Here is a 144,179-nt window from a genome sequence, read left to right as displayed (position 1 = left end):
GCAGTATTATGCCTACCTCAGGTTCAAACACATGTTTTAAAAGTGTACGCTGCATGACTATATGTTTCTGTTTTTAGGGGTGATTATCCGAATGTCTAATAAATGATGAGAAACAGTAATTTGGTAGTTTGCACCCTTACGACTCACATCGCGCGGTGTTTCTTTATGCAAAATAAGTTATGCAAAACATCATACTTTGTAAGTATGTAGAAATGAATGCTATATCGGGTCCGTTTCAAAATAATCTTCATTCACATTCTTCCCCCGCTTCTTATTCTTGTACTAATTATAAGCCTTTTGATTATTAAGTGAAGTTTGTTATTAGTGCACGAGGACAAGTGCCAATTGCTTTGATATCACATGCGGGCAGTTTCACGAGGTCGAAATTGTAACCCACGTTCTCGAATCTAAACGCTGATTGGCCTATTCTATTACGCGTATTCGAAATTTCGAATACACGTATCAATACACGTAATGATCCGAATAGCCAACCATATACGTGTGCCTGTCACGTTTGGGCTGGTTCATGCTGTAGGAAAAAAATTGTTCCATTGTTTAGTGCATGGTTGCTTTACTGAGAAACGGCATTTTATTTAATTTGGGACTTTAACCAGGTTGTATGATTTCCTGTGTAATCCCAAACTTGTAGGCGGCTTGTCAGACTCCGCCCTTAGGGTCACGTGGATATGTCAATCATTACTGGCTTAATTTGTTTTACTTTGATGGATATCTGTAAACCGTGTGTACTTGACTGAAATGAAAATGAAACGCTTTGAAACGCCGTATATCCAATCATAACGAGAAAAGCTGAGAAAGTCACATGAGTATCGGGAAAAGTACCGGATTTCTTGCAATATTTGCCATGTCTTTAATAAGGTGGTTAGGTGGTACTACACCCCTTGATAAATTTGTGACTAATTTTGTATTTTTCTCAAAAAATAACTACACACTGGTAACCAATGTTCGAAATATGCCTCAAAAGGTTACAGGCCAGCCGGGCTTTACCTTAAAAAGTTACCGGCCAGCCGGGCCGGCAACTAGATGCAGTCAGAAAAGTTACCGACCGGGCCAAGAAGTTACAGGCCAATGGCCGGCTAACCGGCCCTATTTCAAACGCTGCTATGCTGGTAACAAAATGTATGTATATTATAGGGCAAGGAATCCAATTACAAATTTCAGTGATTATTCAAGACAAGTGGTTAAAGAAGTGAGGTACATTCTAGCGGTACCTCTTTTCTTATCATAAATAACGCACCGCTTGTCTTGAGTCACTGAAATTCCAGTGTAGTAACTGGATTCCTTGCCCCTATAATATACATAACTTTTGTTACCAGTGTGTTATTATTTTTTGAGAAAAATGCAAAAATAGTCACAAATTTATCACTGTAACATGTTTAATGACAATAATAACAGGCTGGTTAATTTCCCCTAATTTCATAAGCATTTGTTTGAATTGCACAATCATAGTTTCCAAAAAGTAGAGAAACCAAAGGTTAGGACGTACATTAACGGTTCCCCGAAATTTCCTGGAAATGGCTTTCCTGATTTCCCAATATTTTCCCACTGGATGAAGTAATATCACGTACAGTAGCAAAAGGTTGACGAATTATAGTTAACTTCGTAAGTATGTCTATCTTGTATCATCGTACTATCATAGTTTCACCATTGGAGGATCATTGAGTGCAGTGTTCGGGTACGGCGTGGGCCTGTTGGTGTGAAGCAATGGCAGTGTAATGAAACAAAGTAAACCTATTTCAGAAGTTGACCATATTCATTGAATTCATGCTGTACTTTATTTAGAAAAAATATCAACAGATTTGCACCGAAAACCAAATTATTGTCGAAAATGTTTCTAATGATGCCCCAGCATGATTAAAATGTATCTGAGTGTAGCTGGGTTGATGATGTAAATCAATTTACTTATGTTCTTCCTTCAAGTTCCCCGCAAACATGGTTAAACTAGCAAGCACAAATAATGTTTTTATAACCATGATTAAGTTTATTCACTACGTTTTAATAACATTTAACTGTTGGGTTATATAATGATCATGAATACGTTTTTTTAAATATTTTTAAAACGTTATTGTAAAATATTTTCATTGATTTTGGGAAAACATGTTGGCAACATATTTTGTCAACAGTTAATGAAATACGGTTTTCAAAAATGTTTTATGAATGTATATAATTCTTTTTTTACGTTTTTATATCTTTCTAAATGTAAAAGAGTGAAAAAACTCATTCCCCAAACGAGTGATTCACTTATAACACCACTCAAAAATATTGTAATGTGTTTTTTAAACTGTAAAACCACTCTAAAAAGACTGAAAACCACTCTAAAAGAGTGATTTTTAACTCTTTCAAGTAGTTAAATGAAGGACAACTGTAAAAACGTGTTGTCCTTCATTTGACTCCTTGACCGAGTTGAAATTCACTCTTTTAGAGTGGTTTTTACTCTTTTTGAGTGGTTTTAAATTTAAAAAACATATTTCACTCTTTTTTGAGTGGTTGTATAAGTGAATCACTCTTTTGGGGAGTGAGTTTTTCACTCTTTGCATTTATTACCCAATCCGACATTAAACCTCAAACGTTGTGTGTTTGCTGGGATAGAAGTCTTCCTTTAACATGTTAAATTCTGGTCTTAATTTTAAGAAATGTATTATACCCTTCTTTTGTTCATGATGAATAAACGAAATTTGGGGCTTAGAAAATACGCTACTATCATGACAATGTAATGTATCTTGTCAGTGAAAATGTTTATCGCATTTATTAAAGATTTCACTTGACACGTAATGCATATTACAAGGAAAAACACTAAAGAATTGCACTTTTCTAAAATACGGCCAGCAGTTTTTGGTATCGTGCGTGCTGCCGGTAGCGAAACCGATTTCGACACGTTGGAGAGCATTATAATTGAGTGCAAATCTAAGACAAATCTGTCATGTTAAGCTTATCACAACTCAGATGTTCCTTAGATTCGAGTTTAACCTTTTAAGGCTTAAGTGTAATCCGCACGGAATGCCCGTGTTTGTGTTATTAATGCTTAAAAATGCCCCCGGATTTATCTGAATATATGTAAGATTATAAACATGGTAATGATCGAAAGCGAAAGTTACGAACCAAATATGGTTCTATGGACACGGTGGATAACAACTCCCTGTCTGATCTTCTTTCCTTGAATAGTACGATAGACATGATAAAACCCAAAATGGGTTAGTCCATTTGAAATCCATACACCCCCTGTCATGCCTGTGGAAGACATGACCTTAATATTCCACACAGGGTGTGTAGATATCAAATGGAGTCACAACTTAAACATTGAAGATGAAGTCATGTTTTCCCTTACGGGGTGTATGGATTTCATCTGGAACAGCACAATGACTCATCCACCTCTAAGGTTTCAACTTGGACAATTTTATTGAGGAAAAGTAATGGTCAGGGGTGGAGTGAATATGATTAAAAGGAGGTAAAAGTTGTGCCTGAGCGAATTCAAAGGCGGGGGAATGATTGTAAGGCTAAAAAAATGCAAAAGCCCATGGCAATTTCAAAAATGAATGCGAATTTTTTTTTTTTTTTTTTTTTTTTTTTAATCTAAGATGTCATTTTATTCAAAATACATAGCATTAAATTGTGATTGATTTACACAATTGAAGTACACATATCAATTATTATTCTGTAGTGAAATAATGCGAGCATCGAATCAAGTAAATTTTCTTCAAATTATGTCTCAGAATTTCGTGATTTTACCGCAAAAAAACTTAAAAAACAGAGAGTAAAAAAAAGGAAATAACAAATCAATTTGCCGTCATCATGGACGCGCTAAGAAAAACGAACGCTCGGTGAGGCTTTGAGACTGTATTTTTTTTTAACCTAATAAACATTTGTCCTGATTATTTCCTGAACATGCTTTCATATTTATGTGAATCATACAGAAAAGATGTATCCCAAATAGGGCCTAAATACGCATTATCTGTTACCATGGTTACCAGCAGATGCTTTGAGAGCAGTATTAATCAATCATCTTTATTTCATTCAAAATACAACAATACAATAACAGCAAAACATACACATTTGAATGAGGAGATGCTCAGAAGGCCAAAAAGGCCTGAACAAACACCCCCTTAACCTAATAACCTAAGTTTCATAATTTATCTAATAAAAAAACCAATTACATACATACAAACACAACACCTCCCCCACCCTCTTTCATACCATTCATGTAGAGCTAAGCAGAAAAAAAAATGATGAATAAAGAACATGCAGAATATAGGTGTAAGACAAATTAAGATTTCATAACATATGCTCACGTATATCGCACAAGAAAGCTGACAGTTTGTGAATATAGTATAAATGCTAAGATATTAGTTAATTTTAAGCGAAGGGAGAATAAAAATTCCTTTGAAAAAGGAATGGGGCGCCCAATGTGAGCTTGGATGTGATATGTGATGCGATCAAGCAGAATCAGTCGGAACTCGGAAATATTAAATTTTCAGATTCTTATAGGCTACTAAATAGCATTTACAAAGCTGCTTTTGCAGAAAAACCCATTGAAATTGGACAATCAGTTCCAAAGATATTAGCAATTAAAGTGTTTCCAAAACAAGAGGAAACAAAAGGAAATATTCGCTTTGTTGCTGAACCATGAAATGGTATCAGCCTATAACTGCGTATGTTACTATATAGGTTACTAGCTCACTAACTAACCTTTTGGTCTGAAATGGACATATCTCGAAATGCCACGAAGGTGTAACCCCTCGAGTGGTGTCAAATGGAAGAGAAAACATTAAAGAATATAATAAAGAAACACAGGGGGTGCTACTGCTACTAGTTTTTAAGTTGTGGTCCATTTTGATTCAGAAGTCGCCCAATTGGGCTACTAAATCACAGGTTTGCCAACTTAGAAACAAGAAGTAAATCCAAACTAAGAGGTATTAAGTGTACATTTCCATAAGGTTTGTCGCCAGCTAAGAGCTGGCTATCTAATTCGGAGATCGTCTTTGTTTGCTAAAGAGATTACGGGGTACTAGCATTGGTTTGAATTACTTAGCGGAACTTTTTATGGTGAAAATAGACAAAAAGACAGAACAATTTGGAGTAATTAATTAAAGAGTTGACAGGAAGTTATAGGAGTTAATGTTTGGTTTTTCTGTGTGCATGTTCTTATCATGGCATGATAGAGCCGGCAGCTTGTGAAACCGCTTGGCCGTATGGCATTTTCCAAATACTCAGTTAGTTTTGTGGGGTTCATTATCGAACCCCCATGGTTTTAGCTTGTATTTATATTATTTATTAACATATAGGCCTATTTTGTTTGTGAAATTTCAAGCGTTTTAAATTTTCAAAATAATCCCATTCAATTACACGGTTGACGATGAAAATGCAATGCGACCACCACTTGGTTTGGTGGACTGTCATGGAACATGATGGATCATAAAAAAGAGTGATCCTAAAAATGCCTTCCACCCAAACAAATTACAAGACCTCTTCTGCATTGAAGCTGGCTTCCCTTTTAAAGGGAATTTTTATTTTTATTTGGGACCTGATGTAGCCGTTTTGGCGCATTTGTCAATCGAATGCCATTTTCTTGGCCCGGCAGTTCTTATTGTTTTGTTAGCAAACTCTGTTTTTGTTAGACAGATCTTGTAATCTTCTTGTGTGATACCTGTGGTCAAAAGTTAAAGGTGCATACCCAAATGCACAGCGTTACATCACCCCATATTTTTCCTCATCAAAACTAAAATTTTGGTATCAAAATAAAGCTAATGATTTTCTTATTTTGGCAGTAAAAGAAGTCCCTATTTTACTTGTTCGCAGCTCCAAAAAGACGAGCTTTTACCGCGCCGTCAGCTCCCAAACACCACCCCCACCACCACAAAATTCCGGGGGAACATACCCACCAAATTTTTTTGATGTATCCCCACCCCATCCCGGACCGGCCACCTTTAAAAGAAAGTAACGTGAAGATGTTCTATCCCGTGTTCTATTTATTTTATTTTATTTAAAGGTAAAGTATTTTCCCAGGCAAAACGGCCGTATCTGCTCTGTTCTTTCTTCACAGAAACTGTATTTTACTTACGAGGGCAGAAACAGGGTTATTGATGAGAGGTTATGTTTACAAGCTGTATAACTCAAACGGAAGATTTAATTAAACTAATTCGGCAACTAATTTTGACAGCTGGAAATGTTGCAACTTGTATATTGGCTCGTGAGACATGTGACCTTAATTAATTACTTCACCAAATGTGTTAAATAGAATCAGGCCTATGATTAACATTTATATACCATATATACGCTGCTTAGTAAAGTGTGTTTCATTGCAATAGTTAGCCTATATACTCTATAAAAATTCCCTTTAAAAGGGAAAGCCAGCTTCAATGTAGAAGAGGTCTTGTAATTAGTTTGGGTGGAAGGCATTTTTAGGATCACGCTTTTTTAGGATCCATCATGTTTCATGACAGTCCACCAAACCATCAATGATGAGAACATGCCCCATGCACACAGAAACAGCAAACTTTTTGTCTTTTCCTGCCTTTTAATCTTAGCTCATATAATTTAGTTTTTTTGGTTAATTTTACATTAATTTGCAATGTATAGTTTACTATAGCACATTATAAAATGTATAAAGACTAATTACTCACGCCGAAATCTTATCTTTTTAACTTTTTAAATGTGTTGATTGTTAGTCCGATACTCCGGCGAAGCTATGAAAATGACATCTTACCTACTCCATTCTATAGTCTGCACTGTGTGTTTTCTCTTCAATCATTTTGTTGAATACCATAATAATTATTTAATAATCAACATGATAAAATAAAAAAAGTTGGATTCACTTTAGTTATGTGTCATTTTATTTATTGATAAAATAATACAATAGGCCTAATTCATTTGTTTACCTACCTATTTATAATACATGTCAAATGGGGTATATTGTTCAATAGGCCTACATGTAGGCTATAAATTATGCCCATATCATAGATAGGCCCTGAAATAGCATCGCATTTTTCCCATTGAAAAGACAAAACTGATGTTTAAGATATCAATTATTTCATTCAAGACATTTTAAAATCATTTTTATCCATAAAACGATACAAGATAGGATTTTTTTACTTTGACTTTTATATCCATCAAGGTTTTAATTCTGTTATCAATACACTCACATATCATGCTGTGTTGGTCTACAGGAGGTCTGCAAATGTAAATCTAAGAACGCCTGATAACAAGGATACTATAATTTTCTTTCGTTGATATGCTGTGGTAACTATTATAGGCCTGGCATATAACTTTTAATGTCATATTTCCTTCAAACCATAACTTTTGAAATTCTCACTCGTTTTCATTCGTTGAAACGGCAAAACATACTTTCTTTTTCTTACAAATCAAATAGTAGGCCTTACATTATATTTTCACCATAAAAGGTCCGCAAAGTAATTCAAACCAATGCTAGTAGGACCCCTACTCTGTAATCTCTTTAGCAAACAAAGACGATCTCCGAATTAAATAGCCAGCTCTTAGCTGGCGAAAAGATCTAGTCGAATTTAACTAAATTATAAGAATAATTCAACCCGGAATCCCGGATTTAGTCAAATTTGACACGTATTTTGTTAAAATTTGACTATAATAGGGCCTACGGGTGAGATCTTATTTTACTTGGAATCTGATTAAAATCGGCTAGATCTTTGTAAGACTAACATCATTTTAAAGTCTTTTTTTTTTTAAAAGATCAGCAATACATGTATATTATTTTCTTTTGGATTGCTTTATAACTTCCGCCCACGGGCGATTGTGATGTAATTTCAAAAAGTACAAATTTAAAGGAGGATAGTGTGTGTATCCTCTTTTCATGACATTTTTCGGTAGAGATCCACGAAAAAAGCTTATTCCAAAAATTTCATTTGATTTCGATTATGCATGTTTATAGGCGACTGTTGTAATTTCGTTCTGGTATATTATTTTTGCTAAAGGAATTAATCTGCAAGAAATTTTTGGTACATATGGGATGGGTCTAAACATTATGTAGCCAGAGGTTTCCAGTGGTATACAAATCTCAACTTCTTTTGAGAAAAGTGGGGGGATGATGCTGTGGATCACGAAATGCCCTCTTAACATGTTCAGGTTTTTGAAGTAACGGGTCACAAATATTGTTTTTTGTTTACCCAGAAAACACAAAAACGTTTTTAAAACGTTTTAAATAAGTTATATTTTGGCTTTTGGTTTAGGTAAAAAGTTTTAATAACATTAAAATGTCGGGTTATATAAAGGTCATGAAAACGTTTTAAAACGTTTTGTATGAGAACACACTACAACAATATTTTTAAATGTTTTCGAAATGTCATTGTAAACTATTTTTACAAACATTTTTGGCCAAATATTTTGTCAACACTTAAATAACATTATGTTAAAATATTTGCACCCAGCAAACACAGAAATGTTCTTAAAATGTTTTTTACAAAACGTTTTAATAACATTTAAGTGTCGGGTTATATAAAGGTCGTGAAAACATTTTTAAAACGTTATTGTAAATATTTTGGGCAAACATTTTTGGCAAAATATTTTTCAACCCCAAAATAACATTCTGTTTAGAATGATTTGTACCAAGTTTTCAAAATGTTTTTGGAATGTTATTAAAACGTTTTTATACCCTTTATATAACCCGACATTTAAATGTTTTCTGTAAAACATTTGTGTTTGCTGTGCAGTAAATTACCAACAAATGTTATTTAATGTTATGAAAACGTTTTATACCATTAATGTACCCTTTATATAACCCGACATTTAAACATTTTCTGACAACCTTTTATAACCTTTTGCGAATGATGTCGAAAACGTTTTGTGTTTGCTGGGTATTCCAAAAAGAAAACAAATGTGATCAAAAAACTCGACGGTATTCGTTTTTAGCTTGGGACATTCTGTATGTTATGGATTCCATATTGAGCTTCTCGACCATGAAGGGGTTATTACATTTTGCACTCAGATGAAACATGATCAACACTTTCTCAATAAATTCTTAAATTACCATTTAGGTTTCTCTTAGGAAATATCTACACCATTATTTAGAGGAATGAACACAGTTATATATACGAAAACTGAAATAGCTGACAAATGTTTTTAGGGGGCACCTAACATAAATAACCATACGGGTGTCATAATGCTCCTAGGAAAAATGCCTGTTTTGGGACCGCGCAGCTCTGAAAGGTCCCTGAATTTTATAATTTCAGCTCTAAAACATGCTAAAAGACATCTAAATTACTCATTCCTCACATTTCTGGGTGTTTTTTTTCTAAGCGAATTTCAACCAGAAAACCAAGAAATACCACTGATGTTTACCGTTCGCAACTCCGAAAGGCTCCTTTCATATACCGGTACGCCGTCAGCTCCAAATGACTCACCATCTCCGTATTTTGGGGTACATCCCCACCAAAAACATATGCCCCCCCACCACTCGGATTTATATAAGACCTAGGCCTAACTTATTTTCTACAGCAACAACAAATTTCTATTCAATTTCACTGTTTGCAGACTTCAAAACACCTTATTTTAGCTTGAAAACAATGAAATATAAAAAATAGTTACGGGGTTCAGCGACCTATTAAAACCGAGTAGGCCTTGTTTGAAGGCCTATGCTAAACTGAACCACAACAACAGGTGCCCCTCCTTGTAGAGCTTATGTTGAAAGCCGGTCAAAATTTATTTTGATAATTACTATAAATAATAGCCGGCCAACCATGATGAATGCAGACTCATCTAGATTGAAAAAAGAAATGCGTATACAAAAGACCCGGGTTCAGACAAACTCATAATAACCCCTAGATACGCTGCCGTCTCAGCAGGAAATGGGTCTCTGGGTAACGAGAGGGCAACATGTCACCCACGGGGGATGATGTGTCACGGAGTTATCTGTGATTGATAGGGTGGGCTAATGTAGCATTATAGAAATACATAGCATTAAAGAAATATTGATATATGATGCATGATGAGTCGGTGAAGAGAAAATAGCTTTAAACGAAATTGTGTGTTGGTTTCATTTAACAGATCCCAATTTTGAAAATAAGTTAAAATATCTGAGACAAAGTATAACCGCTGTGGCTCTCACGGACTTAGCAGTCGCGCAGTGGCGTAGCCAGGGGGGGCAGGGGGGCATGTAAGGCTGTCGGTAGACGGAAGACGTTGTCGAAAAAAAAGTGGGTTAACAATAGATTATTTTTCACCCAGGGTGACAGGAAAAAGGGGAGAATGTTAGTACCGTCTATTATCCTTTTTTTTTTTTTTTCTTCACTTTTTCAAACCATGCAAAAAAAATTTGGGTCAACAAATCACAACTTCTGTCGGTAAAAAATATTTCCGTCGGTACATTTACAAGTTGTGCCCCCTCGGTTCCAAAATCCTGGCTACGCCACTGCAGTCGCGTAGTGCGAGGCCAGCCCGAAGTGCTAGACCGAGCGCAAAGCGCAACCTCCATGGATGTAAAGCAGCAGAGTCCAAAACAGGGGCGTAGCCAGAGCCCCGGGCCCAGATAACATGGCGATATTGGTCCGATGGTGGCCCGATATATGTTCAATAAACATGATAAAGGCCCAATATCATTTGCTCATGGGCCCAAGATTGGTCCAACATTGGGCTTGGGCCAAATACCTTTCTGATATCAAATAATTTTCATTTTTTGAAATTCACGATATAATACTAATTTTATGACAAATTATTAAAATTTGATAATTTTCACATTTTTGATATAACAGTCCTCAAAGTAAATGTTATAAATCTAATGACATATTCTTAAAGTGTGTACGTAGCTGGGAGGAAAAGCCGACGATCAATTGAAAATGTTGACCTTTCATATTGAAGATATGGATTTTTTGGTGTTTTGGGAAAAAATCTATATCTTCAATACGAAAGGTCAAAATTTTCAATTGATCGTCGGTTTTCATCCCACCTACATACACTTTAAGTATAAATCATCAGATTTATAAAGTTTACTTCGAGTACTGTTAAATATCAATTTTAATCATTTGCCATAAAATGTGTATTACATTGCGAATTTCAAAAAATCAAAATTATTTTATATCAGAAGGACATTCTTCGTATTCAGAATGCAATTCGATATGCGTGATGTGCTCTAATGTCCCACAATAAATACTGTCCAAACATTCATACCCCACCCCTTAAGGATTGTAATTAGGGACCAATCAATTTTAGATTTAAAATTAATCTTATGAGATTCGAATTTTAAATTTTAAAGATTTAAATCTGTAAGATATAATTTTAAATATAATACTTGATTGGTCCCAAATCACAATCCTTTAGGATTTATTCAAATCCTTGAAATTTAGAGTGTATCTGTCTTCGTATGATAAATAAGAGTACTTTAAATCCATTCAAATCATGCTGAAACAAAGTCTATCTATCGGAGCAGCAGCTTCAGGGATATCAGTATTCTAGTTTGGCAATGGTCGAAGGTCTTAGTTCTTGGAACCGGGAATCACATGTTTACCAAAGCAACATTGTGGCAAAAACAAAACACAAAAAAAAAACACGCTTATGTAATTAAATGCTCTCAAGTTGATTCCAAGCTATGGAATTTGTCACATTTGGACTCTGATCAGGGGCACTGTCCATACGTCTGATGCTATACGTCACTGTTATTTTTATTCTGTATGCCTATCAAGACTTAAAAAAATTAAGGGAGGTATTACCATGGCAACGTATTCTGCAAATCCCCAAACAATGACAAACTAGAGCTAATTGCGCATACACATATACGCGACCTTAGCAATAGATAATTACCTAGGCCTATAGCTAATTAGCCCAGCTATATAGCATGAATACATGTAAGAGGTAGTATATTATGCTGATTTTACTGAGGTCTTTTTTTGAAATGCACTATAACTTTGGAATTTGGCTAGAGACCAAGGTTAATTTGTTAGCTCACCTATAGCATATGCGAGTTCAAAAGGTCCAGCATATGTATAATTCATCGGAATATACATGTATGAACAGACGTTTGTAGTATTATAATTATAATCATAAATTATATTACATAATTATTTTCCATACTATTACAGTATGTGAAATCATTTTGATAAGGCCAAGTAAAATAAAAAACATGTTTCAAAAAGGAGGAAGAGGGGATTTTTATTTTTTATCGTAAAATTGGTGCAAATACCCATAATTAGAACTGTTTTAGCGCACACAATAATGCCTTGAAAAAGGAGGAGGCCTCTTTTTATATCGTGTTCAAAGAGATAGGCCTCCTCTAATTATCACAAAACCTTCCAAAAGTGTTTCTTGTATATTGAAAAGGCTATAGAAAGCATCTTTACTCCCAAGACATATTTTTTAAAGTTATAACTGAATTTCAAAAAATAAAAATATAATTGAAGAAACCTCAAAAAAGGAAGAGGGAGAAGACGCGAAACATGATTATTTTTTATTTGGCCTAACCAAAAATTATTCAATATTCATGCAAATATTTCGGTGCAACTTTGGTCATGCGCTATTATAGTGCGACTTCCTAAGTAATACCTACATGACCTTTGACCCCAATGACCTTTGACCCCAATGGTTGTATGCAAGTAATGTCATGCTATAATTTGTGGAATGACTTAGAATTTTTAGTAACAGAACAGAAAATCACATCAACCATAATGACCTTCGTATGACCTTTGACCTCAAGGCTAATGTATGACCTTTGACCTGAAGTTGATCATGTTTCATTTGTCCCCCCACCCAATGGTCCTAATGACCAACTATGGTCAACATGGCTCAAAGCATATGGCTATGGTGGCTCATTATAAGATTGACAGAAAGAAAGAAAGAAAGAAAGAAAGAAAGAAAGAAAGAACTTGACAGAAACAGACCTTAGCAATTTTGCAAATTGCTAAGGAATTATGCTCAAACATAACCTTTCTCCATCAGCAAGATAGCCAGCAACTGAACTCACCGTACAACTATCCCATTGTCTCTTTATTGAATCTAGCCTGATGAGAACTAAACTTTTCTTAAAGTCTGACCCGACCACCCTCAGGATTCTGTGGACAGTTTACAGAGCTCGGGCGGGCGGGCGTACAAGACGACCACGAAGACAGAAATGGATCATTGTATTAATCCGATACGCTATAATTTCTGCTGATGGACGGAAAGCCTAAAGGGACTCAAGTACTGCCTTCTTATAATGACCACCCGGGAACACGATTTGGGATGAATCTATCTCTGTCCGATTATTTTGAGCAACATTATGATGATGAGAGCACCAGATAGGCAAAAAGTGCAACCAATCAGGGGTAGATCATATAGGTCAGCAATGGTGATGTTTAAGGGTCCACTATGTTCATCTTTCAGGGGCACAGTTCTTTAACCCCGATACATTTTGTACATTCATTGAATGATCTTTGAAAATTTGGGTACTAAAACTCATTCTCTGCAATTTGAGGTCAATTTTTGCACTATGATAGTTTAATAGAGGTTATTGAACTATGCCATTGGGATGAGGCCATTCGTGGTCCATAGTGGTCTGTGTTTAAATTGACAGATGTGGCATGAACTTGAATACAATGAATATGAACCAGAATAGTCTCACAGGCATCGGCGCAGTTCAATAACCTTCATTCTACAACCTTACCTCAAAATTTGACCTCAAGTTAAAGAATATGAGTTTTTGTACCCAACACATTTAAAGGTCAACTTGAGAGTATACATTCATATGTGGGTTAAGGGACTTTGTCTTGGCACATTGTATTGTTTGGGATCTTCGTGACGTTCATCTTCATTAGACGGGTCATTAGCCTGACATTGGATCGGTTTAGTCGATTAAACTTGACATGCTTGAGGACGTTCAAAGAAGATCAGCCCTAAACTAATATTTTGAAAGGAAAAATAAAACGAAAAAACTAAATAAAACTAACACTAAAATCTTGGCTACGCCACTGGTTTCAAAGGTAGACATATTCCCTAAATTTATCAACCATTTTAAGCGACTTCAAAAAATGTTACAGATTTGTTTGAACCTCCCTTTAAATAATTTGAGTATACCGGTACATGTATTGCATAGGTATTATAGAGAAGATACGTGCGCATACACCATTCTCTTATCTTGTCTCTATAATATCACTGATATTGCAATATTAGATTTTAATAATTCGGTCTATGTGCTCTAGACGACAGCTGTCAAAGAAAAATATTGAGTTCAGTGCTCTTGCTCTTCTTTTCGTTTCCTGTGATTCTCTTTGCCCTGAAAACATGCAAGGATTTCATTTTTTGATCCGTATAAGTCGTGATATGACTCATACGTGTATATTTACAAGGATCAATGTATGGTATCCAGGCATTCCAGGGTAAACACGGTGCATAAAGCTGGTGTATTGAGGAAATCGATATGTGTTCCAAATGTCGAAATGTATCCTTCAAAAACTGTCATTTAAAAGTGCTTTTACTTTAGTAACTAAAATTTAGATACATATGTCACGACTGAAAATTGGCAGATGCACAAAAAGTGTTCGTCTTTTGATCTTAAGGTCGCATGTAAGTATGGCAATGAAGAAAGTAAACTTGGCGATGTCTTTATATAATTCTTTATATTTTCCCAAATCTAATGGTGCGCCTCATAAGGACCTGGTAATAACAAACATGACATTAGTAATAATAAACGTGTACGTTTCCCTTTTGACAATCATGACCAGTTCATTCACATTAAATGCAATTATTCCGGGAATTATTCTTAGAAACGTTTTTATCAAGACGTATAACCAATTAAAGCAAGGAATAATAACAATATTACATGCATGGTTTGTAGAGCACGGTTTATTTAGTTTTCTTTCATTATGAGATGATATTACCGGACAACATCTGTCATGCTCCTAACCATGACGTTTAACATAATTATATTTTCTGCTCAAATAGGCCTGTATATACCAGTGTTTCACATCCGGTAAATGATTACACAAAAAAAACATATTATCAGCATTTCCAGGCACTTATCAATACAACATTATAGGGGGGGGCGAGCGAGAAAAAAAGTTGCAGAGATTTATAGTGCGTTACGCAAACATGGCAAAGGCACAATGCCCAGACGTTGATCCACAAGCCTAAGCACACTTTACAGGTTGTTGCTGACCCCTACGGCCCATACCATTCCATAAACCATTTAACAACAACTCAGAGACTTTGCATATTAAAAGTGCAGATCCACCATCGCAGCCAGGATCCGCTCCCCGAGTTTTGTACGGGTTACGAGACAATATTAGCAGTAAGTTCCTTAGTTCCTTGTCCAGGGGAATTACAAGCTATCAACTTTTTCACGAGAGCATACTAAATCACCGCCATGGTTCAAACTCACTAACTCTCTCACACCATGAAACATGATATTCATCCGTGGTTGTGTCTTTTTTAAAGACAGTTCTTGTTTCCGTGGCGACAAACGCAGCTGTTTTCGATTCTCAGCTGTGATTTTCGGTTCTCTGTTACGAGCTTCGGTCCTCTGTTGAGCTTCGGTCCTCTGCTACGAGCTTCGGTCCTCTGCTGCGAGCTTCGGTCCTCTGCTGCGAGCTTCGGTCCTCTGCTGCGAGCTTCGGTCCTCTGCTACGAGCTTCGGTTGTGATGGTTAAATAATTAGCTTCATCAGGTGGCGCAGAGATATAGTTCGACTTATTTAATAAACGAGGCCCGGACGTCGATCTTGTCGATACGACAGTTTTCCACAGTCAACGTCAAATAGAATTAGAGGTTATAAAACTATGAATTCTTGTTATTTCAAGAGAACCCGATACTGACAGCATTTGGAAGAAGCAGGCTTTTCAATACTTAATGGGTATAATAATAAATAATAATTTTGATACTGCAGTGCAGCATGTAAGTTTGCAATAGTTTTTGTCCTAAGTTTCTTGATAAGCATACAATGTTTCCACTCTGAAGGTTGTGGCTCGTCGACCACATCCTCATTACACTATTACTGTTGGTGATTGGGGATGTAAATGTTGTTTTTTCATACGATTATATGTGCAATATTGACATCCCTTAGTTTTATTGTTTGCCAAAATAAGAGAAACAATGGCCCATTAGACAAGTTAAAAGGCGTACGGTATATATACAGCCCATTATATAATTAAGTTAATGTCGGTAAAGAAAGAACTAGCTTCTCAAAGCAAACGTTATGGTCTTGCTTTATCTGGGAGGCTCAAGTGAAAACAGCAAAAAAGTGGCATCAAAACTGTACACGTAGCGTCGTAGTTCAACGTCGTAAACAGGCGTTTTCTGTGACAGACGCATCGGCAAATATCCTACGGCATCTGAAATTGCCACAACGTCTCCAACTGAAAAACACCGAAAATAATTGCGGAAAACCAAAACTTACTGCAGAGAACCGAAAATCACTGCGGAAAACCATAAATCACTGCAGGGAACCGAAAATTACTGCCGAGAAACGACAATCGGGGGGGGGGGGCCGAAAACTACTGCGGAAAAGCACAGCAATCACTGCGTGGAACCAAAAATCACTGCAGAAAACCGAAAATTACTGCAGAGAACCAAAAATCACTGCGGGGAACCAAAAATCACTGCGGAGAACCGAAAATCACAGCGGAAAACCGAAAATTAATGCAGAGAACCAAAAATCACTGCGGGGAACCAAAAGTCACTGCGGAGAACCGAAAATCACTGCGGAAAACCGAAAATTAATGCAGATAACCAAATATCACTGCGGGGAACCAAAAATCACTGCGGAGAACCGAAAATCACTGCCGATAACTAAAAATGCAGCGTCTGTTAGTGTTAGTGGACACACTGACCAAATTAAATGGTTTGTGTAACTATGATGTCCTATCAACAAGACTGAAAATGCCGATACTTGCGCACGTCAGCAACCAATCACGCCGCGCCTTTGCCCTGACGTCAGACGCAAACTATAGTCTGTTTAATTCGGTCTTAATGATAGCTGTAAAATTAAAGTACTGCGCATGAGTATGCAGTTCAATAAAAAAAATCAGGAACATCATCATGATCATGAGGAAAACACATAAAACAAGTATCCTAAAAACATGAAAAATATAAATAAAAGCGCGGAACTTTGGGCAAAAAACACATGAAGAATTGCTGTTCGCATACCAGCATGGGCTGCATGAGGGACAGTACATTTTGGAGATATGGGCAAACCTCACTTATTGAACACGCAAGACAAATTTAGCACATATGCCTACACGAATCCAGACTAGACATCGCTATTTTATAGGCCGGATTTGCAATAATGTTAGTCCCATAAAACCATCAGAGGGTGGACGCAACCTATTAAGAAAATGACAACATATCTCAACATTATGATAAGGATAATGAACTGAGTGCAATGCATTCGTCAAGATAATCGCACGCGCCGTGGAGTTATTGCATTTAGCTTGAGAGCCGATAGGCTCGAAAGCTAAATGCAATAACTCCATGGCAAGTGCACAATTATCTTGACGAATGCATTTGCACGAGTACATTATCCGTCATACACTTTGAGTGTAGGCCTATTAAAACAATAGGCAATATTAATTGCTGCATTCATTATATTAGTTTTAATATTAGGGAAAATATCTTACATTTTAAAAACACCGTCAGGACATTGACCAGCTACGTAGCATTTAACTGGTAAAGAAAATCAATCCCTGTAATCAATGGTATCGATTGCGCCATACGTCATACTTAGGTAACTTATTCACGCATGGTTTAATTGACTTGACTTTATGTTGTGATCATTTAATATTGTGGTTTCGAACACAGAGAGCACTGAACCAGTTGGAAACGATCGATTTAGATGTCAGACTAGTACTACGGTGAATATCAACTGGACTTTATAGCTCTATAATTTGAACTACTTATATTAAAACACACGACATTGGGATTTAACAATTTGTTCAGTATTATCATAGGCCTTCAAACACATGTGTTTGAAGGCCTATGGTATTATAAAGCATGATCATGATATTATGCGCTAGTGTGTGTTTCCAGGCCCGGCTATGTTATTTTAGATATAGGCCTACATGTATTTCATTTGTAAAATGCTGAATATTTTGCAATGGTGTCATCTTGTATAATTATGATCCACCTGTTTTTGGCCCTTTTAATTAATAGAAGCTCGATTATTCTCATTTGATGTTTGATTTATTTGAGGTCATTAATCATAATTTATGACAATGATATTTGCAAGGGTGCAACTCTACTAGTCTTATTACAAGACTGCCCTATCCCAACCCTAAACCCTAATCCTAAACTCCGTAAACGAGGACTGGACTCAAGTCTAGCGAGTTGCACCTTATTCGGTAATTGTACACTATTATAGAACACCGTTTGTAACTATACCATTTTAACACCACAGAATGTATATTGGTACTTTTTTGTTGGTATATATATCGAACAGACAATTATATAGTTATGTGATCTCTGTGTCTAAAGCGCCACCTAACTCTACTTTATGGTTATGTGAAAGTAGTATTTCTAGTATTTGAGCGTGCACGTATTATCTAGAATCTATTGTTTAGCGTGCAGGTTTTAGATAATGCATTGTTTAGCGTGCAGGTTTATATAATTTGGGCTGTGAAGGGTAGTTCGCGAAAATAATGCACGGGAGAAGAATACATAACGATGAATAGAAACGGGCACTAGAAGTGTATGGAGTAATACACTTTAGCATCAGTCAAGCATTTCCTAATATGTCGACACCTCAAGTTCCAGGTACTTGAACGCAGACACATTAGAGAGCTTGCGAAATGACGTTACGTTAACTTTAACTTTAACTTCTAAGAGGATTATAGAGGATTATGTATTCAAAACCAAGATGGGTTTGAATACATAATCCTCTATAATCCTCTAGAAGTTAAAGTTAAAGTTAACGTAACGTCATTTCGCAAGCTCTTTATTATCATGATGAACATATTATTTCTGAACTGTCTATAATAATACATCCGTAACATAATGATGTCCATATAGATATATAAACAATGTGCAAGTAATGCAAATGATGTTCTAGAGCGGGCCAATGTAAAATTACATTACCCATGCCATATTGTCCGTCATGCTCTAATTGCTATTATTAAAGCAGGAGTTGCCATTTTTTTTGCCGTTACCCAAATTTCTTGAGAAAAATGAAGCGCAACCCACAACATAAAAATACAAATATTGTTAGTAAACAAGTGAAAGATGATTTATTGGTATGATTTCAGACGTCAACGGCCAGGCGCAGTATTGTGGGGGGGCACACGATAATATACGTGTTCAATGGGAGCCCCCGCTATACCATGGCACCGAAATTGCCTGTGGCAATGACGTCCCAGTAACACAATGAAGGCTGACGACAATTTTGGCGCGTGAATTTTGAATATTGCGTGATGTTTCTTTGAAAAGGGCACCAACGTGTATTGTTGAAACTATAATAAAAGACAACATACATTTTCCTATAATATGCTTATTATATTTGATGAGTTATATTTGCTTATATCTCTAATCGACAGATCGAGAAAAATGGATACATCGTTTTTGCATGATTGCAAATGAACTCTTTGATCATGTTCAGCAAAAAGCATATCTGCTACATGAAATAAATGCAGTGGCTTTTTATAACAAATCAAAATACATGCTGAAGGCTTAGCTTGCACCGCATTAATTAAGTCATGTATACATAACGCTATTTTAAATAATTTTTCATTTTAATTTAGAAAAATTCTTTAAATAACTTTCAGTCACTGCAAGTCAGCCGCGCAGACAACAAAAACATTTGACGTAATCATAGTAATACAGAATACAAGAGATCATCTATAATTATCTAGATAGTTTCCTGCCTATTTCCGACATTAAACAAGAAATTCTCGCTACGTTGAAATTCAAAAACCATAAATTGCTACATCCGACAAATTTCACCTTCAAGGCACGTTATGCATGTTAAGTCTTGCGATGGTATAGAGACCAAATGACATGCCTAATTTACGTTACAATTTGTGGTGCAGGTTATACACACGGACTCTCTTCTAGTAATTTGCCTCTTTGGGCGATTCCAGTTGAACATGTTGAAATCCAAACATCTCCTAGTATGGAAGATATGACCTCAATCTCCAACAAGGGGGAGAGGGGTATAGATGAGGTGACCTCAATGTTTATCAACAAAGGCAAGAGACTGGTATCATACTTATCATCTTTATGCTTGAATGAACCCCATGCAACCACTGCACTGTTTAATAGTCTTATTGTGATGTGGCGGGAGTTTTAAAAACACGAGCCCTGAACAAAATATGATGCGCGCGCATACTGCCAGGCAAAAAACAATGGAAATTGTGATGATGCGTGCGCATACTGTCAGGCATTGACGTCAGAAGTCACATCATCTATAGATTTCAATGAATTCATTCAATAAGCAGGGCCGGATTTACCTTTTGGGGGGCCCTGGGCCAGGCTAAAATTTGGAGGCCCCAATCTCACAGCGAGGAAGGCATGTGCACTCAGGAGGCCAAGTTTTGGCAAAAAAGTTCCATTTCAGCTCAAAATGAAGGTGAATTTTGCCATGTAAAGGGCTATCACTCTATCTTGGTCCAAAACATTATGTTTGGGGGCTAAAAAGGAACATGCATGACAGCGTAATTGTGTAATCATAGAAAATATAAATTAAAGAGGAAGTACCCGCCAGAGCAGTTCTGGGGTGAACCAAACCTGCCTTGTTATCAAATTAATCAGTGACAAGGTTATCTCTAAATTTAACATGTGGTAATTGATGTTTTAATGTTATTGCATGAATTAGCACCTGTCAAATTCAGAGATAGCCTTGTCACTGATTAATTTGATAACCAGGCAGGTTTGGTTCACCCCAGAATAACTACTCTGGCTGGGCTTCCTCTTTAACGACCTAATTTTGGTTCCAGACTGACAGGTTTTCCCTTCTCAGCACAGTGGTATGTCATTGACAATGTTGACATATGATATATGCCTGTTATAATTTCTGGTAATTTCATAACGTTGACATATTGCTTAATTTTTCATGCAAGAAATATATAGAGTACAGTGATCTCAATAAAATGATAAAGATATACCTTCATGCTCATCTTTTTCAAGCATCAATTATTTTCCTTTCTATTAAATACTGATGATATCCATACTCAATTGCATCCTCATCATGATTGTCATCATGGTCATTTAAAAGTGCATGACTTGTCTAGCATGTCTACTTCAGACAGCCATCAGTGGCTGCCAGTATTGGCCAATTACAGACACTAGCGCCATATGCCCGTATTCATGACAGCACACATTCGTTAAACATTTGGTATTTATTTTAATTTAAATTTGCTGTTATTGGTTTACAAAGTTTATACCCAATTCGGCATGTTTTGACATTTGTCTCCATTATGACCGTTGACCTTGAATGATCCTACTCACCAAGTTTTAGCCCAATTCGGACAAACTTATTAAAAAAAGATACACTAATCGCTAAATATGGATATCCAATTATATTGCCACGCAGGGCAACAAAGAACCGTGAAATATGTATACATCCAAGAAGCTAGAACAATTAATTATTCCCCGATAGAGGGCAGGGATTGAAGAATGAAGGCAATTATGGGGTAAAGGTTAATTTAAAAAAGTAGAATATATATTCTATGGTGTCAAGGTCACTGGGCTTACTTGCCCTGCGAGGCCCTTTTTATATTGGAACTCTCTTAAAGTGTTTAGTCGTCGTATGGGAGTTTCCGGCCTCGGGCCTGCCACCCTGCGGCCTTGATATTTTTATTGGTACTAGGGACCAAGTATCAACTAAAAAACATCAAGGCCGCAAAACCATGATCATGCGGTGACGGTTAAGAACCAACCAAATAAAAAAAATCGTTCCACCATTCCTGTAATTATTTTATTATCAAGATAGTGTATTTTTTAATACACTCAACAAGAATTTAAATTCTTCAAAAACTTAAGACCCAATATAGTCGGGTGGTAATAATTAATGCTGAATACATCATCTGACAGCATTTAACCGCTTTTAAACTCATCTTGTTCAGTATTGCTCCCCAAAGTACAATTACCTCGTTAAGAAAATGAGTCAGACAATGATTACCAGCTATAGATGTCTTTGTTAATTAATTTGTTGAGGAGAATTAGAACAATGACTTGTCAAAAGCACCTGCGAATCATTAACTGTCCTAGAATATTGAACCACTGTGTGTATTCACAGATCATGGAAATAACTTCATTGCAGCTGCTGGTTGGTCACCTGGTCACGTTTGTTTTTGTATTCAAAGCGAAGTCCTTCAAGTGCTCCGAACTTTCTCATGATTCTGTTGGCATTGCCTGTAAAAATGTTTTCTGTCACAAAGGTACACGAACTAATAATGGCGGGATCCATAGCACGCGATAAATTTGAGTGCAAATGTGTGCTATTAAATTTGAGTCCAACTGCAGGAATGATCATCCTTGAAAAAACCTAAAAAGTTTGAAAAAGCCTGAAAAAGCGCGTAAAATGAGGCTAAAAAGGCCAAACACGTGCTGAAATTAAAAGAAAGTGCGGAGATTTGGACCACAAAAAACTTCGTGCAAAAGCAGGGAAATTCTCATGCCTGCAACTGCGTCCCGTTTTGGTTGCTAAATAAAATAAAATGGTTAAGAAGTTATTTGCATGTCGCGCTGTATCGGAGCGATACGTCGCGCACCGATCGGTGAGTACAATACCCGGGGTAGAATACGATATACAAAAAGTTCTAAAATTATTTTAAGAATCTTTCAAAAGTTAAGTACCATGTGTACCACGTCTAGTGGTTAAGTACTTCTACAACCTTTTAATTTCGTCATACTCTACGCCGACAATATTGGTAAATCCATTTTTCTTACAAAATTGAATTTCCAGAAAGAAATTCCAGTATGTTTCATCTTATAGATCACAACATCGTCCTATAAAGGATTTTAAAATCTTAAGCTTCTGTGCTTGAACTTTGCCTTAAAAGTATATGATAGCATGCATGCATGGATTAGAGATAGGTCAAAATGCTGTGTAGAAAATGTGGAATCTTTTTTAAAAATCATTTATTATGTATACGGTGGTTACAACGGAGTTCCTCTAGCCTTCTCCACTCTGTGATCAATGTCCCAATAGATTGGTATGGAGAATATCAGTCTGAGCAACCTCGGACTAATAAGGGGGGTTATATAATAGCGCTCACTGTCCGATTTTCTTTTATTCCGTTCATTTTTTTTCAGCCATTGGTGACTGTATTCTTGGCAGCGACATCACAAGCTTTGGAGCTCTTTCATGGTTTATCTTTTATGTAAGAGAGCACGAAATAACAATAGGGTATAGGGTTTTAAAAGATTAAGGGTTAGGATAATAGGGTAAAGGTTAACCTTAGGGTTAGGATTAAAGTTAGGATTTGTTTTGTGCTTTCTTGACACGAATGATATACCTCTATCATGATCGCCATGTTATCTCTTGAACTCTCTGGTTTGTCTACATACGCCTATATACAATTTCATGAACATTAGTTTAACACGCCAACATAAAATGACTCACACAACATAAATCTATAGCGGAATACTTTATTATGCAGACTGTTCCACAATATATATATATACAAAAGCAAAGTATCATTACATGTTATAACACAAAAAGTGACTTCAAGTTCAACAGGTGATTTTAACAACAAACAAAACCTCAACCTGAATGATGATCAGATATTTGAGATGTTGTAATTTCTTAGGACATTGGTGCTTATATGCCCGTCTAACTATTCAAACCCACTCTTTTGTGACAGGACTTGAACCTCAGCAATGTGGTCTGTACAGCATCACAGTGGTAAATCTCACTGAGGTCCTGGGTTTAAATCTGAAATGTTCTGTACATTTGTCTTGCCTCACATTCATTTTTAAATGTTCTATTATGATTATTATTACATTCCATGATTACAACTGTATCAAAATGATTGGTCAGTACCATCAGTTTTCATCAATAATGGATGAGCCTGACACATCAAAATTCAACATAAGATCCAAATAATTTGTAGATCAATGTTAAATAAGTCATTTCCAGAGTGTCCATCGTTGTATTTGGAAAAGGCAGGCTTTTCAATAAACATCAAAATTAATACGCACTAATCATTTTGATACACCCTGTATGTATCATGTATATATTTCAATCAGTGTTTCAAGAATCATGTAATATTGTGTAGTTCAGTAACACCTTATTCAAAAGATGTTGTGCCTAACTGTGTAAGCATCAAAATATGAAAAAATCTCACTTTTCAAACAGCAGAAACTGCAAGCGCATTATTTGACTTTCTGGACAAAAAAACAACAACTTGCATCGTATACCCGAATAGTATACTTCTATGCGATCGTAGCCTTATGTGACCCGGTACTATGATTTTGCCTTGCTCGATTTAAGCTATACGCGTGAACCTGCAAAACGTGCACCGTATACCCGAATAGTATACTTCTATGTGAACGCAGCCTTAGTGTTGGTGTTTTTAGTGACAGTGTGGATTTTTTTGCTCATATAGTGGGGAAGTTCTTCCAGCCCCGAAGGACCGAAGTCAAATGGTGCATCTCAAATTTAATATCATAGAACACAGTATTCAGATGACAAAGGTGAATGCAATCTCAGAAGGACAAAATCTGATATTTAACATGAAACTAGCAAACACAAAATGTTTTTAAAACGTTTTAATCATGCTTTGGTTTATGTCAAAACGTTTATTAAAATAGCATTTAAATGTCAAGGGTCTTCCTACGTCCATAGCGCACTGAATCATGTACTGATCCTGTCTTAAAGAATTTGTTGACAATGTTTTTATGCAGCATTTTGATGATGCTCGAGCATGTCCAGTGAGTTGATAATGTTCGTTGAACTTCTTTTGAGTAAGTTTGACCGATTTCGTTTCGGCATAAAACCAAAGAATGTGAATTTGTTGTTGAATATTGTAAGTCATGTTGATACAATGCCATTTATCACTTATTCGTGCATACAAAATGTCAGCACTGTGCAAAAACAAACCGCTTGAATGCGCTTGAATGGAATGGGGGGGGGGGGGTAGCAGAGCAAAACAATGGGTTTCAACAGGGTGGTGCGACTCCACACACAGCCAAAGTGACTCTCCAATGGCTTGAAAATTGTTTCCATGAGAAGAGCATGTTCCTCAAAACTGATCAAACGTGGCCACCTCATTCTCCGGATTTAAGTCAACCTGATTTTTTTCTGTGGGGTTATCTCAAAGACCGAGTGTATAGCACAAAACCTCGCAGCATACCCGACATGAAGGAAAACATAAAGAGTGAGATAAGAAAACTTGAAAGAGACACTTGCAGAAGCGTCATTCAGTACTTCACCGTCAGAGTATGCAGAAAAAGTGTGCGCATTTATATGATGGACATCTTGAACATATTCGAATAGACTACTTGCAAAACAAAAAAAAAGTCCAAACTACGGAAGAACAAAATAAAAATAATGTGAAGTTGTTGCGAATGGTGTTTCAATTTGACAATGTTCCTGGTGATTTGTTCCCATTGACCATTTTTTGCATATGCGCTATATTCATGCATAATGTCTTCTGACTTAGCATGAAAAGGGGAGTTTCAATGTGACAATTCAGTAATGATAGGGGTATCAACTCAATCAAAACATTATAAAATCCTTGAGATAAGGAAAATTACCAAGTCACTTTGTTAGGATTGTGAGCAAATGCAGAAGAGGGTGTTAATTTGACAATTCGTTTGCATTTAATTAAGTGTTTTTGTTTCTCCGGTTGAAAGAACGATTTTCCAATATGATAAACATTTGCTCGTATCTTCATACTACAACATGCAAATATTAGCAAGTTTGATACCAAAAAAATTGCCCAAATGTCCTCTTTCTAAATATGTTTTCATATTTTCTGTATACTATTTCTTCTTAAAGATACAATGGTTTAAAAAGGTATCGAGACTTTTGGGACACCCTGTACTTTTCGGTGTAGTAAAAGCCTAACATTCCCGCCTAATACGAGCTGATCAATATAATGCATAGTTAAGATAATTATGAACATTTTTCAATACAATCAATCATGTTTCATCATGTTCAGTGATGTTTCACTTTCAGGGTATTAAAAGGAAATGTTTGTCACCAAAACATAGATGAAACTTCCTGGTTTCAAAACAATTTCTTTCCCATTACTTTACGAAAGCAGGTAGTATTTAAGTTCCTGTCAGGTGAACGACTGCCGCCGGATAAACATTGAAAGTAATGCATGTGACATAAATACATGTGACATAGCAAAATATTATCTGACAGCAGCCTTTACCTTGAAATTGGGTACTACTTCTTTCTCTGACAGGTCTGTACGTATATTATTGTTCTGAACTATACAAAAAAAAAAAAAGTATGTAGTATCATAAAAAACACAAAAATGTTTGTAAAACGTTTATTCACAACATGTTAATAACAATTCTATTACACCCACGACCCATTATTCAAAATCGCGCACTGTGATTTGTTGAAACGCGTCACGTGAAAGACCATTAATTAAAAGTGGCCAGGGCAACAAACTTTATGTTCTTCTGAATCTTCTCGCATCACAGCGCACAGCAAAGCGCGATGCAGTATATTAGCGTCGTTACGCATTGTACGCAAAGCATTATGCTTGGTTATGCGTTCTGCAATAATCGCTTACGCTTTGGCTACGCGTAGGCGCTCCACCTTGAGGTAAACAACTTAAAATATTTGGGCAAAAATGTGATATTTTCTCTTTAAATCGCACTATTTTGTGGTAATAGAATAGAAATAAAGGGTGCAGCATTATCCTTTACACGCAAATAATGGGTCCTCGGCAGTAAAAACGTTTAAATAATGGGTTCGGCTGCGCCTCACCCATTATCTACGTTTTTACTGCCTCGGACACATTATTTTCGTGTAAAGGATAATGCATTACCCTTTATTTCTTAATTAAATGTCGGGTTATAGACCATGGGACAAGGCTTGCTAAGTGCTTCAGAAAGTAGTTTTCGTTCTCCCTTTCTGGGTAGAGGATGGTTTATACATGAAAATATAGCTATTATATCACTGATCAATAATATAACATTTCCCACTTTCAAAAGTTGTACGTTACTGTGTAATTTAGGAGTTATTTGGGGTTAAAAATGTGTTTTTAAAGATTTTTTTCCATTTTTGCCCAAAAATGTCAAATATTTAAATAGCTGTAACTTTCAAAATAAATTGAGTAGAAATTTCATTTCTATTGTAGATGTTACATATTACATGGATGTCTAACACTGGTGAATAAAAATGTCACAGCACAACTCTAAAATATAAAAAAAAATGGCAAAAACCATATTTTTGTGCTATTTCGGCCATTTTTGAGCTAAAAATGTAATTTTTGCATGGGGAAAAAAATAAATATTTAATAAATAAATAAATTGTATTGATTTAAAAAATATGTCATTATGTCAACCTAGTTATTCTGAACAAAAAAGTTAATGATGGTGAATGTCTGTGACCTATAGTTTTTGATCTATGGCCCTTTCAAATTCATATATGGACTAAAATAGCATGTTTTTGTTCAATATTTCCAATATTACGCCAAAATGGTCCTTTATGGCCATTTTAACCAACTTGTTAGTTTTTGGAAAGTGGGAACTTCACTTAATAATATGAACATGTAATTGTACTTTAATGTTAAGCTATTTCAAGATCCACTAGTATGCCCACTACCGTGGTAGCAGCAATTTTATCTACTTTCAATGCAGTAAAATGATGACTAAAATGATTTTGCTGCATTGAAAGTAGTAAAATTGACGATATAATTGCTTCTGCCATGGAAACCGAGCTACCAGTGGATCTACAACTAGCTTAAAATGAAAGTACTATAATATATCCATAATATATGTGAAGTTCCCACTTTCCAAACACTGAAAATGTTGTTAAAATTACAAAAAGTACCATTTTCAGCCTAATATTGGAAAAATTGACAAAAACATGCTATTTTAGTCCATATGTGAATTTGAAAGGGCCATAGATCAAAAACTATAGGTCACAGACATTCACCATCATTAACTTTTTTGTTCAGAATAACTAGGTTGATATAATGAGATATCAAGAAATCAAGAAAATATATATTTATTTTTTTTCCCATGCAAAATTAAATTTTTAGGTCAAAATGGCCAAAATAGCACAAAAATATGGTTTTTGCCATTTTTTTATATTTTAGAGTTGTGCTATGACATTTTTATTCACCAGTGTTTGACATGTAACATCTACAATAGAAATGAAATGTCTACTCAATTTATTTTTTAAAGTTACAGCTATTTTAATATTTGACATTTTTGGGCAAAAATAAAAAAAAAAAAAAAAAACACATTTTAAACCCCAAATAACTCCTAAATGAGTAAAGTAAAAGCGTGGGAACTTTTTGGATATTAATTCAGACATATATTTACTCTTGATTTGTTATGTTTTTATGTTCTGCCCAAGAGTGGACTACGGAAGTGAAAGATAAATGCCCATGTCCCATAGTCTATTATATATAGATCATGAGAACGTTTTTAAAACGTTATTGTGAAATCCGCAAATAGATTCATCAGGATTGTCCGATTGAAATTATTTACAAGGTTCTAAAACAAATCCAATATTAAAGTAGGTGATGTTGACATACCTCAATGACGTTTCTTGCTGTATCACACCACTTTCTCAAATTGAATGACCAGCTTTGATGGGACGAAGCAAAAATAAGAGACATTGAAACCAACAGGAAAATACGACATATAAAAGAATCAATTTGGATACGAAAGAGGGGGCAGGTTCATACACTCAACAGGGATTGTGGCAACTACTTCCTTCCGCACATTTATGATCAGTTAATTACTACCAGCGCCATCTACGTCTGCTACAAACAGGAAGCAACAGACGAGAAAGGTCAAAGCTGGTCATTCAATTTGACAAAGTGCTGCGATACACGAAACATCATTGAGGTATGTCAACATCACCTACTAGTTATTGTGAAATATTTTGGGCAAACATTTTGCAAAATATTTTGTCAACAGAATAACATTCTGAATGTTTTGCATCACGTTTCAAAAAATGTTTGGCAAATATTACTAAAACGTTTTTATACCCTTTATAGAACCTGACATTTTTAAACCTTTTCTGTATAAAACGTTGCATGTTTAACTGGGATAATTAAAGCAATCTAACTTCATAGCCTGGCTTCATTGTAAGCAATCAAGAGAAGTTTAAAAAGCAGGTTTTGTAGTGTTTTTATCAGGTCTAAGCATAGGGGTTCAGGGGGTAGGTGGGGGTAGGTGAGGGTAGGAGAGCCTAGGAGAGGAGACAGTAGGGAAGGAGAGGAGACAAGGGGGAGGGGAGATGGGAGGAGAGGAAAGGATGGGGAGAGAAGAGCAGATGCAAGGAGAGAAGAGGACAGGAGAGGAGAGGGGAGAAGGGGACGAGGGGAGGGAAGGAATTGAAGTGGGCGTAGCCAAGGGGGCCAAATGGGGTGGCAGCTGGCCCCCTATGAGAAGACTTTCTCCCCTATCTTCTCTATCTTTGAATAAACTTAGAAACAAAGAACAGGATCATTTCAATTTTCTTGACACATCCATTCCTGAATTTATAGCATTTGCTGCAGTATATTATAAGCTACTATAAAGCTGTCAGCAGAAACCAAAAATACTGCACTAAAAATATATATCTTGACAAATTAAACTTACAGTTATGTCAATCCACAAATTTCATAATGTAGTGCCATACTGCATAATTCCTTATTGCTGCACAGGAAGTGTGAAAAGATGTGAAAAAGTTAAGGTGTTAGTGTTACCACTATTAATTAGTGATTCACTGGACAGAAAACCATCAAAAATGATGTTGCAAATTGCAGGTTTTTTATCACACCTCCAGCAAACACAAAATTGTTTTTAAAATGTTATAAATGTGTTACAAATGCGCTATGGTTTTGGTAAAAATATTTAAATAACGATTATTACAATGTTTGATAGAAAAAAAGCGCTGCAACAGGATTTTTAAACTGTTGTCTATTTTTATACTTTGAGTACTGTTAAATATCAAAAATATAAAAAAATATCAATTTTTAATAATTTACCATAAAATTTGTGTTATATCACAAATTTCTAAAAATATCAGAAGGACATTCATTGAATTCAAAATGCAATTTAGTGCTTTTGATGTGCTCTCAGTCCCACAAAGAATACTTTACAAACGTTGCTACCTGATTCCTTAATAATATTTTGCAGCAAGTTCTAAAAAATTGTTTTCTGAATGTGTATAAAACATTTTATACCTTTTATGTAACCCGACATTGTATTCATTTTCTGTAAAACATTTTGTGTTTGCTGGGACTCTGCAATTAGTGATGTTGGTGGTTTTCCGTCTGTACAGACACACACTTGTAGTGATTATTTTGCAATTGAAACAGTGGTGTAGCCAGGGGCAAGGGGGGGGTGGGGCAGCTGCCCTGCCCACCCCCAAAAAAGAATTCCTTTTAAATTTAAGGAAAATTTTCATGCCTGAGCACAAAAACAAGATTTGACACACAGGAAAGCCTGGTGAAAAAAAATTGTAAAACATTTACATGAAATATGTGTGAATCTGCACAAAATTGTGGCCAAAAGTGGCAATATTTGTAATTTGGGTTTTTACTGGGGGGGGCACAAGCATTCTGACTAGGGGGATTTTCCCCCTGCCCTGGCACTGAAACTGTATGCAAGTGTTCTGTGTTCAAAATCATCATTTCAGTCATGAAACTATAAAAGAATCAACACACAAATCTACTCATCAAAATGTACAATTTTTTCATTGCATTGAAGTCTTCATATATTCCAGGCAGTTCATTCTTCCATGTTACTTGTCAGTTTGCTGGTTTCTATTTTAGCCAGGAGTTCCGTGTAGATATTGTTCATCTGTAAAATACATAAGAAAACATACGTCATAAATCTTCTATAAATTTTAATAATGAATGCATGCATAGGCATATTCTATAATTAAAGTGTCATTGGGCTAGCTTCAGAAGACAAATTTTAGCTTTGATGGCTAAGGCAACGAAACACCCGTGGCAGAATTAAGCATTCATATTTAAGGGAGTCAGGAACAAGCATATTTTTTTTCCAGTTTTACTGGGATTTTTTTGGGGGCCCAAAAGACAGTGTTTTTTCAAAAGGAAGATTCACACGCAATTATTGCTTGATTTTTGAAACACCAACAAAACAGCAAATGTGTGGTCTATGGGTGCATGGACCATTCAAACAATTTTTGTTTGTTGGGCATTTTTGTTGTTGCAAATGCCCGTAAAAATCACAAACATCCAATTCATTTGTTTACTTGTTTTTTTACAGTCAAAATCAATCCATTTTTGGACAAAATGGCAAAAAACCCACAAAAAAACCAAACCAAAAACGACCAATTAACCAAAGCATACAAATATAATATACCCCAAACATAAGCCAGGTTGGTTGGGAACCATAGAATAGGTTTTTTGTCACCTACCCATGCAGCAACCAGCAAACAAATAAAATTTTACAGAAAACGTTTAAATGTTGAAAAATCAATGCAAAAAATTGTAACATACTGTTAAGTGTTGACAAAATATTTAGCAAAAATGTTCGCCCCGAACCTGCTATATTTTACAATATCAATTTGACAACATTTTTCAAATGTTGTTGTTTAGTGCTTTTTCACATAAAATGTTTTAAAAATGTTTCATGACCTTTGTAATAATCTGACATTTAAATGTTTCTGAATAAAACCAAAATGTGTTTATAACATTTTAATTCATTTTAAAATAAGTACGCTATAAAAATAAATTCATAATTCATAAAGATATGCTATTCAAAAGCACACAAGCTTTAATATAGCCATCGCATGACACATCTCAATATGAACACAAATAAACAACATCATACATGCATGAGCAAAATTGCAAGCCATGCATTCCATAACTAAGCATGGGACTTCCCATTTAATTAATAGCCTATGCAATTCTTTGGAAATCAAAAGAAGTAAAAATACAAACAATAGAAATTTATTAAAATAACTTTGCTTTCCCATAACATATATATTAGGTCAGAGAAGATGAGAAAAGCTTTTCTCCAGGGTTGCCAAAAGATTTCAGCCCAAATCACAGGTCAAATAATCGAAAAGTCGCCCAATTTTTCTCTTTCCCATTGGTTTCTATGGGGCAGGAAACTATCGAAAGTTGCGGGAGCCAAAGTTGAAAAGTCGCCCAATTTTTTTCTTAAGCATTGGTTTCTATGGGACAGGAAATTGTCAAAAGTCATGGGAAAAATCTTCAAAAGTCGCCTAATTGGGCTACCAAATCGCTGGGTTTGGCAACCCTGCTTTTCTCATCTTATCTGATTAGGTATATGTTTTCATTTTTGATATGATGGGTCACTAGAGGGGATTAAGTACTATAGACAAAGAGGATGGATACCATACTGCCTAAAGATTATATAGATGACCAGTGATTAGGGTTTGTTTACCAGAACTCATCATCATTGTCATTTGGAGTAAGCTTGCCCTAATTACTTGCTGCAGGCATCATCATAGTCATCTGTTAACCTTTATTATTGGAAAGAATCAGTATGCGGTTTGTAATTAAGGTGGCCCCCACACAAAGTTGTGTTAATAACAAAGGTTTGCAAGTACAAATAAACACAGCCAAATTAAAAAGTCTCCAGTAGTTCCATCCCTATTTAATCAGAGTCTGATGAGTTTATGGCAAAATAATAAATATAATAATTTTCTAATTTGATATCAAAAGTTTAATCATCGTGAGCATATAGGAACCTTTGTTTGGAAATTTGTGCAATTTTAAAAATGACATAGGGAATTGTATCACGTAGCGGAGCTAGCGTGAGTACCAAGAATTACGTCGCCTGAATAGGCAGGCAGGTTAAAGGTTTGCCCATGCATGTCGAAATGCAAATCGAATACCCCGCTCTTTCAATTGTGCGCAGGCAAGTGTACAATGATTCCTGTACGGGCATGCTTCAGGCCACATAATAAGCTGATACCATGCATTGACCTTTGCATGGTCAATTCGTAATTTGTCATTTTTAAAATTGCACAAATTTCCAAACAATGGCTCCTATGCTCACGGTGATTAAACTTTTAATATCAAATTTGGTATCAACCTTCAAAGGAAAGTGTATAGAAAATTATTAAATAAATTATTTTGCCATAAACTCATCAGACTCTGATTAAATAGGGATGGAACTACTGGAGACTTTTTAATTTGGCTGTGTTTAGTATGCAATATGCAAAGAAGCTAAGTAATATTCATTATAAATTATACAAATAAAATGACACAAAACTATACAGCAGATAAGGCCACCATACCAATCACCATACCAAGTTTGATATAATATTGGATTGCTGAGCATGATACCATAACATATCGGATGAGTCATAAAAATATCGGACGAGCCAGCGGCGAGTTCGATATTTGTATGACAAACCGATATGTTATGGTATCATGCTAAATAAGCCATCAATATTATCATTATTAGGTTTTCTTAACTCCTAATAACCCTGAAAACATAATAATGAAGTTGATCGGTTATTGCGATTAAGATGCAGAGTGGATTAATGAAAATGTAGGCAAAATATGCATTAATATTCATGAATATCCAAATAAAATGACACAAAATTATACAGCATATCAAGCCACCATTATATCCTATCCCCATACCAAGTGTGATATAATATTGGATTGCTGAGCATGATACCATAATATATCGGATGAGTCATAAAAATATCGGACGAGCCAACGGCAAGTTCGATATTTGTATGACGAATCCGATATGTTATGGTATCATGCGAAATAAGCCATCCAATATTATCATTATTAGGTTTTCTTAACTCCTAATAACCCTGAAAACATAATAATGAAGTTGATCGGTTATTGTATTGGAGCTGCAGAGTGGGTTTATGAATTTGCTTCCGCCCGGACAGCCAACCAAACAAACAAAGAACCGGACAGCCAAACAACCAGGCAGGCAACCATTTGGATGATAACATAAACCCCACATATATATGTGTGGGCCAAAAAAATTAAAAGGTTCTAATTAGAAGCTAAAAAATGTTCTTGAGTTCTCCTGTATGCAGAACCTTAAATGGTTCTACAAAACAGTTCTAAGAAGGTTAGAAAGAACCGTTTGGGGTTCTTTCCATTTTCAAGAATCATTTTTTCTTGAGGGTTCTACATACAGATAGTTCAGCATTCAGCAACCACCCCCTTTTTTTTCTAAGAGTGAAACATTCTTGATCATATATTGGGGTATGCATGCCATAATCATGTTCTAAACATAAAATGTCTTGGTCATATTTTCGTAAATAAATCAGATAAGGGTTCTAAACCTTGACAGAGGAAGAAAAGTTGCCAAATTATCTTGAGTAAAATGTCCTGGTAGTAACAAAGATATAAAAGAAACACCTTTGATATGTTCTTAACTTACATCTTCAGTTAATGTCGCAGTTGCCAAAGTGATAATTAGTTAATCAAGCCCTTAATGTAAAGACGTCAAATGATTAAGCTCCCGATACCTTCAGCTAATCACCTGATTTCCTCTATTAACAAGTGCACTGAGCCAGAGTTGTTAAAATAATCATGATAGCTTCGATACTATCTTTGCATATGTATGGTAAATTTGAAATGCTGAGAATGCTTGCTTGTTGAGCTAATTAAAGTTGCTTGCTATCTTTGCACATGTATGGTCAATTTGAAATGAGAATGCCTGCTTGCTTGTTGAGCCAAAGTTGTTTAAACTGTAATGATAGCTTTGATACTATCTCTGTAAATATATGGTCAATTAACATGAACATGATGAACAGAATATGTGATGCTAGATGACGCCTTGGCAGTGTCTATTCCACTTCCCAATTGCGTATCTAAAAATTGTTGCAGAGATGACCCTAGTTTAATAAATTTTTGTACTTCTGCCATCAAAAGTTAGATAAAATACATATCCGCCTATGTGAAATGAGTTTGGGCTCACTTTCCTTGTTGGGTGTATAAAGGCTCCAGTTTTAGAGGTGGCCGGCTGCGAAGCGGCTATCACACTGCTTGTCACCTCAGCACTGAAGAGCTATGCCAGTGCAGAGGTATGGTAGACATTAGGGGCCAGTATGGTTTTGTGTAGACATTATTAAGGGCTGGTGGGAGACATCAAGCTACATCACACAATGAAGTTCAACAAAATAAGCTGCCTCGTGGTCTTTGAGTGAAAAAAAAATGCAGAAACTTTGGAAAGAAAAAAAATTCTTTAGGAGAATGTGGTCTTTAGGTGAAAGCATGTCTTGGATCATATTACAGTCCTTACAATAAAGACTCAGAGAGAGAGGCCACTTAGAGAGGCACAATGTATCATATTGCACACCTTTCTGCATGTTAGCAAGGAACACTGAGGATGATAAGCCACCAGAATTTGAACTTGGTCAGTATGATTTGATAATGAAAGGGTTCCATTACAGAATTCACACAGGATAGGGCGTGAGCGTAACACTTAACGTTGTTGTGACCCGATACCTGCCCGATCCTAATTAGGTCTGATTGAAGGTGTTAAAAATTGGTACTTGATATCTCTAGTCAATTATACACGTGTCACTTGTATGACCCACCCCATGACCCCCGGGGGTGGTGAGTCACTTTACAAAGGTGCGTCGGATTTAACTATACCATGACCCACATGTGCGTCTAAACAATGACGGACATTTGCCGACAATGACTGAGCACCTCGTCAAAATTGTGACGCACATGTTAAGGATTATGACTGTCCTCATGACGCAAATTTGACTCACCATTTAGGTATTTTGACTGACACTGATGCACCTAACCATTGACGCACCTAGGTAAAGTGACTGACACTGGCGCACCCCTCGGGGTGTGTTGTGACGCACATATTGAGTAAATGACCGTACCCTGCGTCACTAATTGATTGGTAAATGACCCAACCATGACGCACATCCCCCGGGGGTCCTAGGGTGGGTCATACAAGTGACATGTGTATTAGCATGTTGAGGTGATGTTACTCTGCTATACAAATTCTGCTCTCATAAACAAAGAAAACGGCATCTGTTTTAGCAGACAGGGGCATGGGGTGGCAAATTCTGTGCAAAATTTGTTGATTTTAAACCCCCTGAAATTCACTTACCCCCCCTAAAAAAACCCATCCAGGCACCGCAACTGTTGACATCTCTATGGTACACTGGATACAAGATCCTTTTTGTTCGGATTGCTGTTGGCAAAATACTTTTGTATAAATACCCCTAAAAGTTTTTTCTGAAATATAAAATGTTCTGCTATATGAAATATAAATAAGAACCATGAAAATTTGAATTACCCAGAAAATGAAAATCACTATGACACAGTCTCAACATATCAACACTACTCTTAATATCCCCACGTGATGAGGCCCGCATTACATGGCGCACATGGGTGACAAGCGCAGCCGATATTGGCATCAAAGGCTTTCAACTTCCTATTTGTGGCGGCATATGGCCAGTGCTAAAATACAAGTTCTGTCAATATTTGATGACACAATATTTTATGAGTTAATAAAATTGTGTTTTAAGTACTGGGTATATCGACTGCTCAGTGCCAGAAGTAGGTAAGTGCATATAGCTGCCATGTGTAGCTGTCATGTGTAGATGAGTACAATATAATTTGTGTAAATTGCCAAAATGTTCACAGGGCAGCTATTGCACTTACCCACTTCTAGCTACTTCTGGCATGGAGCAATTGATATGTGGGAGTTGCAGAAATGATGTCATATTTTATTAGACAGTAAACGGAGCAGAGAAACAGTTGTTCTACTAATCACAAATACATGATAGTACCCTTTTTACCCTATTATAGAAGGTAAAAGTTGAATTAAACCAGACATACGTGACGCCATGCATCCAGCATGATTAGTCGTCTCTGGCTAAAATTATTATGAGATACAGTCGTAACAAGTGTCAAACTGTTTTCATATTTCATATCGTATCACTCCAATCTCCTGTGATTTCTGCCTAAAATATTAGGCCTAGTATATGATGTACAAAATTCTACTCCTTCCATCCACGCACAGAAGTCTTCAATGTCTCAATTCTCGCTATTCGCAATAAAGGCGCCGCCAGCGGTTGCGATATAATCGTGATGTATCATGGGAAAAGGTCGACATCAAGTCCGCGCATAATCTGAATATTACCATGCTATTACATAGGAACACGTGACAATATTTTTTAGTTTGTCAAAATAAAGGTGTTACACGCGAATCGATACTCAATAATACTTAATAATGTGATTTGAAATGTGCACAATTAATTTTTTCTATCGATTTGCGTGTAATACCGTTATATTGACAAACTAAAAATATTGTCACGTGTTCCTATGTAATAGCATGGTAATATTCAGATTATGCCGGACTTGATGTCGACCTTTTCCCATGATACATCACGATTTTCCCATGATACATCACGATTACATCGCAAACCGCTGGCGGCGCCCTTATTGCGAATAGCGAGAATTTATCAACTATTTATCAGCAAAAACAGATACAGCATTAAACGCCTACTGGTAATCTGTGTAACTGCCAAATTTGGCATTTGGTTTTTTTGCAAGCTATATATACATTTTATTCCTAGAACGTTTTTTTTTTTTTTTTTTTTTTGGATAGTTGCCTTATTTTTGAATTAATGACTAAATTAATGACTAAATAATGCCAACAATATGACTTACAAATTTTGGCTTAAAAAGTCATGTACAGCGCCGCATGTTGTGCTTGTGTGATGTAGGGGGCATCTAAGGGGATGTGCCCCCTCAGAAGTTGAACATTGTAAAGAATTATCCTTCAGTTTTACTCAAGAAAAATTTGTACTCCTTTTGCGTGATCACTGCTAGTACATGTAAGTGTCAATGACATCAAGGAAGTACTGGATAAGTAGTTCTCATTAAGTATATAACAAGAACACAAAACCTGTTCATATTAAATTAACAAGGTAGATTTAAGGAACTCAAATTAACAGATCTAATTAATTACATGCAAGATATCACAAGCTTCTTGGAACTTCCTTCTCATGTGAGGGCTCAATAGCGAATGTGAAGTAAGGGAAATAAACAATACACTGATCGGCACCTTGATTAAAGGAAGTGCATTTACGGCAATCACAACATTATGTCTTATATGGTAGAAAAATAATTATCAAGCACGAATCACATGGTATTATTTGAAACAAATTCATACTGACCATAAAAGCGAATAAAACTGGGAAAAATGGCGTCCGATGAATGAGGACACGGTAACATCGAGCTCCCACAAATATGGGAATAACATACGCAAGATTTGATTTTAATGTTTGATAATCCACATCAGGATCACTATTGGATTACTGGCATCATCTGGAACGTTTTTAAGGACTAAATTTCATGTGTATCCTATGAAATTTTGACCACCAAAGTGTATCGCCGATGAGTGGAGTCGTACACGAGTGGCGGGGCATTTAAACAGTATACTGAATGTGTGTGCACGACACGTATACATGCATAGTGCAACACTTCATTGATCATCACCTGCATGCAGTATAGAACTATTCAACGACAGCATACGTGTTGAAACTACCAAGCGTTGTGACCCTGTACTGGTGACCGGTCAACGTGTGAATCTATACAATACACAATCCATTTAATGGAAACAGATGGGATGAAGAAAATACATCTTTAGGCTGGGTCCTAACAAAAGCACGATATTCGTCAGATTTCTAAGGTGAGATCGTTTCAATTCTTTCTTTACGTAAACAATCATGGGCGTGATCATGAAGTTGGTACACTACTCAAGCATTGCATTGATACTGCTGATGATGCTGATGGATAAACATCTAGTAACTTCTAATAACTCTAGTGAAAACAGCGAACTTAACGGAATTGAAGATGACTATAATAAACTGGACTCACATAACGAAAATTATGAACTGTACATCAATCAATTTCCCTGCTCTCAAAACTGTATGAGGGAAATTAAATATTATACAATAGGCCTATATGCCTACATGCAAATTTCTCAGTAAATCATTCCCTTCTACCATCAAAATTACAAGACTGGAACATGTTCAGTCCACCGTGGATCAAAAGCAAACCCTCTTTATGTGTGGCATCCTTTGTTATACCAAGGGTAAACGCCAAGTTGAAGGTTAATTGGGAAGTAGGACCCTGTAACACCAAGAGCTCAGCAAAGAGAGCCCTCTTCCTTTTACTACTAATCCTTAGTGGTGATATCCACAGCCATCCTGGTCCAAATACACCGATATGCACAATTTGTGATTATGAGATCAACTCCAACCATCCATCCCTTAGGTGTAGTGAGTGTGACAGATGGTCTCATAATAATTGTGAAAACCCAAGCGAGCAATTACCTGGTTTTGGCAAATGGATTTTCTGGGAATGTCCCAGTTGCTGTTTACCAAATATATGTAATTCCCTATTTTCTGCCTCTGATCTTGAAATATCCAATGAATTCTCCATGTTGGAGTCTCTAGACATACTAGATGACTCATTTGCATTTATGGCTAACATGGATGATGTTATAACATCCAGTCCCAAACCAACTAGTAACCAAGGTAATAGGGATGAGAATGTTATACCCTCAAAAAGAGACCCCAAAACATCAAAGTTATGCTAGTTAACTGCCGTGGTCTCAAGAGTGACAGGAAGCAACATGATCTTTTAGACTTGATAGAAACCCATAAACCTGACATCATCTGTGGTCAAGAATCACATCTTGATAACTCCTTTGCAACGACAGAGGTATCCCCGTCCGAGTATAATGTTTCTCGTAAGGACAGGAACATTCATGGCGGTGGTGTATTTGTAGCTGTAACAAAGAGGTATGTATCCACCACTGAATATTCCCTAGACACTCAATCTGAAATAGTGTGGTGCAAGATTGAAATTGCAGGTACCAAACCTCTACACATAGGATCGTTTTATAGACCCACTGATAACAAAGCTGAACCTATCCAACAATTAAATATTTCCTTAAGCAAGATAACACAGAATGGTACGTTACCTAATGTCATCCTGGGTGGTGATTTTAATTGTCCAGATGTCGAATGGGTAACCAACACCATTAAGCCAAATCCTCAGTATGGCTACAAAGTCAACAGAGCTTTATTGGATACCGTTGAAGAACATGGTTTAATCCAACAAGTAAAGGAACCAACCCGCTTGAATAACATCCTAGACCTCTTATTAACCACCAACCCAGATCTGGTGGAGCAGGTCGATGTTTGCCCTGGAATGAGCGATCATAGGATAGTAATTGCTGTGATCAATGTTAAAGCTAAGCGTATTACAAAACCTCCACGTAAAGTGTTTGTTTACACGAAAATGAACAAGGAAGGTTTTAAGAATGATGCGCTTGCTTTCCAAAAAGTGTTTCTTACGAGCAATGAGCGTTCTACCAGTGAAAACTGGTCGCACTTCACCAATGAAATCGGTGGGATGGTAGAGAAGCATGTCCCTCAAAAAATATCAGGAGCGTTGGGATGTACCCTGGCTATCGCCCGAAATAAAAAGGCTCATCCGTAAAAAACAACGGGTTTATAATGCTTTTAAGAAATACAAGTCTGATGTTCTATGGGAACATTTCAGAAAAATTAGAAAAACTGTTCATAGAGAAATGACCAAATCCAAAAATGATTATCTGAGGGGTCTGGTAGATGAATCGCCCAACACAGGGAGTACAACTGTTGGGAAAAGATTCTGGTCCCACGTCAAAACAATCCGGCGTGAGAGTTGTGGAGTTGCAACACTTAATGTGGATGGAGTTGAAATATCCAGCAGCAAAACAAAGGCAGAAGCCCTCAGTTACCAGTATTCGAGTGTCTTTACAATTGAAGACACCACGGAAATACCCAAAATGGAAGGTGACCCTTTCCCCACTATCAATAATTTGACAATAGATACAGAAGGAGTGAGAAAACTCCTTGAGGACATAAATCCAAAGAAAGCCTCCGGACCTGATGGAGTATCTTCATATATATTGAAAGAGTTCAATCAGGAACTGGCTCCCATTATCAAGTTTATATTTTCCCAGTCACTTGAAACAGGTGACATCCCTTGTGACTGGCTTACTGCCAATATTACGGCAATTTTTAAAAGGGCGAAAAACAATCCGCCAATTACAGGCCAGTGTCCCTCACGTCAGTCACATGCAAAATCATGGAGCACATTCTCTTTCGTCATATAATGTCTCATTTAGAAAAATACAATATTCTTTCTGACTTTCAACATGGATTTAGATCAAACCATAGCTGTGAATCTCAATTGATAATTACCATAGAAGACCTTGCACGAAATCTTGATAATAGCTTGCAAACAGATCTACAAATTCTCGATTTTCAAAAGGCCTTCGACACCGTCCCGCATCAACGACTGCTTAAGAAGCTAGACCATTATGGTATAAGGGGTTCAATCTGGAAATGGATACAAAATTGGTTAATGAATAGAACGCAGACAGTTGTCGTTGATGGCGAATCAGCCCAACCGCCCAAGTTCTATCTGGTGTCCCGCAGGGTACGGTGTTAGGCCCTTTGATGTTTTTGGTTTACATAAGCGACATTGCCTCCCACATAGACAGTTCAACCCGTATTCGTCTTTTTGCAGATGATTGCCTCCTTTATAGGGTTATCAGAACACCTAATGATAACGACATCCTGCAAACTGACCTTACATCACTGTACAAATGGTCAAACAAATGGCAAATGAGTTTCAATATTTCCAAATGTAAAACACTTAGAGTCACCACAAAGCGTCATCCAATTGTATGTACTTATAGTATGGGAAATGAAATTCTTGAAGGTGTGACGCATCATGCATACTTAGGCGTCGAAATATCTCATAATTTAAAATGGTCGCTGCATATAAACAATATTGTCGCCAAGGCGAACAGAGCCCTGTGGTTTATACGTAGAAATTTACACCGTTGTCCCAAGTCCATCAAACAACAAATGTACATAGCTCTTGTTCGTCCTCATTTAGAATTTGCCTGCGCTGTATGGGATCCATATACAACATCTGATATCCAAAAAATAGAAATGGTGCAGCGCAGAGCAGCTAGGTTTGTGGTTAATAACTATAAAAGAACCGAAGGTACCGTAACTAGCATTCTGAATGAGTTAAATTGGCCCACACTACAAGAACGCCGAAAAAATATCCGTCTTGCAACAATGTATAAAATTCAATCAGAAGATATAGCAATTCCAATTCCTGATTATATTCACAGGCAAACCGTCACAAGCACCAGACAATATCATCCTCTGAAGTTCCGGTCCATGAAAGTATCATCAAATGTGTACAAATACAGTTTCTTTCCAAATACCATATCAGAATGGAATAACCTACCATCATCTGCTCTAGAGTCTTGTAGTATTCAATACTTCAAAACTGCACTATGTAATAATGTAATGTAACTTAATCTGTATTCTTGTAAAAGTATTTGTGTTTTCGTCGTAGGCCATTTTTCTTCTCAATTAGATGTCGCTTTTGCGATTTTATTGAGTATTTGTTTAGATAGATAGATAGAACCAAGATAGCTCTCAACACGCTATATTCAAAATTACTGCGCCAAAACTGGCTAGAGCAATGACGTTTCAATAATGCAATGAAGGTTGACAACAAATGAGCACAAATATCCATTACCTAATTGCTCTATAGCCAATTTCAGTGCGGGAATTTTGAATACAGCATGTTGAGAGCTATCTGTTTTTATTCGTTTTTTATTTTGTTTTTCGTTATTTGTAATACTAGCGGGAGACCCGCGCTTTGCGCGGGTCCCCGCTAGTTGAGTAAACGGGAGCAGTTAGTACACGGGAGTGGTTAGTAAACCTTGTAAACGGTGATGATAATCATGGTGTCTTGGTGTAGATTATTCATCCATATATATAGTAATGATCATGTTACTGATAATCATAATGTTAGTTAGCTCCTGTCATATTAAAGAAGCTAACCTTTAAGGGTGGTCTTAACCCTGGAATTATGGGAACTTTCGGGCTTCATAACTGCTAAATTATTAGTCTAAAGAATATAAAAGTATACATTTTTAGACTGGAAATGACTTGCTGAATTCATCTGTGAGGTCCAATTTGGGCCAAAATTCTCATTTTTGGAGAAAATCCCAAAAAACGGGTTTTTTGGCCCAAATTTTTTCGTGCAACGTAACAAAAAAATTGTTTGGCCAAAAAATTTTTTTTTATTAATTTTTAAAAACTAGATAAAAATATCTAGGGAGCGTTTTTTTTTTTTTTTTTGAATTTTGACCAACTTTGAGAAATTTGCACCAAAAATGGTCAAAAAATGCAAAATTTTCAAAAAAATCAAAAAAAAGCCTGATTTTCGCCCAAATTTCAAATATTTTTGGTGAAGTGAACTATCCACATGACCTGTAATTGCCAACTAACATTCTGACTTCTGCAAGTCATAATAGCAATTTAGGGTGTGGTCAGACAATGTGACGCTTAAGTAGTTCCTAATCTTTTGTAAAATTATTTCATCTTCAAAATCGTTAGTACTAAATTGGGAAAGAGTAAACATGCTTAAGCTTCCTGGGTATTGACTGATAACAACAACTTGCATTTGATATAAGTTATTTATTTGGGGGGGGGGGGGGGTTACTGATTAACATGGATCTCCTCCACACTGTTTATATTACTTTTAATCATGTTAATATTACTTGATCGGTGAACTTAACAGTTGATTGGTTTAATAGAACTAGGGCACAGAGACTAATCAAATTTGCTGCTAAATTAGGTAGAGGGGAAGTAGAGTGTGTCAATGCAATCAATGAGAAGATATTATGAGCTTAGCTAGGCTTTACTAGGCCTAAAAAGAAAATTGTTTGATCGGCGTAACATGAAAATTAAAGGTATAGGTAGGTAGTTTTTTTTTTTTTACTTTTAAATCTGTAAATTGCATTAAAAAGCCTTGGAATTTTTTTCTTCTTATTTTTTTTATTTAAATTAATTTTTTTTGTTGTTGCAAAAATAACAAAAAGAAAGTCAGGGTCGGGCCTACTTTTAAGGTCGATCAGGTTACGACAATCAATCAATTTTTTAGGCCCTATTAGGATGATACTAGGGTAGACAAAGATAACCTAGACCCCGTTTAGACTAGGGAAAAGTCGTACTTCAACAACGACTTTTTTGAAGTCGAGTTCAGTCGAATTCAGGTCTAAACAGGTACAGTCGTTGTTCAAGTACGACCGAAGTCGAGTTCAAAAGTCGTTGTTCAACAATGCTCCCGAGGTTCATTAAGTCGAATTCAATTCGACTTTGTCGTGGTTGAAGTGCGACTTTTCCTGGTCTAAACAGTCAGTCGAATTAAATTCGACTTTTTCATGCGTATCGCTGACCTGGCGAGGTGAATTTCTGGTCCGTCGATTTGTCGCTAAGCAACAGCACTGTGATATCGCTAAACAACAGCTGTTCGTGTGTATTTTCGTACATGTGCAGCATACTGTAGTGAGTGTACATCCAATTCTCACTCCAAACTCGAAGTAAATCCACAAAAATGGCCGATTTTATCGCGGTGTTAGTTCATCTGAAATAATCACCAACTTTAATTTAGGGTAAATGGGTCAAAGAATCATCTCATAAGTCCTGCTCATAACTCTGATGAAAATGGGGCAAACCCGGGGAGCAAATGGAGTTCATAAAGCAAGGTCAAAAAAGTTTTCACGGCCTGTATATGTGAGCCGCCCCGCGGACGAATTTTATATGAACAATGACGTCACAAGTGACGCGTTCTGCACATGCTCAGAATGAGGAACATATGTGTTAAAAATTCAATATGGCGACGTACTCAAAACGTTTCTACCGCAAAGTTAACGCTGACTTTTATCTCAATTTTACTACTTTGCATGTAGATTTTTTGTTTAAAAAGTATACAGGCATTTAAAATAGAATATAATGAATTATAATCTGATAAAAAAAAATACTGGATGACAGAGGGCGTAAAATGCGTAAATAGTCGTAATCGCATTCAACAGAGTCGAATTCGTTCGGGCGCATAGTGTAAACACCCACTAAAAACCACAAAAACGAATTAATTTATGCTAATCCTCTGTTGTAATCGAATTCGATGTCGAATTTGAATTCGACTTTTCTTTAGTCTAAACGGGGTCCTAGATTCAAATCAAACTAATTTTGAAAAAATATGATTAATATGTCTTCCACAGGGGGTGTATGGATTTGAACAGGAATTGCACATTACAATAGATTTGAACCAAGCCACCGTTTCTTTCCATTTTGCTTACAGTTAGCACAGGCGCTGCGCTGATACCAGTGATCCAAGATATTGCTAAGCTTGCTACTCGAGAGGCATCACGGTTTGCGAACGCTACGCTCGTTTTTCGAGGGGTATCGCAGTTTGAGAACGGGGCTAGGTCTAGCTTAGAGTCAAAGAAATAAGGTGACAGTTTACTGCAAAAACAATAACAACCGGTAACTGGCCATTTGGACTAGTCAAAAGTTGATATAGACACCAAAGAAACCACATAAACATCCTTTTGTAGGCTTTTGGTACAGTCAACAGGAAACCTCTGCCACAAGACCAGAATGATGACACTGCTGGGACTTGAACTTGTACAGCTAGTGCCAGAGACTAGCTCCTTACCCTATTGAGTTAACTGGACTGCATTTTACTGTAGTAAGTTGGCATATAAGTGGTTACAAAATTCTCTTGGTTACCGGATCACGCTATTTTAGTATGCTTTCGAGTACCATATACTTTGTGTGGTGATTGTTTCGATCGTGGTTCAGTACTCAAGCGCGTGATCCTGTTGACATAGTACATTACGTAACTTCGCTGGGGAATTCCATTGGAAACACCAACTGGGCATCATTGGGCAAGTCATATTTAGTTGCTAGACACCATAGAAACCATAAACATCCTTTTAGGCTTTATGTAAAATTAACAGGAAATCATGGTACCACCTGTTAACCATTAGAAAGGTGAACAACTGGCTACTAGGTCATTAAAGATACATACAGAATCATCAATAATGGTTGCAAATTAAAACCGGTCCACTTGAGCATGTTTTTGCCCATTAATTGCAATCATGTTGTGTGTGGAAATTAAATTTCGCGCACAATAATTTGCAATTCTGTGTACAATTAGTCAATTTGAGGAAAATTGGGCCAATTTGGGAAAAATGTTTCAGCAGGCAATTTCACGAGAGAGAACAAACACTGCACCCGCAGTGCTTGGAAAACTGGTGTGCCTCTAAGTTTACATATCAAACCAATGTTTAATAAAACCCGCAGATACATGCCACCCATACCCCCCCCCCCCCCCGATACTAACCTTTTCTTCATAGTTTGCCTGTAGAGACGTCAGATGTTTCAGTAGACGCATGCTCAGTCCACACCATCTCTCTGCATTGTCAAACTGATCAGCACTGTATGGATAAAATAATTAATACGCGATTTAACATCAATAACCAAGATTTATTTTGAGTTGGTGCTGGACTCCCAAAATGTGGAGTTGTCTAACAGAGATGGTTCTTTAGGGCTGGCCGGGGCTTGATCTGATTTCCACGATTTGTAACTGTTAAAACATAAAAAACAAAAAACACACAAACACGCAAATTCATTAAAAAAAAACAGAACAAAAAACAACAACAGAATACCCCTTTAAGACCAAACGTGATGGAGTGCCTCTTTGAGATATGTGGAATGCCACTTTAAGACAAAAATGTGATTGAGTGAATTTTTTAGACCTGAAATATGTTTCATTTAGGCAGTGTCAACCTGCAAAAAAAATGATACTTTGGTGGTTACCATTCTGTAAGTCATACTGTTTTATGGATCAGGACAGAGTTTTGTCCTAGAATCCAAATCGCTGGAGCAACTAAAAACTAGGAATAAAAATGTTTGGATGATGAATCTCAAATTATGTGAGGTAAAAATCACTGTGTGTTCTTTACAATATGTGACATGATCTGGTCCATGGGGGCCAAAGGAGGCATTTTTGAAAATTGACTTACTGTAATTATTACATTAACATAGAATAGGTTATCATTTACTGAAAATACCAAAGGTCTAGCATACTTGGTTCTAAATTTATGGTATTTTTTGATGTCTATTTTCTTATGTATTTTATTGGTTTTTTACTCAATATTATTACTTTTATCTCAGTTTCAAATTTGCTGCCTTTGGCCCAATGGACCAGATCGTATCACATATAGGATAACATACCTTTTAAGGATAGGGGGAAGAAGGAAGGAAGACAAAGTTAGTTTCCTACATGTACAACATGTCTCTTATCACAGTCATATATTATTTTTACAGTTGAGTCCGCAAAAAATGTTAATTCCAAAAATAGAAAACTTGCTTGCAGTACATTGAATTTGCATCCGTAGTATGCATCTCACATAAATAAGTAATGAGAGAGAACTAGGAAGCTGGGGGTGTGAAAGGAAACGTATCTGCTGACATATCCGACTATCGCAAATCACTTCATAAGAGGCGTTTTCCCCTCTGAAATTCAGTCATCTTGTTAAAATTAACATGTTTCCTGAAACATTTCAAGTTGATCTATCAGTATGACTTTTCAAGTGTCAAAACTTATTGCATGCAGTATTAGACCAAAAATCTGGGGGTGGTAGGGGACAACTGATCTGCGACTCTCCCCCTTATTATAAGAATATCCCGTAACTTTTCCCCACCTACAAGATAAGTCATCAATCAGAATGATATTCATGTGTCAAACTTTATTGCATGTAGTATTAGACCCATCCAAGAATCTGGGGGTATTATCATTTGGATATCCCCCACTTTTCCCCCACCTGCAAGATAAGTCCATGTGTCAAACTTACTGCATGCAGTATATTAGACCCACAAATCCGGGTGTGGTGGGGACAATTGACCTGTGACCCCCTTATGATATTACCATACTCCCCAGACCCTCCCCCACCTAGAAGGACAAGTCATATTGCCAAATTTAAAATGTTCAATGACTTTTCATGTGTCAAACTTATTGCATGCAGTATAGACTCACAAATCTGGGGGGTGGTAGGGGACAACTGACCTGTGGCCCTTTATTATCAGAAGGGTCTCTCATGACTCGCCCCACCTACAATGATATGTCATTGAGCAATGACTTTTCATGTGTCAAACTTATTGCATGCAGTATAGACTCACAAATCTGGGGGGTGGTAGGGGACAACTGACCTGTGGCCCCTTATTATCAGAAGGGTCTCTCATGACTCGCCCCACCTACAATGATATGTCATTGAGCAATGACTTTTCATGTGTCAAACTTATTGCATGCAGTAGAGACTCACAAATCTGGGGGTGGTTGGGGACAATTGATCAGTGGCCCCCTTATTATCATAAGGCTATCCCATGAGACTCCCCCAACTAGAGTGATAAGTCGCTGACCGATGACTTTTTATGTGTCAAACTTATTGAATGAGTATTAGACTCACACATCTGGAGGTGGTTGGGGACAACTGATCTGTGGCCCCTTATTATAATAAGGATCTCCCCTGACTGACCCTCCCCCACCTAGAATGACTAGTCCTATTGCCAAAATGTAAAATATTCAATGACTTTTCAGGTCCCAAACTAATATTGCATGTAATATCTAGACTCACAAATCTGGGGGTGGTTATAACTGATCTGAGCCTGTGGCCCCCTTATTATCATTTAAGGATCTCCCATGACACTCCCCCAACTAGAGTGATAAGTCATTGATCAATGACTATTCATGTGTCTAACTTTCATACAGTATTAGACCCACACATATGATGGTGGTAGGGATAACTGATCTGTGGCCCCTTTATTATGATAAAGATCTCGCATACCCTCCCCTACCTAGAATGATCATGATAGGTCATATTGCCGAAATTAAAGCATTTCCGTTAAAGGCCCATTCAGTGATTTGTTCATCTGGACGATCGGTAAAATCATCAAAATTCAGATTTTGGTACCTTTGTCATTGTCATTGATGTGCTAACATAGCCTGCTAGTGGTTCAGCTGAAAGTCATGTATTTAAGACAAAATAAGGGACAAAGTACAGGACTTCAATTAATAATTTGTAATACTTCTAGTGAGATGTCACAAAACAATTTTCCAAACAAAATATATTGATAGTAATCCACGAAATTAAAGGCCGATCAAACTAAAAGTAGTTGCAGTCGTACATGTTATTGTCTCAATTCTTTCACACATTACATCGCCATTCGGGGTCACCGTTCAGTTCACCCTTAGTTCCGGGCAGACTCCATTGCCAAAAATAAAGTAATACCTGTAAACATATTTCAATTTTCTCAATTTGACTTCTGACATGTCTTGTGGACCATATCTCCTTAACATTTCTGGCGACTTCCCTTTGTGATCATGGGAAAAGTTTGATTTTGTGTATTCTATTCTTTTAAATAGAAAAGGCTGCTTAAAATTAAAGTTGTACTAAACACCTCAAAAGAAATAAGTCCCCCTCTGAACATGTCGTCATAACATCGTAAGGTTTCGTTTTGTACCAACAAAACTAACTTTGAAATAATTATATGACTGTTTACTAAGTGCTGTGTGAAAATGAGAGATTTCCATGACTTCAGGGCTGAATGAGCCTAAATTGAAGACAAAAAGTGCCCTTTTCAGAAGTCACAAAGTAGGTCTATGCTTGTTAACTGCAAGGCGTATTGGGACAAGGAATGGAACTGACCATCTTACAACTCACTGTGCTGAACTCTGCACCAAGGGGATTTGCATGGCTGAATGATCAAGAATCGATACACATTTCAGTAAATGTTCACTTGGTGAGGATTTTAAACTGCACTCAAACACATGGGGTTTTCCATTAGTAACAAGCCATGAATCAACTTTTGTGACAAGCAGAGGCCTACTTTGTGACTTTTGAAAAGATCAGTTTTTGCCTTCAATTTAGGCTCATTCAGCTCTGAAGTCATGGAAATTTCTCATTTTCACACAGCACTTAGTAAACAGTCATATAATTATTTCACAGTTAGTTTTGTTGGTACAAAATGAAACCTTACGATGTTATGACGACATGTTCAGAGGGGGGCTTATTTCTTTTGAGGTGTTTATATACCAAATATAAGCTAACCGAGATAAGCACATAGCAGGGCCGTAGCAGGCGAGGCCATGACTACCCCACTTTTTGAAAAATTTGTAATTTGGATGGATCATTTTTTTAGAATTGTCCCAAAGTTTTAAAAAAAGTAGCTCAAGTTTTCCTAACTTTATCTAAAATTTGGTGAAATATTTGGCAATTTTCATTAAATTTGGTCAAAAAAATTGTTGTTAGAGCGATGGATCCAAATTTCTTGAAAAATTGGAATATTATTTACGGATGGGTCCACTTTTAAATTCTCAGCAGTAAATCTCTACCCAAACCAAACTTTTATTTATTTATTTATTTATTTATTTATTTATTTATTTAATCTTTCTTTAATCAGGGTAGTCCCTTCAGTAACTGGTACTGATCTCCAAGGGGGCCCTGAGTAACAATTCACAATATACATATACATTGTACAATTTCATAACAGAAGATAATATAAATTGCTCCCATCCTCAAGCCCCCCCCAGCCACCCCTGCAACTATGCTCTAATATAGATGTTGTCATTTTTTACATCTATTTAGCCATGTGTCGTGAAAGTTCTTTTATGGTAGTATGTATTCTTTTGCTTCATTCATGTGAGCTCCTGGTCCCATAATAATTTCTGCCTTTTTGGTGTGTTATTTTATATATACATTTTTTTTCTCATCGTAGTAACTTACCACAAGAGATGTATGCCAGTATTCCATGCCTTGGTCATCAGCCAAACTATCTCCATCTCTGGAAAATTCTCCTTGTTGGACAAAAATAAAAAATGTAGATTATTGAATGAAACTGTTGTCAGTTTATTTTTTTATTTTTTCTCAGGGAAATGGATGAGGGATGGAGTTCACAATTGTACAGGGATATAAAATGCAAATTTGTGAAAACTGATCTCCCTATAAATATTAAGATAAAATTATATTCTCCAAAAAAGGAGCCAAGCAATAAACATGATTAAGTGGAATTTTAAGTATGTTTATACCAATCGAGGTAGTGTAAAAGAGTACCAACTCCTCTACATTTACATGTTGCTCATGGAGGCAACTTAATGTACCTCTGGAATCCGGATTCAAGTTTCAATATGCTCCTGCAGTGGCGTAGCGTGGGTCATCATATTGGGGGGGGGGGCACCGACCATGATTGGGGGGCACCGGTTCTGATTGAGGGGGGAAATTTCAGGCAATTTTGCGCATGATTGTAATGTACTTTAGTAAACTTATACATACATAATATACAATGTGCTGTAGTTTGTCAAAATCTGAGATTTTGAATTTAAACCGTCTGATGAACAAGACGGTTATTATGATAGAAATATAAGGCCCTTCACATTAAATTCTTAGTTTACTGTTAACCGCCCGCGTCCAAAATAGAAAACTGCAAAATGTTTAATTATTTTATTTGTTTAATTATTTTCTCCTTTAAAATACCTTTTAATGACTTTTACTTGCTACTTTCTAACATGAATCATATCAACAATAATGATGAATAAACAAACAGCATAATTGCACCATATACTATGTGTAAAAGTAAGCATATTAATAAAATAATTAAATGCCGACTCCTGTTAAAACGGGTTGATAATTGGTTGTGATAACTATACTAAATAAAGAAAATAATAGATAATTAATAATTAATAATTAAAAGTCACCTCATCCTATTTTAAAAATCTTGAACAGTAAACTCGGAATCAATTGTGAAGGGCCTAAGTCAAACATGTACGCTATATGTACATATCACAGTACATACATGGTATGCGGGACGGTTATCATACACACATCTAAGGATGACAGAGTGACCCGCAGTGGCATCATCAGCACTGGTATGAAATTCGAATTTTCTTTGCTCTACTCAGTTGTTCTGCTCAAAATTAAAAGGGGAATATCTGACAGTAAAAGCTAACATTTTATGGAAAAGAAATAATAATCTATTTTTTATGGAAATACCAAAAAATCCAAGAAGGCAGGCACATCTCCATTCCTTGAGCAAGGAATAACGATCTCCATATTAAATTTGAACAAATACATGCATGGGAAAAAAGTTTGAATCTATATTCTTTCAATTATATCATTTGTATGTGTTGGGCTTGTTTTTTCTCAGGTTGACATACACTATTGTTGTATTCAAATAAACTAGTTTGTCATAGCAATGGGTTATTCCAGTTGAAATCCACACACCCCCTATGGAAGACATGACCTTAACCCCCGGCCTTACACAGGCAGAGTGAATTTCAAATGGGTTTACCTGAATGGGTGTCTCCTTTTGAAATTTACACCCCTGTATGGAAGATTAAGATCATGTATTTTACAGGGGGTGCATGTATTTCAACTGCAATAGCCCATTATGATGTACACTTGGCCTTGTTCCTGTATCCTCTAATAACATAAATGTCTATTTGATGTACATATTTGGATTCCCTACCCATGTCAATTATAATTATTATATGCCCATAACATGTCATTTTTAGCATTTTGCTGTTACAAAGTCCAATATAAGTCACTTAACTTTTAGAAATTCAAATAAAAATAGCTACAAGTTTACCCTTTCAACATGAGTCACCTTTGTGAGATAAACAACAAACAAAACAAAACAAACAAAATACATATGCAGTAAGTTTTTAATTTTTCTGTGATCCGGGTGCGCACTTGTGATTGGCTGTCGTGAAGATGTGGCGAGGTCCCTCCCCTTCTACTTGCAGATGAACAATGGGTCAACCGTCGTTTTGTCAATCAACGGTCTTGACAACACGACGGTTGACCCATTGTTCATTGGCAAGTAGAAGCAGTGTGTTTTGTGATTGTTAATCACTTCTGTGTTTACGCTTGTGTACGCGATAATGCACAGCCCAGATCGATATGCACAGCCCAGATCATGGAAGAAATAAAAAATAAACTTTTAGATAATAAGATAAGGCAATAGCCATAGCACCATTAGGCGAACGTTTACGGTATGACGTCACTGTCCTCGGATCGAACCTGACAGTTGCTTATCCACACACTTTGTGCGTAACGCACATATCTTTTATCCATGGTTAGTATCTCATTAGGTTCATAAGCATGCTCATCTATCAGGGCACAGTTCCATAAGCATAATATGTTTGTACATTAACATAATGACCTTTGAATACGTTGGGTACAAAAACTCATGTTCCATAACTTATAGGTCAAAATGTGTGCTTTGCTTGTTTACTGGAGGTCACTGAGCTTTGCCATTAGGCATGAGATCATTATTGATTATGCCAAAGACCTGTCAAGACAATAGTCTGCAAATCAAGCAGAAAATACACATTCCCAAATGAGCATCAGAAAAACAAAATGAAGAATATTACTCATTTCATTAGGGAAAACTAAATCAATACAGATAGTTTTGTAAATTGTACCTTATGGATCTTATCTCCCTTACAGTAGGAATCATTATGACTGTAGCCTTTATTTTTTATTTAAGGCTGAACCCAGGCCAAAGAAAGTTGATTTTCAGTTTACTGTCACGAAGACAGATGGGGTTTTTCTCAAATTTGTGTAAATTAAAATTGTTACTTATTTTGAATAAAAATTCAATTTTCCTGAAAAAGGTGAATTCAATATAGGAATATAATGTGCCACAAACAAATCTTCCGATGTGAGCTTTACCATTTTCATTTAGGGTTATTGTATATTACATAAAAATAATGAAACTGGTATCATTCCCTTGTCTCATGTTTTAGTGGCATAAATCAGTCTTTTAAGACTGAAAAAGGTTTTTTTTTTTTTAACTTGCGCATCAATCAGTCTTAAAAACTTGATCGAGGGCCTCAGTTACAATATGGCCAATAAGGGGACAATAATAAATCTATCTATCTATAAAAATGAGAAGGGGGTATTTGGTCCAAATTATCAAAGAATGGCTGGAAAGAGCAAACAATGGCTCATTTGTCAAATAGTGGGGCGATGTCCCCCAATCACACCCCCTCCCTCCTGCCCCCAGGATTGACACTCATGGTTTCAAAATGAAACCTTTAACCCCAACCTTACCCATGGTTTTTGTGCTATCGGAAGGGAAAGAAGGAACGAAAAAGGAGAGAAGATGAAGAAGAAAGTCACTTGGCACCCCGGGAATGGATCCTCGGACCCCTCGCATGCCACGCAGAAGATCCCCAGCATGTAGCTACACAGGTGACGTTGGCCCTGGGTATATATGACTTGGTCTGATTGCGCGTCATCAAGTCCGTGGAATGCATGCACACAGAGTGGTTTTAATAGTGAGCTTTAGTGAGTCCTAGTTGGGTTAGGGTTAAGGGAAGATTAGTGGCAGCAATGTGCCCAATCTGAATATAGGAGCTTATAGGCTGCTTTTTCAGGCTTTTTAAACCCGGGGCTTGGGCATTTGCATGCAGATCTCATCCTTTAATAACCCAAGCAAATGTGATAAGAATCTCAAAATCAACTTTGCATGGCCTAAAATTTGTCACTGCAATGACTATATTTATGGTACCGATTTGGGTTGCAAAAGGGTGGAACCTAAAACTTTGAGAAATACCTCAGGGCTATGGGGGTTGCATTCGGCTGTCATAGCTGCTGCCCCACTTTTAATAGAGTCATTTGCGTTAAGTTCCTTTATTTTTCATACTAATAGATGTGTGTGACTAATAATATTTTAGTATAATTTTGACACGTAACTATATTTCTGGCTGCTACTGATCTTGATGACCTATTACTTTGTACCCCCAGACTAGGACAGTACCTCTGACTTTTATTGCCTTTCACATGTTAGCCTCGGAATATTTACAAGAAGTTAAGTGTAAAACTGATCAAAAGCATGGCCGTAGCTAGACTATGCCATAGTTGAATTTTATTAAAAATATGTTATTATTAGTCATGATGAACCCATTTCGTTGAAATCAAAATTGTACTGATGTTTATTAAAATTAAAGTATTCAATAGTAAAATGGTCATAAAGAGTTTAAAATATCAGACGATTAGTGACAATAAAAGTAATTGAATGTAACACTATCTTGCATAATTATAATGCTCACTTTAATACTGAACAATTCTGATTTGGAATCTACCAGTTTATTGATAGCCAACCCCGAAAATTCGACTATGGACTTTGAATTTTAAGCAGAACTTTACCCCCTGGACTTTGCTCTCTAAAAACGCACTGTCAAGCATACTTGTTTATTAGTCCATTAACCACAAGTATTAAGCATGTATAGTACAAGACGCGCTAGATGTTTGATGAGAGATTAACTTTGGCGTCAACACAAAAGCATACAAATACCACAGATAGTTGTGTATGCGGTGTAGTTAATGGTAATGGCGCGGGCCCGGAAGATTTAAACCATAGCGAGATATGGGCGACCAATCACAAGGCAGATCCATTTAAAGATGCATTACATCATGGCCAATTTTAGTTCTCCATAGAGTCACATGTTAAAAATCTTAACCGCAAGGCAAAGTCAGTAGTCCACTTGGGAAGCTAACAAACAGAGGGAGTGCGGTGACTGAAAAGATCAGACAGATGTGAAAATCTATCAGTTGCACACAAATCAATATAAATCAGAGTTTTATGCTTAAATGTAATAGCCAGAGTATGCAAAATGGGCAAGTGGACTACAGAGAAGTCTAGGCCGTAGCAAGCAGAGCGGTTGGGGAGGCCATGGCGGCCCCACTTTTTAAGAAATTTGTTTTTTTTTACAGCGCTATTTTAATGCGTATTTGTATTTTGGCTATGCCACATTTGATGGCCGCCCCAAATTTGTCAAACTTGCTACAGTCAGGCATGGATGGGGGGGGGTAGTTTTTTATTTGATCTGTCACCCAAAGACCCTTATTTTTCAATTTCAACAGCAACTTTTATTATCACTGATTTTGTTACTTATTTTGAACAAACAAAGAAACTTGAAGCATTTAAATAAAATAAAAAATGTAAATATTTATATAGCGCTTTATGCCCTAAACAGCCTCAAAGCGCTTTACATTTATTCCGCCGTTATTGGAATATGTCGGAACCACGTTTGCTGCCTACAAATGGCGCAGGGTTCATCAGTACAATGACTGTGACTACTCCTAACAGCTTCCCATTGCACCTGGGTGGGGTGAGGCAAGCGAGACAAAGCACCTTGCCCAAGGGCGCAACACGGTGGCGGGCGGGGACTCGAACCCACGCACGTCAAGCAAGCTCTCAAATTATGAGTCCAAGGCCGTAACCACTGAGTCACCGTGCCCTCATTTAGAACTAGAAAATGAATTATTCATGATGTTCAAGGTTTCTGTGGCGCTGTTTCAGCTCTCACCCAAAGGTTCCATTTAAAAAAAAGGTCATGTTCTCACCCAATGACCCCATATTTTTTTACATTTTGCTCTCACCGAATGCCAAAAATCATGCTCTCACCCCATGACCCCATATTTTTTACATTTTGCTCTCACTGAATGTCCCTTACTGTGAAAGTGCCAGCTCTACACCTATATCCATTTCATATTGAAGTCCCCTCCCCTCTTACAAACTTTTGAAGAAAAATTTGTGTTATTTTATAAAGTGAAGAGATGAAAGTGATGGTTATGAATGAGGTTGACAACTTTGCATTGTTATGTGGGGCATTGAAAAATCTAATCATTTTGCTTTGGACCTCCGAATATCCCTTGGGGCGTCGGGATATTCCTGGTTCCAAAGGCAAAATGTTTAGATTTTTCACAATGCCCTCCAAATAACCGATGCGCAGTTATTAACCTCTCTAAAGTATATCATCATCACTAGCGTGTCCAGGGGGAGCTTTGGGGGCTTCAGCCCCGCACGCACGGACCCCGAAAAAAAAGAAGAGGAGAAAGAAAGGAAGAAAGAAAAGAAAAGAAAGAAAGGAAGAAAGAAAAGGAAAGAAAGGAAGAAGTAAAGGAAAAGGAAACAAAGAAAGCCAATGATAATAACGATATTTGAGCCCCCCCTTCCCCGCTTAATGGATTTAGAGTACCCGGTATGCCGCCATATTGCAGGCCTATGATACGTCAGAATAGACGTAGGTAATCCAGGGGAATGGAGGAGATATGCCCCAACATTTTAAGTGGGGTTGGCGGGGGGCTGGAGTATCCTTTTGCCCTGCACCTCCCTATACCCTTTTTTTCTTGATAATTTGGTGAATTTAGACTAAAAGAGGGCCTGAAATTATGCATTTTTAGTTCACCAAATACAAAATTTTCTTACATAAGGGGGCCCCGTCAGGGGGCCAGCCCCGTGGACTGCCGCAAACACTTGGCCTGCCAGTGTTGAAAATCTTCCTAAACCCACGATCCAAAAATTGTGCATATGTAGGCCTGTATGATCGATGTGATTTATTATAGAGTAGACACTTTCTAATTTTTCTGCGGACTTTTTGGAAACTTATATTGAATGTATTTTGATTTTTTTTTCCAAAAATGTCTAGTCCAAATCAACCGATTTTGGCAAAAACAGAGCTGGGTTTTCAATGATGTGGGCAAAATTTTAACAAAATATTCTCCAAAAACACTCCCCTGTGTTAATACACAGTGTGTATGATAAACAAATTCCCCTTTTCGCTTCACCCAACACTAAAAGCAATAATTTATACAATAATAGTGAAAATTTGTCCACGAATGGCTTCAATTTGGGCCTTCATTTAACCCATTTTCAGATTTTTCAAACTAAAATTGTACACTAATAGTGCCAGAATGGTCCACCAAATGGCTTCAATTGGGCCTTCAGTTTGCAAAAGTTTCTCACTTCTGAGGGGGCAGACACCCCCGGCTTTCGCCTTTTTTGTTTCTACTTTGGACACGCGACACTTAATGTTTACAGTAATAATTTATACAGTTAATAATAGTGAGAACTTGTCCACGAATGGCTTTTTAATAGCTTCTTTTCACCAATTTTCGGCTTTTTCAAACTCAAATTGTGCACAATAATAATACCAAAATAGTCCACCAAATGGTTTCAATTGGTCCTTCATTTTGCAAAATTTTCTCACTTCTGAGGGGGAACATCCCCTCAGACACCTACGTCGGCATAAGCCGACGCAAGTTTAGATTCAGCCCCCCGCAGTAACAAATCCTGCACACGCCCATGATCATGATCATAGTCATGCGATCATGATCCTTCAGTGCTAAACCATAACCATGAAAACACATTTGTATAAAAAAATGTTATGATAAAAACATATTTAACCCATATTCTTCCCACAGGGAATAGTAGCTATTAAACACTACATTAATTTGGTAAACTTAATTGAACTCACACAGAATATCACCCAATGAAGCGTATCATTACAAAGCAAATCAATGCAAGATGTTACATCAAATTTCTTTTTTTTTAAATTAATAAAAGTCACTTAAGCATAAATTATTAATTCTACAAAAGTAACCTATTTTTTCGAATTTAACAAAAAACATGCTAAGGAGAAAAACATGATTGAAAAGCACTTGACTTTAATAGCTATACATCTCCCATGGAATCTTTAATGCATTCACCAGCATTAACAAATTACTACTGGCACCTTCAGCGCACACATGGGTTCGCATGGGTGACCATACCCCGCTTGGTCGCTTTTTGAGGGCTTTGCAGGTCAGAAACGGAGTCAGATGATGTTGTAATTGCTTGTGATTATCATAGCATGTTGTCAAATTTGAGACTGAAGTGAAAACAGACGCCTCATTAATGACTCACCAAGTGGCAGTATCTTTTTTTGGATTTTTTTTAGGGGGGTATAGGAGAAGTCAATTTCAAGGGGTGCCTCTATTTGCCGTACCATAGATGGGCTGACTGGGATGGGTACACTGATAAGTATTATAAAGCCATGTGTGACTTGCTCTGCAGCGACACCCTCAATTTTTCTTGAATTTCTACTTTTTGTATGATTCTAAATGCCCAATGATGTACTAAACTAAGCCTGAAGTGCTTTAATTACAGCAAAATTTTAGTTTTTATAATAAATCCAGAGATCTCCGTTTTTATTCAGTGTTCACCGATCGAGTGACAGCTAAACACATCCTGTGCCTGTTTATCATTGCATCATTGAATCAGTGACATATAAACTGTGTGTATATCGCTATCAGTCTTACATTTTGTTTGTTGTACATCCCAGCTGCGTGAAGCTCCGCCAATATTCATGATAATAATACGATCGGCGAGTTAATACACACATTGTAGGAGCTGGAATAAAATTGCAATTTTCTTAGTTTTACCTCATTTGTTTGGCTCAGAATTAAAAGGAGATATTGTGATCAGGGAAAACTAACATTTAAATAGGAATCTATTCTTTATGCAGATCACACATTATAGCTTTAGGTATATGTGCTATCATCTGTAGATGACACAATATTAAAGTGATCCTTCATTTTTATTGCATGAGAGTTCATTTTCATTGGGAAGTTGCCACCGGACAAGGCTCTTGAGCTAACAGAATTCCCCATCCCATGAAGAGGGATCCATGGGATCAATTTTAGTGGTCAAATTGAACTATTCATGTCAGATTTCATCTTGATTAGATTACAATTATTTTCATGCTTTGCCATTTCCATGGTTTATTAGATAAATGATTGCTCCTAGTGCCAGTCTGAAAAAGAAGACTCTGAACTTTTAACAGAGCAACCCCTAGTTGTATGGTTTGCTACAAGTCAAAGAAAGTTCACAAAAATCTACATCTTGCAGATGCTGTATTAAAGTTTGGAAATTGACAAATAGCATCTAGGACTCTCTAGTACATTGGGCTACTTTTTTTTTTATAATTAAAAACTCTTGCCATGGTTTGATGCTGTAAAATCTGCCCAATTACTTGGCACTGAAAACTTGCCGTGTGATCAATCAAAGCATAGAGAACATACTTCTACATGTTCTAAGGCCTAGCAGAAAAAATTAACCAACAGTTTATACAATGTTCTAGGATGGAGTTATACAGAGATTTTATATCTTGTCAATGTCAAGGCTAAATTGAATGCTAATAATAGGCACAATCAAGGGGAAATAAAACACTTTTATTTATCTTACATTTAGACAGATGAAATTGTCTTTTTCTGATAGTCTGTACTCCTTATTGGAAGTTTTGAATTACCCAAGTCCATTAGCAGCTATTAGCCAGTGATGTTTCAAGTGTACTATGCGCTGTTTTGACAGTTTGTGATAAACAGAATAGTTCCGGAGTGAAATGAATTGCCTGTTTAGATGAAATCATAATACTGTATTGTTTGTATTAAATACCCCCTATAAATAAATCAATGAAAAATGGTCAAAAATGCAAAAAATGTCCATGCAATATCGTGTGAGTAAGCTTAAAACTTGCATCAGGTCAAAAAAGTTTAGGAAGAATATCCATTTTTCATAAATTTGCCCCCGCCCCCTGTAAAAAAGGTCCACTTTATCAAAATCTCCACTCCAAAAAAAAAATCCTCCATTCGGCCTTGCCCCTGAACAAGCTGTAAAGCCAATTGGCCTATTTTTAGATAGTGCTGAGCTGTTCAAGTTCATGTAGGTTGTTATTTCAGGAAAGAGACTTGACATTGACAATACTTTGATTGAGTGCAGGCAAGGTGATGTGGTGGTGATGTAAAACCAGTCAAAATAAACAAACATAGCACTTCAAATATGTGTGTCAAGATCATGTTAAGGTCAAGTCATGGGAAAAGTTTTGCTTGGTTTCAGTCCTTGATCCATATCTGTCAAAAATAACCAACACTTAACTCAGCTCAGGGCTGTAGCAAGCCGGGCAGCCGCCCCACTTTTTGAGAAATTTGTTATGTTTTATCATAGATTTTATGGTTTTATAGCATTATGGCAGGGTAAAATCTATGGGAAAACTCATTTGTAAAGGTGGTATAAATTTATGCATGTGTGGTGGACGTGGTCAAGGGTCCCCTTTTCAGGCTCTCCAGCAGTTCCTTAAGACCCACATTTCAATCATGCTCCAGACCAGTTCTTTGGCCTCAAACTGTGACAACTATAGCTCTTTAACTAAAATTTGGATTTTTTGGGCGAAAATCGCGAAGCGATTTTCGACCCATATTGCGCTGGGTTTTGTACTACTTACTTCTTCACGGCGTTTCAGAATAAAAATGAAATATTCGTGCTGTCTATGTAATCAGGAAACTACAGAGGCGATAGTGTCCATTTAAATTTGTCATTACTACTTCATGTTGATATTCAAACAGTGCTATAAAGTTGTCTTACCAAGCAATATGTTTGTATTAAAAGAAATAATTGTTTTACAACTTCCATGAACTAGCATTTCTTTTATGCAAATCAGAAAATTGCAACAGATATTTTTCATTTCTCTCAGACTGAGCGGTATTGCCAGATTTTACATACAGTTGGGCTACATTAATAGCCTCATTATAGTTTTATTAATACTGGCAAAATACTTGCTTGTATGTGCTTGCTGTTCAACTATAGCGTATAAAATCTGTTAATGAGACTATAACCGCACAGTCAATTAAGTTATGTACGTCAACATGTCCCTTTTTGAGATCGCATGCAAACACTGAACAATGACATCTCATTTACATAATAATGAACTCATGTCTGTGGGCCATTTTAGTGGCCATTATCTTATTTACATAATGGTTTTGACCTCGAGTCATGAGTGGTGATTCATTGTTTATTTGGCATACTCCTCTAAATATTTTACCGCAAAGTCCTATGGTGGAGGGCTATTTTGTTGTGTAGTCCTACAAAGCTGGGTTACTAAAAAGTAGCCTGTACCGTACAGTCCTATGGTGTAGGGTTTTTTTATTTTTTTTATTTTGTTGTCCTAATTTGATTGCTCTCCTTGGTCTCTTCGTCATTTGTATAACTTCCAACACAACCTTCTTAGGGACGCACCATTAGATTCTCAGGGTGGGGGTAGGAAGTTTTTGAAAAAAAACAAAAAACTTCACCCACTACATGAGCAAACAAAAACTTTCCCCACCAACTCTAAAAAAACCCTTCCCTACCTAACTGTGTATAAATGCATGATATTAAAAAAAAAATTGATGCCTTCGGCGGCGAAAAAAACAATCGCCGCCTTTGGCAGCGACAAAAAATTCTTTCCCCGACCTCAACTTCTTACCCCCCCCCCTCAGTATCAAATGGTGCGTCCCTTAGTTTAATTCTTTCAATCAAAATTTCACTCCTCTGCTAATGATGACAAGTGAAAATCGAAGTACTCTTGCATTAGGCTAAATAAAAAAATAAACATGTTTCACGCCCCTCCGCTTCATTATTGGAGGTTTCTTCAATTATATTTTTATATTTTGAAATTCAGTTATAACTTTTTAAAAATTATGTCTAGGAAGTTGAGATGCTTTCTATAGCCTTCCCAATATACAAGAAACAATTTGGAAGGTTTTGAGATCATTAGAGGGGCCTACCCCTCAGAACAACAAATAAAAAGAGGCCTTCTCCTTTTTGCAGGCATTATTGTCCCCGCTAAAATAGCTTTAAATATGGGTATTTACATCGATTCTGCGATACAAAATACAAAGGCCCCTCCTCCTCCTTTTTTTCAAAAACCTGGACGTGAAACATGTTTTTTATTTTACTTGGACTTATCAATATGGAACTACACCTTTATCTTGACAATTCATTGGCTCGCCCTATTCCTTTTAAAGGAATTTTTATTTAAGCTTCACTAGACCCCTAAAATGTTGAAAAATAAGTTCTTTGTTCCCAAAGTCCCGGGGTCCAAAGTTCAGTGCTCCACTGCACACGCTCCCCTACAAAAAAGTTGAGTGCCCCCTGGGGCTGGTTGTCACCTTCAGTAGTAAAGGAAAAGGGTTGATACCCCATTCTTCAGACAGTCCAATCAAGCTTCAAGTTCACCAAATATTATAGTGCTTCAAATAATTATGTGTCAAGTTCATGCAAGGGCATGCAAGCCATGATCAGGGGTAGCGTTAACCCCCGATTGGGGGTGAATGACCCCCTAAATTAAAAAAATATAAATTTTTCACCCTCCATATATTGGGAATGTGCAAGCTCGGGGGTGAACTCTGACACTCTACTTTTGGACCTTACTCCTACCCCTGATTACACTGCGAAATATTTTTCACCACCAAGATTTAATTTTCACCCCATGTATTTGGATTTTCTACAAGCTTGGGAGTGAAAAACGCGGGAAAACAACCCCCAACTTTCGGGCCTTAATGCTACCCCTGGCCATGATGAGAGTAGTTTTGTTGTGTGCTGTTGCAGTCCTTGATCCATACCTGCCAAAAATAGCAGAAGGCCTAAACAGAGCTTGTATTGCCCTTCCAAAGTCAGGATTGGTATGACATGGTCTCAGATTTGAAGCAGGTTTCACTGCCAAAGTGTGTAAAAATTCACTCCAGAGTGAAAATAGCTATGTTTAATTTCTAAGGTGTCTTTTCTAGGGTAAAATTGTTTGTAGAACATGATTTCTTTGTCAAAAGCGCGTGCATCGTACATCGCTTTTGCTACAAAATGTTGATTTGTGGCCGATTTTGCCCGAAAAATGCACTTTTGGGTGACAAAAATTTTCACATGCCAACTTTGTATACTCATAGAGTCTACAATATACATAGATATGGCCCTTTAAAATGTTAACATATCAACTGAGGGTACTATTTGATGGATTCAGGTATTTGTTTTGTGATTGACTTAATCATTTGCGTGCCAGAATCATTCAAATATGACATGCCTCGTGACAATTGACATGCCAAAATAAGCTGTTTTCGCAAAAAATTTATTTGAAAAATCATAACTCTTGATAGGAAGGTGCTACAGTGATGGTTGACCTACCAGTCTATGCAGTATTGAATGGGCTTTCATTTGATACCTAACTTTGTTCATTTTAACTAAGGGAAAAACTTGCAAAATGTAAGAATGTTTCCCCTACCCCTTTTTGATGTGTGTAAAAATTCCCGCCATTTATAAAAATTGGGATTACAAGAAAACTACAAGAGCTATAGGCTTGAAAAACTAATCAGTTATGCACAGTATAAGTTCCTACTTGGGTATAACATTAATATCTTTCCATTCCTTCTCAATTTTCTTTTCTAATTTTTTAACAATTTGTGACATCTGTAAATTACGTAAAATTTGGCATTTGAAAAATCGTAAAAAAAAAAAAAAAAATATGAGGGCAAAAAGTTAAAAAAACTAATCAGTTATTCCCATGATACAGTACTACAGGGATATAGTACCAAACTTGTGCTAAAATGCATATTTTTGAGTTCTAATTTTTTAACAAATTGATTTCGCCACCCCATTTTGAGCAAAATCGGGAACAATTAGTACCTGTAATATTGCGCAATCATGTGACCTATATTCAATGTGTGTGCACCAATCAGATGTCAGACTTGCACTACAACATGATGTGAGCCTTGCAGAGCCTTTATAAGTGTGCCAATAGAGTTCAAATATGTTGTGATGATGTTGTCACTTATGGATCTCATATTTTTATTTCCGTCAAAAGCATATGCCTCTACTGTAATGCTCATATCAGGAAAACAATGACAGATTGTGCATTTCTGACTTCAGAAATGAATTCTGCACACAATTTCAGTCTAGAAAACATATTTAAAACAATATTTTTTGAAACTTTATATTTTGCCATTTTTGGCAGTCAAACCTGCTTCAAATCTGAAACCGTGTCGTATAGCTTTCATATTTTTATTTAATATTAAAGAATGCAAGATCACAAAATATGATGGTATTGGTAAACAATAATTTGTAAGGTTTGTTTAAGTCCGTTAATATTTTTTTCAGATTTTTGGGTCTGTAGAAAAAGGGCAATACAAACATTTTTTAGACCTAACTAACATTCTAGCATGGTCATCTTTTCGCCAGCCCATAGGGCTGGTACCTAATTCTGAGATGGGGTTTGTGTACACTAAAGATTAGCTAAGATTATAGCCTTCTTCTATTGGTATGAATTTTTTTTTTTACTTCTCGTGGTGGAAATGTTTTTGATGTCTGCTAATTAGATTTGCAAGGAAAAAGAAAGTATGTTTTGCCGTTTCAATCTAACGAAAACGATTGAGTATTGACGAATATATGATTGAAATAATTACGACTTAAAAAGTTATCATAGGTTAGGCCTACACATATAAACATAAACTTGTTCAGCAATCAGCATATCAAAAAAATGACATGGTCAAAGCGGGGGAATGATCACGAGGTCATATCAGTGGACTACTGAGCATAGCATGTTTGGTTGCCTGTGAGTGCATAATTGATATGTTGATAACAGATCTAATAATGTTGTAGAATAAAAATCTTCATTATATGGACCACATTGAAGTCAAAGTAATTATCTATCCTATCCTGTATCGTTTTATGGATAAAATTGACTCAAAATGTTATTGATGATATTATTGCTATCTTTAACATCAGTTTTGTCTTTTCAACGGGAAAAATCCGATTGAAAATAAAGTTTTTAGGGGCTAGCTATAATATTGAACAATATATCCCACATTTTGACATGCACTTATAGAAAATAAATAAATTATTGTCTTACTTTATGAATTATAAATACTGTAAAATGACACATAACTTAAGTGAGGCTAATTTCTATCTTTTTTATTTGATTCATAAAATAACATTCAACAAAATGATTGAAGACTGAGAAAACACACAATGCAGACTATTACAGAATGGAGTAGGTAAGATGCCATGTCCATAGCTTTGCAGGAGTTTCGGACTAACAATCAACACATTCAAAAAATACAGTTTAAAAGTGAAGATTGTAGTGAATGATCAGTCCTTTATCATGTGCTTGCCACTATCTACTTTATAGTAAACTATACATTGCGAAATAATATAAAATCACTTTAAAATATAATGTGCATGTAAGTTGAGTTAACATAGCGAATTAACTAACAACTGCAGTGTATTTCTTGATTTTAATAATAAGCATGGGTAAAAAGCAGTAAAGACAAAAATACAGAACAATTTGGAGTAATAAATAAATAAATAAATGTTGGTATTTATACAGCGCCTTTCACATGTGAACATGTACCAAAGCGCTTTACATTTATTCCGCCGTCATTAGAATATGTCAGCTGCCATACAATGACCAAGGCATGCTCATACCTTTGGGCGGCGCTCAAAGGACAGTATTCATAACAGCTCCCCATTTCACATCTGGGTGGAGAGGAGTAATCGAGATAAAGTGCCTTACTCAAGGGCACAACACGATGGCGTCACCGGGGCTCGAACCCGCAACCTTACGATTATGAGTCCTAGCCCGTTCCGCTCGGCCACCGTGCTCCCTATGAATTACTAGTAATGAATTAAAGAGTTGACAGGAGTTATAGGAGTTAATGTTTTTTGCTGTTTCAGTGTGCATGTTCTCACCATTGATGGTTTGGTGAACTGTCATGTAACATGGATGTAAGCGTGATCCTAAAAATTGCCTTTCACGGTGACCCAAACTATTTACAAGACCTCTTCTGCATTGAGGCTGGCCTTCCCTTTTAAAGGGAATTTTTATTATATGAGGTAATGTACTACCCTGTTTAGTCCAATCAAGTTCATAATGGGTGAGAACATTGGGCTATTCCAGTTGAAATCCATACACCCCTTATAAAAAACATGGATCTTAATTTCCCACACAAAGGGTAGGCCTATAGATTTCAAATGGCATCACCCATTCAGGTAACCCCATTTGAAATTCACATTCCCTGTGTGGGAGATTAAGCTCCTATCTTCCATAGGAGGTGTATTGTACTATTAATATAGCCACACATTGATGATACTAGTAAATGATCATTCCATATTGCAGAGCAGAGTTGCCAAATGCACAATGAGCAAACTATCTCATATTTAAGGCCAAGTTCAATAATCTCCATTCAACAAGCATAGCTCAAAAGTTGACCTCAAAATGCTGAGTTTGAGTTTTTGTACCCAACATACTCAAATGTCATTCTATTCATGTGGAAGTCTGTTGGATCAGTGAAGTGCGGTGGCACTTCCCTGGTTGGATTAAAGAACTATAGATGAGCATGTTTGAGCTCTAAGTGAAAGCACCTATTGTCCACCCAATTGGGCCACTTTCAAATTTTGGGTACCTTTGACTGGTATTTGGGCTACTTGAGTGCCATTTGCCGCCACTTTGATGTGGTGTTTGCTGCACCTTTAGTGGCAACATTCTGGCAATTAACCCCAATGTAGGTTCACTGTCACTAATGATAATAACCAATGTTGATGATGATAGCTATCAGCAGGGGATGGTAGTTAAGAAGAGGTCAATGAAGTGACCCATTTCAGCCCAAAGTGCAGCCAGAAACAAAATGATACTATTACCACATAGGGCCTATATCACAACTATGTATTATGCTGCTGTCAGTTGCAGCCCCTGCCCCAGGGGCTAGCGGTGGACGTCATTTTGGAAACTGTTGCAAACATGTGACAGTCCTGGTTAAAAGTCCCGGCGGGGTGGGGCAATATTTTCTTGTACATCCTCGGGCACGTCCCTGCCCCCTATCCTGGTGCACCCACCAGAATGATCACGAAACGTACATGAATTCTCAAATCATAGTATATAAAACCCTGGATTACCCTGGTCCGGACAGAGCAGATTAGTGTTTTCCCCGTTTACGACCCTGCACAGTTGAGAGTACTCTTTTATAATGTCCTGGGTGGATCCCCGGCCCTTTCAAGATGCATTACATCCCTGTGTGAGTCCCGGCAGTGCGGGGACCCAATGAGCTGTTACATACATCCCAGGCCAAGTCCCCGCTATTGCCTGGGTCAAAACAATAGCTTCCAGAATAGATGATGCACCTCACAGAAAAATTCTCAAGGAAATCTAATAATGGTAAACATCAATCCAAAACTGTGATTACGACCACATAATGATCCCATTTCAATACAGTGTAATTTGAATGAGTATCCTCTCATATATCCTGACATTGTTTACTATTATTGTAGATGGACCATATGATGTCTGATATTACTCATTCCAGTCGTAGCTGTGGTATATGGAACCATAAAACATTATGAACACAGGAAACCCCTGGCCATTGCTGGCTGAAACCAGTGAACTACTTCCCATCATCAAATTTGAAAACCTTGTGCATATGTGAAGGACAGTACAATTATTTGACATCTATATCTAGTACCAAATATGGATTATTCCTTCATGTAATTTTACACAAAATTAGGGTTAGGGTTAGTTTAGGGTTAGGATTAGGGTTATGATTAGGGTTAGGGTTAGGATTAGGGTTATGATTAGGTTAGGGTTATGATTAGGGTTAGGATTAGCTTACACGAAATAATTACATGAAGGATCAACCCAAATATGCTTGTTTTGGACATCAGACTTGTAATGACTCAACTCACTCGACTTGACTCAGACTCATCATTTTAAGACTCATGACTCGACTCGAGTCTCAAATCACAAATGACTCAGACTTGAGCTTTAGGACTCGATTAATTAAATAAATTAATTGATGTTATTTCACGGCAGAAAAAGAAAGGACACAGATAAATAGGCTTATATCAATATAAGGAAGCTCACAATGAAGGAAACTGGTAGATTCTAATTGCACCATTGACCATGACATCAAGTTTGACATTGTTTTACTTATTACTTATAATACAGGAAAAATTGATTTCATGTGATCATGTACAGAAACACTAAAATAAATTGAGACACATAGCTTACTCTATTTGGCTAGCAGCCATCAACTCTGGGCATCTAATTTGAACTTCAGTCCCAGTCTATTCAGATAATACACAACCACCTTTAGACCATGTGACTTTCGATGCTTTTGCAACTATAATCAAATGCAGTAAACCTTTGACGAGCGCGTATTTTAAGTATACATCACGTATTTACTGCGTTGGACACACTTGTCTCTGATTGGCTGCTGAGGCAATCTGCTGTTGCAGAGTGGAAATTTATGAATAAACTGTGCGCCGTACGCGTTGTTAGCTCCGAATTTGCAACATCGTGGTAGTCGCGCTCGTCAAAGGTTTGCTGCATTTGATTATAGAGGAAATTGAAAGAACGTCTGAATTACAATAATATTTACAGTCTGTTAAAGATGCAAAATGATTTGTCTGGATTGAATACGCCCAAAATTCCCCATAAGGCAAAAAAAAAAAATAAAAAGCGTAAAATAATCAATACAGACCCAAATTTTGCATTCTGGGAGAAGTTTGCATTTCCTTTTTACTAAAATCATGCAAAATCAGCCATTTTTGGGCCATTTTAGCATCTAGAAAAAAAAATGAAAAAAAAAATCCCAACCAACACACTCTACTTGAAAAGTAAACAGGAAATGTAAGTAAGCCTGAAAAAAAAAAAAAAAAAACACTGAAAATTAGGGAAAAAGCACATAAATTCAGGCTAAAAAGCCCCCAAATAGCCTGAAAATAAAAGAAATTGCATAAATCTGCACTAAAACAACCTGAATTCTGTAAAAATCCTGAAAACTAACATCCCTGCGTAAAACAGGTGGTTTTTTTGTTGTTGTCTATTAATGCAAGATCGGGCATCTTTGACCTGATGACCTGAATGCATTTTAAAAGTATCATATTTGCCACCCCCTGAAATTGAATTTGCCGACGATTTCCCTCAATAGAGATATTGGACCTGATCCCGGGGACCTGATTAATACCCAAAGTGCAATCTCACCCATGAACAGACTGATACTGTCTGCCTTTTATCAGCTCTTATCCCATATTCATCATCCTGAAACTATAGGCCTATGCAGCATCCCTGATCATATGCTTGTACATGTGAATGTCAGAAAATAATAAGTGTAATAATTAATGACAAGTGATGATGGCCTTTTGATCTCTATCTTGTCTGTGAAAATCATTAGGGGGCGTACTACTATTGCTCCCAGGGGGGACCACTTCAAACACACAAGTTGTCATCCTCAAGCAGAAGGGTAGTTTTTTCACAACTTCGAGGTCCGCACTGTCACAATTAAGGTCTAATTTCAGGGCATTTTGTAAATAAAGGGTGTGCTTTATGCAACACAAGTCCGAGTTTAGGGTGTCAAAGTGTGATTTTCAAGATGTGCCATTTTATGGCAGGTCTCTGGAGAGGGTCCATTTTCCAACAGGCTATTCCATTTATTTAAAATGCACACTAGCCCAAAGGGGGGGTATGGGTTTCAAAATTATTAACCCTGACCCAGTCTATAATATCGAATTGATTAATTCGAATTAAACAATTCATCGAGTGGCCATGGGCAGCACCATTAGACATGTTACAAGACTACCAAGTGACAGGTGATGGACCGTACCCACACAATTGAATAGGCACTTTTTTGATAATTTTCATCAAGGTTACTCAAAACTTACCTAGCTAGCTAATTTATTATACATCAGGGGTCTCTGCCTTTTTAATATGTTATGAAAAACTTAATTTTAAAAATATCTACCGACGGAAATAAAAATCCATCGACGGATAGTCTTGTTATGCTCTCACAAACTTAGAAAAAATCTGAAAAATCCAAAATTTTGGTCTAAAACATGCCCAAGGTTACTGCTGTCCCATTCAAAAGTACAGGAAGACCACCTACAGCGTTGAGGTCAACTTTCTAGACTTCCTGTCTACTGGCAGTAATGGCTACTACCCAGTGCTAACATCAATGAATTGTTTAATTCGAATTAATCAATTCGTTATTATAGACTGACATACATTTGAAAAAGATACTGAGTCCCCCTGTGGAAGATATTGCCAAAATGTGGATTTCAACTGGAATAACCCAATTAGGTGGGTAGGTCAATGTTTAAGGTATAAAATTTGAGGGCCTGCTTGAGGATGACAACACAATACAGGGGCGTGCCCAGAAACCGGGATCCACTTTTGGGGCGCTTTTTTCTCCCCTTTTGATTTTAGGGGGTACTACGCCCCCCCTGGCTATGCCACTCTCACTCCCTCTCCCTCCCCCTCTCTTCCTTCTCCCTTCTCTCTCTCTTTCTCCCTCTTTAATTTTTTTTTAGGCCCGGGGGGGGGGGCTGAAGCCCCCAAAGCGCCCCCCCTCCTGGGCACCTGCCAAGCCCCCAAAGCACCCCCCCCCGGCCACACGCCTGCAATATGAGTGGCTCCCTGGGTTATTACTATAACATACTGATGGTGAGAGAACGCTTGTACTTGGTCATACTGGTTGGTTATTAAACACATACATGTTGTGTATGAATGTTATGGTTGCTGCACAACTGATGCTTTGGTCATTTTGAGGAAAATGACTGACATGTGTTTTGACAGTGCAAGCATAATTATTTCCATTTACGCATGAAACATTTTTGTATTAAAAGTAATACAACATGTTCTTTAACCCTGCTGTATAACCAGCATTCACGGTATACAGATATGCACAGTGCCAGCGCTACAAAATTTTTTGTAATTAGGGGTTTATGGGGGAATTTGTCGCCCATGACCCCCCCTTCCGGCACCGCCACTGATTATGCAGTTGTGTGATTTGCATTTGGTGCAGTAGTAGGGGTGCGAGGGCTTGCATGGGGGTACTTGCCCCCTGGACTACTCCCCAGTTAGAGCAAAAAATTACAGAAATCCCATAATTTGGGGCAAATTTTTGGCCTAAATTCATTTGCCCTGGAAACACAACATTGGAAAGTTCATTAACTCTGTAAACAAGTATGCCAGGGGACTTTGGGATTTCAACATTAGTAAGCTTTAATTAGGTACTGAGCAAATATAATACTAATAGTAATGGTAGTAGTAACACCACTTTCAAAATGTCCAACTTTGGTCTGAGTTGATCATATTATTGTGTGACACATTAGAGCGGACAAAATCTGTCACAGCAGAAATTAAAGGTATACAATGTACACCAAACAGATTTAAACTGAACTTGCTTGTAAAGTGCACCAGTTTTTAGTCAGAAATGTTAAGGACGATTTATACATGAGGTGTAAAATTGAAGATATCGTGTGACGGAAAAGGAAGGGATAGGTCCCATCTTGCAGCTATTTTGGAAATGATGACTATTTCAACATCGGGTTCAATCAAGAACTGAAACTACAAAAATGTTGAACAAATTCAACCACAGATTCTAGAATTAACTGTGTAACTAAATGCAACCGGCCTAAACATTATGCTATACAAAGTTGACATAAGCTGGTTCAGGTTAATACAGGATTTACTTGTAACCATGGTAACATCTTTGTTCAAATGTTTGTTACATTTTGTTTAGTGTAAAGTTCACATTTCTGCAAACAGTTATTTACATGCTCACAATGTTGAATATTATACTGTGGTTAGCCCTAACGCCCCAGTTGGTTTTTGGCAAGAGGGGAAGGAAAGAAGGAAGAAAGAAAGAAAGAAGAGAAAAATTGTTTCTCGGGTGCGGTTTTGAATCACCGACCCCTCGGGTGCGGGCCTACCTTGCCACGGGGGTCTAGCTTGGCAGGCCAAGCTTTCCATGGCCATATGACTGTTCGCATGATGACGCAATCACATCACATGGGATACCCGCGGACACATGCACATGCTTTGTGAATTGAGGTTTTTTTTATGTTTGGTTTGGTTAGGGTTAACAAAATATAGTTAACCCTTTGAACCCTGGCCTACCACGTAGTCCCGTACATCCAACCCTGAGCTTCCTAATGCACTCGAAAATCGCCTCAGCATTTTGCCCGTCGCGCCAAAAGAAAAGGTCTCCGACCCCTGAACCCCGGTCTCCCAGATAGCCAAAGTATTCCGATGTATAAACAAAACATATCGCAATTGATGTTACGTGAGCCGCTTTAGCGACTCTTCAGGTTTTTGCCACACCATGGTATAAGCCTCTATAGCGGCTCGTCGGGACTACGGTACAGGTTACCGTGAGCCGTTATGGCGACTCGTCGGGTTCAAAGGGTTAAAATACAATTCCTATACATATACAATGTACATGTTGTTTCCATGGAGTTGGGAAGTGGCTGTACTGCTAAACACTGGTTAATGTTAGAATGCCAATCAATTTATGTTTTGCTGTATGTTGCCATTGCTTGACAAACTGAAGTTCCTCCAGCTTTAATCTGAATTGGTGGTTTCCAAGAATTAGTCTAATACATTTCCCAGATGTTCCCTTATTCTCTGCTGAACAAAACTACACCAAGTACACTGTCTGCATATACAAGATTTGTACTTAAAGCCATATTGATTTTTTAAAATGAATTTAGTTAATTTTTTTTCAAATCTTATTTTACTTTGGATGTTTGTTATATATGAACGTGTTTCTTAACTTACACTTCTTTTAACATTGGAATCAATCAAATTTGTTGTGTTTGTAGGACAACAGAGAAAGTTTTAATTAATGTTGTTTTTTCCGACATTAAATAATCCCCCATAGAGCTCCATTAGCTCAGTCAAATTATGAAATCACCCACCACTAATTGCAACAGAATCCATTTCACAAGCGTCCATTGTCCATCTAACAAAAGCTCACACAAAAATATCAGTCCCGTAAAATCCAAGTAGGAACAGTGACTAATTTGCACAAATCCAAAATGGCTGCTTATGCAGGGGAGAAATTTTAAAATTGGTTAAATCTTGTTAAAGACCATGCCAAGGTATTCCTCTCATCATAAGGATTCAGAAAAAATATAGTTTGACCTATCTCCAATGTACAGTACTTGAATTATAGGGGAAAATGTCAAATGTCAAAATTTGGATTCCACAGGGTACAAAAATAGAAAACACTCTCTTTTGATAAATATATCAAAGACTAACTAAATTACAATTCAACCAAAATTGTATATTATCTCTTTCACAATGAATTTGAATATTCAAATTCCCCTGCGAAAGTCTTAAAATCATCCTAAAATATTATAGAAGGTTATATCAAAAATCTACTGAATTAAGGATTTCATTCGAATGAACACTGTAAGACGTAAGAAATCCAACTCATTCTGATTGGTTGGAATTTAATTCAGATCAGTATTGATCAGGTTTGATCAGTATTTTTGCCCTGCCTTTGAAATATGATTGTGTACTGCTATGTCCCAGAGCTGTGTTCATTCAAATGAAATGCTCACTATAAATACCACATAAAATCAAAACATTAGGCCTACATGTTTAATTAGCCAGCAAATCCGCCATGAGCTGTTGTGGCACGTGGTGGTGAACTCAAAGACATGTAATCATAAGTGCGCACTGTCTCGAATCCGAACGGTTCTGATTTTTTCTCTCCTTTATTATAGTGCCAGTTTGCCTGAGCTCCATTTCTTTATTTATTACATATTTTCTCAGGCATATATTCTCAGTAATCCTCGCATTTAATATTTTTAATATTAAATTTTTAATATATTTTTAAATATTAAATGCGAGGATCACTGAAAGACATTAAAATGTCTTACATTGACCTTTGTCCTGCTAGGACCCAGCAGATAGGCCGCCCCTTCTATTTATATTTTCGCCAGCGTTAGCTGGCTATGATCTAATTCGGAGATCGTCTTTGTTTGCTAAAGAGATTACGGGTACTAGCATTGGTTTGAATTACTTTATGGAACTTTTTATGGTGAAAATATATAATAGACCTGTTATTGGATTTGTAAGAAAAAGAAAGTATGTTTTGCCGTTTCAACGAATGAAAACGAGTGAGAATTTCAAAAGTTATGGTTTGAAGGAAATATGACATTAAAAGTTCATGCCAGGCCTATAATAGTTTCCACAGCATATCAACGAAAGAAAATTATAGAATCCTTGTTATCAGGCGTTCTTAGATTTACATTCGTGAGACCTCCTGGAGATCAGCACAGCATGAGATGTGAGTGTATTGATAACATGATTAAAACCTTTATGGACGTAAAAGTCAAAGTAAAAATATCCTATAATCTGTATCGTTTTATGGATAAAAATGACTCAAAATGTCATTTATGAAATAATTTATATCTTAAACATCAGTTTTGTCTTTTCAACGGGAAAAATTCGATACAATTTCAGGGCCTATTTTTGATATGGGTATAATTTATATACATGTTGGCCTATTATAATTGAAAAATATCAGTCTTTATACATTTTATAATGTGCTATATTAAGTATAAATTGCGAATTAATATAAAATTAATGTGCATGTATAAGGCAAGTAGGATGGCAGTTTTTAGCCAATTAACTAAAAACTGCATTTCTTTATATTAATAATGATCTAAGGGTAGCCTAAAAGTCAGAAAAGACAAAAAGACAGAACAATTTGGAGTAATTAATTGACAGGAAGTTATAGGAGTTGTTTGGTTTGCTGTTTCTGTGTGCATGTTCTCATCATTGATGGTTTGGTGGACTGTCATGAAACATGATGGATCATAAAAAAGAGTGATCCTAAAAATGCCACCACCCAAACTAATTACAAGGCATCTTCTGCATTGAAGCTGGCTTTCCCTTTAAAGGGAATTTTTATTAAAGATTATGTTTGAACTTATCTTCAGGCCATTACAAATAACCCAATGCTTATTAAAATAATTTTAGCAACATGTTTTAATACTACTCTAGATATTGAAGGTTAACATAAGGAATACCTAGTATCGCATTTCCTTCCTAATAATTTTGAACTACAATGACCTATTTCAATGCAGTCTTTCCATGAGTGCAATACATTGCATTATTATGTTTTGATGGATCCAAGTTGTGATAATATTGGATCCAAAACATAATAATGATAAAATTGGATGCTTTACGCCCAATATTTATTGGTCTCGCTATGAGTTGTAAAATATTGGACTAGACTACGTCTCGTCCAATATTTTAAAACTCATAGCTCGACCAATAAATATGGGCTCAATTAACCGATCCAATTTTATATCAAAGTAAAAAATACTGCCAAAAAAATTATTGTATCTTGCAAAACAGCAACAATGTCAGAATGGTCCACTTTTTGTGACATATTTTTAAGGTTGATAATCAGTGACGGTGCCATGAGGGGGCCCAGACAGAAATCCTTCCCCCAGTAAAAACTCAAAATTTCTAATTTGCGGCAATTTGCTGATTTTGCACTGTCAGCCCCTCCCCCATTTACTTTAAATAATAAATAAATAAATGTATACAGCGCCTTATACATGTGCGTATGTACCAAAGTGCTTTACTCTGCTGTCGTTAGAATATGTCAGCTGCCATACAATGCCCAAGGCATGCTCATACATTTGGGCAGTGCTCAATAGACAATATTCATAACAGCTCCCCAATTCACCCCCGGGTAGAGAGAGGCAAGTAAGGTAAAGCACCTTGCTCAAGTGCACAACACAATGGCACCGCAGGGGCTCCAACTAGCAATCCACCGATTACAAGGCAGAGCCTGTACCGCTGCATCGATGTGTTGCCACGCCCCCCCTCGAAAAAAATCCTGGTGCCGCGACTTTTGATAATAAGTAAGAAGCATGATATTGATGTAATCAGCTGACCTGTTTTATGACTCTATTTAAAGTTTTTAAAACATTTTGCATCAGATATTTGCTATATTAATATTTTAGAATGACGTCACATTGTTAATCTGAAGCATTTATGACAAAGCGTTTTGAAATAAAAATGTTTTGTGACTTAATAATTAGTTAAACATTTGTGTCAACAATTTGAACTGTTATTTAAACATTACTAAATTGCCATTTGGAACCCAACTTAGAGCTATAAAGCCTATAATGCCCTTGCAACCGTTTTGAGCCTTTTCGAAACTGTAAATCTGCATGCTTTGAGAAACCAGACAATTTGTTGAAACACCATTTCACTTTTCAGGGAATTGGTATTGAGGGCTCACTTCAATTACATTACTTGGTCTATGCATCAGGGGATGTCAGCAGGGATCTTTCCCAGGCCATTTACTTTGTAGTTCCCAGTGCTTCCCTCCATCTTTTACAAAGAACTTTTCGTCATTCTTTTTTCTTTCTTTTCTTGAACTCTCTTTCCTTTTGTGTGTGTGTGTGTGTGTATGAGGGGGAAATGAGAACTGCCACAATCATGGGTCCACAAGTTCATTTGTCCTAAACAGGTGCCTTTGCCTTCTTAAAATTAGGAAGTCCAGATGAATAGATTTAATATTTTGTTTACTAATTTACAAAATGATAATATCAAATTCAATTCTTACTTTGTGAGTTGACTCCAGTAGTTTAATTGCTATCCCATACTGAGACCATGCATCTTGTACATTGGATGCCACCGACACATCATTGTCACCAAGGATCAGTTGTACAAGACTGTGGATAGCTTTGCTGTAAAAGATCAAACAAGTTAATAAAATTATTTTGTGAGTTGACTCCAGTAATTTGATTGCTATCCCATACTGAGACCATGCATCTTGTACATTGGATGCTACCGACACATCATTGTCACCAAGGATCAGTTGTACAAGACTGTGGATAGCTTTGCTGTAAAAGATCAAACAAGTTAATAAAATTATTTTGTGAGTTGACTCCAGTAATTTGATTGCTATCCCATACTGAGACCATGCATCTTGTACATTGGATGCCACCGACACATCATTGTCACCAAGGATCAGTTGTACAAGACTGTGGATAGCTTTGCTGTAAAAGATCAAACAAGTTAATAAAATTATTTTGTGAGTTGACTCCAGTAATTTGATTGCTATCCCATACTGAGACCATGCATCTTGTACATTGGATGCTACCGACACATCATTGTCACCAAGGATCAGTTGTACAAGACTGTGGATAGCTTTGCTGTAAAAGATCAAACAAGTTAATAAAATTATTTTGTGAGTTGACTCCAGTAATTTGATTGCTATCCCATACTGAGACCATGCATCTTGTACATTGGATGCCACCGACACATCATTGTCACCAAGGATCAGTTGTACAAGACTGTGGATAGCTTTGCTGTAAAAAAATTAAACAATTTCATTCAGTTACTTTGTGAGTTGACTCCAATAGTTTCATAGTTATCCCATACCAATGGCATAGCATCATAGGTACATATGGGGCATATGCTGCCCAACCACCATCAAAGTGAAAATTTTGAAAGGGCCCATTGAAAATTGTCACAATCAAACTTGGTGCTCCCCAATCAAATAACTGACATTATATACCTCAAATAGATTCCTGTCATCTGATTGGTTAAAAGTGCAGTAATTGAATTAGCTATGCCCTCCTTTTTAAGAATTACGTAAAAACTGAACTATTCCCCGGGCAATAGTCATTTTCACATCATCAGTGTGCGTCCCGATCAAACTCTGCGCGCGCGATGGCGTGTTCGCATTACGCACGCATCACCTTGGGCCTATAATTTTAACTGTGCCCCTCATAGCAGTCAATATTCGTATACTATGTCAGTATCCCATATGAGACCATGCATCTTACACATTGAAAGATAAATATATAGCGGACAACAGTGTGTAAAAACGTCTTGACAGTAAGGATTAGTTGTACGTTTGCCATAAAAAAAGTGAGTTTGCCATAAAATCAAACTACAATCAACGAAAAAAGTCTTTCATCTAAATTTCGTTTTTGGCTCATAACTCAAAAACGGAATGTCGTATGAGCTTCTCATTGCACACGATTTGAGAGTGGATTATATGCTTTGGAATCATAACAAAATTGTTGATAAAGAAATTGGTTTCTTTAGGAAGTGGTCACTGCAATCACCCCCTTGCTAAAATACACGCATTTTGCAATTATAGCTCTAAACTGCTCTAAAATGTCGTTTTTGTCCCATAACTCAAAAACAGAATGTTGTATGAGCTTCATATTTCACAGGATTTGGAAGTAGACCATGTACTTAGGAATCATAATACAATTGCTGATAAAGAAATTGGTTGGTTCAGGGAGTGGGCACTGAAACACCCCATACCCCAACTTACACGCATTTAATGAAATTTTTATGCTATATCTCAAAACCTAGAAATCGTTTCAAACACATATCTCGTAATTACGGCTCTAAGCTGCATGATTTCGAGTTGCCTAATTTATTTTTAAAATTAATATTAAAGTTCACCTTCATAGCACTTGTCAGATAGGTGAATGAACGTTAGAAAAAGAAAATTGAGTTTTAATTTAATACTAAAACCGCACGTACGTTACGATTTGTAATGAAGTAAATGATAAACTACGACTATCTTCAGTAGATAGCATTAACTTGTTTTTGACATGATGTAACAACTATCTTCAGCAGATGTGTGCTTCACAAATTTGTGTATGTATAATGTGTGGGGTGTGTGCGTGCATGGTGTAGGGCGTGGGATGTATGTGGGGTAGGGCGGAGGGGGTTTGTAGGACTATTATAAGATCACATTTAAATCGGAAAGTATTTCATTTGGGAGCTTTTGGGAGCGAAATAAAGAAATGATTAAATAAATTAAAATCAAACATAGAGAAAGAAAGGAAGAAAAAAAGACAGAAAAAATAAAGCCAAAATGTATACTTCATGTATTTATAATAAACAAAAATGTTCACCGGGTTCACCGTCGCAAATAATAAATGAGACAGAAAAAGTGATACCGCCTGGGAATCGAACCCAGACCCTCAGGTTTACAAGACCTCTGCCTTAACCACTTCGCCACGGGAGCTTCGTGATTAAGACGCTTGTATAATTTGAACCTATAAGCGGTCACTTCAACTTTTTTTCCACGTTCATGTTTTTATTTATTTAAAATGTCTTTCGTTCATTCTTTCATTGATTGAAACTAAGTATTTTATTTAAAATGACTTTCGTTCATTCTGTCATTGATTCATTAATTGATCTTTCTTTCCTTCTTTTCTTTCTTTCTTTCTTTCTTTCTTTTTAATACAAAGAAAGAAAAAAGAAGCATAGAAATAATGAATTCATAATTTAGCAATGATTCACGCAATTAAAACACGAATAGTCAAATGGTGTAAAGTGTAAACCCATAATGGTAATCTGTAATGGTAAACTGCTGCATTGAACAACGTGCATACTGAGCAGTTTGCCCTGCATTGATATTAATATATACGTATAGATATCTATTTCAATTCAAAATGGCAAACTGCTAACAAATTTCATAAATGCGATCAATGTGTCATTACTTTTGTATTCAAACATTCTCAATTGGTATAGCCAATGTAAACGAACCTCACGCTTCATGAGATGCGGCCTAAAAACCATAAAAGGTCGATTTTGGACCATTTTGTCATTATGGTAAACTGATGCACTTTGCCGTTTGCACTATACAGCTTTACACTTTCCCGATACCTGACTACGATAAGAGGCCAAAACTGGTTACTTCGATTGCGAAATGGCAGCGTGGCGCAACGGCTTAGTCCTTCGACTGATAATCTTTTGACTATTGATTGATGCGAATGGTTGAATCCCGTGGTGGTCGATTTTTTTCTTTAAGTGTATTCAATTGTTTTTTTCCTGTTTTTTCTCACCGCATAAAAGCGTATTTTATTATAAATAATATTCAGAAATGAGTTGTTTCAAATTGTTACATCATAATCTTTCTGATTTTTTCGGATAATCCTATATTCAGCAAACACAAGTTTTACAGAAAACATTTACATGTTGGGTTATATTATAAAGGGTACAGTACGTTTTAATAAAATTCAAAAACATTTTGGAAAACATGCTGCAAAACATTGTAATATTTTTTTAAAACTATATTTGTAGTGTTTTTGAATTATGAGACAAAAACGAGATTTTAGTCATAATTACGAAATGTGTGTAATTTAGCATAGGAGGTGTTTTCAGTGACCATTCCCTAAATAATCCAACATCTTTATCAACACTTTTATTATGATTCAAAGGGATATTATATACTCCCAAATCGTGTGCAATATGAAGCTCATACAACATTTTGTTTTTAAGTTATGGGACAAAAATGACATTTTAGAGCAGTTTAGAGCCATATAATTACTTAAACGTTTGTTGTTTAGCATAGGGGATGGTTTCAGTGACCACTCCCTAAATAAACCAATTTCTTTATCAACAATTTTGTTATGATTCCAAAGCATATAATCCACTCTCAAATCGTGTGCAATATGAAGCTCATACGACATTCCGTTTTTGAGTTATGAGCCAAAACGAAATTTAGATGAAATATTTTGCATTCGGTAGAGACAATCAACGAAAAAAAGTCTTGGGAACGCTTGCGGTTAAATAACGGAAAACTGTCACCCCTCTCCCCGTGCAATGTTGAGAAATACCAAAGTCTTCAGCGGTTTCCCAATGTGTTCCAACATTGATTGATGGGGAGAGGGAAGGTTAATCATTGTTGTAGATGTCATGCTTGTTCCCAGGCAAAAAATACGTCATTTCCATGATCATATGAAATTCTGCACGGAATTTCGACAGAGTGTACCAAGCGTTCCAAGGACTTTTTTCGTAGATTGTAGTTATTATATTAAATGTTCATGTGACACACATTCTCCAGAGCGAATATGAAGTTTATACTTAATTTACTTTCAAAACTATAGCTATTAATTTTAATGTTGACAAATAAAATCACGACATGTAAAACTGCATTTTCCAAATATCTCAGCTCGCACAATTTTTAGATATGACACCCAGGTAAGATGAAAAGATCAGAACGAGTAGATACATTTTAACTTGGCTGTCATATTTGTCTAAAAAATGTTGCATGAAAATCTAAACTAAAGCAGCTACAATCAACAAAATTAATGTTAGCGCACTTGCAACATATAAACATCAATTGCATCCTCTTCCCTCCAATACAATGTTGATCAATGCCTTATCGGCAACAGACCAGTAAGGGAACAACCCAAAAGTTCGATGAAGCCCTATAAACGAAAGTCCTTTCGTTAGTGGGGGAGGGGGTCAGAAAGTCCGATTACGTTTGTATAAAAATAGTTAAAACATCGGTCAAACTTGATCTTTTTTTAAGGAATTAATAAATCATTTTCCAAATTTTAGTATTTTCCGAAGTACGATATTGACATTTTACACTGATTTCTTCAAAATGATTTCAAATCAACATGGAATGCAGTACTCGCAACCGGCAACGTAATTTTTAAAGCAGCTGTCCCAGCAAACACAAGACGTTTTTAAACGTTTTAAACATGTTATATTTTGGGGTTTTGGTTTTGATAAAAACGTTTTAATAACATTAAAATGTCGGGTTATATCAAGGAACTGGGAATTGCGACTGAAATAGATCTCGATTCACTCAAGTGGTATATCATCTCTACGAACTGAATAAGCCTTTTTGAAATATGGCGGCCACAAAAGGAGAGGGCGTACTTTGAAGTGATTAATCTTTTGTCAATGAGGCATAATGATATTAATATCTTCCTATCACAAGGCGTGGCTTTTTACTTCCACAAATGGCAGTAGTGGTATATCATCTCTTCTCAAATTGTGACCTAGGTCCCGACATTTAACCTGACTCGAGCATTCACACCCCCTGGTTACTAGTATATAAAGGTCATGAAAACGTTATGTATGAAAATACACTACAAAACTATTTCTACAATGTTTTCAAAATGTTATTGTAAAATATTTTGTTAAGAACAGTATGTTAGAATATTTGCAGGAGGTTATCAAAAAATGTTTTAAAATGTTTAATATGAAAACGTTTTTACCCTTTATATATACCCTTTATATAACCCGACATTTAAACGTTTTCTGGCAACCTTTTCTAACCTTTGGCGAATGATGTCAAAAACGTTTTTTTGTTTGATACCACATTCTTTTTTATTTTAAAATCCAGCAAGTCCCATTTTTCCGTGCCAAAAAGATAATGAAGAAAAATATTTTAAACTAGAATGCATAAACGTGATCAATATCCTAGCTTTGCTTTGTCACACCCCTCCACATCCCCATACACCATAGCGACTGCCCCTGTATCCTATAATATACGTGTTGGAATTTTCGATATTTGTCACTTACGTTAGAGGGGAGGGGGGAGGGGGTTAGCCTTCTAACGAAAGGACTTTCGTTTATAGGGCTTCATCGAACTTTTGGGTTGTTCCCTAAGACCCTCAACATTAATAGATGGGGATGGGGAAGTGTGGCATAAAGGGGGAGTGTCTGCTTCAAATATATGGCTGACCCGTGTAAATAGGATGTGGGGTTGTGATATGATGGTCATTTGAAACAGAGCATGCAAGTGTGCCAAACTATTAATATTATTGATTGTAGATGGTAAAACCAATATGGGTTCTGTACTACCGTAACAACTTGATAGTAATCCTATGAGCACTTTTAAAACATGCAAACATGAAGAGCTCCATCCACAAAAGTGTAAAGGGTTTTGAGCAAATCATTGATACACATAGTTATATATGAACAAGTAAACCTGCAAATGTGTGTCTCAACCCCATTACCTCAGTTGGTAAAGTGCCAGACTTTGGTACAATTTCATGTTTTCAAAAGCGAAAAAACAAAATATAAATTCACTAGGATCCACAACATGCTCATCTATCAGGGCACAGTTCTCTAAACCCAATACATTTGTACATTTATTGAATGACCTTTGAATATTTGGGTACAAAAACTCATACTCTGCAACTTGAGGTCAAATTTTGCACTATGATTGTTTAATTGAGGTTATTGAACTATGTCATTGGGATGAGGCCATTGTGATCCATAGTGATTGACATACCTGCATTTGTTGACATCAATGTCTGTATGCTGAAGATGTTTCTGTATAGAAGCATGTAATGCTCTTTTACTCAATCCTGTATGCTGAGCAGGGGGCTCCATAGACAAGGCTGTAAAATAATCATCAAAACTTGTGTCATTTTTAACAAAAGCTACCCCCATTTTCTAAACCATAGCTTCTTCAGTTTGGCTAGTTATCAACTAAAGTTTGTTCGGCTTATAAAAGTCAAAAAAATAAAGACTCATAACACTGTGTATTGACATAGAATGGCATGCATGCCAGTTGTGTGTTGTGTAATATGTGACTGGTGCACGCTTATGTGATTTTTCGCCAGCATAAGTTTGTACTTTATTGACGTGGGTAATAATAAAAACCTAACAATGTTTGCCTATTATAAGCTGAACAAACTTTAGAGTCAAGCCTGTGTAGCTTTATCACTATTTGGCAAAGAGGGCCACTTTTTGGCAATTCAGACCAAATGTTCCCCCCCCCCCCCATTTTCAAGATAGATTGACGCCACTTGCTTTGGATGAAGAACAGCACGAGCTATCTCATTTCACCCAGGAAACCAAAACATTATATTTCTGTTCATACTATCCTAAATTTCATCTTTGCAAGTTATTGACATCAAGGCTTTGAGACAGTTGTGTGTTGCACACATCTATGCGGCCTCTTTATACATGCATTGTATACACCAGCGCTTTGAGCAAACTCGATCGCACGATTTGAACTGAGCTGCACTCAAAAACTTGCACACTGACTCACCAAGATGAAAAATAGTATATACCAGTGCCTAATAGGACCATTGCTGGCCCTCATTTCAGCTATCCTCCTTTGAAGCTGCTTGCGCTTGCTATTTGAGGTTGTTACATCTGAGGGGAAACTGTACCAATTCTACAACTAACCTGCCAAAGTGTCCAGGGCTTGATCTTTGTATTTAGATGATTAGCTAATGCTTGATTCATCACAACTTCTATATAGCCTATTTGCTTCCTTGAGGCAGTGACGTCAGTGCAGTAGGCATGGTATTAGATTGTGTGTGTTAACTGGCATGACTGGGGTGTTTACATGCACAATCACAGGTTGCGCATCAGTACATTGGCGAAGTAACTGCACAAAGTACTGACATCACTGCATCAAGGAAGCTGGAATAATTCTGGAAAACCCTGCGCACAAGTATAACCCTAATCCTAGCCCACCCTAATTATAACCCTAACCCTAATCCCAACCCACCCTAATTATAACCCCAATCCTAACCCTAAAACACAGGGTGTGCAGGGTATATCATAATTATACCAGGAAGCCAAATGGACCATAGATCTTTGTTGTAACAAAGTTTAACTAATGCTTCATCATACTTGTACAGAGGCATAATAGGGAGTACGAACTGATCTGCTACTGACCTGCCAGAGTGTCCAGGGTCTTGATCTCTGTATTTGGATTAGCTAATGCTTGATTCATCACAGCTTCTAGTTCTTTGTTGTGACCGAGTTTAGCCAAGGCTTCATACTCATATAGAAGCAACAAGACTGGAGATGGGTCATTGGTGCTGCCAATATCTGAAACAAGGGAAAATTAGTTGTGGATTATTTGTAACAAGATCTGGTCAAATCAATGTACTGTATTCGTGCCATTAACGGCCCAGGGCGCTTAACAAAATCATTTTGGGTGGACACTTATTTTTAACATTGTTTAGACCAACAAGATGTAAAAAAGGCCCAAAACATTTATTTATCATCATCAGTGTTTCAGACCATGGTTCAGATTTGCATGGGCAGTTAATAAACTAATATCAGTTTGCTTGTTGTAAAGTCACTGGGTTAATGGAACGAATACGGTAGGTGGGGGGTTTCTAAAATTATTTTTTTCTCCATTCTACTATTATTGTATATTCACAAGCTTTTTAAATGCTAGAATCCATAAATTGCTTGGTTGCGATGTTGTGGACTTTAGAAATGCCTGCTTTTGTATGTTTTCTAACGTTTTTGTTCCTTTACTTCACAATACCTTTCTTTGTGGTCTCTTGCAGTTGTTTCAGTACATCCTTGCATGACCTGGCATGCTCCAATGCTTGCTGCCAGGCTTGTTTCTGAATCAAAAGAAAAAGAATAATTATGTATACATGACATAAGAAGCTCCATAGGACATGCATGACTTCATATTAAGTAGGCCAATGACAGAACCGTAACTAGGGGGAGTGATAGAGGTTTTTATAACTTTTTTGGTCAAGGGTCCAAATTTTTGAAAAAAGGACCACTTTTTCAAAATTAGGTTTTTAAATCGTTTTAAACAGGATATATTTTAGGGTTTGGTTTAGGTAAAAAAGTTTTAATAACATTAAATGTCATGAAAACATTTTTAAAACATTTTGTATGAAAACACATTATAACATTTAATTTGTCAAAATTTGCCTCCTTGAAAGTTGCCTTCCCCCCTATTCCCCACTTGGAAAAAGTCCTGGCTATGCTTCCGCCCTAGATGCACCAACACGAGCAAAAGTGGCATTATTGTATAATACCTTGTCATCAAATTCTGGCTGTTCTCTGGCGATCTCCAATGCTGCCGCAGCTGCCATTAACAGACATGTTTTCTGCCGCACAAGACTGTTCTCATCCATATCACACAGGCTACTGAACTGATTGTCAGAAATGAAAAAACATAAAAAGAGGATTAATAAACATGATTAAGAAAAACACTAAACCAAACCCACAAACACTTTACAAACATTTCAGAGGGTGGCTTCCAGTAAATGAGCGTATGGCGTATTACCTACAAACTACTAACATTCGCTTATAAAAGCAGACATGAAACAACACCACTGTACATACAAAATCTCCTAAAATCTCACACATTTTCTGATGGTATGTTCCTACGATCACATGCTGATGGCAGTGTGCTTGAATGTATTAGAACTCACATAATATATGGGGATAATGCCTTCTGCAATTCTGTGCCAGCTCTCTGGAACCAATTACATGTAAAATTTCATACTTCACCTAGAAAACTACCTAGTCTGGTCACTTTTAAAGCTAATCTGAAAACCCATTTGTTTCCAAACTAAGTTTTTTATTTTTAATTAAGTTGTACATTTTATTGTAGCCTAAGATGTAGTGTAAATTGTACTTTTAAGATCATTCATTGTAAAGCGCTTTGTTCATACTTATGCTAAGGCGCTATATAAATTCCGTTTATTGTATTGTATTGTATTGTATAGGAGACCCATGTCTATCTTCAAAACAAAATTTCTAAGGATATGAAGACTGGAGATTACTTCAAATCATTCCAAAGTCACATGGATTAATAGGAATACAGAGAACATTCTAGACAATGTGACTTGGGGATGATTTGAAGTGACCTCCATGCACTTGAGATGAGCTTGGTATTTATTCCTAAATATTATTTGAAAAGAAACTCATATAGCAGCTGACAAGTGCATCCTTTTGACATGGATGTACACATATATGGATTGGATAGACCTAGCAGAGTAGTCAGTACCCAAGTCCAGGCAAGTGTGTAATCCTATTCTGCAAAAACTGATTTTAATCGCAGGATGAAAATGACCTGCATGCTTAATTTGAACAGTTCTGAAAAGATACTCTCTTACCTTTGCACACAAAGTGAAGAACTGCTCAGTACAACTGCTCACTTTGGAGTTCTCCAAGGCTAAATTCCAGGCTAAAAGTAAAAAAATAAAATTCTTCAGAAATTGTAATAATGCTATCCTTTTGGTTGCTAGTGTTTCAGTTATTCTGAAAAACATTTGCAAAATGTAAATTGACTATTTTTTCATCTCTTCTTTAACCTAAGGAAATCCAGTGTTTCAGACACTTATCTCCCATGAAAAGTATGAACAGCTAGATAATTCTTTATTGGAACTGTCTGAGACAGGGTTCATAGTGTCAAGACCACAGTGAAATCAATGACTTTTAATGACTTTCAAATACACTTTTCAATGACTTTTTAATTAAATCTCATACCTCGGATGTGTTGAACAGTATTGTTTGTACATCTTAATATAAGTACCAGTTATGTTTGTACCTCTTAATATAAGTACCAGTTAGTTTTACCCTATACAAATATACATTGATACTACAGCCTGCAGGTTCAGCTGCTGAATTCGGAAGGGTTACTCAACTAATCTACTGTTCTAATTTATCTAACGGGAAAGTATAAAGTAATACATAATAATCACATACCTGCCAACCCCAGAAACCCCAAAAGTGGAACACATATTGCGCGGGAGCACTTGTGCGACCGAGCATATAACAGTGGGGGTTCAGGGGCAAAGCCCCAGTGGGGGTCGAGTGGACAAGCCCCGAAGCCAGAGGGTTTTTACACCATTTTTGACCTGTTTTAGACTTTTTTGAAAAAATGCTTCCTTCATCCTAAAAAAGGGGTTTTAAATTTTCAGTTTCCTATACTATTGTACATGAGAGACATTCTTCAAAGTTTTTTTTTGCCTGTATAACATGGCCTACATGACCGAAATTGATATATATATATAGGCGCAATATAAAAACGATGATTCATTAAATTTTTTCCCCCACCCCCTCCTTCAGGTATGTGGGAGGGGGCCCACATGGGGAGGGGGTACTAATGTGTATTTCAAAGCTCCTGGCTTGTTTTACACTTTTAATAAAAAGTGCTTCCTTCTTCCAGAAAACATGCTTTAAAGTTTTCAGTTTCCTATACTTTTGTACATGAGAGACATTCTTCAAAGTTTTTTTTTGCCTAATAACATGGCCTACATGACTGAAATTGATATATATAATGCATAATATAAAACAATGATTCATCAAATTTTGACCCCCCACATCTTGGGTATGTGGGAGGGGCCCAAATGGGGGTACTAATGTGCATGAAGAATACATTGTATGATAAAAGTAATTTGTAAAATTCAGTATGTTAAACATACAGAGTGATGTCACTACAAATTGGGACTAAAATAGTAGGCCTATCCCAAGGGAAATACATACACACACTTACCCACCCCCACCCAACCTCCCCCACCTCCACCCCAAGTCCACCCCGACTGACGGCCACACAAAGCCAAAGGATACAGCTATAAGGTTCATATCAAACCTTTGACCCAAGTTTGCTTCAATTTAATTTAGACTTAAACATGACTTGATATTAGAGTATACATATAGGCCTACACAACATCAGTCCAGCATCATCTCAAACGTCATCGTTCATTAATACACATTACATACTTCTTACTAAGGTAATATTCATTGAGGAAAAAGAGATGAGTTTTTTTTTTTAAAACCTGATAACATGCAGGTCCGATAATCGACCAAAATGCATCAATTTTGGGAGTCTTTTGGGCATGAAAAGGTGACCACATGAATGTTAAATGAGTACCATTATCTAGCCTAGTCATCCAGTCAGGGTTCTAAGGAATTTTCATTTTAAAATTGGAAATATATGTGTCCAGAAAGAATCATCATTAATATTTCTTTTTTTTTGTTTTTTGCGGAACGTTACGTTTTTACCGACTTTGAGGTTTAAAAAGTGTAACAGTTCCGCCAAAAGCGGAACGGTTGGCAGGTATGTAATCATAAATTAAATAAAATAATTATTAAAATACATCGTATTTTTATTTTTTCCTTCATACAAATATATTTCAAAGACTTTTAATGACTTTTTTTACTTTTCTACAAAATTTAATGACTTTTAATGACCTTAATGACCTTGCTTCAAATTCACTGACTTTTAAGGAATTTAATGACCGCTACGAACCCTGCTGAGAGGTCTTTGTCCGGGTCTTTGTCATCTACTGCATTTTACCCACAATCCATTTGGAGTAATGAGAGCGGGTAATGCATACCGCGGAAACATGGCATGTTGCCTCAGGGGATCGACGCTAAGTCAGGTACCGCGCGAGCAAACTCAAAAATAGCGCAAACAGCGAGCGTACCTAAAAAGAAACTTCGATGCGTAAGATAAGCGATGTCGCCAGGTCTGTACGCTGTGCCGGCGTCAGCTGAATTCGAGTACGCTTAGAAGGCACAGGCATGGAAAATTCCAATCTGTGTATTAATAATCTAAGGGGTAATGATTATTGTAAAATGAGTTTTCCTCCACTGAGAATCAAAAATACAGGATCTTGCACCAGAATCAAAGACCTTTTATAGTGAAAACCACTGTTACTTTCATAGATTGAGTCATGCAATTGCTGTAGTAAATAGTTCTAAAAGGTACAATGCTAGTAATCCTACTTTTTTGGTCATGCGCACCTAGTGGCACCCAACGTTAATTGGTGGGGAAGGGGAAGGGTTCATAAGTAACAGGTCCCAATGATATGTTGTGGATGGAAATTACATCCAAACATGAATTTACACTTGACCTGTTTAAGAATGACAATAAAAATATTGTTTTGAGACCCAGTTGTGTATATATTGCCTGATAGAATACAAGACACCATTATACGTTTAAGTGGAACAACTTGGCTTTACACTTAAAATAATGGTGCATCTCAGATGTTCTATCAGCAGTGGGGGCATTTTTCCCAACATTCAGAACTCTCCCCCAGTTAAAACTCAAAATTTACGAAAATTTCTACTTGTTTGAAACAAGTTTTTATGCATTTTGCACAAATTTGTTGATTTTTGAAATTCACTTTTCCCCCCAATGTCAATCCCCCACCCCCTGAAAAAAATTCCTGGCGCTGGGTCTAACAATACATTTATTCTCTAAATCATGGATGATACCACTTGTTTATGGAAGTCTTTCCCTCTATGAAGATAGTAGACTTACCAATTTTCATAAACCAGAGTGCTTCATGTCTTATGTTGATTCCATGGTTATCATATTCCTTATTAAGGACCTCATTTTCCTTTGAGTGTAACTTTGTTAGAAGCTGCAAGGCTGGAACAACAAAAATCAATATCACATCATAAAAGCTATGCTTGAGCTCTTGGTCTGTATGCACAAAACAAGTTAGACCAGGTCTAACTTTAGACAGGGGCTGGATTAACTATGGAAGCCAGACTTAGGGAGGGATCCCTTGAATCTTTTCATTTCCTCCCAAAGTCCAAAAATGAAACAGGAGGTATCTAAAGTTAAGCTACATGTATTTGCCCTTAACAGGATCTAAAATAATAAAGAATAAGCCAAAAATAAATCCAAAAAGTTCCTTCTCCGTAGGACTAATCTCTATAGTTAGACCAACTCTTAAGTTTTGTGCATACGGACCTTTGAGTTTGATTCAAGTTTATGTATATTAATAGATTAGATATTGATAACATAATGCCCATATTATACTAGCTGTCGCAACAAATGACAGAAAAACACCCTCTCCTTGTAGGTGTCGAATGCAGATGACAAGTTTCAGCTCTTCTTTAAAAAGTCATTAATTTCAGAATCATACATTTTTAGGACTATATTTGGAATCGGCATGAAAAATGCTTTAAAATGAGTACAAACAAACCTAGTATTGGTTCAGTGATTCTTGAGATAGCTCTTGATAGTTTGAGAAAATATCTCAAGACTTTTAATCATGTTTATATTGAAGCCTATGGCTAGCACGCTGCACACAGAGCACTAAGCTAAAAGCAGGTAGCGATCTTGTTCAGTCAAGGCTAGCAATATTCAGTCCAAGAGAATGCCAAATATGGATCAGGAGTATTACATAATAATACCCTGCTATGACAATAGCTGCACTAGGTTAATCGTATAATCTCCTTATGTGGTTAGCATGGTTGGGCCAGGAAATCCACAAGGTCAGCCAATGTATGTACATGTATTCGGTACATGTGCCATATCTTTTACAATGGGTGATAAATTTCTGGTTTGTTTTATTTCAAAACGCAACAGTCGATATTCTAAAGCTTGGTCCAAATCCAAGAGAAGAACCCACTCTAGTAATTTATGTGGTTTCAAATTATATCGGGTGTTGCCTTTTTGATAGAAATGGTGTTTGTTGATGTGCACAGTTTCCCATTAGATCATAACATGCTGTTGTACATCCAAGGTCAAAGGTCTTTTAATCCATATTTGGCGTTGTTCTGGGACTGATATTGTTACAAAGTATTTGAAGTCAACTGGAATTGATGCTACGTACTAGCGTCTTCTGATTGATACATTGACAATTAGCTTTTCTGATTCAGCAAAGAAAATAATTCATTACAAATGTTATGCTACTTGCCAAATGAGTATGATATTGACATTTTACATAAGAAACCTCTATAATAGGGATCATTTTAAAAAGAAAACTATTGAACACCAAATGGAGAACATAATTATAAAACAAAGAACAGGTAAAAGTGAAACCAAACATACAATACATTTTGTGATATGATCTGATCAGGCCCACAATACTCTGTACAAACATTCCAATTCAAAGGGCAACACCACAGTCCTAATTTCATAAGCGTAGATCCTGGGGGGATTAATCCCTCCCAATATTTTGCCAGGGAGGGGTTGGTCCATACAATCGCCCCCAATGTTGACATCTGTATGTGGATTTCTGACCAAATTAACCTCATATTAGACCATTTTAGCCCTGAAGTGCCAATTTTTGTGTGCTTCACACAAATATATTCCACTTTTGCACCATAATTCATCATTTTAGCTTCAATATGGCAAAATCTTTTAGATTTGTGCCATAAACTTATTTGGTCACCAAAAGGTGCTGGATTCACTATACTTCAAGAAATTTTTTTCAACCCCATCCCCCATGACAAAAAGAAATCTATGCCACTGTTTAATTTTTAAAAGTTTTCCCTCAATAATAAATACAAAAACATCAACAATGTTTAAACCTTTAAAAACATAACAAAGAATGTCTCCTCCCAACAAATGCAATCAAATAATGTGCAAACAATAGAAATAAAAAATAAAAAGGCATGGAAATTGGACCAATTCTTCAAAAGTCAAAAGAAAACAAGCCCAAAAGGTCTGGAACTAACCCTAACTCTATAAAATCTTACAAAGAAAACCACTGCGCATGCACGCATTCCATGTGATGCCATGATGCAATCAGCCTAAGTCGTATATATGCACGGAATCGCTGGCCAGGCCAGAGAAACCCCTGTGGAGACCGGTCGATGACCTTGTGTTTGGCACCCGAGGGGTCTGAGGTTCGAATCCCAGGGGTGCCAAGTAACTTCTTTGTTCATCTTCTCTTCTTTTTTGTTCCCTCTTTCCTTTGATAGCCCAAAACTATTTTTAGCATTAGGGTTAATAGGCTGGGCTATTTCATAGTCCAGCAAAAAATAATCAACACAAACAAAGAATCAAGAATTGACAAAATGTCATTGCAATTTGTGATACCTGTTCCAAGATAGGACAACATAGCACTTGTGTGATTCCTATAATAAGCAATCAGAGAAGTTATTTGGTATTATAATACATTTGCAGAATGCAGCATAGACTATGCCATAGTTGATTATTGGTCCCTTTTTACTTATTTTTCACTTTATTTTGTCTGATCAATACTATATGTATCAACCACTGCTTCATGTATATTGTTATTTTCAATCTGGGTAATACCATATACCACTCCCGCATTCTCTGTTTTACAAAATTAAGTACACACCATTATAGTGTTCCCATTCACTGCCTTCTTTAATTTTATTCACACAAAATGAAGAGTTCCCTTTACTGTTACTATTAAATTTGAGTATCGCTCTTTGTCCACAAAATGCTACCATTACAGTGACCTCACCAACCGAAAAAGAATCCGTTGACGAACAGGAGCTTACCAAGTAACTTAAAAAGAAACCCCTCTTGATCAACATTGATAGTATGAAAAATAACGGTGTATGTATACAGTGCCATCTTTAGCTAGATCTTTGAACATACATCAGGGATGCCAGTTGTCTCCTGAAGTTGGGAAGGAAAATAATATTTCATAAAATACTAAAGGCGAAGCGGAGCGAGCGTAGCGAGTGGAGCTCTCGCCCCTCACGGCGTGGGGTCCAGGGGCCCGCTTAAGAGCCCCTGGGGAATCCAGGGCAAAGGCCCTGGTGGGGCTCGAGGCGAAGCCCCCTGAAGCCAGACAGTTTCTGCACATTTTACACCACAGGGGAGGCTATGTTTAGGGGGCAGTTACATGTCAACAGATTAAAAATTAAAGCAAATGATTTACAAATATACAGCTAAAATTACAAGTTACCTATGGTTTCCTGGTATCTTGGGTCTTGTGCTTGTGTTTTTTGTGCTTATTCTTTATCTTCTGTGCAATTACTTAAACATATGGTAATGTACATTCGCTAGTACTAGGCCCTGCTTCCTCTCTATCTGTATCTCCTCTCGCAATAGCTTGCGATACACGAAACATGGTTGGCAAAGTTTGGTTTGACTTTGAGTTTAAAAGCTCGCGTTTTTCTTTATGACCACCTGAGTTAGCATGTTTTAAAATCGCCTTATTTCCACTGCTAGCATGCGAATATATACCCTGACAGTAAGTACATTTATACTTCCCTGCAGCATCTACTTTCCGTATGAAATCCGACAAAAACCGTCCTGCATCATCCTTCTGTTCAATTCCAGCCATTGCCATTTAAACCGATTTTTAACTCCAGCATCGATCGTCTTTATATCTGCTTTCCTATCCACTTCCATTGTGATGATTGATCGCAAGATAAACAGCAAATCCGATGTAATTCGGCCCGTAATTCGATACCACACACGCATGTTTAATGTTTAAAGTTTATTAATATTTTATTGTCAAAACAAAACGCACGTTCATACGAACAAGGCTTCCGAATTTCCAGCCACAACAAGTCACATTTTTCGTGTTTCCGTCTCATCCCTAGAGGTATACAGCTACAACAAAAACACTGCGTATTGTACCATGGATACGGGCACGTGCTCTTGAGCATGAGAGTGATTAGTTGACAAATACTTGACAAAAGAGGGCAGTATATTTTATTTTATTTCTTTCAGAGCAGGCGGACGCTGACGGTATTTTTTTTTCCTTCCAACCGGAGATTTTTTTTGCGGCGGAAATTTTGTAAAAAATCGCGGTCCAGATTGCGGAAATATCCGGAAGACTGGCATCCCTGATACATGTAGACAGAACACAGTGGTTGGAGCCCTCTCTTGATAATTGCCCCCCCAAAAAAAAACCCAAAACAATCAAGACTAAATGCAGCAATGAAGCTTTTGATGGTCACACAATCTGCCAAAGTGTGCAACAGTATTGAGCTTCCAATCATGGTCTATAACAGAAAAGTCTGTTTCACCCTGTTTTGCAGTGAAATACAGCTACCTTAGGCTATTTCATAAAAGGCAATTCTATTAATACCCACAAGACAAGATGGGCGCTGACATTACAGCTTCCAGAAAGGAAGTCTGGAAAAGTGAACTTTGGCACATACCTGGTGGGCTTCTTGTACATTTTAAAGGAAAGGTGGCATGCACAACAAGATTTCATAGCAAAAGTTTTTTCACTAGTTTGTAGTGTTAATCACGGTTATTGTACAAGTTTCCATCAGAGTCACAAAATGTACAATAAGTAGCTATATAATTAAATTAGTAGTAATATTGATGATATTTGTCTGAAAAATTCCCATCTCTTTGTGTATTGTGGTCCATCACCTGATCACTTGGTGGTCTTGGTATGACTGCGATGGTGGCACCCATGGGTCAAGTGGAGATTTTATACATTCCCTTTTATAAAACAGCCCATGCTCACTGGCTACAAGAAAGGCATGACATGTTTCTACATCGAAATCAACTGGCTGCTTTTTTCAATATATCGTAAAGGAATTTGATGGATGGATTTTGTTGATTTTATTCTTGATTTATCGTACCTTGAATTTTGTGTTTCTTCATATCCTGTTAGTCTCATTCTAATTAGACATCTGAAAAAAAAAGAAATAAAAGAAAACTTAACAAATTTCTTATGATCTGAATGATGGTGGTCTACATCATTTTAATATGGCAACAGCCAATATCGAAAGCAAATGAGACATGTGACGGCAACAATAATAATAATTATTGAACTGGCAGCGACCTCAACAGAGACCGGAGGCGCCATGATCTTCCAGCTGTTTACAACAAGATTTTGTCACTTGACCAAAACCAATCAATACCTGGTCAAGAGGCAAGTCAAGTGGAATAATCTCTTCAGTGGCTAAAGAAGACCTGTAGATGCAGGTCGCAAGCTACCACACCGCTGCAAATACTAAGTCTTGTGACTGTTGTTTTAAATCAACTACTGTACAATAACAATAACAATAATAATAATAATAATAATAATAATAATAATAATAATAATAATAATAATAATAATAATAATAATAATAATAATAATAATAATAATAATAATAATAATAATAATAATAATAATAATAATAATAATAATAATAATAATAATAATAATAATAATAATAATAATAATAATAATAATAATAATAATAATAATAATAAAGAGAGATTTAATATAGTGCCCAACATAAGCAGCCTCTGGGTGCTTTAAATACAAAACATAGTAACCTACAGTACAAAATATAAAATCAAAAGTAACGCATAGCCTAACTTTAAACATACAATTACACAAACACAATATTGCAAGAAGTTGACCGGGTACATAGAGATTGGAATCACACAGCAACTCATAAGTTGGGAACCAAGTTGGGAGAAAAGAAAACAGCAAAAACAGGTTACCGGCACAATGCAGATCACTCCACCACCCTGAGTCACTATGCAAGAATTTCCAAACCAAATTGAACAAAAAACAGACCCTAAATTATAACACTTTTTGGTAAATTTTTGCAAATTTTTCTAAAAGACAATGACAAATTGACACTTTTACGAGAAAATTTTTAAAAACGCCCTTTCTTAAACCAAATTTTCATGAACTTTAGGGCCTTCAATAAACCAAAATGACTGAAAATGCAGGCAATTCTAAACTAAATTACTGAAAATGCACCTGAATCTGGGGCACATCCCCAAACCCTCATTTCTACTAAGAACCCTCCCAGGCTATTCAACTTTACGAACTTCATACCTTAGTGATGTAAGTACTTGCTGATGATCTGGAGACATTTCAGCTACCTTCTCCAGCGCCTGTATGCCTACATCATGATTTTTACCCTGCAATGATAAAATGTAACCCATGATAAATGGGCTAATCCATACAAAGTCCACACTCCTCCTGTGGATGATTTATGAAATACCTTCCACAAGGGGAGTATGAATTTCAAATGGAATTGTACATTAACCAACTCTATTTGAAACTCACCCTCCCTCTGTGTAAGATCCAGGTTGAATCTTTCTCGGACATGTCAGAGTGTATGAATTCTATGGAAGATATTTCAAAAATCTTCCAAAGGGAAAGTGTGGATTTTAAATTAGATTGCCCAATAAATTAGAGACATAAGCATCAAACTTGCCAAATAAACTAAATACAATGGGGAAGCCAAAAAGAAAATAATTGTGGTAGGAACAGGCTATGAAAACTCAAACTCAACATAGTATATTTTGGAGAAAATATGCAGAACATACGTTGACCCATGGCTTTCTACCTCATGTCAACTGATGATTGAATCCTTTCCTCCCCGAACAATCAATCAAAAACCCACCCTGGATAACCGACAGAGGCAAAAACATTTTAACATACACATTTAAAAAAAAAATTATGAAAAAAGCGTGTGTACTGCATGGTGCAGTGCTACCAACCTGAAGTGACTACCAAACACTACCACGCCCTAACGCACACCCTAGTCATTCATTATGACGTAACATGAAGAAAAATATATGTTAATTCGCTTAGGCGAGGGTGCTCAAACGCACATACTTTCGTTTACCTTCATAGCCAGCTGAGCAGCCAAACAAATCAAGCTGAGTATTTCCTCTGGATTCATTACTGTACTGGTGGTTGTTGTATCTTTTGTCACTTGGCACAGCTTCTCTATGCATTCTATTGCTGTAAAAATACAGGTAAATATCATACAGAAGTGAAACACAGTTCAGATCACTTTCATTGACACAATGTGAGATTGGGCCGTTCCATTTAAAATCCACACTACATGTACCCCTTGTGCAAGTTTTGGAAATATCTTCCACATGGGGAGTATAAATTTCAAATGGAATAGCACATTAACCCTTCCTCTCGGGAAGATGCAGGTTGAATCTTTCTCAGAGGGTGTTTGAAATTCAAATAGAGCTGCCTTATGTGCAAACTGCATTTGAAATTCATACTCACCCTGTGGAAGATATTTCCAAAATTTTCCACCGGGGTAGTGTGGATTTCAAATGGAATAGCCCATTACAGGTGCATAATGTAACTTGCAAAATTCAGGTCTGGTGTTCAAGTTCCCACATAGTAAAAATCTAAAGTGCCCATTTTCTTTGGTTGATCAGGTTAGCATGACTTGCTCTGGACATTCTTTTTTACAATTTTGCAAATGGGTTTTGAAAAATGACTTCTTTTTCGTGAATATGCGAAACATGTTTCATCAACATAAATCACCCCATATTTTGCGAAGCTTCTGACGAGCATGAATACCCACAGACACATGGAGCCAGTGCAGGGGGACACGAGCTATACCATTACTTGCACAGAAAATGATAACAGAAATAATTCTTAATTATACTGTAATGACATACCTCTCTCATCATGTTTTCTATGCATTGCCACTTTGAAGCACATATACTGTGTTAAGGCACTCTCAGGATCATGCTTCTCTGCTTCTTGCGCTGACTCTTCCGCCTAGTAGTATATTACGAAAAAGAAAACACAAAATTAATAATTTGGGGGACTCATTTGAGAGACTCCCATGGAGACCATCTAGAAATTACAAATGTTTCATGACATTTTCTTTAGCCAATATAAGCAGATTTTTGAACAAAACTACCCTAGCCTGTTACTGCACTGACTGTGTAAAATCGTAATTTTTTGCGCACTTTATCACAGAGTGTGTCTTCACCAGATGCTTTTGCCTGTACTTGAAGCGTGTGTGGCCCACATAATTGGCTAAAGAATATATTTGCCCAATGGATGAAGTGAAAAGGTTGTGCTAGATGGATGAGGATGATACTCTCAAAATGATAGATGAATATATTAAGTTCCATGATTTCATCAATCACTCCCATTCAAATAAAAAACAAGACAGGTGGCTCAAAAAAGGCTCAACATTTTTACGTCTTGTTTCCTGTGATATAGAAAAGTGATTCACAAATCGCAATTGGCCAATTTATGGCCAATTTATTCATATAATTTGAAAATACCAGGCCAGCTGAAATTTTGATCTTGATTAAGCCCTGAACAAAGAAGGCTGACATACTTACTGACACATCCTAGCACTCTCTATTGCAAAGAACTCACAAGCTTTTGAAGTGTACGTACTGTTAACAAAAAAGTTTAACATACCTTTTCTAGCTGATCCAAGTTAAGAAAGCATGATGCTCTATTGCGCTGTAGTTTAGCATAGTTTTCTGCGTCTGTAATGTCTCCATTATCTTCACTTATGAAAAGATTCAGAGAGAAGTTGTACCAGATGAGAGCCTCTGCACTATCATTATTCTGTAAATGATAAATGCAGCAACAAAAAATCTTTTAGACCAATAAACATTGATCAAATGGTTATCGTCAGTATTATTTTTAAAACACTTGGGCACCTTGCTCAGTGCATTGAAAGGTCAACCCAGGTTAAATAAGAATGAAATAAATAAATAAACAATGTGCAATTTCAATAAAGAATAGATTCTTATTTGTTTTCCACAAAATGTTAGTTTTCAAAGATGAATATTGATATTCACATAGTTTACACGTCACTGATTCAATGATACACATGCACGAGACGTGTCAGTCATCCCTCAATCAATGAACTCAGAATAAAAGCAAAGATCTCTGGATTTATTATAAATTTTAAATTTTAAATTTTACTGCAATTAAAGCACTTTAGGCTTGGTCCTTTTTGTACACCATTGGGCATTACAATCATGCAAAAAAGGAGAAATTCAATAAAAATTAAGGGCATCGCTGTGGAGCAAATCACACATTATGGCTTCATGAGGCATCTTTGTTTTGATATCAGTGTATTTATAATGTCTGTAAGGTCAACATTGTGTCACTTGTCAGTGCTAGCAAAGTTACTTTTTAAAATTTGACCCACTGATTGTCTCTACACTGTTTTTGGCCTAAACATAAACTGAAATGACAAAGTATAAAGATTGATTGTCGAATATCTGAAAATCAAAAATTAGATACCTCTTCCAACATGTCCAATGCTGTAAAGCATATGATGAGTCGGATGTAACACAAACATGATTATATTCAAAAGCCATTCAGATAGATGGCTGAGAAATTTGGTCCAATAGACCTTTTCAAATCGAAGTTTTCCGAAGTTTGTTATGGATGACCCCGTTTACAATTCCAAGTCATCGACACTAACACAAACGCAACCATTACGTCTGAACACAAATCTGCGTGAAAGACACGGTCAAGCGTTGGGTATGGCTTGTGCACGCGATTGATATTAATATTGTGAAGACCACACAAAGACCAAATCAAATGTGCCGCAGATGACAATCTTTTACTGTCACATTGTGAAGTGACAAATAGTGGAAGTGTTAGTTTAATACCTTTAAAGAATATTTCTCCGTGATGACTCATGTTGATTTTGGCTAAATATTGTATTTGCACTCAAAAGGGTATTTGATTCCACTTGATTCATTGTGCACCAATTTGACCCAAGCTTACTGAATAAATACTGCAGTTTAAATACTACTGATATGAAATGGTCTATTGAAACAAATTATCAATTTATCATGTGGACTGTTAATGGGTTCAAAGTGTCACACGGATATGGACCGTTTTGACACTACAATTGACCTTTTCAGCAAATCCCATAATTCATGCGCTTATACCTCAGATGTCGTCATTTGATGTCACACCCACTTGCAATGTGCAGTAACGATGTTCTCTAAATGATGTGCACATCAGCGTGATACCAAATGATGGCATCTGCGGTCTAACCGCAAAGAATTATGGGATTTACCGAAAAGGACAATTAACCCATAAGTACTATCTGCTGATTGGTTACACAAAGGCTATTATCTTATATCAAGCCAATCAGCAACAATGTACGAATGGTGGTAGGGCTGAAGAGGATTGAACTTAAATATTTAGAAGCTGTATTTTAATTGGTCACTCAGATGAATATATCGCATTATAACAGAAATGCTGTACAATTGTAACTGTTGCAAAGCTTACTCAGTCCATCCAGATTAGGCCACTAACAGTCAATTTTGAGTTTCCCGTCACATAATTTCTGAAAACAAGTGAGGTAACTTTTTCATTATTCATTATTCATTATTTTTCTGCATTTCATTATATGACCAACACGCATGTAAAATGTGTTGTTATTTACCGCTTACCGTACTCACTTGAAGATGGATGTTCATGATGCAGTCATGTCTACAGTAGAATTCATCTCGACCTTTGCAGGACTTAAACCCCATTAAAAGCTATTAAGATAAGGATAATGAACTGAGTGCAATGCATTCGTCAAGATAATCATGACGCTGCCGTGGAGTTATTGCATTTAGCTTGAGAGCCGATAGGCTCGAAAGCTAAATGCAATAACTCCATGGCAAGTGCAATTATCTTGACGAATGCATTTGCATGAGTACATTATCCGTCATACACTTTGAGTGTAGGCCTATTAAAACAATAGGCAATATTAATTGCTGCATTCATTATATTAGTTTTAATATTAGGAAAATATCTTACATTTTAAAAACACCGTCAGGACATTGACCAGCTACGTAGCATTTAACTGGTAAAGAAAATCAATCCCTGTAATCAATGGTATCGATTAGCCATACGTCATACTTAGGTAACTTATTCACGCATGGTTTAATTGACTTGACTTTATGTTGTGATCATTTAATATCGTGGTTTGAACACAGAGAGCACTGAACCAGTTGGAAGCGATCGATTTAGATGTCAGACTAGTACTACAGTGAATATCAACTGGACTTTATAGCTCTATAATTTGAACTACTTATATTAAAACACACGACATTGGGATTTAACAATTTGTTCAGTATTATCATAGGCCTTCAAACACATGTGTTTGAAGGCCTATGGTATTATAAAGCATGATCATGATATTATGCGCTAGTGTGTGTTTCCGGCCCGGCTATGTTATTTTAGATATAGGCCTACATGTATTTCATTTGTAAAATGCTGAATATTTTGCAATGGTGTCATCTTGTATAATTATGATCCACCTGTTTTTGGCCCTTTTTAATTAATAGAAGCTCGATTATTCTCATTTGATGTTTGATTTATTTGAGGTCATTAATCATAATTTATGACAATGATATTTGCAAGGGTGCAACTCTACTAGTCTTATTACAAGGCTGCACTATCCCAACCCTAAACCTAAACTCCGTAAGCGAGGACTGGACTCAAGTCTAGCGAGTTGCACCTTATTCGTAATTGTACACTATTATAGAACACCGTTTGTAACTATACCATTTTAACACCACAGAATGTATATTCGTACTTTTTTGTTGGTATATATATCGAACAGACAATTATATAGTTATGTGATCTCTGTGTCTAAAGCGCCACCTAACTCTACTTTATGGTTATGTGAAAGTAGTATTTCTAGTATTTGAGCGTGTACGTATTATCTAGAATCTATTGTTTAGCGTGCAGGTTTTAGATAATGCATTGTTTAGCGTGCAGGTTTATATAATTTGGGCTGTGAAGGGTAGTTCGCGAAAATAATGCACGGGAGAAGAATACATAACGATGAATAGAAGCGGGCACTAGAAGTGTATACCAAGATAACACTCATTGAAGCAGCTCAACTGATTAAATCAGATCTTCTCTGGTTGTGTACAAGTGTCTGTTTTCAATGTGCGACAACGCAATAAAGCTGGTATTACAGCTTCAGTTGGGTAACCGATTATAAAGGAAACGAAAGGAAACAATGGTATGTGTACCATTGTTCACGAAATAAACACAAAGAACTGCTTTTTGTTAACCAGCATTCTTCAAAATGAGCAACATAATGATTGTTGACTTAACACAGTTTGGAAATAATTTCTTCATATTTTTGGTGTTATCTGTCGTTTACATATCCTTCCTAAAACACAAAAGTACGACCCTCTCCAAACATCTAAATTAGCTAAAAATTTAGGACATGTTACAAAACTTTATTTTCTAGAACCTATTTAGAATAATTTAAATGTAGCTTTTACCGTTTTTTTGTGGCATCCTTCAGAAGTGAGCGGTCCGATACCAATATTTTCGGTCAAATCTCCATTCAATTAACACGGGAGTTGGCTAGCTATGCCTTGCCCTCACTCATATTTTACAAAAAGTACGACCATTTCTGAACATCTAACCTAGCTGTAATTTTAGGTCATGTTAGAGAAATATATTTGCTAGAAGTTTTGGAGAATAAATAAAATATTGGCTGGTTATTTTTCACACAGTGATGTTAACTAGGCAAGTGTCCATTCTCCCAACATACATCATTTGTTGAGGTCACACGTCAATGGTGAGAGCACTGTGTATTGTGTATAGGAAAACGTACAGTAACTGCAGTATGTTAGCCTAAATGAGATTCAAAAGTATATTAAAAAGAGTCTGCAAGGTTGACAGCAAAATATGTTTTGATTTTGATTTTTCCACAAAAAATAAATGGATATTCATCATTTTTTTTGCAAATAAACCAGTATTTATCGCTATTTTTTGGAATATCAGAATAATGAATTCAAGTGAGGGTCAGAAAATAAAGTGAGGGCGGGTGACGGGAAACTCAAAATCGACTTTGATTGGCCTTATCTCCCCAAATTCAAACTGGAGTTTGGCAACAGATTATATCGAGGAAAAATAATTTTTAAAAACAATACAAAAAAATACAAAATCGTGGACATAAAAAAAAGCATGTGTCCTCTCTTACAAGTCCTTGAAATTACCTCAAAGGCTTTTGCTGCTTGCTCCCAAAGCATTGTGTGGATTTGCCTTCTTGAGTCAACGTCCAGTGCTATCAGACCTGCAGAAAGAATACAACACTTCATGTTATATGTGTCCTGGTTCCACAATAACAGAAGAATGGCAAAAAAACACCAAAAATTTGTATATAAATTTTGACACAGCATTCCAACTTCATCAAGCAAATAACAACAGAAAGCTGTTTTCCATTAATCAACCCTCAACTCACTTTGGAGGGGGGTAGCATCTCCTATGTCTCTTTGGAGGGCTCATGAAGCCAAAAAATCGTGTTTGCTTGCCCTCCACCGACCGACCCAAAATCGGCCAAAATCAGGATCAACCTTTAAAAAAATTTTTTTTTTAGTTTTTAGTTTATAATTTTAATGGTTGTTACTACTTTTTCTGTGCATAAATTTCATTTCAATGCTTGAGAGCAGGCAAACCTTTTTTTTTGGGTCTGATATTGTAAGAATAATCTCAAAATTTGACATTTTTATGTTGAATCCTAAATGGCCAGAGTGCAAAGCATTATGGATTATGATTTAGTGAAATACAGAGTAACATTATCCATTACCTGCAGCACAGTCCTCCAGCAAGACTTTGGCCTGTTGTGTCCTCTTGTTTCTGATCAGCAAATCTAAATGCAGGACATATAGCTTGCCCACATCTTTGGTCATTGAGAATCGACGTGTCAATTGGTGACAAGTTTGGCATGCAATGTCAAGTCTAGAATAATATAAAAAAAGAATAGACAATTATTTTGAAGGTATATGGAAATCCTTTGTCTCCCGGAGCGGAGAAAATATCTACATACACACGTACACTAATGGCAAAAGGAGTCTGTTTGCATTATTACATTATACTTGCAATTGCATAACCAAGGCCTATGTATTTGAGGTCAAGCATGATGAAGGGTCAACCTCAAGTGACCAAAGAAGAAAATCAGGACCTTCTAAATCAATATCCATATAACCAGAGGCAACACCAAGGGGCAGTGGGACATTTGCCAAACCCTCCCAAAACTTGGTGTTTTTTCCCCACTCCCCTGAGAATGAGATCCACTGGTTGCCCATCCCACTCAAATCAATAAAAAACCCACTATAAAAAAACCTCAAAATGTAAGCATCTTTGCTCCCCCCCCCCCCCCCCCCCCATTTGCCCCTGGAAAACCATTGCTGGTGCTACCACTGCATAATATTTTAACTGTTTCATGTCTGAAATATGCACAGCATTAATTACAGAACTATTATGAATTATACATTTTTACTTACTTGTCATGTTGCACAAGCAATCTGACTGTCTCTGATGCTATGTCCACACTTAAGTCAGGGTGTTCAGTCAATTCATCCACAGCTATTAATAAGAAAGAAACATCAAATATGCATTGAGTTTAAACTTTGCAAACAAGATCAAATGTTTCAGTTTCAGTTTATTTTCACCATACAATAGAGGCCGTCAGCCTTTCGCCATCTTGTGGGTACAAATGATCTGTGTGTTCATGCATCGGAACCTACGCGCAGGGTGCAGCTTACTGCGCAGCTGTTATCACGCGTTGATGCGGTGATTTTGCTATTCACGCATGGAGATCGAACGACCATCGCAGTGTGTACCCACAAGATGGCAGCATATGTCACGCTGACGGCCTCTATAGTATACAAACATAATAATGAAGGAAAAAGAAAACGGTGGGAAACCAAAAAGAGTAAAAGGCTCAAAATGTATGGTCAAATGAGAAAAAAATTGCCTTATTTTGATAGATTGAATACTCAGAGCACCAACTGAGCAGTAATTTAGGGAGAAAATCTGTAATCATGAAAATAAAAGTTTTGAGTCTGTGCTGACTGAAATTCAATGCTTTTTGTAACTAAATGCAGCATTACAAAGCCAGTCGATCGTGCAATAGTTTGGCCAAATTACTAGAATCCGGTTGCATATTTTTTTGGGGGATTTTGAGTAAAAAATGCACCTTGCTTTCAATACCCTTTCCATGTTACGTATGTGATGTACATGTGGCTGATTATGAAAGAAGACCCTATTTACCTGTATTTTTATTCAATGAAAATACGCACTTGTCAATGCAGAAATGTGCTCCCCAGAAAAAATATTTAAATAAGTATACCAAATTGAAGTGACCATGAAATGCTATTTGGTCAGGCATTTCGTGATCCACAGCATCATCCCTCCACTTTTCTCAAAAAAGTTGAGATTTTTATACCACTTGAAATCTCTGGCTACATAATGTTTATGTACAAAAAAATTTTGCAGATTAATTTGTTTTTATATCGTGAAATTTGAATTACGTTCTGGTATACCATCTGATTTAGGGTTTCTCGAAGTCAATTTGTGCGAAATTCCTTCCCACAATGCAATATCGTATTGCATAACAAAGAATATTGATTAACCTCTGAACTGTATCTATTGTTATGCAAAATGCTTATTGCATTGTGGGAAGGAATTTCAGCACAAATTGACTTCCGGTAGAGAAACCCTAAATCCGCGTATTGCCACCCTCTCCCCACTTCAATGTTGATGAAAGCACTTTTCTCATTGGGCTCTCCAGTCTCCCCAACATTTAATTTGTTTGAGGGGAACGGGGGAGGGAAGGGGAAAGGGGAAGGTTTGTACTTCTCATAAAACATAGTTATACTAATTTCACTGAACTCTCGTAGCAGCAATGAAGAGTTCCAACATATTGTCAAAGTGGGCCAACTATAAGGCCGGTGCTTCACAACATAGTTCTAAAAACTACAACTTAAATCTACTGCACCTTAAATCTACACATGATGAACAATACAAATAGCTAGGCCTGAGCAAAATCAGTGAGTCAGTGGCATAGCCAGCACTTTTTCAAGGGGGGCAAGGCAAATTTTAAGGGGAAAAATTGTTTTCCCCCTTAAACATCGACGAAAATGGACAAAAAAAAAAAAAAGGCCTAAAAATCTTAAATATCGGGGAGGTCACCATGCATCCCAAATAGGGGGCAAGACTTTTCACAGGGGGCAGCTGCCCCCTTGTCTATACCACTAGATCAAGTTGACCTCAAATGACTTGATCTCAGTATCGCCCCAGTTTTTACACAACCGTTTTGGTCACTAATTTCCGCGATATTCCGGCAGTGACATCTGCCGTTTCTCATTGACCAATTCAATGTGGGATGCAGCTGGAGGTCACCAGCGGTCATTATAAGTCAGAGTTGGGTCAAAGGGCAGTGGCGTAGCGTGGGTCATCATATTGGTGGGAACCAACCGTGATTGGGGGCACCAGGTCTGATTGGGGGGTCACAAGCCATTTTTTGACCATTTTCCTATGGATTTTCTCAATTTTGCAATCGATGGGGGGGGGCACATGTTCCCTGTGCCCCTATGACGCTACGCCACTGTCAAAGGGTGATCGTGGAAAGCAGTGACCAGCCGTGAACCATGGAAAACGAAGCATGCAAGGACAAAATTGAAATTTTATACGATCAGGGCTGGGTAAATGTGTTAAAGGTGTGGATCAATTCTTACCTGACTGTAGCTTTGTATCTCCAGATTCACTGTACATCAGAATCTTGATTTTTAGATGAATGCCAAATGGATGATTATGCTCCTAAGGGGAAAAAAGAGAAACAAGTGCATTTTAGGTAATGCTAGGATCTTACAGGCCCAGGGTGCTCAAACCTTATGGGTTAGAGGGCTACATTGTCAAATTTTGACTGATCTATTTCACTCGCTACGCCTCGTGAAATAGAAAAGTCAAAATTTGACCTCATGATATATTTTGTACTATCACACTCATAGACATGTAATATTTGTATACCATCACAGTGCTGCGACATAGTACGCTTTCCCCAGGCCTTGCACTGACTCTAAGACTCACCAATTTAGTTTACTGGAGTTAAACCTACATTGTGACACAAAACACTGACAAATAAAAGTTAAGCTTTGTGAAGAAACTTTTATATATAGTAATGCCTTATCCTTAACACAGCTAGAGAAACTACAACTGACGGGCAATGACGGAGATAATAACATGAATAATACAAACTTAGACCTCCAGTCGTTTTGTTAACATAACTACAGTTATGGGATGGACCCCAAAAAGTGAGCCAAGGCAAAACACAGTGTTATACTATTGAAAATATTTATTTTTAATAGAATTTATGTACAAGTGATATAAAAATATTAAGTGTCTTAAATTTGAGTAATTGTTGAAATATAATCACTTTGTGAAAGATGTATTGTTCTATTCCACTCACTGTTCTGACTTGTATTGTTCTATTCCACTCACTGTTCTGGCCAGTGTTGGAATTAAGCATTTTTTTATGCATAGCAAAATTTGCTTTCATTACTTTTCTCTTGGTATATTCACATATTTCAGTCTATGGCATAAAAATGCTAAGTCCACCAAAATTATGTAGCAAATTGATAAAATTGTGTAGTATTTTGCTACCCGATACCAGCGCTGGTTCTGGCTTGTGGAATGGAACAATGCAACTCTCACCTCATAATTGTATTTCGACCATCACACTCATAGACAGTTAATAATTGTATAAAATGCTATAATCAGTAGGTAGCATGCTGGTATCTTCAGTAAATCATGCTGGTATCTTCAGTAAATAACATGCCGGTATCTTTGGTATTTTCAGCAGATATCATACCATTCAAGATCTTTACCAACAGCTATCACTCTAATATACACATATATTTTTTAGCTATTTTAACTTAGATTTTATTTTCTTTATCTAAATTTTCATCTTTTTCTGCCCTTTTGTGGTAATTTATATACACTTGTGCGCAAATTGAGGGCACTATTTACATATTTTATGTTTAATTTATCCCAATAACTTGATATATATTTCATGATAAAAAGTACTTGAAAAAATTTCCTTGTTATATGTTACTAATTTTTATGTTTTAGTGTCATTGTACAAGTGTCTACCCCTTGTAAAGATGCAAACAAGATCATCATTAAGATAAATAGCACCATTCAGTGTTCAACTTTCCTTAAAAATGAATAGTTTTGCATGCTATCAAACAACTGTGACAGGAAAAACACCTGAATGAAACTTCCAGACTTCTTGTCTACAAGCTGTTATGGCAGTTAACCAATTTCATATCATAATATCCTATTCTGAGTTTCTACAGTATAATTTTAACTTTTGCAGAAATACACCACAATCTTTCCTAAATCCTTCATTGACAATGCTGTACACAAATGGATTCACTGCATAATTGATGATAAAAAGATCAGAAAAAAATGAGTAAAACTTTTGACCAAGAAGAAATCTTGATAAAGAAAGCATTCCAAATGTGATTACACATATTACGCTGGCTATGAACAGCATCGATGTAACTTTGCCAATTAGGCAGTATTTTGGCTGTTTATGTGCTTCTGTAACCAATTCAGGAATTGTGGAGTTACCCGATCATCATCATTTTGAGGACACGAAGATGACATTGGACTATGTGCCCCATTACGCGTGCCTTCATAATTGACCCCACTGACATCAGCATTGTCTGAAACTACACCTGGAATTTGATGCCAGTTGTCAATGTACCTTTCACCATGACAAATTGAACTTGATGATTGTATGTCGCTGAGACAATGACCCTTTCTATCAGTTTCAAAGTTTGCGACATTGTTAAGATCTGTGAAATCCAGATGTATTGAATCGGTACCCATCCATCTCTGTTTGGAGGTAGTTGGTTCTTCCAAGGTACTACTCATTCCTAGAATGTGGAGATTTCCCGCGAAATTTGATGCAGTATGTTCATCACACTGCTTCCCTTGTGAGCTCTGATTCTTTGGAGTACGATTCAAATCCTGGTCTTGTCCAGAAGTTTGATCAGGTGATGTTCTCTTTCGTAACATAAGTGCAATTTTAACGTAAAGAATCAACAAGAACACAAAAAACAATGTCGCTGGAATAGCAGTAACTATTATCTTTTCTGGTGCCATGTTTGTGGAATATGCATTGAAAATGCAATTTACTTCATCGATATCGACTTGTATTACCCCAATTACAGCACGAGTAAGAGTAAAAATAACAGCAGCAAAAGTACACAAGCCAACTAGTCTAAATGCTCTCCGTCTGCCAGCAAGCTCCTTGCGCTCAAAAGTTTTCACCGATTGATACCTTTCAAAAGCTGCCAAAACAAGTAGGAACAATTCCCAGTTGATGGCATATAGACATACCGCATAAGCCAATGCACACCACACGATGGGCATAGGTTTAGTCATGTAGCTGTGTTGATGCACTACTATGTATCGATGAGGCAACTGGATGCAACCAAAGAGATCCGCTATTGCGAGCCAAAATATGACAATCTGGGTTGGCTTCATCTTTACTGTGGAGGTGTAAAGAGTCATTAGTATTAAGATGTTCCCTGGTATACCGATGACACCAACAACACCGTACCAAATCACAGTAATGGTACTGCTATGATCCCAGATGGGCGTATTCAAAAAACAGTCAGATTCATTTAAACAGGCACTGATATTGGAAACAGGTGGTTTAAATTAATGCAACAGTTTGTGAAGTACGAGATATGCATGAACATTGCATGTAGTCATCAGTGGTGACGACTTGTGCACACACACAAACCTGAGAATAGCAAAGGGATGAGGGTACAGTCCCATAATGATATGCAGAAGAGTGATGTGATGCAATTGTTGCACAAGATCATCTTGCACACATACCTAAAATGTACATTAAAACAGTGCCTTCTTCATGCATACATGTATAACCATCATGCCAAACAAGACTGCACTTGTATAATTTTAGCATACACTTATATTATAAGATGCAGATCATCAGCAGTGTTGCCAAAACTTTTCAGTACAAAGGCGGATCTAATCGGCTCTCTAGACCGCAGTGAATAGTAATGCTGCAGTTTTAGCCCAATTTTAAGCAAATAAAAAAAAACCCCACCCAATACTGGATATTTTGGGTGGAAGAACACTTGAATGACAAAACTTCTGGTTATACTTACTAATCGTTGAATATAAATGGTTACAAAACCATATCATCGTCATTGCAGTTCAGAACTAAACAGAATGTTAATTAGATTGTCCGTATTTACTATTGAGGCGGTGCATTTTGGGAATGCAAGTTTTTTGTTGAATAAGTTCATCAGGTTTGTTGATTAAATAAACAAAACGACATTTTTGTGTGACAAAACCAAGTGAATTTTTACTCACTACAAATTTCGTCCTTCACATCGGAGGACTTCATCAAGTATGACTGATATGGTCATCTGATCCACTTTCCCAGGAGATGGGTTTCCGGTGATGCTTAGACTCATTTGCAGTCTTTAAAGCTGATCATATACGTGGCTAAGGAAATATGTGCCCTCGATAAGGTCTTGCTCCCCCTTCTTCTTATCTCCATGGCTTCTCGAACTTCTCTAGACTTCTTGTTGTGCTCACGCCCAAGGATATTTGAATCATCCCAATTAATAACGTGGTTGGCCCGGGCAACATGGTCAGAAATTGCTGATTTGGTCTGTTCTTTTTCGCCAGCCCATTCGGGGCTGGTACCTGTTTCAGGTTTGGGGTCAGTTTACTCAAGAGATTATATTTTAGTGGTATTGGAATGATTTTTTTTTATTACTTTTTGTGGTTAAATTTTTTTAAATATTTTAATTCGATTTGTTAGGAAAAGTAAGTATGTTTTGCCGTTTCAACGAACTAAAACAGTGAGTATTACCAAAGTTATGTTTGAACTAATTAATTATGACTTTAAAAGTTTAAAGGCCTAAATATAACAATAATAGTTAATATATATAGCATCATATGGTCAGCAGAAGAAAATCTGACATCACCTATGATGTCATATCAGTGTCCTTGACCGGGGTCCTTACTCCTTGACCACTGAACAGCGTGATATCATGTTGATAACAGATCTATAGAATCAAAATCTTCATCATATCCCAGGATCATATCACAGATTCTCAACAATCTGTGATCATATGGACCATATTGATGTGAAAGTAGTTATCTATCATATCCTGTGTCGTTTTATGGATAAAAATGACTCAAAATGTTATTGATGAAATGGTTGCTATCATAAACATCAGTTTTGTCTTTTCAACGGGAAAAATCCGATGCAAAATAAAGTTTTTTAGGGCCTAGCTATAATATGGGCATAATTTATGCATATAGTATTGAACAATGTACCCCATTTGACATGCACTTATAGATAAATAAATTGTCTTACTTTATTAATTTAATAACTTCTTTATTATAAATAAAATGACACATAACTATTTGATTCATAAAATTACATTCAACAAAATGATTGAAGAGAAAACACACAAGGCACTAGGCAGACTGTTATAGAATGGAGTATGTAAGATGCCATGTCCATAGCTTCGCAGGAGTTTCCGACTAGCAATCAACATGATCAGCACATTCAGAAAAACACAGTTTAAGAGTGAAGATTGTAGTGAGTAACCAGTCCTTTATAAATGTGCTGGCCACTATCTATTATAATATAGTAGGCTTAAACTATACATTGCGAATTAATTAAGTTATTTTAAAATAAAATGTACATGTAAGTTAACTCAAACCGGCAGTGTATATATCGAAAGCAGTGAAATCGGACATTCCTAAGCGAAGATATTGAGTTCGTAAGTTCTGGTATTACAAAATTGGAAATTGAGATATCGTGGGTAAAAAGCTGAAAAGACAAAAAAAAAAACCAACGACAACAACAACAACAACAACAAAACAAACAGACCAGAACAATTTGGAGTACATGTAATGAATTAAAAGAGTTGACATGAGATTAGGAATTAATGTTTTCTGCTGTTTCAGTGTGCATGTTCTCATCGTTGATGGTTTGGTGGACTGTCATGTAGATGTAAGCGTGATCCTAAAAATGCCTTTCACATTGACCAAAACTAATTACAAGACCTCTTCTACATTGAGGCTGGCTTTCCCTTTTAAAGGGATTTTTTATATAAAAGTTCATTTATATTCATAAATATGCAAATAACAAGACACAAAACTATATAGCACATCAGGGCACCATATCCAATCACTGTACCAAGTTTGAAGGTGATCAGTTATTGTGTTGAAGCTGCAGAGTGGATTAATGAAAATGTTGACAAAATATGCAAATAAGCTCATTATTATTCATAAATATGCAAATAACACAGCACAAAACTATACAGCACATCAGGCCTCCATATCCAATCAGTGTACCAAGTTTGATATAAAATTGGACGGATTGAGTGTGATACCTGAATTTATCGGTCGAGCTAGAGTTTTCAAATATCATGCGAGACGAAGTCGAGCGTGATATTTGAAAACTCTAGCGAGACTGATAAATTCAGGTATCATGCGAAATTATCCGTCCAATTTTATCATTATTATGTCTTCAGAATCTTTTTTTGGTCAAAAACATGATTTTTGGTCAAAAATGCGACTCTTGGTCAAAAATGATTTTTGATGTGATTTTTAGTCAATTAATGCGATTTTTGGTCAAAAATGTGTTTTTTGGTCAAAAATATATTTTTTGATCAAAATATGATTTTTGGTGAAAAATATGATTTTTGGTCAAAAATGTGTTTTTTGGTCAAAAATATATTTTTGGGTCAAAATGTGATTTTTGGTCAAAAATATGATTTTTGGTCAAAATATGATTTTTGTCAAAAATGTGATTTTTGGTCAAAAATGTGATTTTTGGTCAAAAATGTAATTTTTGGTCATGGCTTGTCACATTTACAAAAAAAAATCACACCAAAAGAGACTTTTACACATAAAGTATATATGAACTATGCACTCTATGAAGAGGCTACAGATATGAAAAAACCCTGTAGCTCCAGGTGACCGATAGGGTAAATTGGGGTAAATGGAACGCTTAAGCAATAAATCACTTTCTGTGGTCAGGAGGGTATCCATATTTGATTTTTGTTTGTTTCAATAAGTAGATAATATGTTTTTACAACTTGTTTTAACAGATAAACTCCCGTTTTATGGCTTTGTTTCTTGTATCGGTCCAAATACAAGCATGGTCATGGTGTTCCAGTTACCCCAACAAATTGGGGTAAATGGAACAGTAGGTTGGGTAATTGGAACAAGGGGCATTACTTGCAAGGAGCCTACATTCATAGCTATATTTACATTGAAAAGACATCAGAATATTTTATTTAACATATATTTTGTGACTAAGCAAAAGATTAACAAAAATAATTTTGTTTTCATGTTTTTTTATAAACATGGTAAAATACCACGTAAAAAACACTTTCTCTCGGTACATAACAGAAAAAAATGGTTTTCAGATATTTAAAAAATCAATAGGAGGCCTAATCTACCATGAATTAGTTATTTGTAGTATATAATTTCATAATAATTAAACCAATTAGTAAAAAAATATTAACATGTTATATATATTTGAAGTCAGTCAACCGTGTTCCATTTACCCCAAGTGGATCTCAGTCAGTCGTGAGCACGCTCAAACGCTGCTCTGTGTGAAAGTAAATATGCATAACAACCAGTGCGCGTAATGCTCCGTAACCGATTATGCATACTAATTAGCTCATGACATTCCCCTGTTTCAAGAGCTCTAATTTCTTTGTTTTAACACGAAAAATTACAAAACTTTCGGATTATCATGCCAACCCATTGAACTTACACGTTGCAAAATTAGAAATAGATCTAAGTTTATTTAGATGGATAAATAGCGAGTTTTTTGAAGTAGCAAATTTCAATACAAAAATCGGAAAAAACACAGTGTTAAATTCCATATTTCGGCGGTAATTCAAATAACACATTCGTATAATTCAAAAATTTGACCGATACAAAGGTTTTGAATACCAATACCTCGAAAAATCTGTACGAATTGGCGTAAATCGACCAGGAGGTAGACACTTTTTTACGAAGGTCAAATGAGGTTCGAGAACTATCAGCCCGTGACATTCCCCTGTTTGAAGAGCTCTAATTTCTTTATTTTAACGCGAAAAATTATCACTCTCTCAAATTATCATACCAAACTAGTGAACTTGCATGTCACAAAAAAAGAAGGAAATCAAAGATTATTTAGATGAAAAATAAACGTGTGTTTTGAACTAAACAATTTCAGTAAAACGTTGGGAAAAAAGGACCATATTTAAATTTAATTTTGTATTTGTAATTTAAATAACACAATCTTAAAATCACAAATATGAAAGATAAAAGCGGTTTTGTACACAAATGCCACGAAAATGTTGTACAAATTGACGTAAATCACCGGGAGGTAGACAGTTATCGCTAAGTTGAAATGAGCTTTGAAAATATTCAGGTTTTTAAAAACTTTTTGTTTACTTATTTATGATATGATTTAATTAAAACGCGCGTATCACACTGCACACCACTTGCATATAGCGCGAAAGCGTCACGCAAAGTTAACGCTACCGGGCGCGGTATTTGCGTTAGGCGCGAGACAACCCGAATGTTGATTGATAGGTGCACGCATAAAAATACCACGAGAAAGGCCTGCAATTCGGTAAAATTCGCATTTTCCATCATTTTTGAAGAACAATTTAGACACTTAATCGAAATAACACATACGTATAAATATACCAAACGAAGCGGAATTATGTGAACTACATGAAAATGACGTCAAAAAAGTTCATGATTAGGTAAATCGGCGAGGAGGTAGACAAATGTCGCCTACGGTTTTCAATTTGGAAAAATTCAACAAAAAGTTAGTGTCATTTAATTGATCAAAAACAACAAAAATAAAGCAAACATGGTCTCGTTTATATCACAGAATTCAATGTACATGCCTCCTTAACAATTTGTAAGCAATTTTTAAATGTTTTTCAGAAAACAGATGCCAGTATACACCTTATTTTTTAGGTCAGTCAGTGCTCAGTGTGTTTTTGTCTAAATTATTGTACACGGATTGCGAGCGAGAAACCATGAGATTCTTCGAGATCCTCATTTCACAACTAGCCGATTCAGCTCATTAGCGACCGTGCTCACGACTGACTGGATCTGTTGTGGGGTAAATGGAACACCAAACTAATAAATTAGCTAATTAACATATTAATTTGCATAATTTCATCATTAAAATCTGCTATTTTATTGTTTAAAGCATTTATGTTATTGTAGAAAACAAACATATTGTCAATATTGTAAGACAACTCTCAGCACAACATTCAAATATTTAGGAATCAATACCCTTAAATTAGTAATGTTCACTGAACCGTAGCACCACTTCAAGGTCAGTGACAACATTTGAGATTTTCTTCCACTCAAACAACGAGTAAACCCACGCTTGGGGTATGAAACGAAAGCAGAACGTATGGCGTTGGGGTAAATGGAACAGTCGGTATGATGTTGCCCAATTTGTTTCTTGATTGAGGGAATTGTATTCTCAGCGTTCCATTTACCCCACCGTTCCATTTACCCCAATTTACCCTACACAAATTTATCAGACAGCAAGGTTATGTACAAAGGTATAGGATGCAAGATTCTGAAGACAATAATAATGAAGTTGATTGGCTATTGCGTTTAAGCTGCAAAGTGGATTAATGAATTTGCTTCCGTCCAGACAGACAGGCAGGCAGCCAAACAAACAACCAAACAGGCAACCATCTGGATGATAACATAAGCCCCACATATGTGTGGTGGCCAAAAATTATGCTTGGTGTATATCTAGATAGACTGTGAAGACACAACGAAACAACCCCTAAGCGCATCAACACTGTAGATCCAGCTCATCAGGGGCCACTAATTCATACCTCAAATAAAAGTAGCCCAATTTGTTACCTAGGTCGCCATGCTGGCAACACTGATCATCTGTTGCACTTCAACCATTTACATTGTATCTTGTAATGATCGCACATCTTTTATTCTTATTTACGGTCAATTCTTGGCTTAATTGGCCATTTTCAAAAAAAGTATAAACATTATTATCAGATAACGCCTTATCAGATATTTGTTCACATTTGCACTCTATCACTTGCTACCTTCTTTTTTCTTTGTTACATGGCCATTGCTTCCAACACTTAATTGGTTATTTACATGTAAATGATGCATTAAATGCAAGACTTATCAGATATATGCAGAGGAGTATTTACACTCGCTTGCTGAGAAGACTGGCACTTGTTTACCTTTTTACTGTGTACCCGCTGCGTATACACGGTATAGACAAGGAAGTGGAGTAACGGTTGTCTTATTCAATCGGACTGGTTAGGCGCCAGAAACAAATTAGTTTGATCTTTGGATTGACCGTCGATGCTGCTTCGATTCTTGTTATTAATGAACTATCAACTAATTAATCAGAATTAACGCTAAATTATATTGGACAATATCACTACAGGTACATATTACTATTATTATTTAATTAATTGCTTATTTAAAATGATGCATTAAATGCAAGACTTATCAGATATATGCAGAGGAGTATACTCGCTTGCCGAGAAAAATTGCACTTGTTTACCTTTTTACTGCGTACATGGCATAGACAAGGAAACTTGTGGAGTCCCGGTTGGCTAATTCAATCGGAGCGGTTAACTAATTGGCCAAATACAGATATGCAGATGAGTATTTACACTTGCTTGCTGAGAAGAACGGCACTTGTTTACCTCTTTACTGCGTTCACAGCGTAGACAAGGAAGTAGAGTCCCGTTTGGCTAATTCATTGGGACCGGTTAGCTAATTGGCCGAATACCATGTAGGTGAATATTTCGTTTGGGCATTGTCAGGCAACACAAAGCCCTGCCTAGATGTTGCTCATTAATCGTTGATTAGTACAAGAAACCAGGGTTGCCAAACAATGTCAGCCCAAAATGGGGGTCAAATTATCAAAAAGTCACCCAATTTTTTTCTCTTTCATTGTTACCCATTTGTTTCTATGGGACAAGAAACTGCAGGAAGTTGCAGGATCCAAAGTTGAAAGGTTGCCCATTTTTTTTGTAACCATTGGTTTCTATGGGACAGGAAATTGTCAAAAGTCCAGGGAAAATCTTCAAAAGTCGCCCAATTGGGCTAGTAAATCAGGGGTTTGGCATCCTTTCAAAAGAAGGCTATTCTTCTCTGTAAGCAATTGTAGAGGTCAGTGTCAGTTATCTTACCCGTCCCACAATGCATTTCTCGCATTTCAATTTTTGGTACTGATTTGCTATCTAGTGATACATGGGTCGATAGTGACAAAATGTACCTCAATGAATAGAACACATCCAAATCCAAATCAAACAAGAAATGTCTTTAAAAAAGACAACGCAGTGATTAAAGGGAAAGGGTTGTATTGGACATTTATTGGGAATAACTTTAAAAAGAGGTGTTGCAAACTGCACTGTAAAAAGGAAGGCAATAAAGTTTGTATTATGCTTGTTGTGATTTGTTGGTTGCACTTATATATAGTGGAGGCGGGGTCCGGGGTCGTATTTGCCTTTTCAATCTCACCTAGAGAGGGTAATTTTCATGTCAGAAGGCTATAGTTTTCATACTTTAAAGCGGTAGGCCTATACTGTAGCTAAATACTACCACATTTGTAAGAACATTGAGCTTGCAGCAACGGCAGGAGAAGGAAAATTAAGAATCACGATGCCAGGGCTGACTTAGAAACACGGGATTGAGGGACTTGCCCCGAGGGCGGACACTTCCCGGTCTCCCCTATTTGACTTTGGTATGAAAAATATGTGTGAACCTGAATTGTAAAATGAAGTACTAGTGTGGTGCAGAAATATGAATATTTGTTTTGACCTGTTTGCACATTTTTTTGGTGATTTCTATATCTGTGAGTCTTACCATGGTTACTGGTTCAGAATGTGGCAGGTGCCCGCACATTGACTCCAAAACTTTATGCAGAGGTTAATGTATTTCAAATAATTTGTCTATGCCCATGGATCAGAAATGTAATTATTTTCTCAATAGGACCTTAATTTCAAAAACTATGTGCCCAACGTCAAGGGTCAATTTTCAGTTTGCATAGGGGTCAAATATTAGGGTTGCTTTCATTTCGTGGAAGTTGTAACAAATGGCTGATCTTTCAAAATGAATGCAGAACATAATAGTTTGCACTGTCTACAATAATAAAATGTATACAATAAAATTAGGTTACCTTTGATGCTATGACCAATGCATTATTCGTCATATATTGGAGCTAATGTAGGCTTAAGCAATTATGTTTTTCTGAACTCCTTTTGGTAGATCAACAATTTGCTACAACGACTTGATAGTGCTCATAAATATGTAATTTTAACCAATATTTGGCTAAAAAGAATGCATAAATGATCATATTTTTGTATTTAATATTATATAATTGTTGGCCTCAAATGTGGTGTAAGTGTTTCTGATGACTTTCGGATAATGGTAAGTGTTTTCTTTACTTATTTATTGAGACCGTTATAATAGCATAATAATAGTAAATTGTCATCAACTGATCAAGGCGATGTTGCAATATTTGGACCAAACGCCGGAAGGATATGTACAGCAATTACCTTGATGATAGGAATCTATTGAGTATTTTCGCTCGTCTCTGTCTTCTAGGCCTATGCTTTCACTCAGAATATTTGGCAAATATTGTGACATTAAGAAAATCGACCTTCCGTTGTCACGTTGTACTGAGAATTAATTTAGATTACTGTACAATTCCGTACCATATTGCATAGCCAGCAATAAGTCTCTACTCCATTCATCACAGGGTATTTGAAATCTTGCAAGAACATCACGAGACAATTGCTGTACATTGCCTATACCGGCGTTTGGGCCATATATTGCAACATCGCTTTGATGGCAATTTCGGGGACAATTTGCTCTTATTACACGCTGCGGTTGCATTATAACAGTTTCAATAAATAAGTAAAGATAACACTTACATTTTTCCAATTGATATGTATGAGTACTACAGTTCTAAACTCTTTTCTTCGTCTACAAAAGTACAATTCCGGATATTCGTGTCAACAACCACCATCTATTAAAGTCTGCCAAACTAACCTGTTGCAATCATTTCGCATGGTCAAAAACCTTAACCCCATCACCTTGTTACGCCATGCCAATTATTCGCTGGTTTTCGATTACATCACACGTTTTTAAACGACAAAATAAGTTTACTGGAACTCAATATAAACAACCTGAACTTTTTCTTTCCAATCGAACAAAGACTTTTCATGGCACATGTCACTGAACGTGACTTCAACCGTTTCACTTTTAATGACGCAATTTTAATGTCCCTCCGCATTACAACCAAAACAAATAGTCCGATGACAAAAGTTCCTTGTAATTCATGATCATTATCTATGACTTGGTTATCATCTTCATGCACAACAATTAATACAAACATCTAACATTTCCCACAATTACAATTGCTTGACATGCATTATTTATTGCATGTCTCAATCCAGGTGAGTTTGACCGATTCACAGTTACTGACCTTAGCTCCGTGTCCCTCCGCATTAAACCCATAACAAATAGTCCCATGACATAAATTCGTCATAAATGCACGGTTATTTTCGAAATTTTACTGTCACTTTCATTGACAACAATTAATACAACAGTAAAATAAAAATGTCAGCGAAAATTTTACTTGACATGCATTATTTCTCAATCTAAAACAAATCACTTTTCGATGACGTCATATCTCTATCCCTACCTTTATCGTGAATTAAGTTATCCAACTTTAACTATGCCTTGCGCGAAGTATGTTAGCGGGGCTAAACTTTTCGAACAAATACAATACACTAGGACATATTATTACACGTAATACAATATTTGCCATTTGCGACATGCCTGGACATTGTGCAGATTTACAAAAACAAATGTTTCAACAGTTTAAATATATACGCATTACATCACCAAACACAATCGTGCAACTTCATTTTACTGGAACTCTACTATCACTAAGTACGCCACAGCCTTATCAACGAACTTATGCATATGCAAATGAGCCCAATTCTATACAAAATTGACACCACGCATGCATCTAGCTCAGAGTGTGTTTCTAGACAGAGTGTGTTTCTAAAAATAGAATATTAAAATGAATGTTTTTTTCCAAATTATCGTACACAAACTCAACGCATATACAACAACAATTTTACATAAGTCAATCTTGTTATACATAAAGCTAACAAACACAAAAACAATGTCCACAGTCACAATTATGTGTCAAATAATTATATTTTATCCCCAATAAATTCAGTATTATACCCGCCTGCGGGAAAAATATGTTTATTTCTTGACTATCGACTCATGTCTACAGTTCGTCCACTTTGAAGTATGAAGTAAATTGTGCAGTTTCTGCATGCCATCCCTTACCAAACATTCTGGTTAATTTAGCCTGAATCTAAACAGAAATTATTCTAAGACCAATAAATTAACCAGAATATCAATTTCTGGTTAACAAATTAACCAGAATATCAAATCTGGTTATTAATAAACAGAAATCATAACCTGAATCCAATTTCAGGCTAAAGTCTTAACTAAGATATTTAGCCAGATTTTGTATTCTGGTTAAAACATTAACCAGAATCAAACATATGGCTATATATTAGCCAGATTTGGTATTCTGGCCAATTATTTTTCAGGCTAATTATGGTCACATGATATTAGGTCAGAGAGGTCACCAACTGTAAGGAAGCAGACTGCTGATAAGGCTCCTCAGAAACTGCCACAACTTTTTGAAAAATTAACAGTTTAAAGGGTATTTTAGGGTCTTTTAACAGTGTCTAGTTGATGGGGAACATACCAACTATGTCTGTGGAAGGAAGATCAGCTGTTCGTAAGTTTCAAAGCCTGTATTTTGTCTTTCTTTTCCTCCAGGAAACATTGCCTAGAAAGGTTGTTGAATAATTCAGCAGACATGCATGCATTATGCATGGATCATTTATTCATAATAATTATGTGGGTATACTGCAGGTTGATGCTGGCTGAAATGTGTTACTGATGTTGTTGGGGTGTTAATTATGCCGATGTCTTGGGCAGGTTGTACTTTGAAGTGGGGAGGGTTATTTAGCGAGTTCAAATATGGCGAGTTGTCATTGGGAGAGTTCAAATAAGGTTGTCACATCATAGTGGTAATGCGTTTGTATTGGTTTTAAAGTTGGGATGATTTGGTGGGCAATGTTGATATATTGGGGATGTTTCTACTTTGAAGTGGGGGAGGTCATTGGAGAGTTTAAATGTGGTGAGTTTTCACCTTCACCAAATTTGAAGTGTTGTATTTGGTAAACTTGTGGGTGTGGTGTGTTCTGTTGATGCATACATGTAAATTGGGAGTGTTTGTACTTTGAAGTGGGAGGAGGGTCATTTGGAGAATTCAATGCACCAGGATGAGCAAGTTATCACCTACACCGAATTGAAAGAGTTATATCCGGGAGTTATATTTTGTAAAAGTTGCAATGTGGTATGTCATGTTGATGTCTTGGGGATGTTTGTACTTTAGTACCATTAGGATGTGCTTTGTAAACATAAACCCTTCCAATATGCTAAAGGTAGCTCGGAATATTTGAACTCTCTAAATTACCCTCCTCACTTCAAAATAGAAACTTCCCATTACATTGACATAGCACACCACATACCAACTTTACAAACAAAACTTTTCCAATATGCTCAAGGTGACAAATTGCCACTTTGGAACTCTCCAAATGACGACTCACCATAGTTGAACTCTGCAATTCAGGCTTTGAATTTTAAGGTGAACGAGTGCAACGCTCGCGGATGGCTCACCTTAAGTTGTTCATTCGAGTGTGATTTATAGCTCACCTTGTAAAATCTGCCAGAGCCTTAGCTTCTTCACAAGTGCGGTTTATAGCACACCTGATTGCTCACCTTAACATTTCAAGGAGTGCTATTAATTGCACGCCTAGTATTTTCAAAACTCAATGCCTGGCAATTGACAACTCACCATATCGGAACTCTCCAAATGACAACTCACCATATTTGAACTCTCCAAATAACCCTTCCCCACTTCATAACACTCCAAGAACATCAGTAACACTTTTCACCTGGGTTAAAGACTGAAAACAAAACTGACAAAGTTGTGACCAACATTTGAGAAAGGACAGCATTAATTTGTAAAGAGGGGCAAGTACACAGTATGAATATCAAACTTCTTTCAGGTTTGGAGTTCAAATAAACTGATGTTATCCAGCAAGTTCTGATAACACAATCCTATAAAAGGTGTATTCCAGTGGCGAAGCATGGGTCATCCGATGGGGGGGGGCACCAACCATGATGGGGGAACCGGGTCTGATTGGGGGGGCATTTTTGATAAATAAAAGCATGTTATTAATGTTAATCATGATGAAAGCATTCAGTTGAACTCGAAATTATACTGATATTTATTACATCAAAATATATACTAGTATAAAATTGTTATGAAAAAGTTTATATAATTATATTAGTGACAGTAAAAGTAAAGTGTACGTAGGCTTATATTATTGAATGCAACATATCATAATGTCATAATTGTATTGGTACTTCACTGAACAATTCTGATTTTAAAATCTGCCAGTTTATTAATCGCGAAATTCCAGGTTAAAAATAGACTATGGACTTTGAATTTTAAACGGGATTTTGAGCGGGCAAAGTCCCTGACACCCACACTGTCAATCATACTTGTTTATCAATCAAATTTAACATAAGCAAATACAATACTGGCGCTCACGCACTTATTGACGCGTTCATGCAATTACATAACACAATGGCGGCATACTTGTGTACCATGTAGTTATTAATGGTAATGATAGGTACCCGGAGGATTTAAACCATAAGGAGATCTGGGCGACCAATCACAAGCCAGATCCATTTGAAGATGCATTACATCATGGCCAATTTTAGTAGGCCAGATTTCCGACAATCTCATCCATATAAGCTCATAGACAGCCGTGTTAAGCATGAAAACCGCAATCCAATGTCAGTAGTCCACTTGGGGAACTAACAAACAGAGGGTGTAGGATGACTGAAAAGATCAGATGTGAAAATCTATCAATTGTGCACACATTAATTAAATCAGAGTTTTAAGCTTAAATACAATATCCAGAGTATATGCAGAATGGGCAAGTGGACTACGGGGTAGTCTGGGGGGGGGTACAAGCTGTTTTTTGGTGATTTTCCTTTGGGATTTTCTAAATTTTGCAATCGATTGCCCCCATGCCCCTATGCCGGGACGCTATGCCACTGGTGCATTCGGATCATGGCAATTGGGGGAATTTCAATCTACACATGTATGAGGCTAAAGTTGAGAAGAGTGAAGTCTATGCGCACATTGCTAGGCGCAGACGATACGTTTACGCAAAATGTGCGTCAGACTATTTTCAAAATGAAAACAAAAGGAAATGGGTGTATCATTTGATGAAATGAGTGAATGTATCATGTTGCAAAGGATTAGATATCTTCTCTGCTTCTGTGCCAGAAGTGGGTAAGTGCAATAGCTGCCCTGTGAACATTTGGCAATTTACAAAGCATATGGTAGGGGATTCCGGGGCTGGTTATAACAGGGGTAGGTTGTCATATCATATTTTTCTTGTAAATTGTATAATATGTTCATACCAATGCCCCTTGACTGAGTATTTGCATACAGAAAAACAGTTTGAATGTCATTACTTGGGTAGAGAGTTATGTTGCAAAAAGTGATTATGGCCCCTGAAACTAACTTTGGATCTAATTAATTGACCTTTTCGGTAAATCCCATAACCCTTTGCGAGCACACCTGAGAACTCGTCATTTTACGTCACACCGACTTGCAATGCGCAGTAACGATGTTCGATAAGCGATTTGCGCGATCGGCGCAGAGCGGCGTGATTTAAAATAGCGAGTTCTTAGGTGTACTCGCAAATGGTTATGGGATTTACCAAAAGGTCAATTAGTATAACTAGCGGTCACCCCATCTTTCATGGTCACTGTCTTTCACGGTCACTGTATCTTGCGGTTGGTAAATGGTCCCCTGTGGGATGCTGGCCACCCTGATATTAAAGATTTGTATGCATTTGTCAGTACTTTTTAACCCATTTAGGATCTGTTATTTTTTAGCCCATATTTGTCAATTTCCATCAATGCTTACTTCCCCCCCCCCCCCCCCACCCTTGAAATTTGACATCCCCCTCCCCTAATAAGTCCCTCCCTCAGTCCTAGTTACACCACTATCCAGATGAACACAATTTATTCCATATTTTCTTTTTGTGCCATTGTGGGCCAATTTGTTGTACTGTTGAACCTATTGCTTACCATTTTTGGCAGTTTGCCCCACCTGCTTAAATCCCCCCCCCCCTGAAAAAAAAGCTCATAGCATAGGATAACCACAAAGCAGAGTAGGTCCATTTGGCTTGATGTCCTGACCACTCACTCCAGTAGATAGCATGTATATAGTATCTTCAGTATATAGCATGCTGGTATCATCAGTAGATAACATGCTGGTATCTTCAGTAGAATAGATAGCATGCTGGTATCTTCAGTAGATAGTAAGCTGTATCGTCAGTAGATAGCATGTTGATATCTTCAGTAGGTAGCACGCTGGCCAGTATCTTCAGTAGATAGCATGCTGGCCAGTATCTTCAGTAGATAGCATGATGGTATCTTCAGTAGTTTTTTCTCCATTTTCATTTCTGCCGCGAGGTGGTCTGTTTCGATGTGATGGGTCACAAATGTGTTTTATTAGTTTTTTTATTGCTTTATAAACGTTTGTTAGGTACCCATGACTTCCAAGTGATCCCAGTGGCATAGCGCCATGTAGGCTAGATGCCTGTGACTTTCCCAAAACACTAATTCTGAAAACAATACAGGCAATTACAATCCATGGAGTTTCCTACATATACACAGTACTTTTGCAGAAAAGAGATTTGATACTCTTTATGAGATTTTCAGTTCCCAGGTTACATTACAATAATATTTGCCCTAATTAGCATTCCTCCCATAATAAGTGCCCCCTACAGATTTTTCTAGTGACAACTGTTCATGTGCCCCCTTTTAAGTGCACCTGTACAACGAATTTTCATCAAATTTTGGGTTTTGGGTTTGGGTTTTGGATAATTTTAATTTCACATTTTTTTAAATATTTATTCTTTTAAATTCTCATTTGTAACTTTCATTTCATAATTTTAAAAAGTGTCTCACAAAATGTGTCTCACAAAAATAACTGACTTTAAGCACTTGGAGGCACTAATGAGGTATCAAATATATGGTATATAATAGATATAATAGATATTAGATATAAATATAATAGATAATAATAATACTAGATAATAGATACAACATCCTCTCTGGTAACTTTTACTGACACCTTTTGATTTTGATGGTACTCTTTTGTAGAGCTCTCTTTTTCTGCTATTTCCAGCATAATATGAAGACACTCTCTAATATAGGCTTGATATTTCATGAACAGTCGTAAAGGAATAGAGGGTCAATCAAGAGACTGAAACAAGTTCCTTGTAATCAAACAGCTAGCTTTGACTATATTTATAAATACGTATTTATAAATACGTACTTATAAATATGGCACGAAATACCAATACCACCAAGTGTGACCAAATCCTCATGCTACTGACCACTAAACAGACAAGGATATGAACTTTTTAGATTAATATCATCAAAGTTTAGTAATAACTTAAATAGCAAAACTATTACACATTGAAGGAATCCAAATTTTTGATATGTTATGAAAAACAAATTTTTGAAAGTATTTTTGCTGACAGTAATAAAATTATTTATTGACGGAAATATTTGCAATAATATCAAAAAAGATAAAATACAATCTGGTGTCGTTTACCACATTTGCATTCAAAATGTACGGGTCGACCACATGCCCCGCCGAAAGGTCCCTTCCGGACTTCCTGTCTACAAGCTGTTATGGCAGTTAACCAATTTCATATTATAATATCCTATTCCGAGTTTCTACAGTATAATTTTAACTTTTGCAGAAATGCACCACAATCTTTCCTAAATCCTTCGTTGACAATGCTGTACACAAATGGATTCACTGCATAATTAATGATAAAAAGATCCGAAAAAAATGAGAAATACTTTTGATTAAGAAGTAATCTTGATAGAGAAAGCATTCCAAATGTGATTACACATATTACGCTGGCTATGAACAGCATCGATGTAACTTTGCCAATTAGGCAGTATTTTGGCTGTTTATGTGCTTCTGTAACCAATTCAGGAATTTGTGGAGTTACCCGATCATCATCATTTGGAGGACACGAAGATGACATTGGACTATGTGCCCCATTACGCGTGCCTTCATAATTGACCCCACTGACATCAGCATTGTCTGAAACTACACCTGGAATTTGATGCCAGTTGTCAATGTACCTTTCACCATGACAAATTGAACTTGATGATTGTATGTCGCTGAGACAATGACCCTTTCTATCAGTTTCAAAGTTTGCGACATCGTTAAGATCTGTGAAATCCAGCTGTATTGAATTGGTACCCATCCATCTCTGTTTGGAGGTAGTTTGTTCTTTTAAAATACCACTCAATTCTAGAATATGATCCTTGGATCCAGTATGTTCCTCACACTGCTTCCCTTGTGAGCTCTGATTCTTTGGAGACCGATTTGAATCCTGGTCTTGTCCAGAAGTTAGATCAGGTGATGTTCTCTTTCGTAACATAAGTGCGATTTTAAGGTACAGAATTAACAAGATAACGGTAAACACTGTAACTGGAATAATAGTAATTATTATCTCTCCCGGTGTCATTTTTTGTGTGTAAGCATTAATGTAAATGCAATTTATTACATCATCATCACTTTTAATTACACCCATTACTGCACGAATAAAAGTAAGAATGATGGCGGTAAAAGTACAAAAACCAACTAGTCTAAATGCTCTCCGTCTGCCAACAAGCTCCTTGCGATCAAAGGTTTTCACCGATTGATACCTTTCAAAAGCTGCCAACACAAGTAGGAACAATTCCCAGTAGGTGGCGTATACAAATACCCCTTTTGCCAATGCACACCACATGATGGGCATAGGTTTAGTCATGTAGCTGTGTTGATGCGTTACTATGTATCGATGAGGCAACTGGATGCAACCAAAGAGATCCGCTATTGCGAGCCAAAATATGACAATCTGGGTTGGCTTCATCTTAGCTGTGGAGGTGTAAAGAGTCATTAGTATTAAGATGTTCCCTGGTATACCAATGACACCAATAACACTGTACCAAATAGCAGTAATGGTACTGCTATGATCCCACATGGTTGTATTCAATAAACAGTAAGATTCATTTAAACAGGCACTCATATTGGAAACAGGTTGTATATGCAACAGTATACTGGTTTCAAGTCATGTGTAGTCAGTGGTGATGACTTGTGCACAGAAACCTCAGAATAGCAAAGTCCCACAATGATAGGCAGAAGAACGATGTGGTCCAATTTTCAGCTTCATCATCTTTCACATAGATCTAATAAAATCTACTTAAACTTTAAAGCAGAATGTCTTCTATGCATGTAACCATCTGTCCAAACAAGATTACACATGATTTTAGTATACACCCTTAATAAAGAGATACATGCTCATGTAGTTCATCTGCAGCGTTTAAAAAAATTTTCAGTACAAAGTCACAACAAATTGGCTTTCCAGGCAGCAGTGAATACCGCAGGCTGCAGTAGTTCTATTTTGAGCAACTCCAAAAAAAGCAACACTGGGTATTTGGGCGGGAGAGCACTTGGACGACAGAATTTCTGGTACTTACTGTGCTTTTTTTACTAACTGCTCATGGCTACAAAACACAATCATTGTCATTGCGAATCTACTTCTAAAAGCAGAATGTTAATCAGATTGTTTCGTATTTACTACTATTTTTTTAACCATGACAGGAAATTGTCAAAAGTTGTGGGGAAAATCTTCAAAAGTCAATCTTTCAAGAGAGGGCCGGTCTGAAAGCAAAGGTCAGTAAGTGTCAGTCTAACAATCTATCAATTCACTTGTCAAGCAATTCCATTGCTGCTTGTTTTACACGGACATTACTCCCAACACTTCATTCTTTTATTTTCAAATGAAGCATACATTATTATGCATACCTTATTAGATTTACAGGGGTATTAGAGGCCATTTGTCAATCATCTAGCATATAGCAGACTATCTCTTGAATTTCTTCTTTTTTCATTATTTTTTCCCTTTCTTTTTTTTCTTTCAAAGCTATATTTCTCTCAATAGCTAATAAATACATGCAAAGAACTTCCACAATTTTAATTCTGGCTGTCATGGCCATAGCTATATAGAGTTATTTGTGTACTGCAAAAGTGGAATTTTTTGTGCTTTTTGGATTCGAAGTTGCTACCGTGAAAATAACAATGCGTGAATACATTCATTTTGTGTATAGGTCAATGTACGAAACTTGGAATCACAAATTTAAAAACAAGGGACACAGTTCAAAATTGGAAAAGTGCAAAAAATTAATTGCACAAAAATTTCCACTTTTACAGTATACAGTTATTTTAATTTATATTTCATGCCGGGATTTCATGATGTAAAATAAAGACTTTTCAGCTTTGTATTACGGTTGTATTGGAACTGGTTGCAGTTCCTCGCGCCAAGGAGGTGGGTGCACAGATCACGAAGCGTGCACGGCCGTGAAGCAGCCTTAGAACGCAGGGATTTTGTAATGTCAGAGAGCGCCTGTCATGATCCCCTTCCCACAAGTGGTAAGTTGTATTACGCTCGTACATGTGTGCTTGTGAAGTGGCTGGGGTGTGGGTTTGTGGAGGGCTTGTGGGTTGTATGCACATTGGGTGCCTGAAGAGGTTTGTGGACGTGTGGATTTTGGTGAGGGGGCAATGGGGTGTGCGGGTGTGTGTTTGTAAATACCTCCAAACAAGGACCAATATTATGCATACACACATGACAAACAAGGACAAACCACGATCTGCTGGATACAACCAGGCCATCGCAAATAATGTAAAAATGCATTTAAAATGGGTCCACCTATAAGGGGTATAGGACGGACCACGGTTGGATAGTAAGTGGGGGTGGGGGTGAGTTGGTGTTCATGTCATTAATGTAATATATGTGTAAGAGCTCTGGTGTGTGTATGTTGGTTGTTGTGTAGGTGTGGTACGAATTGGTGTAGGGGGTTACTGTCAGTTTTAATGAAATTAGGTGATTCAATTTTTTTTATCTTTCTTTATTCTTCTTTATCTGTATGGGCTATTCCAATTGAAATCTACACTACCCATGTGTACGATTTGCGAAATATGTTCCACAGAGGGAGTAAGTTTTTCAAATGTAATTGGTCACTAGTAATTTTGAAACCCATACTCCCCCTGTATGGCTTTACCTATATCTTCCACAACTGGGGTGAGTATGCTTGATTAAGTTCATCAGGACTGTAGTATTCCATTAATTAAAGATCAACTCTGTTCATAGATTGGGTGCCCCGCCTCCGGATCCAAATGGATTCCTTGACCCATCTTGTATACTTGTCATTTTCATTTTTCCGGAGGCGGGGCACCCAATCTATGAACAGAGTTGATGGCACATTCAAATTAAGCCACCTTTATGAATGTATTGATTTCTGGTGATGAGAGTGTTACTTCAATCAATACCAACAAGAAGTCAACTGGCAACCCAAGCAGATCAGTGCATCATCTGGCTGATGAAAAGAGCAGACCTTAGCTCTTGAAACGTCCCATACAGTAAGTGTTTCAATTGGACTTGCATAGAAGAAATCTTTAATTAATGGGGTGAGTATGTTAAATGAATGTTACCCAATTGTGTATTCCATTTGAAACTTATACTCCCACTGTGGAAGACTTGCGCTAAATCTTCCACAGGGGTAGCACCGGCGTGTCCAGGATCTTTTCCTGCGGGGGGCTCAGCCCCTTTTTTAGATTTATGCGGGGGGCTTAATGGCTAAAATCGCCAAAAAACGGCTGATTTTACATGATTTTTAACAAAGTGCGGGGGGCTTCAGCACCCAAAGCCCCCCCCCCCTGGACACGCTACTGGGTAGTGTGGATTTTAAATGGCATAGCCCAAAGTATTGATTTGTAAATCTTGTAAGTAACTCCACAACTAGGGTGGTGCGTTGAAACATGGCCTGTCATATTTGATATTGTAAATTGTAAACAATAATAACCATTAAAACACAATAATTTCATTTAGATTTTATTTACCTGCTTATAAACTTATCACAATTCACTAAAATTGCTGTAAAATCTGAAAAACTTGACCAATTTTCACGATTCAACTTGCACTGTGGAGGCTGCCATGTTAAAAATCTTGATTTTTTTCTGGCGTTTTTATTTAAGTTTTCCAATGTCGCTTCGCCCAAATGTTCTTTACCCACAATGTTGAACGATTTCTAGCTTTTAGCCACTTCAGTAATACTGTAGCCTTTCATACGTAACTCAATTACCCGATTTCGCTCAGTTTCAGACGATTGTTTACCATTTTTTTTGCAGGCCATTGTTTACATAATATCCTATCACTTTAAATCCCCCTAACATGCAGTAGTTACTTCCGGTATCACAATTCACTAAAATCGCTGTAAAATCTGAAAAACTTCACAAATTTTCATGATTCAACTTGCACTGTGGAGGCTATCATCCTGTCTATGCACAAAGTAATTGCCCCTAGTCTGCTGCCTTCACGTAAAATTTTAGAGTATACTAAACTTGATGGGAGCCAGCCCATGTTCTCCCTGTAACTTGCCCCAACAGTGTCTTAGCTAGCCACCTGTCCACCTGTCATTTTGGACAGGCAGTTTGCTCCAGGCAAAATTAATGCCTGTGACATATGTTAAATTTAATGCTTGAATAAGTTCTGTGAACTCAAAACAAGACAAGACTAATAAGACACAATAGATACTTGAACGGAACCTCCTAAAGGTGCAGAGATCTGGTTTATGTTTTCAAGATCATAAGCATGTATGCCATTCTATATCAATACACATGTTATAAGTCTCATTTTTTCGCCAATTACAAGGTGAACAAATTATATAGTCGGGAAGGGGTTTAAATATACTATACTTACAGTATTGGCCAGACCCACAGAGTTGAGTGCCTGTTGACAATATTGTACTGGATCCCACTGAATATATGCTGTGGCGAGAAGTCGCAGAGAACGTGCCTATAAAACACAACAAGATCATGAGATATAGTACTCATAAGCAAAATGTGACCAAAATGCATGGGGATCACTATGTGAACTACCCACCCATGTCCAAAAAAAAGGGTCAAAAAGGGCGATTTTCAGCATAGGGCAGCATCGCTGTCCATTTCAAAAAGGGTGGATACAGGTCTGGTCGATACTTATCTGTCCAACTTTAATATGCAGTGATTGTGCAACGGGGGGGCAAGGAGGCATTTGCCCTCCCAAATATTTTTCTTGCCCCCCCAGTTTGCCCCCCACTTTTGAGGCAAAATCACATAAATTTCCACTTTTTGCGGCAATTTTCCGGAAAATTTGCCAATTTTGCCCACCCTGAAATTCACTTGGCCGCCCTAATATCCATTTCTTGGGTTCAAATAAAAGGCTCTGGCTATAGCTTACCTGTAGTTTTGCTTCAACCTGGTGCCTTCCTTTGCCAATCTCAAGGCTTTCCCTAAATTGCAAATAAACATGTTATGGGATTAGACCAGTATATTGATGTCGAGTTCTAAAACTTTCTTCATATTATTACAAAAATGTGCACTCAAAATTTCAGATTAAAATCCAACATGGAGCACACACTCATTTATGTGACCCGTTCTATCAAAACCAGGAACAAGTCGCATTGTTGCATTAATGATTTGAATAAATATTAAATATTTAAGCACTGATATGGATAATTTTGTAAATGATACCTTGATATTTTTGCCAAATTGCTATTCTGAGTAATGGACCATTAGTTTCCTGCCTTATACAGGATTGAATAGGTATTATCATAGTAACTATTAATAAAGCGCTCCACAGACTCTGAGTATTAGACGTACAATATTGTATGCAACATATCTACGTTATTAAATCTATTGCCATTCTATTTCCAGTAATGTTTAAGTTCTAACGAATGTTTGATGACGAAAAATCGATAATATGTTACATATAATATCTAGTAGAAATATATTATCGATTTTACGCCATCAAACATTCGTTAGAACTTAAACATTAATGGAAATAGAATGGCAATAGATTAAACAACGTAGATATGTTGCATACAATATTTTACGTACAATAAAAAGTCTGAATACTGCTTAACTGTTAATTATTGATTATATAAACCTCTTTTTAATAAGATTAGTACTTTCAAGGATTTTAAAGTCCTTTAATCCCAGTCGAATACCATGAATTCCGGGTTTTGTTGGAGATGTCACATATATGATAAGTTTTTCAAGCTCACCCCTAGTTCCAAAGACCTGAAGATGGGAATCATTCACTAGTTCTTTAACTTCACTTTGAGTAAAACTCACATAATTATAGCTCTTCAGCTTAAATTTATCAGTTATCAGTGGCCACAATTTAGCACCTACTAAAGTGAAAACCGGTGATTTTCATTATCTAAATCAATATATTATTGAAAAATAACACTTTGTTTCAATTTTTAGGGGTTTAGGTCCACTTTTTACAAAAAATCTGTACAAGTTCACTTTTCGTTTTGAAAGATGTCTACTTTTTGAAAGTCCTGCATCCCCCTCCTAAAAAAGGAATGCATCCTACATACGGGCCTGGGTAAACACAATTAAATAGTCTTACCGAAGCCATGTTACAGCATTTTCATACTTCTCTTTTTGCATAGCTTCACAGGCAATGTTGTAACATAGCATAGCCAAATATGGGCCCTGTACAAAAAAGAGAATTCATCATAATAGACTACAAAACTATGAAACCATTTACACAGTGAGAAGTCAACTTCAATTGCAACATTGAATTCAGATTCAAAATAATTGGGAGGGCGGGTTAGTGTAGTGGTCTTCTCACTCGCTTCTCACCGCTGTGGCCGGGTTCAATTCCCATGGCGCCACATGTGAGTTTGGTTGCCGATCCATGCTCGTCCTCGCAGGTTTTTCTCCAGGTGCTCCGGTTTTCCTCCTGCATCTAAAATCAGACTTCTTTCCATATCCCTGTCCCGTCATATCCGGATGGCATTACTTGAATTTAGTTGCCTCTGAGCACTATTGGGATTAGCCTGGCTTTGGCCGAATGTTATAAATAAATAAAAGATTGCGACTACGGATTAGCATAAATTATTTCTTGATGGGGATTTACACGGTAGTCAAATTTAAAACAAATTGTGAATTCAACTTTTATGCCATCACTTGATCATGCTTCAAATAGCCATTGAAGTCAACTTCTAATTATGTGTTCCTTTACACTGCAAAAGTAGACTTTCAAGTCGACTTTGAATTCGACAAATATTGCTCTGAGTCGTCATTTGAAGTCGACTTCAGCAGTTGAGTTCAAAACCTGCCGACCCTGTTTACACACAAATGAAGTTGTGTTCAAAGTCAACTAAAGTGGACTTCAGGCTCTGTGTAAACGGGTCTATGTTATGAGAAAGGTTTTTTTTATGAGAAAGGTTTTTAAGACATGTCTCCACATACATATATGACAGCCAGTGAAAAATTCACTGATCATCCAGGATTTGAACCCGGGACCTTCAGATCACCATGCATTGGTAATGCTCTACCAACTGAGCTAATGAATCAGATGGAGAAGAGCAGTGATGTTATTATGTACAGTTCAGTTCAATACCTGTGTGCATAAAAAAGTCAATTGCAACATCTTTCTACGACCAACAGCAGGGGTGTGAGAGGCCACAGACCAAAAACGAGGAAAATCACTAAAAACAGCATAAAATCAGGGTAAAAATGCCAAATATGGGCTGAAAATAAAAGAAAAACGCGTAAATTTTGGCAACAAAAAAAGAGGAAATCAGCTGAAAAGAGGAACTCTCACATCCCTGTATTCCTTCAGTTCAATGCCTGTGTGCATAAAAAAGTCAATTGTAACATCTTTCTGCGACCAACAGTTGTTGCTGTATGATCTCCTGAAAGTCAAAGGTCAGCAATTAGCATAACATATACGTTTTGGCCACTTTATCAGCATAACATGTACTTTTTGGCCATTTTACCAAAATAGGCACTTTTTAATCAATTTTATTGGTTGTTTTAACAAGTCACAGATGTCACATTTTACAGCTTCATTGACATCAAAATTGACTAAAACATGGCCAAAAATGATGTTGCTATGGTAATTATCCAATCTGTGACTTGTACAAATGCCCTCAAATTAAAAACTCTTTGATGTGAAGAGCACCAATCATATTAAAAACTTTCAACATGAGAATGAGAATGTGGATATATCATAGAGGCACAAATGTTCCGTTTTCTAAAAGGCAAATTCCGTTTCGTAAATAATGCAATACCAGTTTCCAACAATTTTCAAATTGTAAAATTGCACCCTCATCATAGGCAGACCATTATTGTTAGCATTAATTTGTAATATTTAAGGCAAAGCAAAGCTTAAAATTTCATTGATTAGCTGGCAAAGTCTTCTTAATAATAAACTGGTTTTCCACCACAACACTGAATTCCGTTTTATTTACCGGTAAATGGAAAACTTTTGGCTCCATGTATAATGGCTGTAAGTACCTACCTCAGTCGGTATCTTGGTAAGCAGTGGCTTTGCTTTTTCTATCCAGAGTGAAGCTTCCTCCCACTGATCTTGGCGTGTTAACTATGTGATGTTATCAAAAGAACGGGGGAGAAAACCTGTGTTAGCAATGGCGGCACCAAGATTTTTTTTTTGGGAGGGGGCATGTGGAGGCAAAGGTGAATGGGGGGGGGGCATTTCCTAATTTTGGGTTTTTACTGGAGGGGACAACTGGGGCAAGAGTTCTGACTGGGGGCATTTTCCCCTATGCCCCCTCCCTGGTGCCATCACTGTGTATCAGAGTTAAAAAGATTGGACTCAAAGAGCACCGATGTCACTCATGGAGGGCAAAATAGTGTACCATGGATTATTTCCCACGCACCTTGTAAATTTGATTTAAAGTGTGTAGACTATTAAAGCGCTACATGAGCAAAACAAGGGAGGCAGGATAGCTGCCTCCTTTTTACTAAACTCCTCAACAAAAGTTTGGAAAGTTTTTTCAAGCATCTGTATCTCCAATTATTTCTGACATATTCATATCGTGTTGCATATCACTGGATAGCTACAATACTCCCCTTTACAATGACACCCCATTTGAAGCAATAACATTTTTCACGGCTGAGTACATGCCTTGTGATTGTATTGAGGTCTCAAAATAATTTGCCAAATTGACCATTATTCTGTGCAGCAAGCTGCAATCCCATAACTTCACAATCTGGGACCTAATGCAATCCTCCAAGATGACACCGCTCGCCCCACATAGCCACGGTAGTCAACGACTACCTACAAAATATGGTAGTAGAGTCAAAATGGCCTGCCATCAGGCCAGACCCGGGGGCCAGACCTCAACCCGATTGAACACTTGTGGGACCAGCTTGATCGTGCTATGCGTGCCAAAGAAGCCCATAGGCAACCACATTGAATGATCTGCGACGAATCCTTGTGGAAAAATGGAATTCCATCCCACAGTAACGTGTAACCAGGTCGGTGAGCAGCATGAGGAGAAGGTGCCTGACTATTGTGGCTGCCTGTGGTTTTTCCACCCGCTATTGAGGTTAGTGGCTAGCTTTGTTTGAGCACAGAATAATGGTCAATTTGGCAAATTCATTTTGAGACCCCACTACATTCACAAGGCGTGTACTCAGCCGTGAAAAATGTTGTTGTTTCAAATGGGGTGTCATTGTAATGGGGAGTATTGTAGCTATCCAGTGATATGCAACACGATATGAATATGTCTCAAATAATTGGAGATACAGATGCTTAAAAAAACTTTCCAAACTTTCGTTGAGGAGTTTATGTAAATTTTACATGCAAGTAATTAATTTTAATGATTCAGTTGATTTTGATGTGTTTTGTATAGGTTAAATTTATGAATTTCCTCTGTCAAAGCCTACTATGCGTATTCCACGTTTGTTGTTTTGTTCTTCTGTGCTTTAAAGCATTCCATTTCTGTGCAATATGCATTGTATGTTTTCCAATTTCTTGCCTCTTGCACTTGTGCCTATTTCACATTTTCTAATATTGCTGCTTCTGCGTGTGCCTTTTTTTGTTTTGCTCCTTGTGTGAAATATGCATCTTGTGTTCTTTTGGCTTTGGTTTTGCATGTTATTGTTGTATATTTCACATGCTACTGTCCTCCTTTGCTCGGCTTTGACGTAACTGTGCAATATACATCAACTTATTTTCTTTATTAATTTTAAAATGTTAGTTCGTATCTTAATGCTGTATATTTAAATATTGTTGCCATGTGTTTACGCTTTTATGTATGCTTTGTAAAGTGCATTGAGATTTGTTTGTAATGCACTATATAAGATTAAATTATTATTATTATTATTATTATATTAATTTGCCTCCTCGATCCTCTTTTCTTACTAGCCTTAGGCAATGGAAAAAACATCCTTGTTCTATGGTCAGACGGACCTTCCAAGGGTCGATGCCAGATGGGTCTGGTTTTTTTTTTTTTTTGAGGGGGGTTAGTTTTTCTGGCACTATCAAATCACTAAATTTTGACAAATCTGATAAAAATCTGAACATGTTTTGCAAGCTTATTTTTTTTTAATCAGTCAAAATCAATTCACTTCAGCTGTTTTTACATGCATAACAGCTACAAAAATCACCCAAATGCAAAATCTGGGTCGGTCATCCCCGTAGAACTTTTTTTTTTTCCTTTTTTTCGCTCAGTTCAACTTACCGCTTCAGATTTACAGCAGTAAATTTTAAACTCCTCCTTGGTCAGGTCTCTTGTTTGCTGTCTGAATGCACTGCCTTCACCAATCATGGTATCCCCAAGGTTCTCCACCAACGTCTTAATCTTGGACAAACCCTGCCAGAGAAAAACAACAAAATGTTAATATCAAGACTGAAGAACTTTAACTCAACATGAAAAGTAAAACAATATAAGGACCAGTTACGATTTAAGAGCACAAGCTAAATATGTTCCATGAGTGCACACCTGTAAATAGGAATCTCCTCATACCAAAAATTTGTGATCTGAAAAATGGAAAGTTACTTAAAGAACTACGCTTGAATAGTGATGATTCATTCTATCAAATGAGAATTGTTTACTTCTTTTGAAGTACACTACCTACTGTTTGTAACTACTCTTACCTCCAGTGCAAGCTCCAGAGATTGGTCTGCCATTGATGGATTGTTACAATCTAGCCATGTTCGGCCGGTTTTTGTAGCCATCTGAAAAATGACAATCATCAATTAATGTTTCGTACAAGGATCTATCATATACACAGAATTAGAATTACATGTACATGTAGTACAATCGTGCCGTCAGCTATGGGGAGAAAATTGCGGGTATTCGGGTCCTTGCCAAAGGTGCGTGGAGAGGAACAAAAACAATTCTGCATCTCATCTTTAGTTTCTTGGTATCGCGTTTAGGGAGGACAGTTTTTATGGTCTACTGAGCTCAGCAATGCTTTGCTGTCTTCGATAGCGCATTGTATCGGAGAGGTACCTGGCTTTTATCAAAGCCCAAGCCAATTAAAGCCTGTAGCAAACTATTTTAGGCTCCGCTCAATTGACAGCTCTGCTCCGATACAACGCATTGACCAAAATATCGATCGAATCAATTTTACGACCATGCTTGAATTAACAACCCTTGAAACCTAATTACACCACTTTATATAAACATAAACTTACATACATTATTTACTTTCTATTGAGCGCAGACACGACCTGAGACATGCTTATTTAATGACCACTTGAGTAATTGATGAGTGGGTCGTTATGTACTTACTGAACACAAAGGAAATTGATTTTGGTTTTACCATTGACCGTGTTTATAATCCTGCTGCTCCGCTGAACGCTCCGATAGATATCAGCAAACTCGTATACTGTTCGCTTGTTCCTATCGAACGCTCTAGCATACATGAACCATTATCGAAGACAGCAAAGCATTGCTGAGCTAAGTAGACCATAAAAACTGTCCTCCCTTAGGTCTCATCAGGTGCATCTCTAAAATGCGCCCATCATCCCCCCAGACAACGATTGCCTCAAGCGTATTCCAAGGGAAACCGAATACACCCAATTTTTGCTCCATGCCTGTATCAAGATGGCGGACGAGTTCCGGTTCTCCTTTTCTAATTCTGTGATCATATATTAAATCCCCAACATGTTACGTAATCCGTTCTTTTTTTGCATCAAATTGAAATAAAGATGCTGCAATTTCAAACTTAATTTACCAGAAAAATTGACAAAATATTTGTAACAAGCACCTTTCTTTCAAAACCTGTATCAGAATGAACCTAAATTTACCAAAATTAACCTAATTTAGGGCTTTTTTATTACGTATTTGGCATATATTTGTTCCAGTCGAGTCACTCTAGGAGCAGGTACACCTTAAACTTTCCTATTTTGCACACCTTGGAAATTTTGTCCAGTTCGCCTCTCAATTGGTGGTATTGCTCCTACAAGTATGTTTGTATAGTGTGCGTACACACATGTGTGCCACCAAACATGCCAAATGTAAACACACACTCACCCCTACACCTGTATAGCAAAAAATGTAAAAATGCATATAAGTCTATGTCTCATATGCCAGTGAAGGAAAGCGTCTCAGCTGAATAATAAAAAGTATGATGGGTCCACCGTTTGGAGCTTATCTTTGGGTCCTCAGTTAGGTAGGAAAAAGTTGTAGGTCCTCACTTTCAGGTAATTACCGTACCTCAAGGTTCTCATTTAATTCCAGGTACTTACCTCAATCAATCTTTTTGCGGATGCAAACTGAGTCCTTGTTGGACTTGCTGTGAATGCCAAATTGCATGCCAGGTGTCGCACTGGAAAGTTAAATATCAGCCAAAATTCATATTTCAAATTTTTTTTACAATAAAAACATTGTCTATGAAATTTACTATATAAACCAGGTGCCCGTCCCTGGGGGTGCCAGTAATGGCACTTACATGATACGGCAAACCGGTCCAGTTTTTGTGACAGATTCCGGTTATACAAAAGTCGGAAATGGAACTGGAAAGTTAATATAAGCCAAAATTCATGTTTTAATTTTTTTTACAATAAATTAAACTGTCTATGAAAATATATAAACCAGGTGCCCGTAATGGCACTTACATGATACGGCAAAACGGTCCAGTTTTTGTGACAGTTTCCGATTATAATCAAAGTCAGGAAAAAAATGGTTTCTTTTATTTCACTCCCAACATTGATCCATTGTAGTTTTGTCACACATATTGAAAAGTTAAATACTTGAGCTTTCCGTTTCACAGCAAAGCTTTAGCTAGAGACCAATCCCGCCGTCATTTGGCCGTCTGCAAGGCCGTCCAAAAAAAAGCCTTTTGCGATATACAACCATGTTGAATGTATTGTTACAAACCACTGTTAGGAGACTCTAAAATATAAAAAAAAAAAAGGTCACAAACCACTGTACATGCTGTAGGAGCCTCTAAATGTCTATAGGCCTATAAGGCACTATGATGCCTTTTCGCAAGTAGGACCTTTAATGGGTGCCATTTTGTTTAAGCTTGTTTACTTCCTGGTTGTTGAATAGCAGGTTTTTGGCCATTGGCGGCACTCTTCCAGAATCCCAGACTGGGTTGGACGGCGGCGTCCTACTTTTAAATCCTATCACAAATTTCATTATGACAAACCTCTCACAAGTTAGACATACCGGTACTTACATTTAGCATTAAGTTGTTGGTGGATGTTTCCTCCTGTGCTTTTTGCCACAGCAATATTCCACAAGGAAACTGCGCAATTCCATAACTAGTAAAAAGGGAAAACAACAAAATTTTTATAGACCATCAGATTTATATTGAGGTGTAAGAATACCCTAGATAGGCCCTTTTTGCACGAAACCCCAATGACATGTTCCAGCGAAATTTACATGAATGTTATTGTGCAGAAAGGGGAATACCTTGCTTTAGAAAATTAGGTTTGGTTTTAAAGTTCTGATGAATTTAGCCAATATTTTTCTTAGATTTTCTTATGTTTTTTCAAGCTTAGTTAAGATTGAGGATCCATACATTTACCACCTTGCTTTTAGTTAAATGGGTTATATAGATGGTAAAATATGTCAAAGTACTTTGACCTCTTTCAATGTGATGACTACTGAAATTTGCAAGTATAAATTTCACTGACAAACCTTCAATGGTAATATATGTGGATAGTCTGGACAGTATACACCTATCCGACTTCGCCATTACTGCGGTGTCCCTGATATAAATCTGTGATGTCCCGAGGTCGGGGGTTACATCCATTATTATTGTGTGCTATTTAGAATTGTACCAAGGAATTGTACATTCAATACACAATCATGATTATTGAATTACAAATTAAATCTCCTGTTCTGGTACATCTGTGTTGCTGTCAATAGAGGCCCAAATACAGTAAACGCTTCTCAGATTGGTATATAGTGGACATTAACCTGGGTTTACTGTTATACTCTGCAGGTCTGAAACTCTGGATACTAACTGACACCGGTTTGCTCTACAGGTCTGGATACTAACTAACCAGAGTTTATTCTGCAGGTCTGGATATCTAACATGGTTTACCCTGCAGATCGTAACACTAAACCTGGGTTTACTCTGTAGGTCTGGATATCAACCTGTGTTTACTGTGCAAGGCATGGATCCTAACCTGGGTTTGGAGATATGTAAACTAACCAAGGTTTGCTCTGCAGGTCTGGATACTAGCATGGTTTACTCTGCAGGACTGGATACTAACCTGGGTTTACTCTGCAGGTCAGGATACTAACCTGGGTTTACTCTGCAGGTCTAGATACTAACCTGGGTTTGCTCTGCAGGTTCTGCAGGTGTCTCCCCTGTTCTTTGCAAGAGTGACTGGGAGAAGTCCAACAGTTGATCAGCAATGGACTCGCACTTGGAACCATCCTGCTCTTCACAAAGTTTTCTCACCAAGTCTATAAATGCATGTACAAAACCCAGAAAAGGTTATTTTAGTTGGTTGATATTAAAATATTATAGATGAATTTGCAGTATCGTGAATTGCATAAAGTTGGCTGATATCAGTGGTGACACCGAGGGCAATGGGGAAAGTGCTGGTGTGGCATAGGGGGCCTAAATCTGAAATTTGTTATCCCCAAGAAAGTTTTCAATGATTTATGTCAACAACATAGCTTAATGCGAATAAACATGCAGGTTTGTGCCACGCCATGCAATAACAATTGCTCACTCAGCTCTTTCCGGATCAATTCATAAAAGTTTGTTTTCATTCATAAATTCACCCCTACTTTTTTTCAGATGGTTGCTGAGTCTAGGTGGACTGGCTGGTGTCAATTGGGTTGTGCACTGGTACCATTGCTGGTCTATGTAATATTGTTCCCGGTAACTTCTAAGACAACTTCAAACAATGGCAATGGAACAAGTTTGTGTGTGGGGGGGGGGGGAGGGGGGTAATTAAAAAGTTGTTTATAACAATCACATAATCACATGTTTATTCATAAGAGAGAAGTATGGTCAAATATCAAATAACAATATATAATTATAAATAATACAACAATGATCATAAAAACCACACAAGCCAGCCATTTTAGATACAACAATACGTGATGTAGACAATGGTAGTATATCTTAATGCTGGTTTCATACTTTCATGCCGCTTTGAAGATGATTTTGCTTCACTGCGCAGTCGCGCCAGAAACACTAGCAGTGACCAGATATATCGATCACTCCACTTGCTGTGGCAACAGCACCGCTGGGAGTTGAGTTCAAGTGAACTCGGACCGGTGCCGTTCTGACGTATGAGAACAAAATGAGCGGTGCTGAGTGGCAAGTCAGGCTTTCAGAGTCATGCCGCTGACACTCAGCGGTGTGCTGCTTTGCTTGCAGACAAGTGCAAGCGGCATTATGAAGCGTCGCGCCACTCAGTGGCAAGCGGCAGAAAGTATGAAACCAGCATTAATCACTTACCTGATAGTTCCTGTGCAGAACTAGGTTTATCTTGTCCAGACTCAGGTCCCATTATTGTATAGTGTGTAACACCTTACTAATACTATTCGAAGCTATGAAAATAGGAACATTAATAAGAACAATAAAATAGAAAACTGTTATAAAACTATAACTATGCCACATTTGATTTACCATTCGAGGACGGAAATTAAAATTAAATTACCCATCAATGGTGACTTTTGTTCCCAGGTGCCAGTGGCATAGCCGGGGGGCATCTTCCCCCCTGTGAGAAGTCTTGCCCCCCTCTTTCTCCCTGTGGGATGCTTTTTGTACTTTTAAGCCCATTTTTGACCATTTTCGTCAAATTGGCCCCCTCTGAAAAAGTGCTGGCTACGGCACTGCCAAGCGCACATCACCGAGAAAATTTTTTCACCTGAGTAACATTTCACAAAATATTGTGAGCATGATGCACAATAGGGCATAACTCAGGATGTGCCAACTTGCTTTCACGTTAAAATTAATAGTGGTCATGGTTTGTTTATAAGTTCATTCACAAAAAACAAAATAATTTTCATATTATTTATACACTGTGATGTATTCAGGGAAGTCACTTTGTCAGTCAGCACTACTCGCGTAGGGCCTACTTGGCCAAAGCCAGCACTCTGAGTGAGTCTCACAATGTTGGACATTTGATTCCATCTGGTGTAGGCCAAAGTTTGAAAATGTAAACATTACAATTTACAAACAACCCTTTTCACAATTTCGGAAAGAGAGATGAACATTGAGGATTCACTGTGTACAGAATTTCAGCTTGCCTCTGGCTCCCTCCACTGCTTACCTCACTGATATGCCCTTAAATCTGTGGCCGCTTATAGGCAGGCCAAATTATAAAAGTATGTCTGACTCTGGACCAGGAGCTAAAATGAGTTCCTGGTCCCAAAGATGGCTCCTGGTCCTATAGTTTTGTAGTGTAAAATATTGGATACACCAGGAACCAAAACTGGGCAACCATGGGTTTAAAAGCCGTCAGCCCCATGTACATGTACGCAATGTGCACGTTAAAGAACATCGTGACTCGTGCAGGCTATTCGTAAAGAGCATGAAGAGCAGGGGATCGTTCCGGTACTGTTGACTGTCATGACTCTAATTAGTACCCCGGTACTAAAGAAACACACTCATCTACTCCAAGGCATTAGCCAGAGGGGTGTCCAGGTGTCATTTGAACACCCTGTGTTCAATTTGGACACCCTAAAATTCTGATTTTTATAATGGAGTGAATAGGAAGTGGACACCCTGATTTTATAGAATCAGGTATTTTTGACCATTTTGGACACCCCAAAGACACCTCTCTGGCTAATGCCTTGATCTACTCTATAGTCAAAACAACAAATTCTCGATCATGAGACGATGTACCTTCTGCGTCAGCGTACTTTTCATAGAATAACACAATCGCGCGACCTGAATGACTGAACCTTGACCTTGCCTAGCAACGACCGTGTGATTGGTCAATTCTCAGTAAGCTGTGTTTGCGCCATAAGCGCCGGTATTTGCATAGTAGGGGAGATTGGGGTTAGTTGAAACATTTTTCACAAAATCGTCTTTTTAACGTAAACCGATTACTTTCAAGAAACACTAACCATATCAGTATAAACATATACATACATGCTACAAATACAGCCTTAAACTTTATTGGACCTGCTTATGATTATTCATATAATCCAATTTGAAAATTTGAAAAAAAGTGTTTCAACTAACCCCACCCTTGGGGTAAGTTGAAACATAGGTGGGGTTAGTTGAAACACGGCTTGTAAAAAATTCAAAATAAGTATTATTGTGTTGTTAGGGTTAGACTTCCCTTGAAGGCACCCTTTAACATACAATCAGTGTGAAAAAATTAATAAATAAATATGTGGGAGTGCGGGTCAATACTTTGGACATAAGGTGACGAGTGTCACCATGGACCAA

General features: G+C 36.9%; 1 protein-coding gene across 1 annotated transcript; it reads right to left on the bottom strand.

Moving 5' to 3' along the window:
* Window positions 1-41,386: 41,386 nt before the first annotated feature.
* Window positions 41,387-142,300, bottom strand: LOC140143998 (testis-expressed protein 11-like). Its single transcript, XM_072165827.1, is given in 30 exon segments — window positions 41,387-41,407; window positions 46,293-46,386; window positions 50,734-50,804; window positions 77,005-77,128; window positions 83,452-83,560; window positions 84,855-85,010; window positions 85,459-85,540; window positions 85,970-86,086; window positions 87,056-87,126; window positions 90,211-90,321; window positions 92,728-92,765; window positions 95,214-95,264; window positions 96,413-96,498; window positions 97,212-97,330; window positions 98,014-98,116; window positions 98,777-98,929; window positions 103,348-103,424; window positions 103,926-104,089; window positions 104,635-104,716; window positions 106,870-106,951; window positions 131,248-131,343; window positions 131,767-131,818; window positions 132,946-133,031; window positions 134,848-134,928; window positions 137,036-137,167; window positions 137,452-137,532; window positions 139,051-139,130; window positions 139,986-140,070; window positions 141,093-141,226; window positions 142,236-142,300. Coding segments are annotated over 30 exon segments (2,790 nt in total). The 5' UTR covers window positions 142,288-142,300.
* Window positions 142,301-144,179: the final 1,879 nt, after the last annotated feature.

This window comes from Amphiura filiformis, unplaced genomic scaffold, assembly GCF_039555335.1.
Source record: "Amphiura filiformis unplaced genomic scaffold, Afil_fr2py scaffold_36, whole genome shotgun sequence".
Lineage (NCBI taxonomy): Eukaryota > Metazoa > Echinodermata > Ophiuroidea > Amphilepidida > Amphiuridae > Amphiura > Amphiura filiformis.
The sequence above is the reverse complement of the archived record's forward strand: the minus strand, read 5'-3'. Positions and strand labels throughout refer to the sequence as shown.